This window comes from Anguilla anguilla, chromosome 9, assembly GCF_013347855.1.
Source record: "Anguilla anguilla isolate fAngAng1 chromosome 9, fAngAng1.pri, whole genome shotgun sequence".
Classification (NCBI taxonomy): domain Eukaryota; kingdom Metazoa; phylum Chordata; class Actinopteri; order Anguilliformes; family Anguillidae; genus Anguilla; species Anguilla anguilla.
The window spans coordinates 31,683,245-31,824,576 of record NC_049209.1 but is presented as its reverse complement, the minus strand read 5'-3'; the positions used below and the strand labels follow the sequence as shown (position 1 = coordinate 31,824,576).

Genomic DNA, 141,332 nt, shown 5'->3' with positions numbered 1-141,332 from the left:
CCCACTTTTAAACACCTTTCACTGGCTTCAATTATAATGTCCCAGCCCAGCATACCATCCTGTGAAAATACAAAAACCAAAAAAGAAGTCCATCTCAACATGTATTTTAGCCTTGTTACTATATTTATATCTTATTCCTTTTTTTGCTAAATAAGACAAAATATTTCCAATGTGGTGGTACTGTTTAACTCATTTCAAGATTTACCAATAAGGTTATAAAATTTAACTTGTCAAGCAAACGGCAACTTAAAAGAAGCTAAAACTATCTTCAGAGAAAATACAATTTTCAAGATTCTCATTACAAGACTAAAACAATTGTTATGACAGACTTTTTTTGCAGGGCACTATTCGGACTCCAGCTTTCTCCATCTGGCTCTCCCATTTCTCTGAGCACCTAGCAGGTGCTCCTCACGACCCCGGCTCTTGCCCTCGTCCCCCGATGGTGGAACCGCCTTCCACAGTCCACCAGGTTCCCTGGCTGTCTTCTGCAAACTCATTTCAGACTACACCTCAAAGGTTTTTACTTAATTTTAAAAAATAACCCTATTTCCTGCAATGGATTGGCAACCTGTCGAGGGTGCATATCCTGTCTCTCGCTCAATGCATGCTGGGATAGACTCCAGCCTCCCCGCAACCCTAACAGGAGTAAGTCAGTTAGATAATAGATGGATGGATGGATGGATGGATGGATGCATGCATACATAACCCTTTCTCTCCCTTTTGCTTGCAGGTTTTGAAGCCTGCAGCTTGCCATTGGCACTTAAATGACTGTAATGTTGCCTACAGCTTTTGTGGTGTTTGCAAACCACATGACATGAACTTTTGTAAGTTGCTTTGGCTAAAGCTTCTGCTAACTAAATGGTCAAGTATATCTCCTCATGCCTCACAATGAGACAAGACAGATATTCAGGGGAGCTTATCTGAGGGCCAAGACAGCATAGGGTTGGCCTGGTCTATAGGACATCAAGACAAGAAGGTAAATCTCATGATGGAAATCTCAAAGCACCAGGTCAGTGCAGTTTTGTGACAGGAATAAAATAATATTGATCTTTGAGTTCCTGTCAAGGCATGAAAGGCTATAAAAAAGCATCACTAAAGGATGAAGTTCAGAGACGAGGGGTAAAAATAGCTCACTGCACCATTCCTCATTTCACAATATGCAGACATTATTGTTAAAGGGAGCTGCATCATTTAAATTGTCCTATTATTAACAAAGGCAGTTAGCTAGCTAGCTGATCAGCAGTCTGCATTCATTGATGAAGGGAATATTTTGTTAGATCATAAAACATCATTGCAGCCTGTAGAAGGGAAGTACAGATGCATGTATAAAAGATGGAAATGTGAATGGGATGTTGGGCCACTGTGTCTGGGCAGTACGGCCTGTATGCAATATGGTATGGTCTGTCAGGGTATGGAATTTTGCAGGTGGAATACGACACCACTCTTTGTTGAGAAAGTCCATAAACACGTTTAGCTTAAGACCTCAGTCCTGAATATCCCATAAATGCCCAACTGGATTCAGATCTGGTGACTGAGAAGATCACATTACCAGAACGCTTAACTTGTGAAATCCTGCTGTGTTTTTGTTCACTACATTCCTTTTTTTATAACCATTTTTAAGTCAGTGTTCTAGAGTTGTTTTGTTACATAAGCAACAGAATGTTCAGTTAAGAACATTCTAATCGTATATTTGTGATCTCACACCTCAAAACCGCTTGATAAAACCTGTGAAATTCAGAGTGGTGAACCATCCACATTTCAGGGATGTAACCCCCGATAAAATTTATCACAGCACCAGAGTGGGAATGTGGGAATACAAATGGAAGCAGCTATTCGAAGAGAAATGTTATGAAGGTGCTGGCTTGTACAGTACATATCATTGCTTTGAAAGAACTGGCCCAGATCTTTAGGAATCTCTATTTTGAAAGGTACTCTGCGTAAATTAAGTGTGAGATGGGAGGAGGTTGAATAGCGAGAGGTATGTGTCTCACTAAAGTCTGACTAATGGCCTCGTGGGAGAGAAGATCAATGCTGTTAAGAGTACTCTTCCCAGACGGCAAGTTAAGTGTATCCTGAGACATTCTGGCAGATCAGACTGTTTCCAGTTCAGGGGCCTCATTTAAAGAATGGCCTAATGATAAAACTGCACCTTGAACAGAGGCTTACACAGAAAACCATGACTAAGGAGCTATTTATAAAATCCCACTTTGACGTGGATTTGACCATATTGCTACGTAGATTTTACGCTAGACATAAGTTAATTACCTGCTGGTTATGTGGAGGTACTGCATGTGTAAGTACGTTTGTGTGTATGCTTTAGAATAACATTTAATTCATAATCAGTTTTAGGCGTGAAGAGCGCATGAAAGTTCAAGAGCCAATGGCAGTGCTCAGAGTGGATAACTGCAGGAACTCAGGGGAGCATATTGAGTAAGTAACTTCTTTTCGGTTTGAGTTATTTTAATAAATCAAGCTTATGGACAACTTACGAAGTAATTTTTTTCCAGTCTCGGTTATTTGTATAATTGAAGCATAAAGAGGACTTGGGGAATTATCTTAAGATTAAGTTTAAGTTCAAATCCAAGAACATTTTTTATAAATGAGTCCCCAGGACGGAATGTTTACTGACCTAATTTAGAGTTGTCCCAAACAGGATTTGAACTTGTAACCTTGAAGCCAATACTCAGAAGTGGAGGCTGATTGTGCACCGCCCCCATGGAATTCCTAATTACTGAAATGGGTAGAACTCGATTCCACAACATGGTGTGTGCTGCTGAACTGATAGCTAGCAGCTTATCTAGATCCACCAACTGGAAGCCCAAAAATCCATTCAGTGCTTTTTACATTGATTACTTCATACTCAGCTTCATGCGTGACGAGTGTGTTCACAAAAACATTTGCCTTGATATTCTTTTTAAAGGTAGGATGTTGTTCTCTGAGCCGCAGCTGTTACAAAAATAAAAGTGCTCTGAAGTTTCAAGGGAATTCAAAATATTTCCATGGCCATTTATCTGTTAAGATCAATTTTCAGTCCTGTGTCTTTAGCTTAAGTACAGCTGCTCTGAACAGTTTTTCTTTTTTTTTTTTTCAAGGTCAGGCATGTTGTTGAGTGAACTCTGAGGCACAAAGTTCTGAATTTGGGGGAGAAAAAAATGCCCTTTGAGGAACAGAATCACGCTGTTTTTAATGGGGGGGGGCCTTTGTGTAAAAGCAAGACTAATCTTAAACGTCCCATAAAGAGACCAGAAAGACTCGCCTCCCAAAACATCTGCTTTTCTCCCTTCATTGGCCGGTGGGGCTGGAACCGTAAAAGACAGTGCTTGTAAAAATTTTGATTTATGGCCTCGCATACACGGGGATTTTCGTTCATTTTTGGAACTGACAGCGTGTTGCACGTCACGCACCATAATCAATTTGGCCATTTAGGCTGGAGAAAGATGACTGGTTTTGATGGTGGGGGGGGGGGTTGAAAGACCTGTGAAGAAATCTGATAAACGCTGGTTGGTGTAGGAAACAGCGGGTGAGTTGTCCACGTTCTTCAGACAATGGCAGAGGCGGGGTGGAGGGTCACAGACCAGCGGGAGTCAGGAGGGCGGAGGAGAGGACTTGACGGGGGAAGGGTACAGTGCTTAGAACACCAGTGCCCCGGTTTAAACCTTCAGCTTTTTTGTGATAAATAAAGCTGCCTAACCCTACGTCAGTGACTGATGTCAGTGTACCAGTCAAGTTGTATCATTGTTATTGGTTTCATCAGGATCATTGTGCACTGACAACCCCTGTGTACTTCCTGCTCATTATTCCCCCAAAAATGCAAATCTCTTTCCAAATCTATGAACCCAAAAAAAGAGAGTGAAACAGAGGGGAGCCTTAGTGCAGTGACCACACGTGTCGGCTCACGCTGTTCAGTTTCAGAGCATGACGTGCAGCAGCTTTTAAACTGCATGTGTGGTGTTTTCACGTCCTGAGGAGAGTCAAACTGTGCCAAAGCAATACCACCATGGCCCATTTTATTCGGACTACAGAGGAACACAATAAAATACAGCCTGTGCAATGAGCCAGTCCACACAGGCCCCGTGTTTTACACGTTTGCTTGGCTTTAGAAGTGGGTTTTGTTCCATAATTGAATGCATCAGAAAACTGGTAACATCAACAACATTCTCACATGGTCAGAATTGCACAGGTCAGACCTCATTACCTGCAGGTCACGTTAATTTAAACTCATTTCCAGATGAAAAAGGAAAGAAGGTCTGACAGGAGTTTCTTTTCAGCTTCCCCCACATGAAAGCATTTACATGATGAAACTGTTTCCCAAGAATCAATTCAACTTGTACATTTCGGCCCCTTTCTCGAACCAGGAGTAAACAAGAGCTATCAAACTATCAGGCTGCATAGATACAGCGGCCCCCAAAATTATTATAAACTTTGAAAAAGATGAAAAAAAAGAACAGCTGTATGAAATAAATTGCACAGGTAATGTTCTGTACTGTATTCTCAAAAGATTGCATATTATATTCTTTCGTATGAATACTATTGTTCAAGGATTTTTTTTAAACCATAATTTTATTTCAGAAAAATGTAGGTGTAAAAATGATTGCCATCAATGTTAAGTACTTTGTGCACCCTTCCTTTGCAAGAGATAACACTACTGCGTGGTCTTCTGTAGTGTTTAATGAGATTAGTGATTATATTGGAGGTAGGGGTGTCTTTGATTTTTCCTCCTTAAAGAATATTAAAGATACTACAGACTCTTTGTTCTGCTTTTGTGGACTACCCTCTTCTATTTAAACCACACAGTCTTTACTGGGTTCAACTTAGGAGACTGATATTAACTGTTAACCATTTTTGGTTGATTTTGAGGTATGCTTGAAGTCATGCCTTGAGAAACAATCCATTTGAGGCTAGGTTTTATGTTCCTGGGGGTGGGGGGGGGGGGGGGTTGGCCAAAAAGGTTCTTGCTGAAGTTCATGATTCCACTGAATTTAATGAGAGCCCCAGGACCCGTAAATGCAAAACAACTCCATAACATAAAAAAATCATCACCATATTTCACCATAGGTCTCTTTTGAATATAAGTACCCTTCCTCCACCTCCAAAGCCACCACTGGTGTGCGTGCAGCAGTGTAGCCAAACATATAAATATAGTTGGGCCTGCATATATAGGTGGGCCAGAACTAGGCATTCACAAACGGGTGTGGTGTCCTCAGTGAAGATAAATGAGTGGGGCCAGGATACCATTTAGGTGGTCTTGGCCCCCCCTGGCCCACTTGTCCCTACACGGTCGTGTGTGTATAGCTAGAAATATGTGATCAGATGAGATCAAAACATGACTTTTTGCCCAGGCACCTGTGTTAGGTCTGGCATCAGAACACAGATGCTTATGTTGAAAAGGACATCACAGTAATATGCATTAAACGGTAAAATAACAAATAACATAATGAATATGAATTAACATAAAAGAATGTATTACAGTAGAACCTCTGAGATACATTGGGAATACAGGTCATCTGGAATGCTAAAATGTTTGTAATCAAAAATGACATCAATACAGTAATGTAAGGAACTTGAATGACCTATTGATTTGAATCACACTTGCATTAGTGTACCCTCATGTTTTAAATAGGCAAAATTAATTTTGTAAATTAGCTAGTAATCAGAAGTATTTGCAATCTCGTGCTGGAATAGAATGATACACTGTGAACCTTTACACCGTGACATCCCTGTTTTGATCATTTGAGTACCTGGAGCTTTTTTACGCAATCATTAAACCCATCCCTTCTCATCTGGTCAGCTGAGTTTCTGCAGTTATTTTTTCCACCTGGAGCACTGCCATTGGATCAGCCATTGGCTCTTCTTAACCGAAGCTCCATTCTCCCTGGAGTGGGCCACCAACCTTGAGGAGCTCCAGTCTCCTTGCAGTGGGACACTAAACCTGAGGAGCTCCACTCTTCTTGGAGTGGGCCACCAACCCTGAGGAGCTCCAGTCTGCTTGCAGTGGGCCACCAAACCTGAGAAGGTACTCTCCCTGAAGCAGGATTGGCAGACATTAAGTTTCCCACAATGCAACACAGTTTTTTATTCTTCTATGCAGCGCAGTGAGTGAGACAACATGTGCGGTCTTCAGCCGTAATCCATCATTTGGATTGCAAAAACAAAAGTCCAAATCCGGACAAACGATCCGGCTGATTAGGAAAATAGGAGCAGAGGCTGTAGTGGGAAGCCCCAGCATGCACGGAGGGGGTGGGGGGTTGGGGTGCTGACTTTGACACCCCCAATGGTCTGGAGCACAAACACGTTTGTTGAGCAATCGGTAAGCACAGCTGGAGTTCATCACTGCCTTCTTCAATAATACTAAGTGTTCTTGGCCCTGTTCAAGCAGAACATGATCCAGGAGGTAGAAGTGGTGAGAAAGAGGTAGTGGTGAGAAAGAATGGCACATTAATGACAAAATAATGCGCAGAGGTAAAGTATTTTAATTGAGTTGCGCAGTTTAAAAATTGTAATATAAAACAGGTTTAATTACCTAGATGATGGTTTTAAATGCATTTTATTTGGCTGAAATTTATAAGTTTTGATAAGTTTCGATCTCCACAATTCCACCAAAAATAATAAATAAATAAATAAATAAATAAAGCCTCAATAATCCCCAAAATTTCATTAAAATCCAACCATTTATTAGATGCATGAAAATATTACCATTTATTAATTTATTTGTTCATTATTTCACTCCTATACATATTTGGGAGCCAACAACTCCCATCATTTTTATTATTATTATTAATAATAATAATAATAATAATAATAATAATAATAATAATGATAATAATCATCATCATCATCATAATAATCATAATAATAATACATAGTATTGTTATTAATAGTACACATAGTAATGGAAGTAGAATTATTAGGTGGGGGGTTGAGGCACAGTTGAGACAGAGTCCAGAGACTCTGCCTTGTCAGGTGTTTCCAGTTTGGCCACTCTCGAGACCGCAACTTAGACAACCTTATGATCTTTCCTCCTGGCAGTCTGAGGGCCAGCACTTTGCTCCATGTGGAGCCCTGATATGGGCCTCCATAGGAGATTAATGGCTCTCAGGGTTAGACATGCCAGTGGACATTTATGCAGTCAGTACTGTGGCCAGAGTCATTGCCCTGTGACTGTAAAGCTTTCGCTAAATGTCACAAGGGGAGTGGGGAGTTTTGGACAGGATGGAAGGATCACAGGGGACGATCACGCAACAGATACAGCGGTTTGTAAGTCTCTCTGACCGTTTGTCGGGAATGTTGAATGTCTCTTTTCACATAGACATAGAGCACAAAGCTAAGTGGCATTCAGGTGCCATTCACACATTCATTTATTTGTTCAGAACATGTTTGATTAGCATATGCTTTCAGTGTGTATCAGTTGTATGATTACACTGAAGGAACTGGCAGTACATGGGTCAGGAGAACCACCTGGGCTGGGGGATTTTATCCTGAAGCCACCTGATTAGAATTCCATTCTACCCCAACACCGTTCTACACTGTTACCAAAAAGCTCAACATCAGATCTGAATTGGTTTTTTTTTATTTTAAAAAAAAGTTTTTTATGATAGCGAAAATAGTGATTTTTGACGTGTTGTATTAATGAGTGAGAAAAAAAATGATTCACAGTAAAATATTTAGTGTTAAATCAACTCAGCTCAGCTCTTACTGTTCCCTACTGGATTCATATATACTCTGTTATGAGTCACTCTGAGTTGAATAATTAACACCAGACATTTTACTGTGTTAGTATGTAGATTGTGTAGATTGAAACTAATGTAACCATAGTATAAGCTTGACCTGAACTTACAAAATAAATAAAACTACCTGTAAGACATAAGCCAGAGTTTTGTGTTATTCCTGTGAATCGAATACTCTGAATCAATGAATCCTGATGCCAAACTGCACACATATACAGTCCATGCATGCATTTTTCAGGAATTGAAAAATTGAAGTTTCCTCTTAATGGGGGGAATAGAAACTAACTGTTACTGCTGCATGTGATGTGAAATGCAGGGGAAAGGTACAGTAGAGACTAAACAATGGGACAATAGGGAACAATGGGCTTTATTTTTTATTGAAATCTGCTTTCAGTGAGGTAGTAGCATAGTGGTTTGAGGATGTTCTTTATCATTTAAACCAAAGGTTAATGGCTCTCTTCCATACTGGAAATTGCAGTTATATATTCATATTCAAAGTTTTTCTCTGAGTAAAATATTATTAAATATGCCATCCACTTGTTAAGATAGAGTCTGTAGTCAAGCAAGGATTTCAACAATTACATATATTTATTAGAGGTAGATTATGTTTACCTAAACTCACCAAAGTTAGCACAAAAAGTGTAAACTCCTCAAAGTGACATAGCGTGAAAAAAAGTTGAATGTTTCAACTTTTACCTTCACATTACCTGAAGAAGACATTATGTCAAATGCGTTGTGTGCAGTCAGTATACGTAATTTGTCTTTTTTCTCTCATTATGAGGATTTTTATGCTGTTGTTCAAACAAATATGCTCCAATAAATATATTTCTTAGCATAAGCAGTCACTTTCCAGTCATTTATCTGCACTGTCTCATGAAGCCCCAGTCTATCCACTGTCCTTTATCAGAAGACAGAGTCTGGATTATAATATTCCGTATTCATATACTTTAAGATACAGATAACACAAATTATGGCATATATGCCTGAGTGGTAAACAGCGTGTTGTAAAGTATGCAGCAGTGGGGCTGCTAGCTGATTCTACCAGGCGACTCAGAAGTGCTCTTGACTACTTCCTCTACTGTATCGCTGTAGTCTGTGTACAGATTTTATGGCTTTTCCTACTATTATTATTATTATTATTATTATTATTATTATTATTATTTTATTTTTGGAGCAGACCTTTCATAAAACTATTAGCATTATGAAATAGTGTCAGCTACCTTGTGACAAAGTCCTTCTGGGAATGATTCACAAGGCCTTTTCATAAGTGGTAAAAAAAAAGGGAACACATCATTTCACCAGACCACAGTTCCACAGAAAGCCCCTTTTCTTAGGGGTTAATTACGGCTTTGACTGTATTTGATTTCATACTTCACAGCACACACGATTTTGTGGAAAGACATTTCAAATGTGAATTTGACCACAAACACTCTTAAAAGATGTAGCTTCTGTTTCTGTTCATTTATTTTTTATTTTTTGTATTCTCGTCATATATAACCAGTCAAACAAGGTGAGAAAGAAAAACAGCAGCAGCACAATGAACTCAGTAAGAACTGCGATCAGACACATTGCCACTTCTCTCCTCTAACACGCGAGATTCAGGGTCTGACCTCTTATCTTATTTTGTTATAGACAGGAACTGTATGCACACATCGCAGAGGTCAAGTGCCATTAACGGAAACTCTTGAACAAGACTTTCTTTGTCCTTTCAGTATAAATATTCTTTATGTAGCAGAGGCCCGTAATAAATACAATGAGACCTGTAGAATTACTTGTAAACGGTGCATGCTACCTATATTAGCCCATAAACCTTATACTATACGTTCAGTTTACATTTTATCAATGTTAAACAACTGGAGATCCAGAAGTGGAGTAATTTAGGTCAAGCAGATAAATTATGAATCTTTGGACTGGGCATGCGGTGAAGGCTTAACTGGATTCATGCAGAACATATCGATGCCAAGTCAAATCTCAATGAGAAGGAGCCCGGTCCATGTGTTCTCCTCTCCATTGAGATGTGTGCACGATACTCTGCTATCAACTGACTGCCATTTTGTGAGAGCTATGGCAAAACTATGGGCTCTTAAGTCCTAAGACTTTTACTGCCATTGTTGAGCACAATATAAATAAGTCACGCGGAGTAAAAGAACAGGGTGAATTCCTGTTTGACTTGCTTGTAAGAACGACAGATGACCTCTATACAGAGACTGAGATAAGGGGAAGGTATATGGTACACCTGTCAGTACTGTAGATCTTCTCCATTTCTCAATTCCTATACCTCCTGACTGACGGCAGGTAAACACAGTGACTGTGCAGTTTTGCTGTTCAATTGTCATCTGACATTCCACCCTCAGCTCCCCATTCCTCTCCCCCCCAAAACATACAAACACACATGACCTGTCATCCTCATCATCATATTGAACATTTTTCATATGTGCTAAAATATGCTTTAAAATGATATATATGTATATATATGTATATAGTTTACGCGTATCCCCGCCAGTGGTAAATGAACAGCCAGTGCGTTTTCTGTCTCATTGATGTCATATGACCAGAACTTGCACCTTAAAAAGGACGGCAGTGTTGCCACCTGATCACATGACCAGCTCTGTTCCTGTTCCAGAGCAGGTTCAGTCTCTGCCTGAGATCACACCACCAGCTTGTGCTCCAGATCTCTGAGGAACAGCCTGCAGGCTCAGCCATTAATCCTTCATGCCTGTAGGAAACACAGTTTGTTTGTCATTTAAAAGAAAAGAAAAAGGTTGCTATGTTACAGGTTGTTTTTACAGGGGGACGACTTTGAATTTGTATATGGCAACTAAGTCTGCAGTATGCACAGAAAAAGTCTGATAGACACACAAAATGGCAGCTATGTATTATAATATTTATCTGCATCCATATTTATGTATGTTGCATTTACTGCATCATTTTTGTATGCATATGTTCATTTTTGGGTTTTTTTAAATCACATTTTAAGCTCTGGTTACAGGTTGTTTTTACAGGGGGAAGGCTTTGAATTTGTATATGGCAACTAAGTCTGCAGTATGCACAGAAAAAGTCTGATAGGCACACAAAATGGCAGCCACGTATTATAATATTTATCTGCATCCATATTTATGTATATTGCATTTACTGCATCATTTTTTGTATGCATATGTTCATTATTCTTTTTTAATTTAATTCACATTTTAAGTTCAAAATAAAATCAAGTCCAGTCCTCCTTAAGAGAGGCAACACATGTCAGGATGTCAGATCATGTGGTTGGGCTGGCTCTATGGTGCGTATGAGGAAGTGACTTAGTGCTCTGACATTTAAAACTGAGTCACAATCACAGTTCTGCTAAAGCATTGTTTCTCCTGAAGGACTTGGTCTGCTTCTATCCTGCAGGCAACATGCACCTCCTGATATCCTTCTCTGTCTGCCTTCTCCTGGCTGTGACTGCCGTGGCTCAAAAACCTCATCCTTGCAGTAAGAAAATGAAGAGAGGGAGAGAGAGAAAAAAACTTAGATTGTTTTCTTATCTTTGTAGGATTGCTGGGCTTTAATAGCAAATTATTCTGACAAAGTTTTTAACAAATTAATTTGTATCTGCAAAGCATCAGTTTTGTAATGAATGATGTTGAATATTCAACAATATGATTAAGCATTACCGCCATTAATTTATTTAATTCAATGATTGTATGTGCTGGAAAAATGTAAATGTAATAAGTTATTTATATTGCCTAACGTCTTCATTTTGTTCTGAATGATTTTCATGATCTTCCATCTAAAACAACTCTGATACACAACTTTTAGAATCCCCCCCTTTAATGGTTGGACGCTTGAGCTTGGTGAGTGTTTGGTTGGTATACCAGATTAATGATTAACATAATTTGGGCTACTTAGACTGTAATAAATCTCCACTCAGCTGCCACAACACATTTCTCTCCCCTCAATGCAGAAAGAAAAATGTAATTCTGAACTAATGGTTATACTATGGGCAGAATGCTATCATGACTTAAAATAGTTGCACATTTTTTAAGCATAATCAAACAATAAAAACAATAGAAAAGTACACTGTAGATGATACGAAGATAATTACTGTATTAACAACAGTGCCATGCATTTGTATATGGTATAGTAAATGAAAATGAACTAATTCCCACATCTCTCTCTCTCTCTCTCTCTCTCTCATTACTACCTCTCTCTTTCTCTCTCTCTCTCTCTCTCTCTTTCTCAGATTTACCCCAGAGGGCAGCTGTTTGTGTATGAAAGATTTTCCTATGATGGTTTGGGGCAGAGGATAAGGGTCTGGGCACAAGGAACGAACCATAACCAATCATTCTACGAAGATGTCCTGATGCTATTCCGAAAGGTAAGCAGATGATAGATAGATCGTACATAGTTAATTTACCATGCCATTTCCCCCACATTTAACCAAAATATCCCTTTTTTGAAATGACAGGTGTAAGAGTTACGTGTGCTATCCCAAAATTATACAAAAGCTAAATGTTTTATTATTTAATTATTTAGTGGTTTTTAACACAGCATGATGTATAATTGTTTAGCTAAATGTACGAACATTTAAACTAAATGTATAAAACATTTAGCTAGATGTATGAAATATTTACTAAATATATGAAGCATTTAGCTCAGTGGATGAAACATTTAGCTAAATATTCACCTGAATATATAAAACATTTAGCTAAATATTTTGCTAAATGTATAATTTAGTTCATTTTGTTCATTTTTTAAATACTTAACTAAATGCATAAAACGTTGAGTAAAATGCACAAAACATTTACCTAAATGTTTCATATATTTAAAAATGTTTTGTACATTTAGCTAAAGGTTTCATCCATGTAGCTAAATATTTAGCTAAATGTTTCATACATTTAGTAAATGTTTTATACATATAAATATTTAGTTAAATATTTCATACATTTCGTTGAATGTTCATACATTAAATGTAATGTATGGACATTCAACAAAATGTACAAAATATTTAAATAAATGTTTATAAATATTTTACTATTTACCTTATATATAATTTTGGGATGGCACATTTAACATTTACACCAGTCAATTCAAACATCAAAAATGTAGGAAAATGGGACTGAATTGTTAAATGTGAGCATCGGATATTTTGCTTAACAATGAGAAAAAAATGCATGGTAAAATAATCACATTTTATGTTGTACTTGCCATACTTACGCTCACTGAAACTGTATAGCAATTCAATGACATTTTTCAATGGTTAAAGCACATAGTATACTATGTTCAGTGGCAACTGGAACAGCACTAGGCCTTTCAATGTATTGCACTTCAACTTACATTGCATTTGTACCAGTGTAGTATTCTTTTTGTCTCTCCCATTCTCCTCACAGGGTGTGGTGTATAACATATCCTACAGAAACCAAACCTGCAAGAAGAGGGCCCTGAAAGTGCGCTTTCAGCCAATGGAAGTCCCCCATAATGCCACGCTCCAGGCCCAGATCATCATTGGAAGCTCCTCTGGTCCTGGACAGGGGCTGCTGGTCAATAATTGGGTGGGAGAAATTCCTGAAAAGCAAGGTAAAGGAGACAATACATATGGAGAAAAAAGCCATAAAAATAAAGAAGAGAAAAAAAATGAGGAGCAGGGAAGGAGAGGGCCAGGGAGTTCATGTTTTTATTTGGATTTTCTCCGCTTGTCTCTGTGTCATCTTTCTACTTCTCTCAGCCATCGTTCAAGGCCCTGAAGCATTGTACAGTTGTAACATATCAGAATTTACTATAACTGGTCATTTTGAATAAGGGACTGCATTCTCTTGAACACTTCAGTTTACCTTGCCATGTTTTGATTTTAACAGCATTACTTTCAGGTTTATGATGTCTAGTGGCCAAATTAAGTAATGCACGAAACCTCATATTGCAACACAACTGCATTGTGCATTTCATCGACAATATTCATATGCGCTGTACATATACCATATATAAAGTCCCTGCAGGCTATCAGCTAACACAGGGGCCAACAGTTCTGGTCCAGTAGAGCCACGGGGTCTGGTGTATTCTTTTTTTTTTTTAGCTTAAATTCAGCGACCAATTTAGACTGAAGGGACCAGGTGCGGTGTGTTAACTATGTAATCAACAGCACAAACACAGGTTTGAGTACCTATCAATTTAAACCGAGCAGCTCTTGAAGAAAAACATCCCCAAATTAAATTAACCCTGCTGCTTGGTCCAAAGAAAGCATACCCCCTACTGGCACACCAACATCCTTTCCAGAAGTGATTTAATTTTCCCATGAGACCTTGCATCTGTGTACGAACCATGCACAACCCTGCCAGGCTTGGGCACAATGACATGCGGAGTGTAATGGGTGGCCTGGTGAACAGCACCGTGGTGTCTCTGCTGTGATAATGCGGATGTATAATGAGATTATGTTGTGGAGCTCAAACTGCAGTCTCACGCTACGGCTCCCCCCTCTAGCAAATTACTACATGACGTTCACGGAGTTTGGGTGCCTTCCCGTCTCGACCCTGTACACCAGTGAGCAGTACGGCTGGATTTTCACAAGGTGAGCGGCAGTGTGTGCGCACATGCTTTAGAGAGCTTTCGGCTACTGCACAAGACCTGTGTGTGCTGCGGCACATTAGTGAGCCATTAATGCTATTCATCAAAAAATAAGCAGTTCTGCAGCCACCTGAAAAGCAAAAAATGTCTTAGTATTAAGTTGAAGGATTGAGGATTGGTCGTACCGATATTCAGAGTACACTTGCGTAAACTGAGATTGCATTTGCAAAAGTAAATTGATTGCATTTGTCATTAGTCACTTAAGAACTAATGCCATAGAGCTTTAGAGCCATGACTGAATGGGCAGCCACAACCCAACCCCCCCCCCCCCCTGCCCCCAAAATAAATAAATAAATAAATAAACAGGTACAGCAATATATGTATTTATTAACCTTTATTTATACAGGGTAGGTTGACTGAACACACATGCTCTTTTGCAGCAGACGCCCTGCAATTGCCCCCCGCGTAGCTTAACCTGCACGTTAATGTGCAAAGAACGGTGTATCCACAAGGACAGATGCTGCATAGCACTCTGAGTAGCAGAGGGAAGCAGGTGAACCGTTGTGTCTGTTTTTGTCAATAGCGCCCTGATGAAGGTGTGCAGCCACAAGTGATTTTTACTGCTTCATTTGCTCTCCAAGAGTGGCTGAATTTGTTCTATTCAATTCTTTTTCATTTTCATGCAACTTGGCAGAAAGGAAAGGCAGCACCAAAATATTCATATATCATTTGTTCTTGAGTGGCCAAATGGGTGTGCGTGTGATTCTGCAGATGGCTCACAGGTTCGATAATATCTGTTCGTCCCCAGTTTCTTCAACCTCGTGATCGGGATTGAGGACCCTCAGGACTTCATTCCTCCCGATTTCTGTGACACGACAAAGCCAGTGGACGAGGGAGAAGAGGTGGTGACTGACTTCTTTGAAGCCCTTCTAAGAAAGGATGATCAATAGGAGACAACTATGGCCTAAATTAAAGTGCCTCTGCATGTCTTTTAACTATGGATTCAAAGTCAATATGTTGCACTGAATATGCCCTACCTTTGGCAGTTGATTCAGAATTTAATTATTTGTTTATTTGGGAAACTACTGATTATAAGACAACTTTTTGAGGGATGACTACTTTCTTGCTTTTGAGTATAAACCTGTATTTTATAATTACCCTGAATCTTCTCAGTTGCTGTACATAAGAAGATAACCCACATGTTTTTTTGTATTTTTCTAAAATGGTTTACAATTATGTACACATGTGAAAAATGCAAATAGGTACTACTGTAAGAACAAACAATAAATAACAATATGCATGCAATACTTTTTCAATATCCTTTTCATTTTGAGTGCTTTTTAGATTAAAGTTGTATGAAGCTGTGTAAAAAATTATGGCTTAGGCTCTGATGAAGGGACATAAAAGTCACCATATCAGGGTTTTCCTGGCTCAAAATCAGGCAAAGATGGCATCCAAATCATTCATATATTAGAAATCAGAGGATCCTGTTTCACCCCACTTTTACTGACTTAACAATACTTGCCTTTTGCAGGAGAAAAATATTAGCATGGAATTTTGTTTAGCCTTATATTCAAATGACCCAAATTTTTGCTGTCCATGTAATAATTACTTTATACCCCGGCACAAATGTGTATGATAACACCACAATGTGTAACTCGCCTGATTTAGGATCCGGATATTTAGAAGAATCAGATTCACCACACCTCTATACTATTTTATAGTATAAAATAGTATACTGTAAAATATTATATTCTGTAGTGTTTTTGTATTTAAATTGAGTGCTCCATAGTCTGTCACCACAATGGAATTACCTTGGATTTTTTTTGTTTACTCAGCATAGCAATGTTTGTTGAAAGTACATCATTTAACAATTACTCCTATACTAACTTGTGAGATTTCTTCACATCGTTGACTTTTTTCCTTTCTCCGCCATTTTGAGTGTTTTTTGGGGGGTTTCCTTTTTTCACATCTTGCTGCTTACTTTAAAGGGGTTTTTTCCCCACTTTTCTTTTGTATTCCCACTGTAACGGCGGATTTACACCAACAGCATTTTGCCGCGTAGCATGTACAAACAGCGCAGTACTCGCAAATTCGTACCGCTGCCAGCGACAATGGCAGAATCGTGCTTTACCGCTCTCTCTCCGCTGGAATTACAGTTTTTCTCAATTGTTAAACACATTTTCTGAAACTATAGCTCAATTTCTCAAAGCTCTACACACAAAGCACAGCAACAGTTAACCTTTTGCCAAAACTACAAAAATCTCTTGCAAAGTGCATTCATGCATTCAAAACAATGTTCTCTCTTCTCAAAACTGACTTTTTCCATCAAAATGATTCACACAGGCCTCATATGAATAGGTCTTATAGAGCATTGATTTCACACTGGTGCGATAAATTTAAAAACACAACCATCAAAATACTGTATATATGTTTTGGCCTCATGGGGTCATGTTACATATTCAAGTTATAAAATTGTGTAAAAATTGCTTATTTTTTCTCCTTTTTTGAAGTTTTAGTTTTCTTTTTTAGGGGTCCCAAAATAGGCTGCAATTTTACAGTAAATATAAAGACTGTTGTCATGATACAATACAGTAAATATATCATCATATAAATAGTGCATTTGCTAGGTAAACCTAATTCTAATTCAGTACAGTACAGCAAAGTGTGTGAACTGTTATCACTTTGAGTGTTGTTATTATGTATGATACAATGCACATTTACTGCATTGTCCTGCCAATGAGGTCCAGTTGGGCTGCACTCACAACCCAGGTTCCATCAAGAGTCATACTGAACATTGTTAGAAGTGTTTTTTCATTTTCCTTATCAGTGCAATTATGAGTTTTGCCAAAATAGATAACATTTGTGTCTTCTCAAAACTAGAACATGCTTAGACTGTGTCCGTCTGGACAATGGATGTAATGATCTGTTATCATATATGAAATCAATGAACAAATTCAAAAAGGTAACAAAGCAAATCTTTATTTGTTACTCTAAAATAAATCTTTGTTCAGCAGACTGCAAAAATAAAAATTGTAGTTTGTAGCCCTGCTGTAAAAAAAAACAAAAAACAAATACGTGATCAACCAAAGTTGCACATATTTCATTTGAAATATTAGCTTGTCCACCTCGTACACCTCCACCTCCACCTCCACCTCTCTGTGCTGCATGTTGCTCCATTGTTTTCCAACACAATAGAGGTCACCTGAGGTCTCTTTTATGCTCTGACAGATAATTGAAAAGTTTAGCCAATTGAGTTTGAGCAGGTGTGGCATGAGTGAGACCAATTGGTACGTAGAGTTTGGCATTTGAAGGCCAGTGTTCTCCATGTGAACAAACAAGGCTTGATTAGTAAAATTGTGCTAAATGATGAGATTTTGTGTGTAGAGTTGTGCAAAAATGTGATATAGAATTGCTATTTGAGTGAAAACAAAGGATTTGGTAAATGTAAATGGTAAATGGACTGCATTTATATAGCGCTTTTATCCAAAGCGCTTTACAATTGATGCCTCTCATTCGCCAGAGCAGTTAGGGATTAGGGGTTAGGTGTCTTGCTCAAGGACACTTCGACACGCCCAGGGCAGGGTTTGAACCTTAGAGGATTTGTGCTTAGAGTTTTGCAGAAATATTCTTTGTTGTTGACACATGAGCTTCAAGTTTTCAGCATTGTGTGCATAGTTCCAGTTTTAGTGTGTAAACATTTGAGAAAAACTGTAATACCCAGAACAGCTCTTATTACTTCAGTCCATATTCCAGTTTTGGGAAGGTTCTGGGTTTCACTCAGTGCACTTATCTGGCTAATTCAGTAGTCCTGCCCCAGCTATTTTTCTCTGTCTGTCTGTCTGTCTGTCTGTCTGTCTGTTTGTCAGTAGCAAACACAAATACAAATGCAAACTTTGTCAGTTTAAAGAAAAAAACGTTTCAGGTTGTTTTTAGTGGGGTAAACCTCTGAATCTGTATTGGGAATCTCCTTTTGTAGTATGCATAGAACAATTCTGATAGATACAAAAATGACAGGCATTGATTAGAACACTGTATCTGTCTGTATTTGTGTACCATTTTTTCCACTTTTATATTTTAATTTTATGTTTTAAAAAAATTCATGTTCAGTCCTCCTTAAGAAGGAGCGCAACACATGATGTGTTGGATCACATTGCCTCCTGGTTGCTATAGCGCTGAATGACGTTTAAATAAAAAAGGCGGTGCGTATGATAAGGTGGGCTGGTTCTATGGTGAGCATGAGGAAGTGGCTGAGTGCTCTGATATTTAAAACAGCGTCACAATCAAGGTTCTGCTAAAGCACTGACTGTTTCTCCTGAAGGACTTGGTCTGCTTCTATCCTGAAGGCAACATGCACCTCCTGATATCCTTCTCTGTCTGCCTTCTCCTGGCTGTGACTGCCGTGGCTCAAAAACCTCATCCTTGCAGTAAGAAAATGAAGAGAGGGAGAGAGAGAAAAAAAAACTTAGATTGTTTTCTTATCTTTGTAGGATTGCTGGACTTCAATACCAAATTATGCTGACAAAGTATATTAAACTGTTTAATTTGTGTCAGTATGACATCAGTTATAATGAATGATGTTGAGTATTTAACAATATAACTAAGAATTAACAGACTATTATTTAAATTAATTAAATGATTGTATGTGCTGGGAATATGTGATTTATCTAAGTCGTTTATATTGCCTAAACTGTTCCTTTTGTTCTGAATAATTTTAATCTTCCATCTAAAACTTCTCTGATGCACAACTTTTAGAGTCTCCACCTCTTATGGTTGGACGTGCCAGCGTGGTGAGTGTTTGGTTGGCTTATTGGTTTATTGATTAACATAACTACAGGATACTTTGACTGTAATAAATCTCCATTCAGCTGCCAGAAAACTTTTCTCTTCCTTAGTGCAGAAAAAATAATTAAATTCTGAACCAATGTTTATATTGTAGGCAAAAGTCTGTCATGACATCAATTTGTTGCACAACTTTTAAGCAAAATCAACAATAAACATAATAGTATAATACGAAATAAAGAGAATAATTGTATTTACACTGTTGCGACATATATTGCATAGTAAATGAACATAAACTCATTACCACCTCTCTCTCTCTGTCTCTCTTTCTCTCTCCCTTCCCCCGTGTCTTTCAGATGTATCCCAAAGGGCAGCTGTTTATTTACGAGAGATTTAGCTATGACGCTTGGGGGCAGAGGATAAGAGTCAGAGCACAAGGGGTAGACCATGACCACCCATTCCATGAAGATGTCCTGATGCTCTTCCGAGAGGTAAGCAGATGACAGATAGGTAGTAGAGCTTACCCTTATGAAGAAATCACATGTGAAATTTCCCTTTTTACATGTGAAAATCACAATTTATCATAATTAAAATACTCACATGTGAAAAGAAAATGTCGCACGTGAACTGGAAATTTTCAATGACTGGCTTTTTTTCACATGAACAAATATTTCCACATGAAAACTGGTCACATGAAGTTATGTGAAATTTGTATCTTCACATGTGAATTGCGTATGTTCACAAACATGTGATGTTCACATGTGAACAACAATTTACATGTGCGAAAACAAAACGTGACATAAAATTACGTGGATTCAAATTTTCTCATGTGAAAAAACATACCTTTTTCGACTCATCTTATAAGTAGTGTTATTTTTAGAGTTCACATGTGGAGTCTTCACATGTGAGGTGATCACATGATTGTCATGTGACTCTTTTCAGAAAGGTAGTTGGAATCAGGGGTGTAGGAATGAGTTTGATATTGGGGGGGGGGGGGGGGGGCATTTGCTCCCCAGCCCCTACCCCTACCCACCTCCTCAGTAAGTATTATAGTTAGTGGAAAAGTTAATTGGTTCCACCGGAGCCAGTTATGAGTATTAAAGATGCAGACACATGCTATCCTCATCAATTCTCACCTGCAAGAGCTGGCTTTGTTTTTCCTTTATTTTTCTGTATGTATGTGAGATACCTCCTAGTAATAGGCTAACATTACTCAACCTTGAGAGCACCAGAATGAAAGTATTATGTTTAATCTTTTTGATTAACCCTTATTGTTGAAATGCATGAATTGAATACAACACAAATCCTTTGTTTGCAGACATATGACTAAATGCTTACATAACAAATGTGCACTAGCTTACATGTCTTATTATGCTGAAATTGCATTCACATATTTAGTATAATTATTGGGTAGTCAACAAAATCAGAAGAAGTTTGGGCGAGAGGAATGGTTTAACAACTTCACCTGAGTTGAAGTTAAAGTTAGTTAGCTTTAGCTGCTAAAAACAAAACAAAACAAAAAAACATCATAAACCAGATCAGCTACCTCGAAGATGGCTCCACAACACAGAGTCACTGATGCCCAGATAGGGAGAGGACACTGACATGGCATTCCAGGCATTGTGACTGCTAGCTAGCTCTGCCCTCAACTCTCACATGACTGGTGACTTGTTGACTGCACTCCCAATCCCAGCATGACTATCAAAATAAATTTCTGTGGTGAACATATTTTTTTCTGTCCAATTATTGGGGGTGGGCAAGTTTACCTGTGCAATATTATGCAATGTCCCCCTGTCATCCACCACCCACCCTGGTTGGAGTATTCATAGTATATTTGAACATGTGCTGAGAATCCTGGCGCAAAATGGCTACCGTCAGCATGGTTAAAGCATATAGTGTATCATGTTAAGTGGTAACTGGCACAGCACGATGCCTATTCGTTGTATTGTACTTGCATGTACATTGCATTTGTGGCAGTACAGAACTCTTTTTTTTCCCTCTCCCATTCTCCTCACAGCGCGTGATGTATGAAATATCCTACCGGAACCACACCTGTAAGAAGAGGGCCCTGAAAGTGCGCTTTCAGCCTTCAGAAATCCCCCAAAATGCCACGCTCCAGGCCCAGGTCATCATTGGAAGCTCCTCTCGTCCCGGACAGGGGCTGCTGGTCAATAATTGGATTGGAGATATTCCTGAACAGCAGGGTAAAGGAGACAATATGATTAATACGGAGCAAAAAGCCATAAATGAAAAGAGGAAAAAATGAGGAACAGGAAGGGAGGGAGTGGGAGAACAGAGTTCATGTTTTATTTGGATTTTCCCCGCTTGTCTCTGTGTTATCTTTCTATTTCTCACATTCATTGTTCTATGGGTTAGGCTCTTCCTTCATTGTGCCAGTCATTGCATTACTCTGCAGCGCATTACCTTTTTTCCAGGGTGACTGAAAGAGATTGCTGCTGTGTCACTTGTTAAACCTGTTGTACTGATGTAATGTGGCAGCATTCATAATAACCGGTCATTTTGATTAAGAGACTGCATTTCCTTAAGCACTTTGCACGATTAACCTAGCCCTGTTTTAATCTCAATTAGTATTACTATTTTCAGGTTTATACTCTCTAGTTTCCAAATGAACTAAAGCACAGACTTTTGTACACAACAGTGTTGTGCATTTAATTCACAATATACATATGTGCCATGCATATATAAAACCCATGCAGACTATCAGCTGATACAGGGGTCAACAGTCCCTGTCCAGGAGGCCCATGGGGTCTGGTGTATTCTTTTTTTTTACCTAAAATTCAGCAACCGATTTAAACTCAAGGGACCAGGTGAGGTGTGTTAACTATGTAATCAATAGTGCAAATCAATGGCTTGAGGACCTATCAAATTGAATGAAGCTGTTCTTTTAGAAAAACATCCCAAAACCAGGGGAATTGATCCTCCTACTTGCTCCAAAGGAAGGGTATACCCCCTACTGGCTCACCTACATCCCTTCCGGCAGCAATTTAATTTTCCCAGGAGGCCTTGCCTGGCGTCAGCAGATTGACATGAGGAGTGTGCAGAGTCATGTGAGCGTGAACAGCATCATGGTGTCTCTGCTGTGGTAATGCGAATGTATAAGGAGAATGTGTTGTGGAGCTCAAACTGCAGTCTCATGCTGTGACTCTCCCTTTAGCAAAGTACTCCATGACGTTCACTGAGTTTGGGTGCCTTCCAATCACGAGTCTGTACCACACTGATCAGACCGGCTGGATTCTTTCAAGGTGAGTGGCAGTGCATGTGCACATGCTTTAGAGAGCACTATGACATTACATACCTGTGTTTTGGAAAGATTCGTTTTGGAAGGATAGAGGCTTTTCAATATTAATGCTATGGCACATTGGTGAAGTGTTTATTTTGTCCATCATAAATTATGTAGTTCTGCAGCTCCCTGAAAAGCAAAAAAAAGTGTTTGGATGAAGTTTAAAGGTTAAACATGGCTGGTACCAATATTCAGAGTACAGTGTGTAAATTGATTATATTTGCTAGCCATCATTATCACTTAAGAACTAGCGCCATAGAGCCATGACTGAAAGTGAAGCTATAAGTCTTTTATTTGCTCCATAAGACTGGCTGAAATTCTTATATAGAAAAAATAAAATAATAATTTTCATGCAACTTGATAGAACTGAACTGTCGCATCGAAATATTATTTGTTCTTGAGTGGCAAATGGGCGTGGCGTGTGATTCTGCAGACGGCTCACAGGTTCGATAATATCTGTTTGTCCCCAGTTTCTTCGACCTCGTGGTCGGGATTGAGGACCCTCAGGAATTCATTCCTCCCAAATTCTGTGACAAAACAAAGCCAGTGGACGAGGGAGAAGAAGTGGTGACTGACTTCTTTGAAGCTCTTCTAAAAAAGGATGACCACTAAGAGAAAACTACGGCCTAAATTAAAGTGCCTCTACATGTTTTTAACAATCGTTTCAAAGTCAATATATTGCACTGAATAAGTGCTGCCTTGCACATTTGATTAATAAGAGAATTTAATTCTTTGTTGATTATTTTAATCTTGACAAAAATGATGGAGACTATTGATTATTATTAATAATGATAAAAACTTGCACTTTCTGCAGTCTAATGAATATAAGACAACTTATAACACATGATATTCTTAGCTTGAGGGATGACTAATTTGTTGCTTTTGAGTATGAACCTATACTTAATATACCTATATATCTTAATTACCCTGAAGGGACTCATTTTGAAATAATTCTCTTGGTCGTTGTAAGTAAAAAGAGAATGTAAATAACTTAAAATGTCTTCTTCTTTTTTGCTGGTGGGACCTACATTGCTGATTTTGCTTTACATTACAAGCATTTAGTGATAGCACAGTATCAATTTATACAGCTGGATATATATTGAAGTAATGCTGGTGAAGTACCTTACTCAAGGGTAAAACAGCAGTGTCCTACCTACGGTCATCTAAATCATCATCAATGTCAGTTTCTTAACCCTTATGCTACACTGCTAATATCTTAATGATATGTTCGGCATGAGAGCAATCAGAGTTCTGTATATTCATTAATAATATCAATAGAAATCTTAAGTTATCTATTTAGTATTCTTTACAAAATATTGGATCTGGTAATTAGCACACAACCAATATACGAGGTGCCGCTATTAAATAATGAGACTAATGCTGTAATTCAATTTTAATGAAGAAAATTTCAATTTTTCATTTCAATTCCTTTCCCCTTCAATATATTCCCCTTCTGCAACTACACACCGCTGCATTCTGGTCTTCCACTGACCAAAGCAGAGCAGTAGGTCTGCTTCCGTTGGTTATCTCAGAAACTCCGTTGTTTTCTTCTTCACTTGATTTTAGGGAAAATAAAAAAGTTGCATAGTGCTAGATTAGGTGAATAGGGAGGGTGGTCAAGTACTTTCCCCTAAAATCAAGTCTGCACTCAAGGGAACCCGCTTCGAGTCTGTTCCAGAAGTGAAGAAGAAAACTATAACCTAATTGATGAGAACTGGCTGTATCTAATGGTATTGAGAATTATGAAAACATAATTGCTCATTTTCTTATATTTATTGAGTAGGCTAACATCAATACAGTGCAGATACACTTTCAATTTTTTTACTTTATTTTTAAATTGCAATTAGGCTACAAAATATCTGTACTGTTGGTGTAGAAATATAACTACATCTGTGTAGGCTCACACACTGATTGCCACCAGCGAAACCAAGCACTCTGACAACCTACTTTTTTCTTTTGTTTTTGTGCAGCGCTAAATTAAGCGACTTGGAAATCATGAATGACATACTTCCAAGTTTACCAAGCCATTGTTGTTTTCTGCGTTTGGTGTGGTGTGTTCGTTGTGATTACCTTACCAGAAGGTATTCTCTAGTTTCAGAAATAAATTACTTTGTGGAATAGGTATTCAAATATTTAAAATTATTCTCACATGGTATTTATTTTTAATAGCTTACTTTTCACAATGAATATACAAGACTATATTTATCGCAGGTCCGGTAACAATGGGCTAGCCCAACAATTACAAATGGCCATTCTTGAGGGAAATAAACCCTTTTTTTAAATGACAGTGAAAAATGCTTTCCCTGTGGAACACTTTCAAAATTCAAAAATCATTTTCTCATACTTCTCATTTGATTGGCTCATTCCCTATTCAAAGGCAGCTTACAAAGCCTATTTGTTGTCAAAAACAAAAGAAAGAAAACAGGGAGACAGGCACAGAGAAAAGCTCCTTCATACAAGTAAGATTTAAATCCCTTTAATAAAAGACATGAAAGGTAGTGTAAACAAAAGGAAAAATGAAATAAACCAACAAAATGCAAGTCGACACCATTTACAATCACAAAAAGAAAACTGTACATCACTTATCGCCTAAAGCCGCTGCTTTTCTCACATCCTGGCATTTCAGTTTCACAGCATACAGGCAGAGGGGCCTGGAAACCTCCGTTCTTTCTCCCCCTCCCAATTTTAAATTCCAAACTGCCGCTTTTTCGTACAGGGAGCGAGTACCTCGTAACCTGTGAGCGACGTTAGCATTGCGGCGCGGGGCGAGGCGGGGGGCTATTTGTACAAGATGTCGTAGTGGCCCGGTCTGTAGAGCAGGAAGAGGCGGGGCTCGCCCCCCTCTGGAAAGACGTGATGGTTGACCGTACCCCCTTCGCCCCGGTCCATATACTCCACCAGTATGGAGGTGTTCAAGACCTGGGCCAGGGCGATGATGTGAATGTGGTCGCTTTCCTTGGACATGGGCTCCACCTCCTAAGGGGGAATGGGGAAGAGCAGCTTTGGGTGGCACTGGAATGGCTCAGACACGTGATCTCAGTCTCCTCCAACCGCTCGCAGTCAACAGCCGCAGCCGTTCAAACTACTGCCCGAACTTGTGTCCACAGCCAAACGATGGCCAAAACAAGAATACCTAAACCGCAATTCACTTTTTAAAAAATTAATAAATAAAATGATATCTTGAAAAAATCAAGCTGTTATCTCAGGAAAACAACATTTGTTATTTCCTGGAAATTACATAAATAACTTGAGATCTAGTGACAACAAAGAAAATTAACTTAATTAATTTAACAAATAAACTGTATGAATCCATGGGCTTTTAGGGCTCAGTACAAACCTATATACTACACTTTTCATGCACTAACTGTAACAGTGGACCCCATCGTTTTAGGCGCTGATTAATTACATATGTCATTACAGAAAGTCTACAGTACACATCAGTTGAGTTAAATTACATACATCACTGTGCTGTGAACCTGTGACGAGCCCCATAAATCCAAACCTGTTCTTTGCTGAAATAAGCTGAGTAAAAGTGCATGTCTGTGTTATCGTGGACAAACGGCGGCACACGGCCACAGATGGGGGGGGGGGAACGGAGAGCAGCCCGCTAAAGCTGACCTGCTGCAGAACTCCTTGACGGAGCGGCCTGCTAAAGCTCACCTGCAGGCAGAACTCCTTGACGGAGTGGCCTGCTAAAGCTGACCTGCTGCAGAACTCCTTGACGGAGCGCCCTGCTAAAGCTGACCTGCTGCAGAACTCCTTGACGGAGCGCCCTGCTAAAGCTCACCTGCTGGCAGAACTCCTTGACGGAGCGGCCTGCTAAAGCTCACCTGCTGGCAGAGCTCCTTGACGGAGTGGCCTGCTAAAGCTCACCTGCTGGCAGAACTCCTTGACGGAGCGCCCTGCTAAAGCTGACCTGCTGCAGAACTCCTTGACGGAGCGGCCTGCTAAAGCTCACCTGCAGGCAGAACTCCTTGACGGAGCGCCCTGCTAAAGCTCACCTGCTGGCAGAACTCCTTGACGGAGCGCCCTGCTAAAGCTCACCTGCTGCAGAACTCCTTGACGGAGCGGCCTGCTAAAGCTCACCTGCTGGCAGAACTCCTTGACGGAGTGGCCTGCTAAAGCTCACCTGCTGGCAGAACTCCTTGACGGAGCGCCCTGCTAAAGCTCACCTGCTGGCAGAACTCCTTGACGGAGCGCCCTGCTAAAGCTCACCTGCTGGCAGAACTCCTTGACGGAGCGCCCTGCTAAAGCTCACCTGCAGGCAGAACTCCTTGACGGAGCGCCCTGCTAAAGCTCACCTGCTGGCAGAACTCCTTGACGGAGCGCCCTGCTAAAGCTCACCTGCTGGCAGAACTCCTTGACGGAGTGGCCTGCTAAAGCTCACCTGCTGGCAGAACTCCTTGACGGAGCGGCCTGCTAAAGCTGACCTGCTGCAGAACTCCTTGACGGAGCGGCCTGCTAAAGCTCACCTGCTGGCAGAACTCCTTGACGGAGTGGCCTGCTAAAGCTGACCTGCTGCAGAACTCCTTGACGGAGCGCCCTGCTAAAGCTGACCTGCTGCAGAACTCCTTGACGGAGCGGCCTGCTAAAGCTCACCTGCTGGCAGAACTCCTTGACGGAGCGGCCTGCTAAAGCTCACCTGCTGGCAGAACTTGACAGAGCGCCCTGCTAAAGCTGACCTGCTGGCAGAACTCCTTGACGGAGCGGCCGCCCTCGATGAAGTGCTGGAAGAAGGCGTGCTGGCGCTGCAGGTAGCCGGACGTCAGCAGCCGCAGGTACACCACCACGTAGTCCGACATGCTCTGCTCGTTAAAGCAGCCCAGCAGCTCGGCCAGAGTCGGCTGCTTCTCACACAGCTCTATCAGGTCCATGAACTGCAGGAGGGGCCAAGGGAGAGAGGGGGAGGTGGGGGGACCCCGGGCAAAAAGGGAGGGGGGATGATTAATCTTTCATTTTTACTCGAGCAAAAACAAACAAAAAAAAGTCTAAACTTATATTTGGGAGGGCTTAATATGTAAACTAAACCCATTTATTTTATGTCTCGGGCAATTCCCTTTGTTCATAAACAATTTATTCATTGTTTCAATTGAGTAATTAAGAAACAACATGTCTAGACTTGCCATTTAAACTGTACAATTAGCTCCACAAACTTTTGAGCTGGAAACTTCTATTTCTTCTATTATTTTTCCACATTTTTAGTTAGCTTATTTTAGTTATGTTTTCATGTCCTAAATTCCCAAATAAAAATGTGGCTAGTAACATGCATATTTAACTGTGTTGTGCCTGGGTCTTTCATTTCTTACAAGCTGCATTTTTATTTCATGGACTTCGGCACTTGGGATAAGGAAACTAAACCCATATATGCAGACACTGCAGAGCAGGCTAGTTTATTATTAAAGTCAACCATGTCTTGTAGCACTGACTAATACATTTTTATGAAGGAAAAAGCAATGGAATGGGAGCTCCCTGGGAATTCATATTTTATCTTCTGTGAGTGTGAATAAGAATGAGCTATTTAACTATATTCAGTGCAACTCAGCAAGGACTCCCCTTTTCAGAGTTAAGTGTTCTCGCTCGTCCCTACCACGGAGCTTCTCCACCCTAGCTCTCCAGTGGTGGAACAATCTCCCTGTTCCTCTATGAACCACTCAGTCATTGCCCATCTTCCACCGTAGTCTGAAAACGCATCTCTTCAGACTGTACCTGGACTAACTATCACTACTCTGCAGGGCACTCCCAATCTAGAATCGCTCTTATCACTTGTATCCTTCGAATTCGTTCCTGTGGCAACTTTAAGTTACACTTGTACCTCCATCCAGCACTTACATTGCAGTTGCATCGTTATCTCGATGTTGTCATGACACCTAGTTTGACTTACCATTATGTTCTGGCCTGGCCTATGCCTACTGTGTGAACTGGACTTAATGTGTTCATGGCTATGAATAACTGTTACATAATGAGCATTGTACCTTATCGGACTCATGTTTTGTAGTTGTTCTAATGACCTTCGGTACGCACTTATTGTACGTCACTTTGGATAAAGGCGTCAGCCAAATAAATGTAATGTAATGTAAGCAACTGCGCATGTCAAGAGAGAACGCGCCTATCTCATATATGCTCAAGTCCCTAAAAAACCAGTGAATTGTCCTGTCAGAATCAGAACAATTATGTGAAAAAGGTGTTATTTACGTGCCGAGGTCCGTGTGACTCACTGTGTTGTGGAAGTCTTCGATGGTGAACTCGGTAAAGCCCTGGTTCACCAGATCAAGTTTGCTTTTAGCAGCCACTGCTTTGAACCTGCGGAGCCACCGTACAAAGACAGAGACAGGTGCAATGAGCAATATCCCTCCGTCTGCACTGCAAAGGCAATTACTCAAGAAGTATTTAAACATTGTATTGTACACAGTGCATTAAAGAGGGCCCCATATGAAAAAAAAATCATGTATATGTAATAGGAAATAATAATACAACAGTGTGGAGTCTGAGCTTAGGGTGAATTCAAGTACACTCCAAGGACATGACAGAAGCACCTCGCAAGGTCTTTATCCACCATTTATCTACAAATAAGTACTCAAGTCAGAAGCAGCAAGTGCCATTTTTAAAGGAACACCAACATTTGATAAGTGGCGCAATGTGGTAAAATGTTTCAGAGCAAGTGCACATACATTTGACGATGACTGAATGCTTGAATGCGTGGTACGACACACTAAAAACAATGCAGAGCTGTGCTGGTTATGTAAGGCAGGAAACATACTTGATAGAAATTACATGAACGCGCACGCAAGATTGCTGTCACGTGTATCCTGTGGTTGTTCAGAGCATTCTTTGTGCAAGTCCTCAAAAATTAACACTACGCGTCAGCAAGGTGCAATACCCGCATACACCACAAGGGCAGTATATGTTTTATGCCTAGTGGCAGATGGTAGGAAGCCAGGAAGGATGGCGGAATCATTTGAACAGAAGCCCTGATCTGCCCCCAAGTGGACATACCTTTTAAACCTCCAGTCATACAAAAGGTAAGCAGACGAGTATGTGAATAATGTCACTCAGGACACAACCACTTCATGCACATGTAGTGCAATAAAATTGTATGCTTCCAGCCTAACAGGTGTAATTTGAGCTGCAGCTTTTCTTTTCCACAGGACAAAACAGGAGGTATGTCTTGCTTGCAAGATCAAGGCCCCTTGCTGAGGTTCCTAATCAAACGCCATGTCTTCATTTTTTAAATCAAGGTCATTCTTTATTTCTTGCAGTGTAATGATCTTGTGATCCAGATAAGAGCCTTTTCTCCCAAAGCAAACACAGATACACAGATGTTTGCTGAGGCTAAATAAATATCTGTTATTAGCAGATTTATCTGAATGGCCGCAGGACATTTTGCCCATACAATGACATATTAAGCAGGGAAATATATAAGTTAATATTATTTTATGTCGTGTTATATTTTCTGTTTTATCCAGGTTTTCTTGTTTTATTATACCGTTTTTGCCGCCTCCGTTTTACCTAACATAATCTCTTTGATACGAAAATTATTCCTGGTCTGTTCTGCGCTTTATTTTCTCATCATGCTGTGGTTAGTTTTCAACATATATAATACGGGAGTATACGAATGTTGGGAGATTTTGAAAGAATACCTCCAAATGTTCCTTTCGAATACCTAAAATGGCTCTACGTTTACCAAGAGTGCTACTTCTAAATAACTTTAAAACAGAAATAAGTTAACCCTCTGCAGAACACATGAAGGAGACTGACTGAACTGCCAGATTTGGGGATGCAGTTATGTCAGTGCATTAAGAGACTTTCACCTCTGCAGCTCCTTGCTGTCATCCAGCAATGACTCCAGATGTGAGAAGCCGAAGGCCCTATAGAAACAGTTCCCATCTGGCCTTGTCTTACGGATATACGAGTATTTTTTCTGCAGGTCCTAGGAGAGAAGTAGATAAGTAGGTGTACATGTTAAATGCGAACCATTTCCTTACACTTTATGTCACCATACATTTCTCACACAAACAAACAAACAAACAAACAAACAAACAAACAAATAAATAAATAAATAAATAAATAGTACACTGAAGCACTATGCAGGGCAGTTTACCAGGAAAGGGTCCAATAATAAATGCTGAGTCAGGTAAAGTTATTGCTACTTTATGTAGGCTATATATGTGCGTGAGTTGGGGGGGGGGGGGGGGGTTCTTACCTTTATTTTTTGCTGATATACAGTATCATCTTGTGCATACTCTCTCTTCAGTATAGAAATGTCCTGCCTGACTGACACTAAGGGATTGGAGGTGGCTATCTGAACACAGGCACAAAGGCAAACAAGCATGGATACATTCAGCATCTTAATACTGAACAACAACGGCAGAACAAACAGAAAAACCGACATCAATTCAGATTAATAATCGGAAGCATCAAACTGATGTTACAGAACACACAGATATAAGCATATTGGGGTAACACGTATGCCACTTTAGGCAATTGTGGGACACTGCAGCTCGAACTGAGTACATCTCAATCAAGCCTCTAAGGTAGATGATACCTGAACATGCCAGAGTGAGGATCACGATTGCTCATAGGGCTGCTTAGTTAAACAATCAAACTCTGGAAAGATGAAACTGTACTGTGTCCATGCTGATGTGACTGGTGTTCAGGGCACTCAGGAACTGGGGGCACTAGCCGTTACCTCCTGCTGGATCCTGTCCTGCTGTGCCAAGATAGCCTCATCGTATGCGAGGCAGTTCACCCCTAAAAAAGCAGGAAGGGTTTTACCACAGCAAGAGGTCATATTTATACAACATGGCAATGAAAGTAGAAACGGGTATTACACTAAAAAGGGGTAACTGCCTACCTACGTCGATGGGGAAACAGAGCTGCCCTGGCCGAGAGAAACCTAACAATCAAGTTGACCATGTAAGCCTAGCCAGTCCAGTTATGCATAGTGGTCAGTGGAAAAGTTAACAATACATCAGCTAGACTATTCTATGCGGGGCGAGGCAATCATTCACAAAACGAGTGTATTCTGTACTGCACATTTGTACATTTAAATGGGTTCCCATTCATTTCTTCAACGTAGCGATATAACTAGTGTACGTTTCAATATAGCTGTGTAGTAATACTAGATTTAGCTACATTATCATCTTGCAAACTTGCTATCCTCATAACCTCGGATGCTTTTTAATGTAGCAGCCTCGCATTTTCTATCTGGGGTTGCAGAAGGCACTTGACGTTAGCCAAGTTACCTACAGTTAATGATCCTACCTCAATGTAAAAACCTACTTAATAATTCGAATGGAATCTTAAAATGAAACTAATGGCAAAATTAGCTAAAATTGACTGGACACATTGGCAAAATAAGTGTGGGAGGCTTTGTTTTCTGATTTCGTAAGAATCCCCTAGAGCTATTCGAACTATGGTCGCTAACTAGGCAGTGCTAGACGTTTTAGCAAAATTACAAACATGGGAACGTTGGCAAAATTGAATGTTGCTAGCGAACTTGGCTAGCTAGCGAGTCAGTTATCCATAGATAACATTAGCTAGATCCATTTCATTTTAGCTAACGTTAGCTGGCCAGTAACATTACAGGAGCTTGTTGTATGGGTGCTGTGTTGTCCATGACCAGCTACCTAGAGATGCTTTGCCAGTATCTGAGCATCAAACATGATGACATTAAACAAGGTAGCTGCCTGGCTATATGACCTATTACTCTTGGCCCCCCAGTTGTAGTTCAAAGGAACCATTTAGCCGCTTCACTCACCCTCCATATCTCGCTGTGTTATTTCCTGCTGTTTCTCCTCCGCCATCTTACTCTCTTCCCCGTTCCCCAACCCAACTGTACTACTACATTTATGAAAGCTTCCGGGTCAAGCACAGATTTGACTAATTTTTCAAAAATTTTGAATGATTCTGGACAGAATCTTTCGGCTAGGTCCGCGTACTAACGTTAAGTATTACGTATTAAAATACGTTAAATACGTTGAGACTGTCCTCCGAACCTTAGAACACCCGACGTCATGACAGCGTAAATACTGCTATCTGCACAGAACCTGAATATTTCTGTGCATGGATGGAATAGGAGAGCACTTTTCCCTGACGACATGGTGTCTTTCGGCATCTTTTAACCTCATTGGTTTCGGCTTTCCATTTAACTGTAGCAGGCTCAGCAATTCGTATTATATACGGTATATTTGCTGGTATTTGTTTTGTTGAGTTATCAGCTAGTAGCTTAGCTAGTATTCCAAGTTATCAAATGCGCTAATTTCACTAATAATTATTCAACAATATTTACACACTATCTAGTAAAACTAAAAGGCATTCAAAGCATCATACAAGAGGGTTGGCGATTTAGATCTATTAAGATTATGATTAATCAGTGTACTAAGCTGCTTGAGCTACAGCCCTACATAGGGAATAAAGTCAATAAATGCTCATTGTTAGCTGATGACAGGCTACTCTGTTATTCAATGAACGAAAATTCAAAATCTTCCTACAAAGTTAGCTTCTAACACATGCAGTGTAATCGAAATACAACAGAAAATAACCATGGCCTATGCCTGAGCATTACCAAACAGGTCACATTTGAACCACCTAGTATTTCTGGAGCAAGGCTGGATTCAGATAAAGCTTACAGGAAGACAAACAAAATGTAAAGTTTTAAAAACGTTTTTATTGTAACAGAGGGAACAGAATGCTCACCACACAGCTAAGAACTTAGTGATCATCTGTATATCCACAGTTGAGGTTTCATAGAATGGACCAGGGATAAGTAAACAGTTGATGGAGAGGTAGCTAGATGGCTAAAGGGGGAAATTAAGATTTGTTCCACTGGGAGTCCGGAAGCTGAATGGGGTGATGGTCCCAAATAGGGAATGACAGTTAAGACGTCAAGTCTGTGTGCGGCTGCAGGTCGGGTAAAACGTAAGTTCTCATTCTTTCTTCTTGTAGGATTCTATGTGGGCCAGGATCCAACCCGAAGGCCCCAGGATGGCCAGGGAAAACATCGCCAGGCCCATCACCGTCTCCTGAGTATGAAATGTGTAGGAAAATGTACCATCAGCAACAAATTAGCGCGGCACTATGCATCATAACATAAATTCAGCACACAAACTGGCGTCTACACTGTACGTGGTCCAGGTTACTTTTCCATATGTTTTTCACGTTAGGTAATCACTGTCAGTCATCTTTAAAGCAGAAAAGCGGTGTATCCTCAAGGATCAGTTTACGCCACTTCTATATAATAGCAGCCTACCTACAATGGAAAAACAAAGTAAAAAATGAAAATGATGTCTTGTTGGTCTGCAATACTGAACGAGGGGTTGTGCGATAAATGAGTACATAGACAGACATAGACTAACGTATTATCCACTGCTATCGAGTCTGCCGACGACAAAAAACCGAACAGTGTAAATATTTCACAAAATGTGTCAAGCTAGCAACACAATCCATCGATAAGGTAACTTACGCAAATACTCATAATCGGTTGTTAGCCATATATATAACCCATCACAAAGGCACATGCATGTAGCCAAGACTGTAAAATTAAAGTTCTCAAGACTGATAACACTGTCAGGGTTATTCTTGCTCAGCTAAGGCCTCCCACCAAGTTCTTTTTCCAATACTAAGTAGCTAACCCGTGTGTCAGCAACATAAATTGCGTTAGACTATAGCTAGAATACAGTTATCCTAACTAAATGACCATTACATTGTTCAATGTTAGCTGAAGTATTCATTTACAATCAATGTTAATTTTAGTGAAGGATGCTAGACTAAGGTTACCAAAATTTCCCCGAACTTAGCTAGTTATTTTATAATTTGCAAGTTAGCCAGCAAACTAATGTTTAATTTTATTGACTGGCTAACATTATTCACAGTTATAAAGACTGATAAGATTGTTAGCTAACCAATATTCATAACGTGCCTAGCGAATAACAATATTATCACTGTACACAGTAAACAACTAGTCTAGTTAGCTGGCTTCAATGCATGTAGAGCTAACGACCTCCATTACGAAACAGTGACCTTCCTGAAATGAGCATATCGTTTTTTTAACTAGCTAGCTACAAACTGAGAACCATTATTCGGTTTTTTTATCAGTATGGTGACATTAACGAACCCGATAACTAAACTAGTTTCTTAGCGAAAACTTTAATTGAGGATTTTGTCTAGCTGCCAGCTAGACGCGTTGGCTAGCTATCTAGGCCTAGCTGAACATGCCCGAGCCAGGATTTCCAGAACACAAAGCAACTAACGAAGCACTCCTTTTTCTCACGAATGACTTACGAATGAGCCGAGGGGCTGCTTAGCCGGTCTCGTGAACAGGGTGGCGCGCTGAGTAATAGTAGGTCCACGCAAGGCCAGAGCCGAGCGGGCTGTAGCGATTCCACGCAGGACACCGGACATGTCTGGTTTTCAGTCTTAAATGAATGTATCCCAATGTCCGCGATTGGTAAAAGGCAATGAGCGATTGGGTCATCACATGTGGCGTTGTTGTTCGACTCATTTACAGAATCCATTCTTCTCATTGGTTCTCATTTCTAATCCCATGAATCACAACCAATCGTAAAAGACCGCGCTTTCCGTGAATATGAACCTCACCGTCTGGAGATGTCGCTTACGAATACGGGATCATGGGATATACGGATTGTGGGAATTGTGGTTCAAGGTAAGAACATCGACGAGACAAAAAAAAAAAAAAAAAACATTTAACCACATTGTTTCTTTACATATTTGGTGTGTACAAAACACAAGCACTCTATAGCTCATTATTAAGACAAGCTATACAGTCAGATCCAGAATAATTGGAGAAAACGAGGCTGTATAAAATCCTGAATAACTGAGGAGCTGCGCAAAGGGGTCTATGATAAATGCAAGCAAATAAGCTCGCAAGCTTTACTTGCATTTATATTTCTCTGCAAATCCAGATTGAAAAACTAACATTGCTGTGTCAGAAAAATCATCACGTTTTGTTAAAACTCATAAATTATCTAAAATTGCAAAGGTGGTTTATCTAATTAGAAAATGCAGAAAATAATAATTAACTGAAAAGTATATATATGGATATATGCAGAAACAAGCAAGTCATTTTCAGTTCATTATTATTTTGAGCATGTACTAATTAGAGGAAACTAAATAATACATAAAATTGGTCAGTCTAACATGTCACTTGAATGTCAAGTGTCTTTAATGAGAAAATCATGTTGTAGTGATAATATTTTCAAATATATACATTTTATTTTTATTGAAAGTAGACCTGGCGTCAGCTGGAGTTGAAGAAGGGGACACTTGAAAATGGAAAAGTGGCACAACTTTTTGTGTTCACCATAGCAAAACACATCCCGTTCAATCATAGCCTACTCATCTGCACAAGCCAGTGGTCATGTTAACACAGGATTCAGTATTTTTGCAAAGAAAGAGAGCCAAAATGCAGGGGGATAGTCCTAGCTAATTAAAAAAAAAAATTGCAATGGACAATGACACAGACTTGTGTCATTTTTTCACTTGAAATAGGGGTGAGGAATCTAGGTATTCTGCAGAAATCTATCATAGCTTATTTACTTCCATAAATGTCATTTTTATCTGGATTTGATAACACACGTCCATTAAAAAAACAACAACAGACATACTGCAAGAAAAAATAATTAGCACTTTGTCATATTAAAATCATAAACACTTTATTTTACTCCACTCACACCTATACAGACACATAGTCATAATAATAACAAATAATTCTCCAAAAGGTCATAGTGGAAATGCAATTAAATACATATCCCAAGTGGATCCAGCTTAAAATATGTTACAAAAGGTGCATTCTACAAACTCAACCACTGACAAAATTACTAATACAACATCTCATTTGTATCACAGACTTTTATAAGTAATTAATTGTTGTGTGCAAATATTCTCCTAATCGAACTATACATAGACATAATCTTGTGTGATTGTAGATGCATTCATATCTCCTGTACATTGCAGATAGAAACAGTAACTTTTATGGTGACTTCAGACGGTTTCCTTCAGTAAAGAATTGTTAGCTTCCTTCAGTACAATATCCCCCTTTTTTAGAGATTTCGAGGATTTCTGGCTGAGCGATCTGTGAAAGGCAAGGCACATTCATGTTTAAAAAACTGTTCAATTCCAGCACATTCACAGCAAGCAAGATCAAAATCTTACTGAAGTGCATGTCCTCACTGTGTAGGCGTTTTAAAAAAGTGACTACATAACAGGCAGGTGTGTTTATGGACCCCGTTCCCACCCTGTAAACAGAACAGAGAGTGCCAAGCCATCTCACCGTTCTTCTGCATCCTGAATGGTGTCAGGGAGGGGCATTGCCAGGGTTTCAGGCAGGAAGAGGGCAACCCCCCCAGCCAAGATGGGCACCCCCCCGTAGATGAGCCCCGGAAGCCAGGCCAGCGCCTCTCCAGGGATTAGTATGAGGGGGGCCACCATTGCCCCCAGACGAGCCATCATGGACACCCAGCCCATGCCGTTTTGCCTGGTGGAGGAGAGAGGCAGGGGAGTAACATTAATCTCTTCGTATTATTAGTTTATTATGAAACCAAATGTAACTTTTTTCTATTATTCCTATTGGGAATTGCCATTGCTATTCATGGGCTCTGCAAATTATGCCTTGTGCTGCTCTGGCAGGGTAGTAATGCGATACCAGTCTGTGGGGCTCATCACTAGTTTCAGCCCTAGTTCTTATACAGAGCAACTAAAAATCATGACATCACAAAGCACAATTTAAACAAGCAATGAAAACACAGAACACTTATAGAAAACAGCAAGCAACACAGCAGAGAACACTACCTCAACAGCATATTACCACAGCTTAATAATGATCCTGGGGAGCAACGTAACCTCATGTCACACCAATGCACACAAAGGGCCTCGTAGATCAGTGAGTGACATCATATTACACGCATAATTTTCCGGAAACTCAGTTCACCATACGCAAGCCGTAGCGTAGGGATGTTGTTTAGAATTAGAATTTAAAGGAGAGAGTTGGGTGACAGGGGAAGCATGTTGTCCATCCATCCATCTATTATCTATTACCGCTTATTCCTGGTCAGGGTCGTGGGGGGTGCATTGGGCGAGAGGCAGGATTACACCCTGGACAGGTCGCCAATCTATCGCAAGGCACACACACCATTCGCTCACCATCCACACACATACCTATGGACAATTTAGAGTCGGAATATTTGAAAATGGATGATTTGAGGGTGGGAGGAAGAGGTAGAAAGAAGCTGCAGATGAAGATGGAGAGGCTTACCGGATAATGGTGGGAAAAAGCTCTCCGGAGTACAGATAGCAGCAGCTGAAAGATGCGGCCAAGCAGCCCTTTCCCAGCACTGCAAGAGTGGTGCGCACCACCTGCATGTCTGTAAACACACAGGAAACAGATTGCCCTCAATGCAACGCAGTAACTCCACTGCTTACAGTATTCTCACATGCACACGCTCTCTCTCTCACACACACACACATGTGCACATGCTCTTTCTCTCTCTCTCTCTCACACACACACACACACACACATTCTCACATGCACACGCTCTCTCTCTCACACACACACACACATGTGCACATTCTCTTTCTCTCTCTCTCTCTCACACACACACACACATTCTCACATGCACATGCTCTCTCTCTCTCACACACACACATGCAAAGCTCACCATATGGCACTAATAAGTTGGCCAGTATCATGAAGCCAGCCAGTATGATGGCAGCACTTTGGGAAGGTCGTCTGCCAATCATGCTCATGGACACGGTGATGACCACTTTGGCAGGGATGTCCACAGCTCCGAAGATCACCTGAATCAGGTAGATATCCACACCAAACTTCTGCAGGTCCATGGACAGCCCATAATAGGCAAAGCTGGTGGCGAACCTGTTTATAAAACAAGTGTCCTTTTTGTCATTAATGAACTTGAGCCACCATGCCCCCTGGTGGTTCAGGAGAGGATTGTTGCAAGTTCAAGTCCTGAGAGGGGCAAGGCTGTTTTATCTGTACATAGTGTGTTTTCACATGTAATCATTACATCTGCAATGCAAAAAAAGAAGATTTAGGTCAATGCAGATTTTATAACCAAGGCCTGCAGCTAAGGCCTAAAAGTCTGATGTTCCATTTTTGTACCCTTCCTGTTAGCCGGTAGTATTTCGCAAATATGTACTGATTTACCATATAATAAATAACCTTGGTACACTTGCATGTCCCATGGAACGCACAGAGCATGTGTGGCCAAAGGCAGCGATGGGATGGATGAAAATGTGAACAGATGAACGAAGGGGGAAGTGTGGGAGCACTGACCAGACAAAGCAGAGGGAGATGGTGATGGTTCTCATGGCGGGGGTACGCAGCAGGTCAAGGGCAGAGTGTGTGCCCTGTGAACAGGACATCTCCTTCTTCATTGACTCCTGTAGCACCTGTAGACCGACCGCACACCACTGAGCACACACGGTACAGAGAACCTGCACAGTAGGCACATTGAGCACATGCAGGACAGACGCCACGTGCTGGGCATGTGCGCTACGCAGACCGTACACTGAGCATGTGCAGTGCATATTTGCACACAGATGACACACTGAACATACACTACCGGTCAAAAGTTTTAGAACATCTCCATTTTTCCAGTTTTTATTGAAATGTATGCAGTTATCTCAATGTACTCTGAAATTAAAGTATAGAACAAATAAACAATTGAAGATAATTAAAAAAATCATGGAATCATTCTGTTTAACACAATTTATTCAAATTTTTTGACTCATCAAAGTAGCAGATATAGAGGGTATGCACATGACGTCACAGTAGGTGGAAGTCACTGCGGTTACAACCACTGAGTGGCAGAAAGACTACTGAGTGATAGCGTTAGTGTTCAGCTTGAATGCCATACAAACACAAAAAACATATCTAAAATGGGAAAGAGCTGTTGTGCGATTGACTGTACAAATAGATTCAACAAGAAATCGGAGCTATCTTTTTTACAGACTGCCGAAAGCTAAAGAAAGGAGAAGCAAATGGATCGCTGCAATTCGCAGAAACAACTGGAATCCAGGCACCGAAACGTGGATTTGCGGTTGTCATTTTGTGTCAGGTATGTTGGATTTTTGGGTAAAATCATACCTTAAGTTATGTAAGCTACTGTATCGACTACTCATCAATTAAATATTTAGCATCTTTCATTTATATTCTGTGTAACTGTAAAGTTTTTGTCAGCATTTATTAAAAAACATCCATGATGATGAGCCTTGTGTTCTACAAAAAAATAGTATTAGCTAGCCAAGCATATAAATTATTAAGGTATGATTTTATCCAAAAATCCAACATACCTGACACAAAATAACAACCGCAAATCCACGTTTCGGTGCCTGGATTCGAGTTGTTTCTGCGAATTGCAGCGATCCATTTGCTTCTCTTTTCTTTAGCTTTCGGCAGTCTGTAAAAAAGATAGCTCCGATTTCTTGTTGAATGTCCATGGACCACTGGTTCTTTGGTAAGTTGTAAGTATCACTGTCGAGTCCAACTGCTTTTAATTTAAGCAGATAATCGTTTGTTTTACTCCCGGTTTTGCAGTTTCCTATACTAAAGGCAGCCATGTGGCAGCATGTTTTGCCACTCAGTCCCGACTGCCACTCAGTCCCGTATTCCGGTGGGAAGTGACGTCAATGCATACCCTCTATAATAGCTGAACACACTCGTGGCATTCATTCTACAATGGAAATCAAATATTGCTTGGAAAGATCTTCCCAACACTGTCTCAGAAGTTCCCACAAATGTGTTGTACTTGTATGTTGCTTTGCTTTCACCCTTCTGTCTAGTTCAACCCAAGTCAGCTCGATGGGGTTTAAGTCCAGAGACTGTGCTGGCTATTCCATGATTTGTTCTTTTCTTCTAAGATAGTTCTGATATAGCCTGGAGGTATGTTCTGGGTCATTATCTTGCTGTAGGATGAACTCCTGACCAACTAGATGTTGACCAGAGGGTATTGCATGGCGCTGCAAAATGCTGTGGTAGCCCTTTGGTTCATGGTGCCGGTCACTCTGTGCAAGTCGCCAACTCTGGATCCAACAAAAGAGCCCCAGACCATCACGCTTCCTCCTCCATGTTTGACAGTTGGTGTCACACACTGAGGAACTATCATTTCACCTACTTGACAGCATACAAAAACCCTGCGTGATGAACCGAACATTTCAAATTTTGATTCATCGGTCCATAAGACCTTCTTACAGTCTTCAGTAGCCCACTGCCGGTGCTTCATGGCCCAGGCAAGCCTCTTTTTCTTATTTCACCATTTTAGCAATGTCTTTCGTACTGCCACTCAACCTGTCAAATCTGCAGCTTGAAGTCTTCTCTTCTTGTTGAAACTGAGTCTTGCTTACTTCGACCACTGTTAAGCTGTACTTGAAGCTGTTGTCCTGTGAGTCGCCTATCACGCAAGCTGTTGACTCTCAGAAACTTGTCTTCTGATTCTGTTGTGGATTTGGGTCTTCCTGTCAGAGTTTTCTCCAGTTTCCAAGTGCCTTTCGATGGTGTAGGAAATTGTACTCACTGTATCTTGGCTTTCTTTGCAATTTCTCAAAAGGCTTTTGGTATGTGAGTAAGCCGCACCTGCAATGGTATTGTCCCTCCCTCACTTCTAAACCATTCTACTAGGGCAGTACCAATATTCATACAGACAATTTAAAAAGGCAATGCACTAAAACCACACTCTCTTCTGATGAGGTGCTATTCTTGGTTTGGTGTGAATATCTCCACACACACCAAGTGACATAGATGCAGATAAGCATACAAACACAATATTCCAACCCAGGCACCAAACCCAAGCCCGCCTAGTAAGTTTCCATGGGGATACCGACCTCAGTGTTGATTTTTTCCCCTTCTGCCCTCCTCCCATTGATGCGAGCCACAGTCCGCAGGTTCTTGACCGCTTCTTCTGACTTCCCGTTCAGAATCAGCCACCGCGAGCTCTCCAAGAACCACCTGCATGGGGTCACCACAATTAAGGCCTTCTTCACCGCTGTCAAATTCAATGTCTGTACATCTGATATACATGCATTCGCTTGTTCACATACAACTGATCGTATGTGGTTGACAGGAGACAACTCATGACGGAATGCTGACACTCCATGACCCCTGACCCCCCACAAACATTCCGCGAGTCTCACCAAGAGTAGAGGAAAGCGATGTAGTAGGGTAAGGAGACCGCGAGCGTCAGCCAGCGCCAGTCTCTGATGAAGTACGCCATCCCCGCCAAAATCAGCTGACCCATGGTGTAGCAGTACCCAGACCCAGTGCCAACCACCGTCCTCACGTGCGTGGGAATCCACTCCACAACTGGGGGAGGGGAGAGACGGCATTTAAATTTAGCCTGCCCTTATCCTTCCAAAACTCTCTCGCATCACCCTGGAATACCCCTAAAATGCAACTTCAATTCTTTCATTTGTGACCACCATGTAGAAAGCAAAGCTTTTAATGTGAAAAGCTTCTGATTTAGCAGCAATAATTGCATACAACAATCAAATCTCATGGTTGAAAATCTGCAGCCACATATCTGAACAAAGTATGTAGTTGTAGAAATGAATAACGCACATGACACAAATACTGCGAGTCACCTCTGCCCAGCAAATATGATAAGAAATGACTGCTTTATGGCTAAAGAACTGCGCTTGTTACTCAGAAGCTATAAGGTCAGATGTATTGTGGGGCACTGCTGTTGTAAACTTGAGCAAGAAAGCTAACCTGATCTGCTTCAGTAAAGTATCCAGCCCTATAAATGGATAGCTATTAAAGTATCTGTGGATGCCTGCTAAAGGTGCCTGCTAAGTGGACATATGATGCAATGCAATCCACGCTGGAGCGGGGCTCACTTAAGGAGAAGCTGTTGAGGACCAGTCCCGAAAGCGCCATGCCGCACAGGAAACGGAAGAAGCAGAAGAGGTGGAAGGTGGGGGAGAACGCAGCACACGTGCCCCCCACCGCCATCAGCAGGTAGGAGATGAGCAGCAGGATCCGGCGCCCAAACCTGGGGGGGCGGGGAGGGGGGGGGGGGAAGAGGAGAGGAGAGAGGGATGAGCAAGGTAACGATGACCATGCCCTGGGAGGTCAATGCCCTCGCATGCATCCTCGAACCAAAGCTTGTTAGCCTGTGTCGATAAAACAGCTTATCATTTAGGTCAGAGTTTGCTGATAAAGATATTCACAAGGCACACCTTTCTCTTGCTGAAAAGAGCAAAGACTGGTGTTGCACAACCGACTCTGAATCTCAAGTGCGAAAAGTGTAACACAGTCCAGCTATGCTCGTAGTAGCTCAATAGCACTGGCACAAACTTCAGACTAATCATTGCTTTCAACTACCAATTACATAAAATGTTTGTGGGAAGAGATCTAGGGAAGGAGGCCTACGTCTCGTGTCAGGGGCTGTGCTGTGGGTTGTGAGGTATGCAGATTCCTGCGCCAAAGTAGTAACTGCTCTTTGTGTGACCAGCCAGTGGACATACACAGTGCAGTGCGTAAGTATTTTGACTGTGAAATTTTTTGTTGTTTTGGCTCTGTACTCCAGCACACTGGATTTGAAATAAAAAAGATTTTTCCTTATCTTCTGCAAGCGTCCACAGACTCATCTTAATGGCTTTTAGCACCCACACTCATCACAATTAAAAAAGATCTGTGACATTTTATCGATGACATATTGTGACATGAAAATAGCAAATTTAACAGAGCAAACTGATAATCACTTGACTGGAGAATAAAATCTGCCTGTCCAATCAGCAGACAGCAAAGGAGTGGGTGGTAAACAAAGCAGAAGTGTGTGAGTGGGTTTCAAGTGAAGTGAGGTCTCACCTGTCCGAGAGCCCCCCAAAGACCACTGCTCCCACTAGCACCCCTCCCATGTAAACGCTCTGTCCCATCTGTTTAAGCGACCGAGAACTGCATACCAAATTCCACTAAGAAAGTGAGTGTGTGAGAGAGAGAGAGAGAGAGAGAGAATTTTTTAGTAAAAGGCATAAACGGCAACCACAACCAGACAAGATTTTCAGATACTGTAAGACGCACATAGATACTACTTTATGTATATATTTTACATGCTGAAGCAAATGCGTGTCATTTGTGTCACGTGCCATGCTTTTGTCAAGCTATTCAAGGCAAAATATATGAAATATGAATATTTTGCTAATAATTGCTAATATTTACTTGCCTGGAAGACACCTTTATGATAGCAAATTTCATATTCCACCTTTCATGGCAATAATGTCAAAGTGCTGAACAGAATCATTACAATTACAACAATGCCTAGCAACAAAAATAAAATCGACAAGCAGACTAACAACAGCACAGAGGGGAGAAACACAATTGGGGGAGTTAGTTTAAGGGGAGGTTAAAGAGTGTTTGAAGTTTTCAACGCAGGATGCAGAGAAGGCATGAATGGCTTTGTAGGTAAGCAGACTAAATTTACACCCTGTGCAACCACTGCTTCTTGCTTTGAAAGTGTCCATTCTGGTTCTTTAAAAGGGAACCAGTGCATTCTCTTTATGATTATTCATATATACTGTATATACTGTATAATTCAAACCTGCAACATTACTATGCAGTCCGTTCCTTAACCACTGAGCCATACTGGCACCACTAATGAACACACTAATCCTGCGGTATATCCCCTGGGTGCCCTTACCTCAGATATGATAGTGGAGCTCATTTCAGTCACGTCGTACTCCCATCCCTCCTCGCAGCCTTGCAGATCTGCACTGAGCGGGTCCAGGGTGCTGGAGACAGTGCCCCCTGCCTCCACGGAGGTGCCATTGCCGGCCAGCAGGTGCCACTGAGGCACGGAGTAACGCTGGCACTTCGACGGCTTTCCCGCCGAGTCGAGCGGCACGGTGAGCAGCAGCGCCACCTGGGGGTCCAGGTGGGCAACGGAGGAGTTCTTTGGGGCGCGGCAGAAATGGGGGGGCACAGCGGCCACAAAGTTCTGGAGCAGGTTGTGGCTGGCCATCATGAGGATGGGGGCGCACAGCAGGGTTACATGCACCACCTGGAACCTCCCCGTGCTGCCTACCTGCTCCAGGATATCGCCGAAGGCCATGACCAAGTGCACTGGCAACCCCACTCTACAGCAGCTTCCAACTCCACTCCGTATGGGATACAATGGGAAAAAAAGCTAACAGCTCCAGCTGTTGAAGAATATCCGGGGGGGGGGGGGGGGGGGGGGGGTGGTGGAATAAACAAATTATTCAACAGTTTTTTTTTTTTTACCTCAAATATGTACCCTCAAATTTGGAATTGCCCATTGTACCTCTCCATTCACCTCTGATCTTACACACTCCACATCAGGTCCCCTACAGCTGAAGTGTGTGCACTTCTGCAACTCACTCGCCCCAAAGTCAGGGTCTATTTTCCACATTATGGCCCACATAGTGCTGAAAGACAGCTTGTGCTGATCAGTCAAGTAGGAGAAGCTTTTTCCACAAATAAATCATTAAGATGTCTGACAGAAAGGTCCTGCAGGTTCCTGTCGGTGGTATTTACAGATGCAAGATAACATGGCATAATGCATAACTGAGTGCGTAAACAAGTGCATGCGTAAACATGCAAACCACATGCTTTTACTCAATATTTTGTACAACTTATGATTTTTATTAATAAAATACAACCAGAGAATACACTGGCAATAGTAATTTCATTTTATATGTCACTCATGCAAAATGCTCATGCAATGCTAACATTTTTGGACATATTTTATTTTATATAAAATATCAATTATAATATATAAAATATAACAAGATAATATTTGCACTGCATGAGTGACATATAAAATAAAATACTGAGACCTGATCTACTGTGATTTTGGCTTTTTAAGAGCTAGACCCTGGATTATAAATACGACACAGAAAATACTTACACTCTGTATCTCCGTGGAAGAAATATATGTTATCTTAGTGATGGAAAAATAACTACTTTATCAATAAAATTTACAATGTCTTGAGTTTAACAATTAATAGAGGGGATTAATTTCCAACAAAAGAACTCCCCACAAAGATGTCCTTTAGTAGCTTTCAGGTGCAAAAAAGTCACCCTAAAGAGCCAATGGAAAAAAAGACTTTAAGAACTTATGATATAACTCCCCTTCAGCTGCAGTTTGTGCCCTGCTCAGGAGCTGTGGAATTCCGTCTCTACCAGCTCTGGATTAGAATTAGCAAAGTGAAATTAATCCTCTTGGAGTTCTTGTTTTCTTTTTTCTTTTTCTTTTTTGTAATAAATTTTTTGTCCTTGCGAGATACAGTCCTTCTTCTGATTGCCAAGGTTACTGCTGGACAGCAAATTAGTCCCTGGGCATGAGTGTTGGGATTAAGCCTCTGTGCTTTTTGTGCAGCTGGTTGTAAAATTTGGGGTTGTTATAGTTTCACTGTGAAGGGGAGGTGTGTGTATGCGTGTGTGGGGGGGGAGGAGCCTGGGAGGGTGGAGCAGGCCATTCAAGGGATTATCACGGTTAAATGAAGGAAATTAAAAAGTGAATAAGAAGAAACTCATGCTGAGGAGGGGCAGGAAATGGATCAAATTGGTTTTGGTGGCAGCCAGTGCACATAACAACAGAGTGAGAGAGAGAGTAGTAGAGAGAGAGAATAACACAGTTTTGATGGAGAACAGTAACTGCTGTAGCCCTATGAGCCTTCACTCTCCTACCTCTAGACACATTGCAAAGTCCACTTAGCCGGTTGGCCGATACGGACACATGCGCTCTCACATTGCAGGTGGCCCGTTACACAAGTTTTAACACCGGCAGTAAATCAAATAAAATATTGCATCAATGTTCCGTCTATGTTTTGGTTCAAGGAATTATTCACGTCAAACAAAAACAATTTAAAACGTTAATTAAATACATCATCATCTGCATTAAAGATCTGTCGTTTTCTTTCAGTCACTGTTGTTAGAATTTTTAAGTTTTCACCAAGGTTTCAACTGTGTCATTTAGCCACATTATGGACTTCTCTTATCCAGGCTACCCAAACAGACAGGACTGATAGACTACAACGCTCTCTCCTCCAAACATCTGGCAATCAATTTTGCCCCCTATAGAGGACATGAGTGTCTGGTCTTAATCTCAAGAACCGTATAGGCCTGTTCTACTATGCCAAAACCTCTTGCTCTGTGCAAATAATAAATGAATAATAATAAAGATGTTTTCACTGCAACATGTTTTTATCACCCAATACACGTGTTTTATGTGAAAAACAATGGTTTTTTGCCGGGTCTCCGGAGGATGAACACCACTGATTCCATGAAAGCAGAAATTAATTAAAGATTACTGGACCCATTTTCATAATCGAGGAGAAAGCGCCGAGCTCTATCGGTAACGCAAAGTGCTGGTTAATGAAGGCATGTCCGTATTAATTTCTATAAATTTGTGACCAGAGGTGGTATAGCGCAACTGTTACAAACGGGCTTGTGTTAAAAGGAACAAATAACCTATTGGTGTGGTGGAGGTTTGGTTTTATTACTTCTTTCCCTTTATCTCACACATTTTTCAGTAAGCTGCAGCGTCACGTGCAATTAAAGTACTTTAAAAAAAAAAAAAAAAAACATCCCTTCAAAAGTTTTCTGGATGAGGAAATGTGTAAGTAATCACATTCCTGGCAGTTGTGAGTACCTTTTCCCCTTGTCTTATGTAGCTGGGCTAATGCTCGTAGGGCTTCTTTCCTTCTTTGTAAGCGTCAGGGGCGCCTGCTGATTTCTATCTCACGGTAAGCACGGGGGGTGGGGGGCATTGCTGCCGAGCCGAAACCAGTCGCGAGACATGTGGCGTGGGGGGGTCCAGTCCGGGCCACTACTAGCTACTGTTGTTTAAATGAGATCAGTGATTCTAGTCTAACGGGTGCTTTCTAAATCCATAAATGACCTCCCTACGCTTCCTAGCTATTCCTAGCCAGCACGACCCTTATCTCAAGCAAAATGTACCGCTGTGAAAAGCGATTGCGGACAGGAACAGCTCGGTAATATAATTCACTTGATTTTTCTGCTTGCTTTGTCTTGAATGCCTGTGCAGTGCATGAGAGAAAGCACAAGATTTTAGCAATATTATGTGTTATTTATTATTCAAATCGAAACATGCAACGCTTTATATTTTTGGCTATGTATATAATTGGCTATGTATATAATTTTATTTTTATTGTGTAGCAATAAAAATAAAATAAGAGCTTGTCACCTACTGCAATATTGGTTCATCTGCATTGTTTACAGGAAAAAGTACAATATGGGAAAAGAACCTTTAGATACAATTTGCTGTACTGTTGCTAGTCCTGCTGTCCTGAATTCTGGCACTGACATAATCTAAGCAGTATGATGGGTTTCAGGCAACATTAAGGGCATAGGTTGTTTGTGTACAACACAAATGTCATTAGGGAACAAAGAGACAGGCCCTCGCAGATAGGGTGGACATGCATTCCCAGTGAAGGCCCCAGAGAGTATTTAAACCAGGCTAGAAGACCAGTGTGGGGTGGGTTGCTGTACCCCAAACTTGTGTTGTGTTTCAGTGATCTTCCCGCTGTCCAGTGTGATTACAATAAACTTTTACTTTCTTCAGTATAGTGTTTGTTGTCTTGGTGAGTTCCTGCATCATCCTGACTTTGACTCCTTGGGAAGAAGCTGGGTCCTAACATGGTGGAAATGATTCAAGATGTCATTGCCTAGTGCTGATAAAACTATCCCATCACATAAAAACCGTCCAGGTCAATTGTGCTTTATGTCTGTGTTTTTTAAAATCATGACATCCACTAATAGATGACGAAACCACTTAAAAATGAACATTCGTATCCTTAATCAGCACCATAGCATCATTTGAAACGTAATTTAAGAGCATATTAAATATCACTCCAAGCGTGTATTCCCCTCCTTCCCTATTCTTCACCACTTTTCAGCTCTCCCTCTCTCTCCCTCCCCCTTCCCCTCCCTCTCCCTCTCTCTCCCTCTCTCTCCCACTCCCTCTCTTTCCCTCTTCCCCTCTCTCCCTCCCACTGCCCCTCCCTCTCCATACACTGGACATTTTTACTGTGTATGAATCCTTGCATGTTTGTACTCCACTACAATTATTTCCTTGGGCAAAATACCCAAGGTGGCGTAGTCTATGGTAACAGTTATATTCCCTGCAAGTCATCCTCTTGGCAAGCACTCTCTCCGAGCCTGGATGCAATAGGATAGATGCCTCATAACACTTTAGCTGAAAGCCTTGGGGTAACCCAAGATGGCAAACTTCTCTCCTCCAACTTTGCAGACATGCAGATTCTTTCGAAACAACATCTGGGGAATCAGCCTTTCCTCATCACCCTTTATTCTCAGATCCTAGTTCAGGCTGTCATTTACTTTCTTCAATGCATCCCACTTAAATTGTATCTAAATTAAATTGGATCTAAATTGTATCAATACAGTAAATATACATTTTTTTTCTCTACAAATTTTTTTAAAAATGAACATTTTTGTAGTCCTTTTTCACAACACAATAGGAATGCTAACTATATCTGCTCTGTCTAATCCCCTCCTCTAACAGTTTAATCTTGTTTCCATGTGACTGACTCAGCACACATAATGACAGCTTTGACGCTAACACATGGGTACAAGCTAATGATTGAATTATATGACTGGGGAGACATCGCTCCCATCAGCAAGAGAGAGAGAGAGAGAGAGAGAGAGAGAGAGAGAGACTGAGCGAGAGAAAAAGAGAGAGAGAGTGAGAGAGTGAGAGAGAGATTTCCTCATATTTCTGCACAGCACAACAGATGAGAGCGAGGTGAGCTGGCGGACACAGCTGGAGATTGACTGTTAAATTAATGAGCCAAAATGGCTGGTACACACTTCCTCACGCGGAGAGCAAGGTGTTTCATTATACAAGACAAACAAGGCCTGTTCTGGCCGTGCTGGTATCTGTGTTTTTATTCTTTTTTAGAAGAGAACAGAAGATGATGTGCATGTAGTCCTTAATGAGTAACCAAAGTTTAAACCAATGTTTTCAGCTCATTACTTTTCAGTTGTTACCATGACTTGTGCTTTTTGCAAGCAGTTAAAATGCCAGGGTGCTGAGTGGGTCCCTGCCATAACCCCGTTTTTTATTCTCTCTTCCAAAGTACCCCATAAAATTGTCCCAAAAATATAGATGCATAATTGTGAAAGTAGAAAGAAATTGTCAATAGATTACTATGACTATTGCGCCTACTATGAACAACCGGCCACAAATTGCCACACTGATGGTCGTAAGATGTACTTAGTTTTCCAGGACCTATCCTGGACCTATTTTCCAGAAAATAAGCAGGAAACCCTGGATGATTTCACTTAAGGAATTTATTTATTTTATTTTAATCACATGCGCGCACACAAGCACACACAAGTCCACATGCACGTGCACATGTGCGCACACACACACACACACACACCTTATTTTATCCCGTCCCAGTAACACAGAGTTAAAAGCCATGGGTTAGCTAGTCATATAGTGCATCTCTCAATAAGATAATATTCACCAGGAACAGGTAACTTATCCCTTGCGTTTGTCCTCAATGGCTTACAAAGCAGATTGTGTGGATCACAGAGTAAAACCCATAAATTCAGTTATTGACTAGTTACTTTCCTGTCTGAAAATGTCATAAAACACGCTATCCAATTATTACTGATTACCTCCACAGATCCAGGTGAAAGGGAGGCAGAAAAAAGTGATGCCATAATGGCTGGTTATTGTTCCAGATTAAAAGGTATCTTGAGGCTGCACCAGTGATTTGTTATATCTGATGTGTAGATTGTAGTGGTGTGCCACCTTTCATATCTAACAAATATATACAAATATAAAAAGAAGAGGAAGCAAGGACTGCATTTCATTATACGCAAAGCTCTCCTCACAAAACTCTTTTAATTTCTTTTCGAAAAACTATTGCACAAACCAAGATCTTAAGTTTGGGTTATGCTAAAAGCACTACGATTCACAACAGATGTAGGAAGAACTGCTTCTAACGTGTATGCAGCACACGTGTAATAAATGTCCAGAGTCACTTCAACTAGATGCCTCGGTGTCCCTAGGTAGTTTAAGGTCTTGGTGGCTAATTTTAGCTTTGAAGAAAGTGCAACTGCTTGGTATACTCCACTTGTGTTAGTTGTATTGTGTGTTTATGTGTATATATGTGTGTTCATGTGCACAAACTTTTCTATATTTTAAATGTATGCTATTCTTCCTATGTGTATTTCTCCTATATATATATATATATATTCTATTCTGACACTTAATATGCATAAAGTGTTTGTACAAGGCTTGTCTGAAATTGTATGGTTTGCAGGGCTCCTCTGCAATAGAGACCCCTGGTTTAATTGGGACACCCTGTAAAGAGTAAGTTGATTAATAAAAAGTTACCCAAGGCTATGCAATAACTGTTCAGTGATAGTGTTTACCCATAGGGGTTAATGCAAAATCTTGGGGGTTAATGTAATATTGTGAACCAGGTGGCTCCGACTAACACCCTTCCTTTACGTACTCTTGCTGAATCAATAAAATTGATACTTTTTTGTATATGGTGTTTATGTTCTTGATTAGAACCCAGTTCCTTAAGTCTCTATTATAAATTAATCTGAACTACTTGTCTACTGTTGTCGTTGTAGAGCATTTAGCAAATATTGTGCTTCGTGCATTTACACCTAAAAAAAAAAGCCCTGTCACTGTCCTTGGTAGGCTGAGGCTCCACCCCATTTAACACAGCCATTGTTTGCATATGCAAATTAGAGCGCTACCCACAGCTGGTTCCCCCTCCATCCCCTTCTCCTGATAACAGAGCACAAGTAAGGCCAGATGTACAGTAAGGCAACAGTGAGTATTTAGATTCTAAGTGAATTTTGTGATAAGGTACCATTATGAACAGATTTTGTGTATAGTAGCTCTCCAAAAGCTCTCTTTTTGATGGAAATACAGGGCTTAGCAAAAAAGACAGAATTAGTAAATAATATGGAATTTGGGTCCAAACAATGCAGGTTCTGAAAAACTACTGTTCTTGCAAATATTTTCCTTTGAGGTGAAATGTGGTGCAAATGTTCCTTTGCTCCCACTGAAAGAGAAGGTGGTGGTTCAAGAGTTAAAATGTGGTATTTGTGTACATGTTAGTGTGTGTGTGTGTGTGTGTGTGTGTGCGTGCGCATTCTCTTTGAAGTCTTACAGTGGTGTTATGAGGGATCCAGTTATGCGACCGTTTGAATCAGGTTTGAGAGGATAGAATTCCAAAAAACATATTATTCTTCATTTTGGCAGTTTTCAGAAATATAAATGCCTTGATGCATGAACATGTGCATGTATATGAACATATTCTGGGTTTAGATGCCATAATTTGCATTGCAGCTGTGTTCATATATTATTTCAGGAAGATTATCAATTTTGTCAGACACCTATTTTGTGATTATGATTAAAATATGTTTAGATACTGATTATTTGTTCAGGGTCTGTACAATGCTACAATTTCACAAAGTGGTCTGTTCTGTTTGCCCTAATGATCAGACCTTCTCTCTCCGCTGCCCAAACATTATTTTGGAGTCCACTGTTGGATATTCTCTCGGGTTATCTTTCAGAACCCTGTTAAAACTGAAAAGTTAAGATTATTAATAGTAAACAGATTACCACTCTGTAAAAATACTTGTCTGACAGTTTTATGGCTGTTTACCATTGGCTGTTCCATTTTTGTTGCGTTTATATGTTAAGTTAACATAGCATGCCATATTAGCCTGCATCTAGATAGAATAACTGTCAAATAAGTAAACAATTGAAACCAAAAATAAATGAAAGAGCGAAATCATTCACACACCGAGTGAACATAAGACAAAAGACTCATTCTCTCAGCTGTTTTATCTTTATTGTTTTTTTGTTTGTTTTTTTTAATTTTTTGGACTGACGAGCTCTGTCACTGAGGCACCAGGATTTGTGGGCAAAGCTGAGGGCTCTTCATCCCTCTCTCTGTCTGTTTCTAGGACAGTAGGACAGTCAACCCAACATCTGCCCCCCACCCAGCCACCCAATCACAGAGGAATGGCAAGAGGCAGACACAGACACACAGTGCGAGTAAAAACAAGCGCACAATCAGACACACACACACACACACACGCACACGCACACACAGAATGTCCCCGGACCCATTCCTGGACAATGTTGGACAATTTGCTTCTTGGAGATAAAGTTGTCATGTTTGCCATTTAGAACAGCCAACAGTGTACGGAAAAAGTGATGATATTCACCTACTCTGAGGAAAACATACTTGGGCATAAGACATAACTAATTAACATGGGTATGGGGGTAAAAAACAAGACCCTGGAGGTTTCACACTTCGTGCTTTTATGTCAAAGAAGCTAAAATTTGAAAACACCCGCAGCATATCATCATGGTAAAAGCCACCGGTCCTGACTACAATTCCCAGCAGCCCACTCTCCGCACTGGCCAACCAAAACTCAAGATTCTTTCAGACGGAAGAGTATGAATTCAGGAGGCACAAGCTTTGTGTGATAACTAGAAGGCAGGCTAGCCTGAGCAATGATAGTAACTGCTTCCCTGACCAAACGCATCACGTGTGCTCTGAGCTCATTCCACATGCTCTCACACTGCAGCCCTATTTCAGTGAAGGGTTAGCAACACAACGGGCATTCGGCAGAACTGAGAGTGAACCTGGTGACCAGCATGAAACTCAGAACCGAGGGTCTGGCCTCTGACAGACACGATCACAAAAGAGCAGTCAGGCATCTCCCCCAGATTCACACCCCGCGTGCTCTTAAACAGGACGTTGCCGTAAGTGTCCCAGGCTGGGTTTTCTTTCCACAGTCACGGATTGGCGGACTGCTTCCAGAGGTACCCATAAGGGAGCCAGGTGGAAGAGGCAGAGGGCCAAGGGAAATTAGGCTGTCACCTCAGGCTTCTGGTGACGTACATTTAGAGAGAAATCTGAGGGAGGCGTGACATCAGAAGTTGATTATTGGTGAAAGGACGCAGACTCCAGACGGTGAATGGGCCAGACTGTCCGTTGGGCAACTATGGGAGCTTATACATTGACAGGGCACATGGGTCGGAAAGATTAATTGAGGCACACCTCCATGGAAGACTAATCTAAGTCAGGGGTCACTATTTTCACATACAGGCCTAGGGAAATGTGGTCAGGTTTCTCGCAAGCAAAATCTACATCAACATCAGGGGTGTGCTTTTATATCTTTTTTTATTTGTTTTTGAAAATTTTTTTTTTTTTTACTTTAGTTGCTTTATTTAAAGTTGAATTTCCAGGACTCTGTTAAGCAGATCGGGTGGTGTTAAGGCGGAGCCAGGGCAGGCTAATGCACTTCATCGGGGGCGGCGAGCTTCTCCAGACTGGGCTCCACGCCCCAGATTTCTCGGGCATACTCGGCGATGGTGCGGTCGCTGGAGAACTTGCCACAGCCGGCAATGTTATGGATCACCATCTTGGTCCATTCCTTGGGGTTCTATAGGGCAGGGAGAGGATGAAAGATGGAGGACATCAGGAATTTAGAAAATTCTTTTGATCCAGTAAAACGTAAATATCTGAGTATTCATGTTATGTCGCATTCCAGTTTTTGACCTCACATTTTTAAATATGCCCTTGATGTTATAAGCTGTTGAGATCTGTTTTATTCACTTAAAACAACAGAAAAAGCGAAACCATATCAGCATAACTGATTACATCATGATTAATTCGTACGACCTCTCAATGACATATCAACCTTTGACCTCACACTGACCTTGTACAGCGCATTGACTTTCTCCTGGCATTTGATGTAGTCTTCGTAATCAGCAAACACCTTGAACCTGCACAGGACATAGAGTGGCATTTAGTCGACTACACACACCCAGGCAGGCAGCCAGCCACGTGCAGTACAGCACAACCCGGACCAAAAGAGCCAATCCGGCACTTACTGAGATGATGTGAGTCTTTATAGCTGTGTAGGTATACCACATATGTAAGTAAACAGTGCATGCAGGTATGTGCGTATGCATTTAGGTGTAGTTGTATGCTAGTAGGCACAGTTGTCTGTGCATGGACGTAGGTCTCAGATATGGGTGTAGGTACTGGATGTGTGTATGGGTTTGGGAACTAGTATGCAAGTATATGTCCTGTATGTTACGGGTGTAGCCGTGTAGATGTGTATGTGAGTAAGCAGAAAGCTTTCAGCGCTCATACCTGTCATGGTGCATCAGCAGGCTGACGATGTCCTTGAAGAGGTCGGGTTGTTTGGGGCTGAAGAAGCCCCCCGCGATCTGGTCGATGGCCTGCTTCAGCTCAGGGATGCTGTTGTAGTACTCGCTAGCATTGTACCTGTGAAAGAGGAAGAGAGAGAGAGAGACAGAGAGAGAGAGAGAGAGAACACCCATATCATTCACCAGTCTCTTTCAGTTTGTGAAATGTCCATTCCCCTTGCCCCAAACGCCACTGTCCAGTCACCCCATGTCCTAGAACTCCTTGTGCCGCCCCCTCAGTACCCCTACCCTTTCGCGTCCATAGCGTCCACGTCCTCCACCCTCATGCCGAAGATGAAGAGGTTGTCCTCGCCGGCCTCCTCCGCCATTTCCACGTTGGCGCCGTCCATGGTGCCGATAGTGAGGGCGCCGTTCAGCATGAACTTCATGTTGCCGGTGCCAGAGGCCTCCGTGCCGGCGGTGGAGATCTGCTCCGACAGGTCGGCCGCGGGGATGGCTGCCGGGGGGAAGGGGGTGGGGGGGGGGCAGAGAGAGAGAGTGGGACAGGTGAGGGTTTGGCGAACCAGGCTATTGACCGGAGGTCCCATACGCTGTCAGACTCACACGACCCAACCAAAAACCAGTGTTCTCCGTATCAATGCACCATGACTACAGAGTTGACGATGATCTGGGACATGAGACACATTTGAGGTTCATGTTTCAGAAATCATGGCTAGCTGAAGACAGACACTTGAGCCCCCCTCATCTTGCAGTAGTTTTAAGGAACCCTTCTCAACGTGTTGAGACACAGATGGGACACGATTGGCTGGTAGCTATTCTCTTCTTCATCTAAGCTCAGAGTGCGAGAAAGTAGAGGTAAAGTTCCTGGTTCAGATCAGTGCATCACTGATAGCACATGGTCTCTCTGCCTGTTTTGGTGTTCATTATACCCCCCCTCATTAAGAATGGAAAAAGTCATTGAGATGGCGAAAGCACATGCCCATCTGCATGCAATGTAAAGTGTAACACTGATGCATCATGGGATGAACAACCAAATTTTCCAGCTCTCAGGCCCATAGTACCGTACTTGAAAAAGGAAATATTTCAGCTTCATAACATTTAAAATTTCACATCTGGAAAACACAGTACAGTGCTACTGAGCTAATAATCTTAGTTGCTGTGGGTTTTGAATTCAAGCTGGGGCTTTTCTCCAGCAATGAGCTTTACTTGAATGGCTAGAGGCATATATTAAGCCGAGTGAACGGAGGACATCTGCTTTGTGATTCCGGAGAAGCACGTCTGTAACGATAAAAAAAAGACAAAGACAATCGCACCTTTCTCTGCCAGCGTCACCCTGTAGTTCTCCAGGAAGATGACTTTGAGGCGGTCGCCCACCACGGGGTCGTTATTGACGATTTCGCCGATGGCGGTGATCAACCTGATGATCATCTTGGCGGTGTGGTAGCCTGGGGCGGCCTGGGGGTGGGGGCATGGGGGGTGGGGTGGGGGGGAAGTGAGGTCAGGGCAAACATCAGGGCCGCTCGATTCTTTCAGATCAAAACATCCCCTTCGAACGACTCACAAAGAAGATGTAGGTTTACTCAACAGACAGAAATGAGAGACACATTTACTATAGAACAAATAGCAGCAGCGATGTTGACATTCATGCTCAACGTGAGGCTTGAACCGGTAACCTTAGGGGCACGGGGTTTATCAGTAAACTGCAGCAAACATGAAATAGCAGTGTCCTTAAATACCCCAACGCAGTGTGGGGGGAGTTAAATGGTAATGAAAAGACTTGCTTTCAAGATTTTGAGGACATTTATAATTGCAAGCTCATATTGCATGCTGAGAGTGTATGTAACTTTACTAATAAAGCTTGAACATGATTGACCATCCACAATTAAATGTTCACTGCAATGACAAAACAATTTATATTAAAATATTAACCACTGTAAATCTATTAGAATATAAAATGTTAACATGAAACATGTTTTTTTTCCAAGTTGGCAGCGCGTCTATTGGGGCAAAAGTGCAAAGACAACTCGGCTGATCTATCCTCGTTGTGTAATGTGTGATCAGTGATGGGCTAGCTAAACAAATACTGCTGTGTCTAACAAACAAAGAGTCACAAAATGAGACTGTCTGTATGGGCTCTGTTCTATGCATGTGTGTGAGTTGTGTGAGTGTGCATGTGTATATGTGTGTGCACGTGTGTGTGTGTGCGCATGTACGTGTGTGTGTGCGCAGGGACCTTACCTTTCCACCGATCATGATGGTTCTGGGGGTCCACTGCTTGTTGGGCTCCTTCTTGATTCCTGAGGAGAAAACAAACAAACACAATCTGTCTCTGTCTTCATCAGCTCTTTCATTCTTTACTCGTTTTTACATTCGGTCTTTATTTGGCCAAGTTTCTGTCTTTTCAAAAGACAGCATGACAGTTTGCTGCTTCCAAAGACATTTGGGCAGTAGGAACCCTCGTACAATGAGTGCTTATGGCTAAAGGGAAACTGAACTATGAGCTTGCTGTTTTTAAATGGCCTTGAGAAGACATTCCTGGGGTTCAATATTGTGATAAGGCATATTGTGTAAGTAAGTGTAATCACTAAATAGTTAATTAAGGAGAACACTTAGGTACTTACAGTTTAGAGAGAGTAAAGACAGTACTGGGGATTTACAGAGTAAAGATTGTGACTCAAATTTAGAGAGAGTAAGGACAGGACGAAGGCTTTAGAGAGTAAAGATTGTGCTTAAAATTTAAATACAGTAAGGACATAACAGTAAAGTTTGGGTTTTGGAGTAAAGACGAAACTCACTGTTGTAGTAGGTGATTATGTGAAGGCAGTTGAGCAGCTGTCTCTTGTATTCATGAATTCTCTTGACTTGGAAGTCAAACATGGAGTTGGGGTTGATCGCCACCTTGTAGTGCTCTTGTAGGTGCACAGCGAATTTCAGCTTGTTCTCCTAAAGACGGGGAGGAGGGTGCAACATAAACTGGTGTGAACCATTATTACTGTACCATATTAGGATGGAGGGGAGTCAACACAAGCCTGTGTTAATCAACAGGACCCAACACAAGTCTCAGGTCTGTACCATATTCAAGTGTGGGGGAGCCAAACCCAAGCTGGTAATTGCCATCACTACTCAGGTCTGCACCATATTAGAAGGTCTGGGGAGCCAAATGCAAGCTGATGATAACCACTGTTACTGAGGTCTATATCATATAAAAGGCTGACAGGTCTGGAGCTGCTTTCAGTTTAATTCTTTTTTCTTTATATTGGTTTCACTTAGGCCTAGCAGCCAAGAAGAGCTGTGTGGTCCAAGTGACCGTTAGCTACCCTGGAGTTTCCAATGTGAACTCTGTGAAGCAGTATGCGCTCATCTCTCTGCATATCCCAACATGGCAGGGCTAAATCTCACAGTGAAACACAGGGAAATTACACAGGGAAACATTTAGTGCCAGTTCAGTTCAGTGCTAGCACTTGTGCTAGTATCAAGTGGTCTGAAATGTATGTTCTCAGAGCTGATTTTACACTGAGCATTTTGCTGTGTTTGCGTAATGTTCTGGGAGCCAATGACCTCACTTGGCTCAGGCATGAAGTCACGGAGATAAGCTGTGATGAACGGCTAGAGGTGTCAGTACGCCCCCCCGTGGAGATTCCTCACCTGTTTGACATTGGCGACGTCCCGGATGAAAGCGTCATCATTGATGAACTTCAGCAGTTTCTTCAGCTGGTCCAGGTCACGGACAAAGTCTTCTCCGATTCTCTACACACACACACACAATTACATTTAGACACAAATGAACATGCACACACAAAAGTAATGGCAAAAATGGCAACGTGTATACGCTACTAAAACTCCTAATGCTTCAACATCATTAAAACATCCGACAAAATCAAAATTGAAATGACAATGGAAAATTTACGGCTCGGTTCCATGTACAGTCATAGCTTTGCTAATATTCGTACCTCTGCGATGACTTCGGCCAGTCCAGGATTGCACATCACCAGCCAGCGGCGTGGGGTGATGCCATTGGTCTTGTTCTGGAACTTGTCGGGGTCCATCTCGTAGAAGTCCTTAAATCTAAAAACAAAGCCCCAGGTAAGCGGCAAACTCCCAAAACCCATGTTAGAGGGGCACTTGCACCTGTTGTAATTGTGCCAGAAATGAAGAGTGTGTCACGGCTGAGGGGTGGTGACTCAAAACCAGGTGGTTGCTGGTTCAAGTAAGGATGGGACCAGGGGCTGGGGGGGGCAGGTAAGGGTGGGACCAGGGGGTGGGGGGGGGCAGGTAAGGATGGGACTACGGGCTGGGGGGTCCAGGTAAGGATGGGACTACGGGCTGGGGGGTCCAGGTAAGGATGGGACCAGGGGCTGGGGGGTCCAGGTAAGGGTGGGACCAGGGGCTGGGGGGTCCAGGTAAGGGTGGGACCAGGGGGTGGGGGGGGCAGGTAAGGATGGGACTACGGGCTGGGGGGTCCAGGTAAGGAAGGGACCAGGGGCTGGGGGGTCCAGGTAAGGGTGGGACCAGGGGCTGGGGGGTCCAGGTAAGGGTGGGACCAGGGGGTGGGGGGGGCAGGTAAGGATGGGACTACGGGCTGGGGGGTCCAGGTAAGGATGGGATTACGGGCTGGGGGGTCCAGGTAAGAATGGGACCAGGAGCTGGGTGGGGCCAGGTGGGCCCAGGTAGGGGTGGGACCAGGGGTTGGGCGGGGCCAGGTGGGGCTAGGAAGGGCCACGTAGGGGTGGGACCAGGGGTTGGGTGGAGCCAGGTGGAGCGAGGTACGGGCACTCACACAGTAGCCTTGAGGATCTCAGAGTGGATGCGAGCGACACCGTTGACGGCGTGGGAGCCCACGATGCACAGATGCGCCATGTTGACCGTCTTGTGAGGGCCCTCCTCGATCAGGGACATGCGACGCATACGGTCGAAATCACCGGGGTACAGAGCAGCGACACGCTGGACACAACAGACAAGGCAGTTTAGGGTGGGGGAGGGGTTGGTGTAGGGAGTGATCAGAGACAGCAATGGTAGAGAGAGAGATTCAGCTTGGGAACAAATCGTTTAAGGTGTAAGATCACAAATATGTGATTAGAACTTTATTAACTTAACATTCTAATGCTGATGTCACTGCAGGTAATTGGAAGCAACAGAGTTACAGAAAACTGACTTCTAATTTTGAAAAAGAATTTTTAAAAGCCTACTCTTCAAAGGCTAAGACCCACATTTAGACCTAATGATTCACCTTTGAAAATAATCATCAATAATTTCCAACAAATGTGATAATATTGGGATGATATCTTAGTTTTATGCTGGAGACACCTGGGTTAATATTCAACAATACAACATGTTAACAGAAACACTCCCCACATGCCAACAGAGAAGCTACCAGCATCGCCTATGTTACTGGGCTGTTAAACTGGGATCGCAAAAGAAATGTCAATTTAGAACACACAAAATCTATTCAATACTAAAAAAAATAAATAAATAAAAAAGTTTAAAAACAGTCACTGCAAATTATGTTTTATAGTAATTGGAATAAAGCAGAAGAGGAAGCAGCCACATTTTTACAGCAAACAAAGGTTAAAACATGATATTAACAAATGTGAAATTATTACACAGTCTTCAATTAGACATTTGGGATAAATTATTGTAATTGATTCATTTTTTTTTTAATTGAATGAATTGTGAATTTACCATCTGCTCACAATCTGTTTATGAAATAGCTTTTTAAAAAATTAAAAAAAAAAAAAAAAAAAAACAGAACCATGTTTGATTAACAGGTTAAAATATTCTTCATGTAGTGTTTTCAGGCGCTATAACTGTAGGACTAAAGTAAAGCTGAGGCATCCTAGGGTTGGCCCGAAGTGCTGGCAGCTTTGCGTTCAGCGGTCCTCCTCACCTCCATGTGGCGTCTGTTGACCTCGTAGATGATCTCCAGGTGCCGGGGCAGCAGGTGCTGGAAGAGGTCGATGGGCCAGCGCTCCAGCGCCTCGGGCAGGACAGTGTGGTTGGTGTAGGCGCAGGTGCGATTGCAGATGTCCCAGGCCTGACCACAAAGAGAACGAGGGGTCACGGGGTCACGGCTCGGCCAGTTACTCAAGGGAACGGAAGGTTCTAGTTTTAATAGGCCAGGGTCCTGGCGCACAATAATGAAAATGTTGTTCTGACAAGTGGTTACAGGTTCAAGCTCTATTTTGACACTGTTGCTGTGTACTAGGAACAAAGTGTCCTGGCTGAACTATCATGTCATAACAATGACAATCGTGCCAGCTATGAAACACTTGGACCTGCTTGGGAAGAACTGCTATGAGACTAGAGAGAACATAAGTATTCCAATCAGCTGATGATCGCTTAGAGAAAGCCTTGCAATAAAATCATTGCAGCATCGCAAACCTCACACAGATGCACTTCTTAGGATGAATGTTTCTCTCATAACCCTTCGTTTTTATGTGATCACAGAGCAGAGATCAGAATAGAACATTATTCTGAGATGATATCTGTTCACTCCAAGCGATCAGTTGATACCATGAAATGTAGGAGTGTTTCTAAGGCTTAAAGGAATATCAGACCAGGTGCAGATCACTCTACAGCACAGGTATCAGATGGCATATTAAACTAGTATGCAAACCCTGTATTTAAACTATTCATATACATAACATGTAACATAGAACAGGCAAACACGTCAGTTGGTAAACACATATCAGTTACTGTATATACAGTGCGAACAAGTTAAATATGGATCAACAATTCTGATTAGCTAAGCAGTGAACCACAGGGCGGGGGGGGGGGGGGGGGGGAAGGGGTATTGATATTGACAACCAATGTCTTGCTGTGGCAATCTGGCGCCCTCTAGTGTTGCAGAGAAAATACAACATTCCAAAACTGGGAGTCCAGGTGACCCCTGTACAGGCTGGCTTTGGCCCAGCTGAAATAGATATTTCCAGTATCAATTGACCTGTTAATTGATTTGTAGTCTGTAAATGGAGCTGTATTATGTGTGAAGGATTGACTGACATATTAATTAAATGATGGCGCGGGGCCACTGGTCCCCAGAGCTCACCTTATCCCAGGGCAGCTTCTCCTCGTCTACCAGGATCCTCATCAGCTCGGGGATCGCCATGGCGGGGTGGGTGTCGTTCAGCTGGATGGCAACCTGCACACAAGAGCGTCACCACAGGGTCGTGAGAGAAAGCCTGACTGCACCAAACGCATGCTCTTATGTACAGTATGCATTTACCCATTAAGGGATTATTTATCAGATGAAAGCAATAACATTTGTGGTGATTGAACAGAGAAGTGGTGGTATTATTATTAATTTTGATAATAATAATAATAATAATAATAATAATACTATTATTATTATTATAAGATTAATATTAATTGTCACATAGTATACATGCTCTTGTAATGAGTGAGACAGAAGCAGTAACAATAAAAAGGTGTAAATGAAGGCTAATTTTGATCAGCGTCAGCATTACAGACCCAGCCTCCAGCTCTCCTCTGTAGCACTGCAGTTCTGCGGGGGAGGGGGGGCACCGCTCACCTTGTCGGGCAGGGCAGTGAAGTCCGTACGCACGACTTCCTTGGAGCCAAACTTGGAGGCCTTGAAGCGGCGGATGATGTCCTGAAGGGTGGCGGCCACCACAAAGTACTCCTGCTTCAGACGCAGCTCCTTCCCCTCGAAGAACTGTGGTCAAATGCAGAGGCGGCCATGTTGACTCACATGCCACCACAGCCTCAGTACTCACACATGAATGAGGCTTGGCATAATCACCTCTTAATAAAAAGGTTTTTTTTAAATTTATTATTTTTATTCACAAAGTGATGTAATCATTATGAGGCAAGCAAAGAAATTCACAACTGTACCATTGCTCCTACATGCAACAAATGATCACGTGTACCAACTAAAAATGTTCTTCTAAGACGTAAAAGTTTTACATTTTTAATTAATTTATTTTTGCTATGGAAAGAACCCCCTAAGGATATTGATATCTCCTGCCCCGATGGTGGTGTCTATATGGGGGGTCACTCACGTTGTCATTGGGGTACAGCACACGGGAGATGTTCTCAGCCAGGTTTCTGTCCAGCACAGCCTGGATATAGCCGCCGATGTTAACTGCCCAACAGAAAGCATCGACAGTAAGCGTGAAGCCCTTGGGTCTCTTCACACGCAGCACTTTTACCACAAAATGCAGCAAAAACGGAAAGCTGTGTGGTAAACTCCCTGATAAGGACTATGGGAAGACCGAATCTGTAAAGAAAGGTCTAAATATGAGAACCTCAGAAAAGAAAATTGCATAAAAGACTTTCTTCTTAATGTTTAAGTATTAAAATCACAGATGTGTATGGTCGGACAGGTATCTGCCATCACTTACCAGATGTTAAAATCATTAAAATAAATGAATACTTTTTTCAGATGTACTCAGAACTTAACCCCACGTACACCATGGCACCGACCTGTTTCCAAATTCAGAAGAAGGTGGTGCACTTCCTCCACGCCTACCCCTCTAAATCCATTCCTAACCCCCTCCACCCATCTCCAACCCTCATTACCCATTCCTGCTCATCTCTTTTGGGGACTGGACTCACAGTCTTTCAGGTTGAACTCGCAGGGTGCCTTGGCAGACCACAGCCTCATGGTGTTGACCACGTTGTTCCTGTACCCGGGGACGGGGGTGTCGTAAGGCAGGGCCAAGACTACCTGTGAGCGGGAGGCGACTCATTTAAGAACAGCTGGTTCAGCCACAGCATCCGCCCCAGATTCTCTCTCTCTCTCTCTCGATGTAGTTTAGCGCAGATTTGCTTGCAAGATCTTTTAGATGACATGTTTTATTGAAGAATGTTAGAAGACTCTCTCTCTCATTCTCTCTCCGCCCCTCTTTTTGTCTCTCTCTCCCTTCCCCCTCTCTGTCTGTCCACCCCTCTCTCGCCCTCTCTCTGCAGAAACAGCTGCAGCTATCAATTATCCCACAGTAACAGTGAGAGCGGTGTGGAAAACATCGTTGACTACGTTGACTGTGAGCTGTTGGGTTTTTATTTTTTTAAATATTTAAACAGCATGCCAAATAATGCCAAATCCACATTAAGGTTTTTCCTCACCTGAGTGTCAACCCATTTGACCCCATCTGGATGGTGCTCCACTCTGCCATAGAAGTGGACGGGACGCATGTACTCGGGGCGCGCCTTCTCCCAGGGGTTGCCGTAGCGCAGCCAATCGTCTGCCTCCTCCACCTGTCAATCACCCTTTGAGCGTCAAACCTTAAACATCACGCAATCCCCTCACTGCAGTCTAAAAATGAGCAGCTCAAGAATTGATCATTCAAAAATAAATAAATAAAATTAAAATAAATAATCTAAATAAATCTAAATAAAGGAAGTTCAGCAGACCTGCCAGCCGTTGCAGATTTTCTGGTTGAAGATGCCAAACTCATAGCGGATGCCATAGCCGTAGGCCGCCAGCCCCAGTGATGCCATGGAGTCCAGAAAACAGGCTGAGAAAGAGAGAGATGACGTGATGAAACCACAGGAGCCATCACCACTCATTCACACCACTTACCACTCTGCCGTCCTGATTATACACCACTGGGGCAGATGGAGCGAGTGCGTCCCATCTCTCCACAATTTCAGCTGTATTTGACGAAGCAAAAACGACTGCCTGAAATTGACCTGGCTGGTCCAAACATGCTGCTCGGTGCTGATCTGAGCGTGAGCGTTCATTCCTGCTTCACCACATACAAGCTTTCTGCAACGTTTCTTTATGGTTCCTGCCTTTGTGAAGGTTGTCAAGTGGCCTGCAGCTACCCTACTTTGATTGTACTTTCCACTAAAAATCCCTTCTAAAATATTCCCACTGTAAAAGGCTCTGTAGATATGAAGGACATAATGCACAAAATAAGATTGCTTGATTGGCTTACTGATGGATCACTGTAACCTTCAGCCAGAAAGATTGTGATGAGCATGGCTGTGATAAAAACATTTTTTTTCCTTTATAATCATTGTGCATGTCCTTCGTCCTTCTTGTCCTAGGCATTGAGCTCAAGGAAAATTTCCATTTTCTCAATTTAAGGTATGATGAATTATTCTATTCTATTCCCATTCTGTCTGATCTAGAGAGCTCCAACTTCAATCCAAAACTTTCTGTAGGCACTTTCTTAGTGTAGAATATCTGTATGTAGCTTGAAAGCACTGAGAAAAGATTCCAGGCACTACACCACCCTCATCCACCTGGGTACACCGCAAGAATACAAACAGCTACCATATAGCACCCGTCATGCATATATTCCAGAGTGTTTTACAAGAAAATTTAAAGTCAACTAAATGTCCAAACCAAGAGGAATAAGCACACAAAACAAACAGGTAAGTCAGAAGACCTGATTAAAAGGAGTAAATAGAAGCTACACCTCTGATATGGCTTGGATTACTGAATTCCAGGGATAGAGTGCTGAACAGCTAAAAGCTGAACCCCAAACTGTTATCAAGTCAACTGTGAGAAACCACAGAGAAATTAGCAGTTGCGGCTCGGAATATACGTTTCAGACAGATCATCCAGTTATGGAGGCCCAAGGCCATTAAGTGCTCTATATTTTGTAAGCAACACTTTAAATTCAATCCTGGATTTAACAGGGAGGTAATGCAATAGCCAAAGGATATGAGCGATATGCTCTAAGCAGTGTGTGTGGGTATGCTGTACTCTGTACTAACTGAAGCCACTGCGATGCAGTCTGGTAAACATTATAAGCATTATAATAATCTAGTCTAGTCTTCATGAAGGCACATACCAGCATTTCAGCATCTTCCTTAGGAAAAACTGGTATCAATTTCACCATATCACCTGCAAAAACAGGATGTCCTAGCCACAAAGTCAATGTGCACCAATGCACAGATCAGGATCCATTATCCACAAAACCTCAACAAAAATGTTTTCCTTACAGGCTTTGACTGTTTCAGAAAATGGATATCAAATGGAATCACCGTGCAGCCACACTGCACCTCGAGCCGACAAATTACATTTTGGTTGAGGCAGGTCGCTGTCATCCATGCTTATATTTCACTGAGATAGAACAGCCGGTGCCATATCCATTAATGGAAAAGGGCAGTACAAACAGTGAAATTCAAGCTTGAACTGTGCAGTGATGGCAGATGGCAGGGGGAGCATGTACAGACTGAACAACTGTGGGCTCAAGCACGGAACCTTGCGGAACACCAAACTCGACCTGGGCGATATCCCGCAATGATTATTATCAATATTAAAATAATATATTATAATACATCCCAGTTTGCCAAATCTGGCTAAAGAATTACCCTTCCCACTTCAGTGTCAACGTAGTGAAATAAGGTAGAAAGCAAGGAAAGCCACCAAAAACAAAAAATAAAACAGTTTTTACAGCTCCAAACTGTAAGTCAGAACTACAAAGCTAAACTGACTAACCAGCTACTCAGCAGAAATAAAAATTTCACCTTGAAAGGACTGAGGATGTTGACTCTTGAGTTGAAATGCTGAACAAGAGGCAGAGTTTTGGGAAGGACCAGCCTATCCAAGAATTTACAAAATGACTATTGGTAACAGTAACCCTAAGTTGTCAAAAGCAGAATTAGTCACCATAATATTATAATAAAAATGTTGCTTTAGCCTCTTTTATAGAGACCAAACACAGATCAGTTCAGGGTTAATTCAGCTTAGCAACAAGATATCTTAAATGGCAAATTCACTCCTGCTCTTGACAATAAAGGTGATGGCTGTAAATAATAGTTGTTAAGTCCACCAAGATATGAAATCCCCTCTCACAGGCTAATAGCAACAACCATTATCTTCTACTGGCCACTGAAACTTTAAATTAAATAACCATTCTGGGTCCTTGTGTGACCACATAGGACCATGAACAATCAACCTGTATCAAATCAAGCTGTCCCTTAATTTAATTTGATGCTGTATTCTAAAGAATCTGCGTCTGGCAGCCTGTCAGAGTATATGTGTGTGCGCACACTACAGAGATATGTGTAATACCCAGGGAAAGAGTGTTTGATAACAAACAGGAGATGGAAAGGCAGGCTCACCCGCCAGACGTCCCAAGCCTCCATTTCCCAAGCCAGCATCCTCCTCCATGTCCTCCAGCTCCTCCATGTCAAGGCCGAGCTGGGGAGAGACAGGGCTGCATGACTGAGACGGACAGGCAAAGGGACAACGGGACAGACAGGTGGACGCATGTGGTCCCTTGGCAGCATGGTAACCCTCCCGCCCCCCCCACCTGGTACGTGGCCTCGTCGCAGGCATTCTCCAGCGCCAGGTTTACCATGGTGTTCTGCAGGGTTCGGCCCATGTAGAACTCCAAGGAAATGTAGTAAACACGCTGGGGAGAGAGAGGGGGAGAGAGAGAGAGAGAGAGAGAGAGAGAGAGAGAGAGAGGGAGACAGAGAGAGAGAGATTCATGTTTCAGCACTATTAATGCAAACTGCATTTCTCCTTTAAAAATTCCTCTCGCATGGCACTCTGGACTTCATGACCAGCCTCCCTGCAGCCTCTGGGCCTGGGGAAAAACAGAGCAAGACGTGTGGTTGACTCTGGAGCCATGTATGACCACCTGCACCCCGCACCCCCCCCCCAACCCCCCAGGTGGGGGTTTCACCCAAATTAATAAATAAATGCAAGAAGAGGGAATGCTGTCCACTCTCTTTAAAAATATTTTTAAAAGATGTAAAAATCTAGGACAACATTGAGATTAACATTCAGGACAACCTGAGGGCAACCAGAGAGACACCAGAGGCCTCCTGAGACCCAGGACAAGCTTCTGCGTCAGCTTGAGTCACGTGAGAGAGTGACTGACCACGCTGCCTCCAGACCAACCTGGATTTACAGGAATTCAATTCATTAAATACTCCCAGAACGCTACAGCCATTTCCGGAATTGATGGAATTGAAATGGCCTTAATCCTAGCCCTGATTCACACAGAGCTCAGTGACACTAACACACAACCAGCAGATGGAACTGCCAGAATGCCATTCTTCACCAGTGAACTCAGACACTTCAATTTCATGCACTCAGATACATTAAGCCTGAGATATTTCAGGCAGGGAGTGCCATGCTGTACACTTACTGAATTAAAATAAGCTTATTAATTCTGGCAGTGGTGAATAGGAAGCTGGGGTTGTAATCACAAGTTTGCAGCTTTGAACCCCATTGGGGGACACCGCTGATGGACCCATGAGCAAAGTACTCGCTCCATTTGACATGCCTGTTCTGACCCTGATGTTTGCACAGTGGTTGAAGTGTATGCATAAAACTTTGTAGAGCACTTCTGAAACATGGAAGGAAATGTTTACATTTTCAGAAAAAAGTGTACGAAATAAAAACCAAGTGAGATGAAAATCACTGAACAAATTGGAACAAACTATAAGCACCTTCAAACCTGGCCTAAGATTGTGGTTCTGAGGTGTTCTGGCGGAGGAAAGCTAAACCACTTGTTGAATAGAATGAACCCCTGGTGAAGCCCAGCTAGCCCAATGTGCCTCTTCCACCTTCCCAACCAGGGTCTAATCTGACTGTCTATTCTTAGAGCTACCAATTACCAGTGACTTCTTCCAAAACTTTATAATGAACTCACAATTTGCTCCAAGCAATACTGACAATTTATTCTGACACAGTATATAGTTCTGACACCGTTCCAAAATGGATGACTCCTTCTCCAGTGCTGCATACCACGCAGGCATCTTGTTCTAAAAACCATAGACTATCAACTCCTCATTCCATCCCTGCACATTACTGACAAACCAATCCAATGAGACACAGCTATGACAACTCGTTCCAACATCATCCAGCATTTTGCTGCATGGAGTGTAGTCAATAAAACAATGAAAAAGCTCAAAACCTGGTGATACACGATATTGAAAAAATGGTTAATACTGTAAAGGAATGCATTTCAGTCTGTTTTTTAAAATTTATTTCAGTCAATTTGGGGGGGCGGGGGTAGCAACACGACACTTGAGCCTTGGTTTAGCCTTTGACATTTCTGGTTTTCTTCCCTCGAAGTTGAAGGCAGGCACAAGGGGTCGGGGGTGAGGGGAGTGCAAGGGATTGCATAACACTGGCATTTCGGCTTGGGTATTAATAGCCGCCATAGGGGTTGCTTGCAAAGGTTAGGCCGTCTGCACGGACAGGCACAGTCAAGGCGTCTCCTGCCTTCAAGACAGGCACAAGAATATAGCCGAGCAGCAGCCAGTTAAAGAGAAGTGTTAGGAGGCCCACAATTTTACATACGTGAGCTTGGGGTCTGCTCCTTTTCAAGGGACACGGTGTCTTTACACTGACATTAACTGGCAGGGTGCAAGGCGTCAGCTTTACATTTTAGAAAACGGTGAACTGCATCAATAAAAATAAAATAAAATAATAATTTGAAAAAAATAAAATTTGTGTTGTTAATGTGCAGCCTGTTGGATCAACAAACATTATACGGCAAGAACTACTATAATGTACAAGATCTCATCTGTTCTTCCTCACAGGGCATTTCAAATATTTTTTGCAAACATACATTTGCTAGCATCTGTCTACACTGTATTTCCAAGTACAGCACTCATTACAGTACATGAAGGACATTTAATTGACTAAAAGGGGATTCACAAATGCATAAAGTGCCTGACACAGATAAGGAAGCACTAATTAGAACCGAGCTGACCAGGCACTTTTTTGGAACACATTCCCAGTAAAAGATAGAGGCCTGTCCTTACATGATCTCTATATACAAGAGCTTAGCATGAAGTCTCGCTCCTCACTTACAGTAACAGACTGACATCTTCAGTGCTACGCTGCTCACAGTGGCCTCTTTTAAAACATAAATAACCAACTGAACTATGACAAAACTTTAACATTAAGACTCAGAACAGCGCCAGAGAACAGCAGTCGACGCAGTGGTCGATGTGGGGAAGGGGGCCAGGGGTAAGTGTGAAGATCTTACTATCCTCATCCTCAGCTTATTTCATATCAGATTGAATAACCTGGCTCCCTCGTAGCCCGTATCGATTTCCGACTTGACCTTTAATAGAGGATAACTTCTAACCTTTCCTGTTACCCTCAGCAACTGATGGGCCCCCCAGCCCCTCCCCTCCCCTCCCTTTAGGCACTTCACCTCTTTGCACCAGCTGCAATGAATGGTGAATATAGTGGTCACATCTGGCTGTTTCCCAAAAAGGTTAGAATAAACCCTCTTTGCTGTACATTCAAACTTTTAATCACAGAAACTGTCTGACCTTTTATCCTGTACCAGAAACCCCAAGAAACCCTGTGCCCCCTCCACCCAATTAACCCACAGAATGCATAATTTTGCACTCTTAAAATAATACAAATATACATTCACAATATTAACCTTGGTAGAAATTATGGAATATAACGACCTAAATAATGAGAGCCTGTATTTTAACAAATTATTGAAAGAAGTATAGTTTTACATCCTTGTATTGATATGTTAAAAATAATTCAAATATAAATACAATACACACATATTCCCAAGGAGTATATGGACGTTAATACAATTATCAGATCACATTTTGAAACATGAAACCGCACTTGAAACCAACCTGGGTATTTAAAGGGTTAAAAGGATTGTGGCTAAATGGATATGCATCGGTGTTCTTAACTGGATTTATATATCTGCCATAGATAAATCCGTTTATTTTTGTACTTTACGACCGCCCACTCAATTCGTTAGTGGCGCCTGATTTATTGACTCATTGGTGTCCCTCACTCCCGTTTGAAAGCACATCAAATACTGCCCATGCTGCACACATTTTATACACGTAATTCAGCGACCACATATAACAGCCGTTATTTTTGCGATAAAATTTAAAATAATATAAAAAACTTAATTTCGCCTGTCATATGCTTACTTCCTCCGACCCAACGTCCCCAGGTGAAATCGCTGGAGGTGAGATCGGATTCTTAACCGCCTGGTAGAAATTCACCCCGGACCAAGAGAAGGTCAGATATTTTTAAGATTCTCTCTCACCTCGACGGATTAACAAATTGACCCAGTCGGCCAGTGCACGACATTAACAATCAAATTCAAAACATTAGGCCTAAACCTAATTAAGTGCGAGGAATGTTACCCCCTCTTTTCAATATGGTATACCAAGAAATAAAACTTTTTTGGTCCTCAGCAACTGTAAAATGGCATAAACTGCTGTTTGTGAACCGCTTTTTTGTACACTATCTGCAGGTTTTTTTTTTGTTTTTTGCCATCTAACTTATACGAATTAACAACTTCGGGCCCATTAATGCCTCTGCTTGTTTGGCATTTACATGAGCGCGGGCGCGCAAGTGCATGTGAAATTATTTAATCCAGATTAACTCGACTCTGATCTGAAAATGCAATACATTAGCCGTGTATAACCAATCCCATCTCACCGAAATGTTGCTAGAATTTATTGATATCAGTTTGTCATCAAAGTTCTTCTCGTCTCGCGCAATTCCGGAACATTATTTCATCGACTGCGTTTATATAAACCTTGCTGAAAATTGAAGACTTTATGTGCTGCATAATATGTGCGTATAGCACCTGTCGGCGCGATGATGTCAGGGATTCAGAGCGCCACTGCTTACTTTGGGATCTTTTTCGTAGTAGTGCTGCTGTGTTCGGATCCACCTTCCAATTAGGTGATCACGGACGGTGTGGGCAAGAGCGAAGTAATAATCCCGTTTCATCGCCACATTTCGGTCCTTCACCATTGTGAAGTGCAGATGCCGGTTAAAATTTGTCTTGAGGTCCGCCACATTTTCCACGCCCGCGAGCCCTCGCACCGAAATCTGCTTCCTCCTGTCGTGGTCTGACAGTGGTTTAGACATCTTCCCGATCGGTTTGCAAATAATCTGATTACACAAAAACAAACAAAAAAGTAACCAGTTAACCGGCAGCCGCGCGTCACTCTTACCCACACAAGGACTATGCCGGCCCACAGGGTTTTAAAGGAAGCATCATTTATATTTATCAAAAGGCGGAGTCTCACCAAAGCTCCGGACCAATCGACAGTCTGTCAGTCATCCGTAAAAGTTTTACAGCCCCACCTTAATCCATAACCAGTTGTGGGAATTGAAAAAAACACTCGAAACAATTTTGGCAGATCACTCCTACATATACGCTGGAAAAATGTTGGTTTTCACGTGGTCATAAAACGGTGAAAAGTGCATAATCATGCAAATTTTCTTGACATTTGTACTAATGGGAGGTGTCCGATTCATTGACTTTTTAACTGGGACAACAAATGATCAAACACGCGGGTTAAAAAGTCAATTTTATTTGAGGAAGGATAATTAACTTAAAATGACGCAGCACTACAAGTCCCAGCATGCCACTCTCGAATTGGTTTTGATCGACGCAACGTTAATGGGAAACATGGGTTGATGGGTTGATGGTACAGGATACCAAGGACTATTAATAGTGGCTTACCACCTCCCAAAGGTCATGATATTTGAAAGGCATGTCAAAGTGAATGTCAAGTGAAGACACTTGCCACAGCTAGCCACAGACGACACATACTGGCCACTCGCTGTCAGAAGTGTAGCTAAGTACAGCCATAACTGCTGAAAGATATTTAAAAATGCAAGTGGCACCCAAATCATACTGCACATATGGGACGAAAATAAATGAACAGTAGGCAATAAATATATTCTGTAATTATATTCCCCTTTATTACAGTTGAAAAAAATAAGGGATAACAGAACCAATGTGTACGTGACATTCATGTGTACTATATACATACAAAAGTTATCCATGGGGCAACAACTTAATGATAGGTATACTGAAAACACGGCAGGCAAGAGTTCTGGTGCAGAGATCACAAAGAAATATGACCAACAAGCCGTGCTGGTGGTGAAGTCAGATTGGGGTGAGGGTCACATGACCAGTTACCAGAAAACCTGTAGAATAGCTTATTTCCATGTTGAAATTACCTTTTTTCATCTCCTAAATAAAAAAAACTGGGCAGACAGAAATTCTGTATGGCAACTGGTCAGTGGACCTAAGATCTGACCAGGACAGAAGGGCTGGCTTGATTTGTAGAAAACTAGTTTTATATTACCACAAAGAAATGAGAGAGAACTGGGAAAAGCACTCAGCTGACAGCCCAATTCAGAAACACACACATTAAATTCATACATCTCATCTTTACTTTGTTTCGACACCAGCTGACAAAGGACAGAAGCAAGGTGGGAAACAAATGTGAAACGGGGGAAATCGCTCGGTACGAAGTGAGAAACGGAGTCTGTGCCACATGGGTGAGCCACGTTGCACAGCAGATATCCAGTTTGGGGTGGGGTGGGGTGGGGTGGGGGGGGGGGGGGGGTGGGGGAGAGAAGAAAAAAAAAAAAAAACACCTGCATTCCCAGGCCGACTCCATTGCTACAGAGGGAAACGGAGATCAAAATAAATGCTTAACTTACATAAAATGCTAATGATTACACAATAAAAAAGGCCAATGGTTCAGGTTTGACAGAGGCAGAAACATCTCATCCAATTGTAAAAATAAAACTTTTCTTGACTGTCAAATAAAAATAAAGACATTTACAAACTCAAGCCCTGCAGATTTATATAAGCAAAAAGCACTTGACTAGGGCAGACAAAAATCTAGCTCTAGTTCTTCTGAGCTACGAAACCAAATCTCAAATGTTATCCAACAACCAAGAGATAAATGTACAGCCATTAAAAATATCAACACGGTAGGGTGTTTGTTTATAAAACCAAAGATGCAGTTATTTGTGCCAAAGCATGGCAGGACTACTCTTCTTCAGTCAGCACCCAGACTCATATGGAGAGAGCAGCAGAGGCCTCCATTCAAGGCATGCAGCAGAATTACTCACTGTGCACAGAATCATCATTATTTCACATCTATTCACGCAAGCCAAATAAAGGCTTAAGAGACCCCATTCACAAAGCTCCCTACATTGGGGGATTCTTAAATTAATTTGCCTCAACTCTAAACGGCCTGGCTAATGGCACGCATTAAAAATAACCTCGTTTTCTTTTCTGGTTCTCCGTTCTTTATTTCTCCACGACGCAGGAAAAACATGAACCCGATCCGCTTTAAGAAAGAATGACAAAGAAAAGCCTTCAATGTGCTGAAAAACAGCAAGTCCGATTCCAATGATGGCCCGCTGCAGACACTGCCTGGATGCTTCGTGCACCAAGAGCAAACTCATGAGGTTATCACCTGGCCCTTTCCCCAAATCCAACACCAATGATCAAACTCCTGGATGAAGGCTTTTCTTCCCCCTCCCCTAATTTGAGCGCAAGGCCAGCATTCACGAGTCACAGCAAAGATCGTCTATTGCAATCAAGATGGTCAGCTCCCGCATTCCTCGCATGCTCTGCGTCCACGTGTAGGACGGGGATCTCAAACTGAAATGTTGGGAGGGCCGCAGTGCCCGCTGGCTTTCCATGCATTTCAGCACTTAGGCGCTTAAATTTACGTCATTGAATGACTAAGGTATACAAATCTTGTTTTCTAGGCCTGTTAGCAAACGAATGAATGGAAAAAGCCAAAAAGGTGGGGTTTCCATTTTAAGGAGGATGTGTTCGGTAACGTCAGTTCCAATGCTGCACTGGTTTAAGAATATACATTAAGCTTGCCCAGTGGAAAGAGAGAACCCACCACATCGACACCGGTGTTTTTCATGGTTCGAAACCATTCATAGGAAGCATAAAATGGCAACGTTTCAGATTCAAATGCAGAGTCAGAACCTGCAACGTTAATACAGACATCACCATTAAATCGGCACAAAGTATCTGTGGTTATAGCTCAACCTTTTTCTTTTTTTGTTTGTTTGTTTACCCCTCAAGGGCCTCACTAATTATTCTAAATTGGAAACGTCCAAACAGACCAACCACAGCTTGAACTCCTGTTCTCCCCACACCCGTTTCAACAAAGTCATAAACATTTCTACATAAACTGATTAAAAACGGCTTGGTTTAATCATAGAAATGACAAGAAAAGCAAATAAGCAATTTGCTCAGGGAACAAACCACTGTACTGCAAGGCTTGAAGCTCTACACTCACTCATTTCAAAACAGTGAACACACGCACGCAGAGTCTCTGATTTAAGAAACCAGGTTATTTATTAAATTGCAGGGAGACCAGAAGAAATAGAGGGAAACAAAAAAAGATATCCACACTAACTGAAATCGACAGCCCCATCATCCTGTGTTTGATCTGGGTGATCTGTGAAAATATAAAGTTTTAAACTCAAATTTGTTCAAATGAAACCCTGCACTACAGAGAACACTCCTCATTCTCAGGATATTCACTCAACAGCACTGTATGATGGGGGAAAAAAAGTTTTATCCCAGCAATAATGCCTAACCTTTTAAAACAGTCAATAAGTTAAGCAAAATGTATTCATTCAGTCACATTTATTTATTTTCTTGTTGTCAGAGCAGTTTTCTAAACTACCTACCTCTATAACAAAAGGGCTTATAGATTATGACAATCTAGACACAACAAGGGGGTATGTGTGTGGTGGTGGGGGGGTTGGTAAAGGATTTGTGGGCAGTAGGGTTACTAGGAAACTGTGTACAAGTAGAAGGTCGTTGGTTCAGACCTCATTCAAGGATTTACCCGATATGAACAGCATTAGATAAACACCCAGGCCGCACAACTGGATAGCAGATTTTAGTTTTTTCTCGTTTTAAAAGCACGTCATAGATGTCCCCCTGAATAACGACGTCTGCTAAGCAAATACAGAACACTATTTAAAAAAAAAAAAAAAAAAAAAAAAAAAAAAAAAAACGGAAACAAAACGGAGCTAAAGAGCTTACAGGTACTTTTTTTCTTTCCTTCTCTTTTAAAAATGAAGACCTTGGCATTGTGTAGATCAACAGCTGAACCCAAACAGCTTGTTCCGTTTCAAAGGTGGTCTCCTGTAAGGCAGTCCCAAGGGGTGTGTGTGTGTGTGTGAGCGCCTGCGTGTGTGTGTGTGTGTGTGTGGGTTCAGGGGTATGGGTGCTGCCGTGGCTGTAAGCCTAATATGACCGGGTGGTTGGATGGGTCAAAAGGGGTTTAATTCTGTGGGGGTGGTGGGGGCGGGGCCGGGGGCATCCCAAAGGGGGGCATGCCCGGAACCCCCATGCCCATCATGGTGACAAAGTTAGTGGGGTCCATGGGCGGAGGCGGGGGCGGGGGGGCGTACATCATGCCCGCTGACCCGGGCGGCGGGGGCGGAGGCGGGGGCGGTGCGCCGGGGGGCAGGGGCGGCTGGACCCCCGGGGGAGGGGGCACCATGGACGGGGTGCCCATGGGAGGCGGGGGCTGGGCGGAGCCTCCGGCGGCAGACTGCTGCTGCTGCCAGGGGGGCAGGTTCCCCGAGCCGGGGCTGGAGGTGGTGATGGTGTCTGCAGGAGGGAGAGGAACCGTGGTTACCCGCGTCATCTACGCATTCTGCTGCTGCAAAACACAAGCTCTGCAAGGCAGTCTAAGCCAGTCATAACCAGCCCTGTTCCTGGAGATCTACCAGCCTGTAGGTTTTCACTCCGACCCTAACAAAGCACACCTCATTCAACAGCTAGAGACCTTGTAGAGATGCCAATTAGTAGAGTAGCTGCACCAAATTAGGGTTGAACTGAAAACCAACAGGATGGTTGAACTCCGGGAACAGGATTGGTTCCCACTGATCTAAGCTTGAAATCTCGCAACAACAAATTGAGAAACAAGGATAAAGAGAGACAGTGAGGTAGAGAGAGAGACCGATAGCATTAGCATGCAAGTGGCACGCTCAATTTAAGCGTCTAATGTACACATCATCGGCTAAAGCGGGGAGACAAATACAATAGACAGAGGTGTGTGCTTAAAATTGCTTTTTTAAACCAGATACAACCCCCAAAAAAATTGAAGAAAATGTGGAGTATACTACTCACTCTGTTGCCAGGGCAACGGGGCGCTCGTTCCCATGCTGCTGGCAGGGGGAGGTGGGGGTGCCTGCTGTTGCCATGGAGGCAGGGGAGCAGATGGAGGAGGGGGCGGCTGGCCGTTGGGGGGCGGCGGCGGTGGCGGCATCAGGCCCATAGGGGGCAGCAGACCTGGAGGAAGGGAGGGGAGGGGAGGAGAGGGAGAGGATTACCCAAAGAACACAGCTTCAGGAGCCAATCAGGGAACGTGTGACCGCTTCAAATGAAAAAACAAACGTTAGTGCTCACACAGCCGAACCTCAGCCCCTCCTTAACTAAAGACCTGTCCGTTTCACCCGCTTGACACACAGCACTGACTCCACTGCACTGCCACAGTCCCACAGCCCGCAGTTCCGCTCACCCATGGGCGGGGGTCCGTGGGGCCCGGGGCCCTGGTTCATCGGGGGAGGGGGCGGCTGCATCCACGGGGGAGGGGGCCCGTTGTGGCTGGGGGGCATGGGGTGCCCCCCCATGCTGGGCACGGGCGGCGGGAAGCTGTGATGGCCGCCGTGACTGCCGTGGCCGCCGTGGCCGCCGTGGCCACCATGGCCACCATGGCCGCCGTGGCCGCCGTGGCCACCGTGCATGCTGGGATAATGCCTGCTCTCAGAGGGGCCAGACGACATCCAGGGCGGGCGGCTCTGTGGAGGGGGAGAGGAGGAGAGAGATTCGTCAGGACCCCGTTACAGCCCCGCCCCGTTTGTCCCCAACGTTGGGGGCTCCCAAAACGGGGGCCTGGTTCCCCCCCCCCCCAACAAAATCATCAAAACCATCCTGTTACGGATGTTTTTCTTATATTTCCACAGTTTAACGACATTGTCAGTTTCTGCTAAAACATGTCTGGGTTATGCTACCTTTGGCAACATGGAGTAGCTATTAAACATATGTGCTGTTCCAAACGGCTACGTCCTGCAAGTTCAACCAGAACAGAATGAAGTGATAATTCAGTCTGCAGTTCAGCCTATAGTGTGCTGAATAAAGACAAACAGGTCCTTTCTTCCTTCAGTGAGGCAGCCATTTTAGAGGGCTGTGAGATGAGTTTGGTCAGAGGGCGGGGGAGGGGGGCGGAGCCACTCACCGGTGGGCCGCTGCTGTTGGGCCCCGATCCGCGGCCGCTGGAGGGGTTGTGGGAGTGGCCCCCAGAGGAGGAGGGGACGGGGGCCTCGCCCAGCTCGGCCATGAGGGAGAGGTACTCCTTATCCATACGCGCACGGTCCTGAGCAGACTGAGGCTCCCCTGTCCGCGGGGTGAAGGTACTGGACACACACACACACACACACACACACGTTAGCCAGGGATCCCCACACTGACACACCGCACATTCAAGGTCCTTTCAGTTCTCCACTCTCCCTAAAAATCTAGGGTCCCCAAAAAACCATACACGTGTGTGGTGCTGCTGACTGTCAACAAGGCAGTATAAAAATGGCACAGAATCAGCATTTGCGCCCCTATTCAAACCACAGCATTTCTATAAGAGATAAAGAAAATATGTTCGCCAAAACACATTAAAAAAAGCATTAAGAAACACATTCTTTAAAAGAACTAGTAAAGTATTTTTATCAGAAGAAAATTAAACTTTTTTATAAACACGTGCTTGGGTTTGTTTCTAAATCTGAAGACCGTACAATAATCACTTACCTGGTGAACTTGCAGTCAGAAGAAATGTGGCCAGCGCCCCCACACTTGGTGCAGACGGTGGTGTTGGTGATGCTGCGGGGTTCTGAGCTCTGCCAGGGCCTCAGGATCCTAAAGCAGACAAACAACATCCGTTACCCATTCAAAGAGCTACAAACAGTAACATCCGTTACCCATTCAAAGAGCTACAAACAGCACCATCCATTACCCATTCAAAGAGCTACAAACAGTAACATCCATTACCCATTCAAAGGGCTACAAACGGTAACATCCATTACCGATTCAAAGGGCTACAAACGGTAACATCCATTACCCATTCAAAGGGCTACAAACAGTAACATCCATTACCCATTCAAATGGCCACAAACAGTAACATCCGTTACCCATTCAAAGGGCTACAAACAGTAACATCCATTACCCATTCAAAGAGCTACAAACAGTAACATCCATTACCCATTCAAAGAGCTACAAACAGTAACATCCGTTACCCATTCAAAGAGCTACAAACAGCACCATCCATTACCCATTCAAAGGGCCACAAACAGTAACATCCGTTACCCATTCAAATGGCTACAAACAGTAACATCCGTTACCCATTCAAAGAGCTACAAACAGCACAATCCATTACCCATTCAAAGGGCCACAAACAGTAACATCCGTTACCCATTCAAAGAGCTACAAACGGTAACATCCATTACCCATTAAGAGGGCCACAAACAGTAACATCCGTTACCCATTCAAAGGGCCACAAACGGTAACATCCATTACCCATTCAAATGGCCACAAACAATAACATCCGTTACCCATTCAAAGGGCTACAAACAGTAATATCCGTTACCCATTCAAATGGCCACAAACGGTAACATCCGTTACCCATTCAAAGGGCTACAAACGGTAACATCCATTACCCATTCAAATGACCACAAACAGTAACATCCATTACCCATTCAAAGGGCCACAAACAGCACCATCCATTACCTATTCAAATGGCCACAAACAGTAACATCCATTACCCATTCAAATGGCCACAAACAGTAACATCCGTTACCCATTCCAATGGCCACAAACGGTAACATCCATTACCCATCCCAATGGCTACAAATGGTAACATCCATTACCCATTAAAATGGCCACAAACACCCATTACACTCTGAACCTAGTAACTTCAATTACCTCACCAACTTAATAGATTGTAATTTTGATTTGCCAATCAACTGGACACACACAGTAACTTACATTAGTCTTGAGCCTAACACATATGGAGTGTGGTTTAGTCAGGCAACCCTGGGAGGGGCACTGCAATCTCAGGTATGTGAATAATATGCAAAAGTGCAAGTTAATACTCAAAGAGCCTCTATGGAGCAGAAACAGAATGCAGTATAATTTAATGACGTTTACCATACACACAGACTGCTACACAACGAGACTGGTGGGGACAGGGACAGGGAAGCGGGGCGGGTCTCCGGGAAGGGGCGCGGCAAAGGGGCGGTACCTGTTGTCGTCCTCACGCAGGGTGCCATTCAGCCTGGCCAGCTCCCTCAACTGCATCTTGCGCAGGTCGTTCTGGTCCTCCGGTGTCTCGATGCCCTGCTTCAGAATGTTCCGGATCTGCAAGAGAAAGGCATAGGGTCATCTACACATCCATCCGACATAGCCATACATCACAACATTTCCCGCAGGTGTACGTGCCGATTTAGTCAAGATTCTTGTTCTTCATTAGCAAGCAACTTAACGACAGCAATCCCACTGGCAATTAAATCAGTCATAAGCCAGGACTGTATACATCTCTGGCACTCCCTCGACTCGTCCCATTAGCTCTTAATGACCGTCTGACAGCCGCTTGTTCAAACAGCCACTGGCACCGTTAAAAGAACAGTCATTCATTTTGTGAACAGGAGAAGCCGCTAGCGCTGGAGCAGCTCGTGAAAGCAGGCGATGGCGTGCGGACTCTGCACGGACGCGTTAAGCGGGCCGAGAGGGGGATGCAGCGGGGTTCAGGGAGGCCGACCTGCTCCACGGCCTTCTTGACGTTCTCCATGGTGTTGGCGGTGACCAGGGCGTGCAGGGGCTCGTCCTCGCCCGACAGCATCTGCCCGTCCTTCCGGCCCACCTTGCCCTCCTTCACCGAGCCCTTCCCGCGGATCATGATCTTAGCGCAGCACTCCTTCTCGATGTTCTTCAGGGTGTTGCCGCTGTGAGACACGAGGCCGGGCGTTAGGCTAACCCACACTACGCACTGCTTTATCAGGTCCTCTCTACGCATTCCATCTAGGTCATTGGCCTCATTCATATTTAGCGTTTATACATTTACTTCCCGTTTATTTCAAGAAAGATGCAGCACTGCACTAGTCCACTGCACTAGTCCACAGCGGTCTTCCTGTGCCCCGACCCGGCCCCGTCTCACTCACCGTGGTCCAATCAGCAAGCCCACAAAGTTGATCTCCGGGTACTCATCTTGAGGGATCATCACCTTGTCATTGACTCTGGTTGCTGGAGGCCTAGGGCAGACAGACTCAATTCAGACGCCAGGATCAATTAACCTGCAGTATGGAGCTCCAATCCTATACTGGCCCCCTAGAGAAACGATGGCAAACTGCAGAGAGTTCTCATCCATTAATAAAAAAATGGTTCAATCAAGACCTGAGGTAGCATGACTTGAAGACACCTACTTAAATTTACCTCCATCAACATCCCAAATTCATGGTGAAGTTATAAATGTTTCTATTAGACGCATTTGCATTGCGCACAAGTGGAAAGTGCACGTGAAGCGACAGAGCAGAATGGATGATCATTTTTGAATGATAAGTTTTTTCAGCTCAAATGACAAAACTAGCAGTATTACGGTAAACAACATTCTGCTGAAGTTGCCACCAAAAATAGAGTACTATGGAGGTGAAAAAAAAATAACCCTTACAGTACAAGTGGGGACAACCTGTGCCATGTCCATGCCCAATGTGACAGGACGCCTCAATCTTAAAGATTTTTTTGGGGGAATTGATCAATTCCTAAAATTGATCAGCAGAACTGGGGGCCAAACACAAAAACCCCACTAACACCTATTGGCAAAATGCAGCCGTATCCAAGCGAAAGCAGAGTGCGGGGCGGAAAGGGGGGGGGGGGGGGGGGCATACTTGTAATCGGCGGGGGGCTTGAACTCGGGGTTCAGCCGGACCATCTCGGTGATGAGGGCGTGCCGCTCCTCCTCCAGCTTCTTGCGGGTGCGGTACTCGCGGGTGTTGAGCCTCTTCCCCTCGCTGTTGTAGATGGGTTCTGGGGAGGGGGACCTGGAGGGTGCGGGGAGGGGCGGGGGAGAGAAAGGCCACAGAGACTTTGACATCGACACTAAAAACAGCCCCAAACACTGAAAAACAACCGCACCTTACCTAACTAACTCTGCAACATGACACGCATGTAAACACAAGCAGATGGATTACTCTCACTCCAAGGGTCAGACTGAATTCCTAGGGACTATTTCTTTTTCTTGTCAACAGGGTGGAAGGAGGAGAAAAAAAAAAGAGGTACAACACAGCTAAGGGGGCAGGGGGTTATTGGATGGCCCTGTGGAAGGTGTCAAAAAATTTGTGGCAACAAATTGGCAAGGAAACTTTAAAATTCCCCCCTTTTCATAACTGGGGGAATAGTGCCACCTACTGGACGCTGCAGAACACAACTGTAGGGCCAACAGACTGCACCATAGGGGGGGGCATCTTAAGTTAATGAGGTCAAAACGATCCCCGCTGCCAGGGCAAACTCTAAATGCTGGTGTCCGTGTCACGCCGTCCTTCCCACAGTCCTCCGTGACTCAGAAAAACGGGTCTGCGGCGGCTTCTCTTCGCACTACGCTTGACGAGCCGGGAGGGGCGGTGCTGAAACGCGTTATCGGCGGTTGGGGGGGGGGGGGGGGGGTAAAGTTTGAGTTTACAGAGAAGACCCAAGTCAACATTTCACACTCCACTCCCCCTCCCCGCTCCCCTTCCCCGTCACATCAACTCACATCCTGTCTACAGGATCTCATCAAACAAAGTGAGGTCACTCAGAAACCGTTAAAACGGAGGGCTGTGGAGCTCGGGGAAGTACTGCGGTGTCGGCAGGTTGTGGGGTTAAGTCCTTGAGATGCTGTCGGAACCTGAACACACCTGTAACCGTGCGTGAAAACGCCTTGAGCTTGAAAAAGGTTAGAGTTTGTATGGGGGAGGGGAGGGAGGGTTAGCGTTAAAGTCCTTTTGTTATGGTTACATCTCCCAAGCCTGTCATGCTCAAAAAGGGCTTTTTTCTCCATTGAAAGCCCTTGAAAACCATATGGCAGTAAGCACAAAGAAGGAAAACGACCACCTCCAATGATCACTGAAAAACCCACCAGTGAGCAGCTGATCTGTGCCAATCGTTTAGTTTGGTCTGTGGTTATGTGTTCAGGAACAGGAGAAAAATCAGTGCTCCTGAAAGAAGCCCTGGAGAGCACATTTTCAGCACAGCTGTAAAATCCCATTACAGCAAGGTTAAGACTATATTGGGAGGAGGGAAAAAATATCGTGAATTCAGAGGACCTATAGCAGTAATGACCCTTGAATGACCCTTAACTGCTCTCCTGCCCAGGATTACAACTGTAGGCCTGCAACGGTGCACAGCTTGCTAAAGTGCGTGCAGTTTCGAGAGCAGTCTTCCGTGAAGCAAGACGTCTCTTCTCCAGTCCAAAACCTGCTTTAATTTCTTCCAACATGGAAACCTGGAATTCCATCACCTTTAGAGGGCTATACCTTTGACCCTTATGTTATGGAGACGCTGAAGGAAACATACTAACCAACAAACAAACAAACTCAGGAGTTTATAAGCAGTCAAGTTTCAAAGATAAAGTCCAGAATTTTAAATCGAGGGGGTGGGGGAGGGGGGTGTAGGAGGAAGAACACAACTGCTGGCAAACTGACGCTTCTCTTAGCATTTAGATAAAACAAGTCAGGAAACTGTAACACTCAAAGGCATGCATTCTAAAGTTTCTCAAACATACATCACAATTTAGCTTTTTTTACTCCTACAATGAATAATGTCATTCCCTTGTTATCAGAAAGAATAACAAGTATAAGGAACAAACCATCAGGTAAGATTCAAGAGCTATGGTTATACAGTGGATTGCTTCGTCACAACTAGGCAGACTCTAAAAATGTTATTATTTTTTAAATAAAAAAACTTAAAATAACCAAACTGTTTTTGTTTCATTCTTAAATCTCGAAGGTGCTCTGCATGACTCCTGAAAAGACTTATAATTGATTATAATTTATTTAAAATATGAACTTGAAAATGAATGCCTATCGGATACGTTTGGCTATGAGAAAATAGCACGACTGCTGTATTATATGCAAAAAATTTTGGTTATTTAAATTCAAAATTCCAACTGCAAAACACCTTCAAGCTTTTATTTACTCAAAATTAAATTAAAATGAAAATCTAAGAGTCTAAACACGTAATGTCCTCATGCTCAAACTGACAGCAAATGAGACCTATCAACATTTGTCTTAAAAGTCAAGGGGCGGGTAAATTGAAGGACACAAGAAAATTAAAATGAATCTGCATAATGTCTGATGGCGAGTTGTCCGACAAAATGAATTTGACAGCACCACACCATTATTCAAACTCCGGGGTAGGGACGCTCAAATCTGGGGCTCGGGGCCCGTAGTACTGCTGGTTCTCATTCCTCCCCTCTGATCAGGACTGATTTAAACCTGACACACCAGCTGAGTGCAATCTCTAGCCAATCATTGACATCATCATACTATGGACTATCAGGAAGAAGAGAAAACCAGAAGTACTACTGATCTTGAGGGCCAGATTAAAATATCTCGACAACATTTTCCCCACTCCCCTTATCTGGTGCTAAACGCATTGGTGCCTGGAACCTGAAAATCTCTCGTGTGCGTAAGCTTTTTTGGGTTGTTTTTTTTCTTTTTACAAGGAGAAAGTAAAGAAAGTGTTACGGTTGTTGGGGTTAAGAGCTTTTTTCCAGACCTTTCCTCGGGGTTAACGGGGATTTCCAGGTCTCCTGTACGCAGCTTACGGCTCAGGTCTTCGATCTGCAGTTGGACTGGGAGAAACCAGGTTAGGAAAGAAAAACAAGGACGGGAAAAAGATAAGGTTACCGGCAAACAGAAAAAACAAAAAAAATTAAAACAAAAGAAGCACTCACAACACTGAATGAAAGCACTTTTCAGATAACGACTGCAAAAAGTGTTATATGAATGCATCAGACAAAAAAAATGAAAGGCAGGTAAATTTTTTTAAAACATTCTGAATTTCTGCAATTGTATATTTTCCAAGGACGTAAAAGTCCTCCCCCTGAACCAGGAAGCATGGAATGAGCACACAGTCATGAAAAATTAATGCATTTACAGAGGCATTCAGTCCAACCTGCAAGGCTTCCTTAATCTTGCAGTACAGGCCAAAACAAGAGCAATAATTCTGCAAGGAACTACAATGCAATAATGCATTTATATATATATATATATATAGATATATATATATATATATTATTTATTTATTTTTTTACCTTCCACAATAAAATTGATGGTGTGTAACACTGAAACTTACTTGCACTTGAGACTGAATGCTCTGCACTTGACTTTGAATATTTAAAGACAGGTAAAAAAATAGTCACAGATTAGAGTTACACTATCGATGGAACAGTTTTGCTTAAAATGACTTCTCTAAACACACAGGGTTGCTTAATAGCAAGACATTTCAGTCTAGCGTGACAACAAGAATCTTTTTTTAGAAATGCATCCCTGCTAAAAGGTACCTTAGAACATCATATCGTTCACATAACCCACACACCTGCTGTACTTGCTGCACAAACAGAATTCTAGTCGGCTAACTTGTAAATCAAAGCTCTTCCCGTACGTCACTCCCCCAATCACACTGAGAACTGTAACCATAACTACAACCATAAAGCAGGCTGAAATTTAACAGCAGCCCCCACGTGCGTCAGTCAAACCCCTGCCAGTGCTCTTGCTCTGATAAAATATATAATCTAAAGGTTAATAACACTGGTTGATTGGACAGTTCAAGTCATCCCTTTATACAAAACCCACAGCGTTCTGCCCCATCAAGGCGATCACAATGGGACTGTCAGCCTGAACTTGAGTGACATGCACATTTATACTGGCCTGAAGTTATGGTTAGCCCTTCCCAGTGCGACAGGGGGATTTAATGGGGGGAAAAACCACCGTTACATCACATGCAGGCCTCTCACTATTCACACAAGCCGTTAGCACACAGCGGAGCTTCCCGAATGGCGTGTGCCGGACGTGGGAATCGGAAGGACGCAGGGGGACAGGGGGGAGGTTCCCCGCTGCAGCCCCTGCACTGCGTTATCAAACTGACTTAAACAGCCAGTTTGGGCAGCTCCCGCGACTGAGGAGAGGGTGCCTGCGATGCCCTTGCAGTACGTGAGTGCGCTGCAAAGGCTTGTGGGAAATGGTTTGCGGCAGGTTATCTCAGCAGCAAAACTCTGGACAGTTGGCTTCTGACTGTACCTGCTCAGACCGGCTTATTCCCGGTGCTTTTAAAACTGACCAATGAAAACAGGCAATGAATAGCAACACTCACCCCCCAACGTGAATAAAGGACAAAAGGGTCATAAAATTAGACATGTTAATGTCAAAGTATGACTGGCTCTTACCTGACCTGACTGAGCAATAACAAAAATGTCATTTAATCAATTTTCTTTTTTTAAATTTATTATTTTTTTTTAAACTGGCCCGACGACCTCTGATTAGTAAATTTAAGTGAGGTTTTAAGTAGCCATTCCCTACTGTTAATTGCACTTCAAGCTGCTAAGGTGAAGCATTCACAGAACAGAGCTCTGCCCATAAATGACACACCATGACTGGACCTCGTGTTCTGCATGCTAAAATCTGCAGAAAATTCTGCCTGATTCACCTGCTCTATTCTCTCCTCAGTCTCTCCTCGCTAAAGTTTTCTAGTGGACAACAGGCTTTCGTTGACCTTGAAGCACTGGCCCACGAAGTTCCCATTATTTCCCAAAGCCACTTACCCCTGGCGTTTTGCTAAGCTGATCGTATATTGGCTGTTGTTAAGGCAACCAATGACATGCCAGGACATATGGACAGACACTTTGCATGCAAATTGACAGGATGGAACACAAAAATAACACAACCCAAGGTGTAATAACCAGCGACTGTATCTAAAACACGTCAGTCAACACATTCTTAAGAGTCCCCACTTTCCTTCAGTGGATTAGGCCAGAGGTCTGCTAGCCTTCGATGCCTCAACAGCCTATCCTAGTGTACACAGTGCTAAATATTCCTGATCTCCTTGCGGGGGGGAAAACAATTTCACTCTCTTCATTGACAAATGAGTGTTACATCAGGAGCAGAGACCTGAATTTCATCAGTAAGCGTTTTATAATATTCAGTTATGCAGCATTTGCATCCAGGCGAATGGAATGCAGCAAAGACTGAATTTACCCCTTTCCAACAAACAATTCAAACTGATCGTAACTGACTACACTAAAAACTGGGGTGGGGGCAAGGCTGGATATGTTAATAAGCTAACAAGCAAGTTTGGTAGGTTTTTTCTTTTTTTTTTTTTGACGGGAAAGGGGATCCCACAGCCCACCACCCACACCTCTGCTCTCACCGATGAAATTCAGACCAAACGAGAGGTACCAGACCGCTCTTAAAACGAGCACCGTGTAGGAAAATCAACGGTAAGAGAGCACTTCCCAGACAGACACGCACACAAAGTAACTGAGGCGGGGCAGAAAGGGGGATAAGGGAAATAAAGATGAGAGAGACGGACGGGTTATCCTGGCGCTGTCTGTGAGGCGCGGAGGGCGGGGCCGGTTACCTATGTAGGCCCGCTCCTGTTCGCGGGTCAGGCCCGGCGGGATGATGGTGGGCATGCCGGGGATCACCGTCTTCTGGTCCGGCGTCTCGCTGCTCCAGCGGCTCCTCTTCCGAGCCTTCTTCTGCGCAGAATCTACCGGCGGGAGATCATTCCTCGTTTAATATTTTAATAATATCCTTACTTGCAACCTAGATCTTGGCCAATTCATTAGTTAGCGACCAGGTTAATGCAGCAGACTGCCCAGTACACACGAAATCCAGGCTTTCATATTGAAGCAGTGAGGACTAAAATTCTTTGAATCAGTGTGGATAGCAACAGTGGGCCCTAGATAGCCTAGCTAGCCGACTACTGAAGCTGCTGTAACACTGCCACGTTGCCTAGTAAGGACGTATGACAAATTTGGATCATTCAGCCTGGTTACCTGCTAGCTGGATACAATAAGATGTAAGCTGCAAGTGTATATAGAGGGGGTCGGGAACTGTGCAACCCATGTCTCTGGCACAACAGCACCCTCTACAGTTCAGGCTGTGTAATAAGTCTACTATTTGCATGTTCAAAATCATCTTCTGCTGCTTATAGCGACGCATATCAATGCACACACTAAAAATGGCACACCACAGGATTGGACAGTACTGAAAATAATAGCATGGGAAATGTAATATACCTCCACGGAGGTCTATAGCATATTGGCGCAATCTTGTCTGTGACAACACAGGTTCTCGATTTTACATCTGCTGCAAACCACGGGGCATTTTTTCCTCCCTTTCTTGTTCCAAGTGGTCAGAGCAAGCTGTGTATTGACACACTTCGCCATAACCGCAATCCAAACAGAAATGCACCTTTTAAAAAATAGAGCCATTGTGGTAAACACGCACTTCTCCTGTTCAATATGCACTTGCAAAAAGAATTTCTTCCTGGAGCTGAATGAGACAGACAGGACACAGCTGGCTGGGCTCAAAGACAATATAACCAATAAAATCAATTCATTCATTTAGCAGACAAGTCCACTGTCATCTGCCAAGGTTGCGCAAGGGGCAAAGCTGGTTAACAGCTCGATTCTCACACCCCTACTTCAACTTGTTTTCATCCATATACAATTCAGTATTGGTAAAATATAATCTCCAAAGGGGGTAAAAATGTGAAAAAAAAATTTTTGGGTGTCGAAATGAGGCTGAAGGGATTAGGGACTTATGGGATAACTCTTTGGTCAATGTGTGAGTATATACACACAGCAGTTAAATGGACCGTGGGAACTGTTTACATTGCAATGACAGGCTGTTGATAAAAAACCAAGTTCCCGTGCCACAGTTGTTGCTCATGTGGTGGGTTCTCAAATCAAACTTCGCCTTACCTGCTTTGGCAGTAAGATATTTATAATGTCAGCTCAGACAATAATCCACATACATACAGTAGACAGACATCAACAGCTTTCTTTTTTGTGGAGGGCCTGTGGATGAGCACCCATATTTGTATTTTCACCCAGGGTCATATCTGTATTGGCCACAATAGCTTCAAATGAAGTTACAGGCGTTGACCAGGTACCAAGATGATGGCCAATATGACAACAAAACAGACCTGGCCCAGATATGCAACACTGAAGCACTGTGGATGCTGTAAATTAACCGAAAGGGTCGTGTTCAAAAAGTAGCCTAATCAGTCACTTTGCCTTTTTTAAGCTTTTTTCACCAGCCAAACTCATTAGGGTGGCAGTGTAGCATAATGGGTAAGGATATGGTCTTGTAACCTAAAGGTCATGGGTTTGATTCCTGAGCAAAACCCTGCTGTTGTACCCTTGAGTAAGGTACTAAACCTGCATTACTTCAGTATGTATCCAATTGTATAAATGGATGCAATGTAAATGCTGTGTGTAAAAAACAAAAACAAAAGTTGTGTAAGTCGCTCTGGATAAGAGCGTCTGCTAAATGCCTGTAATGTAATAAGCAAAGCACAGACGCTGTAGCTCTCTAGACTCCTGCGTTTTTCAATAAACTAAGCCAGTTGAAATATTTTGTTAGGCTAAACAAAATGAGCTCTATTTTTAGACAATTGCTTGAAAAAGCATGCATAAATTATGCTACGAGAGGATAGAATATTGTAATATAGATTTTATGTTTGTACCCATCTATCCATACCTCGTACTTAATACTAAGATGTTCGAAAAATTATCCAAGTTAAAATTATCCTAAATAATTTTTATTTACGCGCATGCGCACATAAAACATTTAGCTGGACAGCCACATGTATTCACACGAATGGTTAACACTGGTCACTACTCCCTACGCAAATAAATATGCAACTTAGCCTCGATTACTCGCTGTTAAAAGTTAAGCTCGTGATAGAAAACTATCTGGCGTTAGTGCAAGCTAAAGGAAAATGTTTAGATCGCTCAAAACTTGAGCCCCCATCGCAGAGCTAAACATGCACGCCAGAAACGAGACCAGCAATTAACTGCAACTACCTTAACGCTCAACTCACGGACGCCGATGGAAGAAACCTAACTTGCTATTAGCTAACTGACAAGATTCACGCAAAAGATTAATTTACACATTGAACGTAGACGACCTGCATTTCAAGTATAGCTAAAGCGTAATCGTTTCATGAAGAGCGACTGGACAGCTTGCTAACATAGATTTAGCTAGCAAGGATTCAACCAACAAATTCTCGCAATAGGCCCATCTGGTCAGCTAGCTAGCCCACCTATATTGCGTAGCTAGCACGCGATTTAGCCTACCTCCACCTGACGGTGATTGCATCCCGCCCTGTTGCGGCTGCTGTGGCTGAACAAAAGCAGCCGTCGAAGCGAACTGGTGTGATGGTGCGGCGAAAGAAGTCGGCGGTGGCGGCTGGAAGTTGGGCGGTGGAAAAGGTACCGGAAGGCCGGGGGAAGCCATTAACCCAGCACCAGGCCCGGCTTCGAAACCTCGTTTGGCGCCGATACTCGGGTGCAGCTTCCCCAGAGGGGTCGCATTAGCTCCCGTTGCCATTTCAAAAGGAAATGTTTTATTTCGTAACCAAGTTATAAGTTTTAAAATTTGTCTAGTTGCAGTTATTAAACTCTATCGCTTCTAACGAAAAGGTGATGAACGACAGCACTTCTTCCCACAGTTAGCGAAGTTAGTGTGGCGTCTACGAGTCACACAAAGAAGGACCGCCTACTACACTGCGTCGTTCTATTGGTCGAATCACACGTCGATCAAACATTTAAACGTTTTTATAGGATGCATCGAAACGCCCTCGACCTACGTATGTTCCTTTCTACTTGAAGACGATTGGACTCGAAGATTGTTTATCAGCGGCAAAAAGATGTCGGCCTCAATGAAGCCATTTTTTTTTTACAATCTCTGAGCCAAGGCCAGAAAATATAACCGGAACTTCTTCGCCGAATCAGGAAGCAGTGCCTCGTTTCAAACAAAACTGCCATTTATCTGCTTTTGCCAAAAACGTTCTTGGCGCATGTATGTCAGACAAATGCAGTTGTTTGATTTTAAGAAGTGCTCCGCATTTGTGACGGCACCGTTCCACTAAATCGCCAACAAAATTCACCTTCAGAGCACATCTTTTGTGGCTTGACGGCGGCCATTACAGTTCAACAGGAAGTGGTATTTCAGTGACTTCAACTATTTGTTAATCCCAATGAACTGTATCCTATTTCAGAGCACGACCATACAATCTGCCTTGGTAGCATAGCGACTGCTGGTTAAAAACACAGATGGTCAGAATTCCAGGATATACTAGAATCTTATATCACAACGAAGAAACCATTTTAATTGTTGTTTGTCCATTTTTAGTCTTGCCTCCCAGTGAAACGCACCTGTTATCAATATCATTGACCTCAAATGATCTATTATGGTTAAAGAACAGACCTTGTGCCTTTGTAGATGTGATTGCCATTGCTGTTGTTTATCAAGGAGCTTCAACTGAACTGCTTCTGCAAAATACCCACCTGTACACAATTACAAAAACTGTTTAATATTGGGAATAGGGAGTATACCACCATAATGTTTGGGACAAAGATGTATTTTTTTTTCTTCTTCTTCTTGATTTGGTTCTGTACTGTACAAAATTTTAGATTAGTAACAGTTAAATCAAAAATCATCGTTTTACCAAACTGAAACATTTTTGTACTTAGTTCCCCCCACCCATTTCAGGCCACTGTCGCAAATCTGGGGCTATATGTATTAGCCCCTTTTCCACCGTAGGGCCAAACGGTTCTGAGCACGGAGAGGAAAGGTTCCAATGGTGTTTCCACCTGGAAACAGTTTGGCGCGGAACGCTTACAAACCATGTCCAGCACGACATTTTCGGCACGGTTAGACAACCGTGCTCAGTGCAGCAGAACCGTTCTGGTGGGTGGGCTTAATGACGTAGGTATTCACTTTTTTTTCACATTACGTCAGTTTTGTGACGCCACATACGGTCTCTTCACGTCCTCTTCCGTAAGCTAGGTCGGTAGAGAAGCTAATATAAATAAAAATGGCACTCAAAAATCGTATTCCGTCATAGCAACAAGATAAACCCGACAACAGTAGCCCCAAGATATGCCAATACAGCAGTGAAAACGCTGCTCACTGAGTAACGAAATAAACGAGACGTTTAAAAAAATGATACCATGTCATTCTACAGTCAGTATCTGGGACTAAATATTGAATAAATAGCTACATAACCTTACCATTGGTTTTATGCGTAAATATGTCCCTTTTGAGACTGTGTGGTCATATATTGTCTTGGACAATCCGTTTGTGAAATATACGCGCATTTGTGATGCCTGGGTACCTTCGTTTACGGCGTTGTCCCCCTTTTTAGTACAGTCTGGCTTGATTGACAATTCATGTATTCAGTAGGTGAGTAAGCTTTCTAACGGTGTATAACATGTCTAATTTTGCTTTTGGAATAGCGTTTTATAGGTCAGCGTAACCGAAATTTTTTTTTATCGTCGCATTCACTTACACATTCACTCTGTGGTATCGTAGCAGTAAAAGACGCTGCACTTAACGAAACGTTAATGATTTTTCGTAATTTCTTGGAAAATACTATTATTATTGAGGACTTCTGGGCATAGCCAAGCTATATATTTGCTGATACACATATCTGACATTGTTTTCTGGAGCAAAACAGAAGCGGGTTGAACTATATTGTTGATTTACTACTGAACACAGATAAAATTTCATCATTGCTATGCAAGTATTACTACTCAGAATATTTTGGTTATACACATTATTTTTGAAATTGAGTGTCTTTAAATAGGTTAGTGGTATTATATAGCCTAATGTGGATATTTTACACAGTAATGTAAGCATTAGTTAGTAGGCTAGTGTAATAGTTTTTGTGATACATGCAACAGTGATGGTCAGTGGAAGATACGCTAAAAAGAAAAACCAAAAACAGACCAAAATACACAGAATCCTCGTCCGTATAGTCAGCCAACAAAACATAACATAACAAAAATGAAACAGAATGGGGAGCGACGACAACTGGCGTATATTTACATATATGTACACAACGGGACGCCGTCGCTGATCCACTGCGTCACTTGCTGTGGTCAGTAGTTTTTCTCAGATGCTTCCTAGTCCTGGTTTTAGCAGCCCGACAGATGGAAACAGAAACGGTAACCGTTCCCACGAGTCATGGGCAGCGCGGAACGGTATGGAGCGGCCCTGGTAACGGTTCAGCCCTACGGTGGAAAAGCGCCTGTTTTCTCTTCAGCATATGAAACACACGTTAAATTGGATTCAGATCAGTTGACTGACTTGGCCGGTAAAGAATTTTCTTGTTTTTGGCTTTGAAAAACTATTATGTTGCTTCAGTAGTATGTTTGGGATCAGAGCCTTGCTGTAGGATGAAGCTCCATCCAATGAGTTTGGAGGCATTTATTTGAACTTGAGCAGATATGCTTCTGTACACTCCAGAATTCATTCTGCTATTGCTATCAGCAGTTACATCATCAACGAAGTAGTATACCACTTGTACACTCAATAGTAGGCAAGTAAGCCAGTTCACTTCAGACACAGCTCAAGTGTTGTTCTTTTATATATATTTGTGGTCCTGGCCTTGGCAGTCCAAGGGTACTATTCTCTAAAGCAGGGGTGCACAACTCCAGTCCTGGAGGGCTGGTGTTTGTGCTGGTTTTTGTTCCAACCAATTACCTTAGGTTTAGTTTTCTGACACCTCTATAAAGTACGCTAGTTCACTCCTGTACTTCAGCACAGTAAAATCTTAAGGATACATTTCCAGTCTGTGGCTGCAACTGGTGCTTATACGAATGTCGGATCAAGATATGATTGAGCTAATTAAATAATTAAGAGCGGAAGTTGGCATGATATCATGAAACGGAGCGGCCCTTGTTGTGCACCCCAGCTCTAAAGGATCAGGCACAGCACAATTCTGTTCACCTCCAGTTTGAATGTGGGAAAGTAGCAGGCCTAGTTACGTATGATGGTAATTAATGAATCCACCTAGCAGTTACTAAGTTAAAAATGGTAAAGTAGTAGTCAGCAGTTTACCAACAACGTTACACACACACAACCTAAGTTAAAAATACAACACTGTGGTTGATTTCAATGTTCTAGCATGTTTCAGTTTAAAGGGAGCCTTAACTCACAGGTATCAGTTTTTTTTCTGTGACTGCAGCGAGGCACCCCTGAAAATTTTAATATTCCTCATTTACTTAATTACCAAATGAGCAGCTGCTGCAGTAACAGATGCACAAAGAGAAAACTAATAAAGATATCCAATTATTATTTTTCACTTAAAATGTAATTAACATAGTAACATGCACTTATCATAAAAACAACTTTATCAAAGCATCATGTTATGCTGATTTGCACTTATATACATGGAATAGTAATTGTGTACCAATAAATTAAATCGAGCAGCGTATTCAGGATTTGCTGACTAGCCAAGTGGCACGTATGGTGTGCAATTCTGCATGTCATATGACCAAAGTTTTCAGAACAAGCCCACTGACTGACCCATCCATTTTCAATTATGGATTGAAAAAATTAAGGGAAATAATTTATTAGAAGTAAAACATTATGACCATGTAGGAATTCACACACAAACAATTTTACTCCAGTCAAGATTTTGGATACATAAAACGTAAGTCATTATTTTATTCAAATCCACTGTAGTGTTACAAGACAGATTTATACAAAGACTTTCAAAGCATACTACTGCATTTGCCTGTCACAGTCTCAATGCAAGGGGAAAAATATGTATTTTGGCTTACTATAAAATGGGGAAATAACATGATTTTGGGTAAAATATTTTTTTAAATCAGTTTCATAAATTTGAAACTCATAAAAAAATCATTTAAAACATGATATTTGGGGCATTTCCAAAGTTTTCACAACCTTGTCTTAACGACTACTTGTATTTTTATTTATTTTTATTTTTCCATAGATTGCGTTGTTGCCGTTCTCGTTGTTAGTGTTAATCAGTTTAACCATAAGGGTCCAAGTTGAACTATGTGGTTGTTCCCTGTACTTGGACCGGTACTTCTCTCTAGGGGTTTCGTCATACTTGTTCCTGGTTATGGTTATACACTTTGTACGTCGCTCTGGATAAGAGCGTCTGCCAAATGCCTGTAATGTAATATGATTGTTAATTGTCGTAATGCAATGTATTTTTGGACAGAACAATCTTGGGGGGAAAAAACTAAACTCAATAGCTGTATCCATGATTAACTGATAGAAACTGAATGTGTGCTTTTTTCAGCCAAACTGGAATAAACAAGACCAGGTTAAAACCTAGTATAATGCTAGACCTAACACGTGATCCGGCCGACCAATGGTGCCACTTCATAACTCGGCCGACCAACGGTGTAACTTCATCACTCACTCAGTCACAGACATTCGCGTTTGTAGGGCTGGCCCCGCTGTTGCGGTCCAGCCAAAAATTAAGAACAAACTACAGAGCACCTCAAAGCCTGCACAAGGTCCGTCTTGGGTGGGTTAAGCTAAGGCACGCGTGTCAGAATCCAGTCCTGAAGAGCAGTAGTGTCTGCTGATTTTCAGCATTTCAGCACCAGTGATTAATCCAAGTCACTGATTGGCTAATGAGTCCACACATGACTCTCAAGTCACTGATTGGCTAATGAGTCCACACATGGCTCTCAAGTCACTGATTGGCTAATGAGTCCAGACACGGCTCTCAAGGCGTTGACTGGCTGATGATGGAAACCGCAAAAACCTGCAGGCACTGTGGCCCCCCCAGGGCTAGAGATTGACACCCCCGTGTTCAATGACACCTGGTGGTCAGTGGAGGAAATGTCCCAATGCTGTGGTGCAGGAGCGAAGTCCTGCATGCTCCACCAAGGAGCAAGTATTCAAGTGCTGATACAGCAGATAGATTCTTTTAGTTTCTATTTCAGAACATTAATCTGATTCAACAGGCATCTCCTTTATGACGACTTCTGCTTTTCGCTTCCTTGTGCAACCCAGCTAGAAAAAAAAGAAATGTTTAAAATGTTTGTAAAACACATTTATTAAAATACAATTTATCATGTGAACACGCACGCACGCACGCACGCACACACACACACACACACACACACACAATGTTAGTGTAGTGTATTTAGATTGATTGTTCAGAACATACACACCTTGTGGTAGTTGGTGCCTCCGGGGTGGTTGGGTGCATTGCGCAGGACTCCAGCGATCTCATACATGATGTCACTATCTCTGCAGTCTCCATTCGACGACTTGCGGACGGCCTCTAAAACACAAAGGATTCAGTCATAATGCCGCAGTCATTTCAATTAACCTTAGCAGTGTGACATCATATTATGCAAAAACACTCAAGAATCCTTATGCGCAAGTATACCATTTATAGTGTACACACCATTTTGTAGCATAGTATTCAATTAGTGCAGCAGTGTAGTACAAATATAATGGAACTGGGCCTGTAGCTTTTGCAGGTTAGATTCCCAGGCTGGGGAAATAGCCTGAACAAGGTGCTTAGCCTTATCTGCTTGAATTTTAGAAAAATTCAACTGTAAAATAAGGACCGGTTACACAGCTGCAGAAATGTAGGCTGTGCAGTGTCACTCAGCTCAGTTAAATGTAAAATGCAAGCTGATATGATGTAAGCCGTATTACTATTATAATGAGAGTATACCAGCCTAATCCTCTTTGCTATCATATTGAAATGTAGGTTTATGGAAATGCGTAATAATCCAAGCTTCAACAAAGTAATCCCACGAGACGACAATACCATCAGAGCGAGTTTAAAATGAAAGATGAATTGAATATGCGTAATCCAGCGTTCGCAGGGTTTATTCAGACAAGCTGAAAGTGCTCGCTTAAGAAGAGTGGACCAATCAGAGTGTTGGAGTACTCACTCAAGATGACGTCGCATAAGAGGCGGTCTTTGAAGGCGAGCTTCCCCTTCTGGCCCCGCGCGCTGAACTGGCTCATAAGGCCGTTGGTCATCAGGGCTCTCATGAGGGCTCGGCAGATCTTTCCCACGTTCTCTCCTCCCTCCATGGTCGACAGCACCTGCACCTGCGTTCCAGGATACGGAGAGACAGATCCTGAGCTCCTGATCCCGACAAAAAAAATGTTCTTATCAGTTTTACAATGAAACCCACGTACATTAAAATGTGATTTTTTTGTAAAAAATACATCGGGCATTGTAACTCTGAGAAAAACGCAGGCTGGTTTCTTTAGTCTGGTCTGCATGGAGTCAAAGGCTACAGGAGTTTTAATGTCTGCTACATCAAGGCTGCACCAGTGCAATCTGCTGTCAAAGCAGAAAAGCGTTTTCATTACAGATCTGTCAATGGTAATTCAATAGAAACGAAAGGTGTTGAGCATCAACCACAGGGTAGCTGGTCACATGCAATGGGTATCCAGTATAACACTGAGATGATTTTTATCATCTAAGAGGAATTCTGTGGTAGTATGGTGAGATCCAGGGTAAAAAATGTGGTGTCAATTAACTGCTTTTCAATCAACAAGAGGCTTCACGTCATTCTGAGACAATATTCAGAAACTGCAGGCTCTGCGCTCAATTCCAGTATTAGATTCTTGATACTGGAAAGCCTTACATATCGTGAGATATTGAAATGAACAATTTGCACTCAACGGGATCAAAACAAATACGCGAAAACACAAAAGTACAGAAGCTACCATTCGTTCCCAAGTGGTATTCAAAGGCAAACCAAATACCAGGATACTTCTTATTTAATTATGCAGTCTGTTTGGGGGAAAATATATTTAAGTCAACTTGAGAAGAAACTAAGATGGCCTTACCCAGTGAAACGGTACCATCTCGTTATCTCAGTGCCTTTGGCCTCATATGGCTGCTCTCATCTATCGTAACAGCTGTTGCTTGGCTTACATGTCTTTTGCCCAAGGTGGAGTTTTCAGAGAGCTTTTTCCCCACTGGGAAAATTTTCACCGGTTCTTGGTTTTACTTTTCGTAAATTCAAATAGAGATTAAATATGCGGCATGACAATGGTGAGCACTGAACAGCACTGCCAAAGGATCCCATCCCTGTTCCAGTTGGCCTAGAGTCAAACTGCCTCGCTTACTACCGCTGTCATCACCCATGGCTTTCCCTCTCATGATCATTTAAATGTCTCAGCGAAGACACACCGTGTAACCATGGAGACTGGTGAAGAGCACTACCAGGTTCCAATTCCCATATCTTTAAGCCTGGAGTCAAACTGCCTGATGATGTCACCTGAACTTAGACAGCGTAGAAACATTATTCTCAGTCCTAGGTAATGTTTTACATATATTTTGAAATGGCTCATATTGAGTGAAGTTAATGTATTTCTTTTATTGTGCACATTTTCCTGTAATGCCTTATAGAAGGGGGTTGCCAAACCTGTACTCGCTGCTTTAAACAGAAGACTGTGGGTTGTCTAGAAACTCTGAGTCACAGCATCTGTGTTAAAAATGGGGACCCCTATATTACTGTATCAGTGTCACTGTTATCAACTTTCACCCACACTGTAATCCACATATAACACAAGCACCAAATGCCTCCTCTCTGAACAAACCCTCCATTTTGTTTCCTCACCAGTCTCCTTTTGTGCTCCTCGACCTGCAGCATTTTCTCCAGCTCAATCAGCTCCTCCATGGACTCCAGCTTCCCGCCGTGGGGCAGGAACAGCTCCAGGCCGTCCAGGGCGTCGTCCTGCTGCGGCCGCTTCTGAGCCAGGAGCAGGGCTTTGATCTCCCTCACCGACTTCTCCAGGCTGCTCAGCTTCGACAAGACTGGAGGATAGGGGAAAAGCAAACAGCTCAGACGAGTGAAATTAAAAATGCATTTTGCGTAAACGTATCAGAACACGGTCAAATAAAGAGTAAAGAATCTGGTGCACATTTATCCTTGATGCCAAACTTTCAGAGCTCAGTTGTGATAATAAGCTGGCAACTGTCGGTCAGACAGCTGGAAGAGACATGCTTTTTCTATTGGGATATCATTTCAGATCACTTTGCGCTGGAACGTGGAGCACAAATCTATTGTGAAGCTAAAGACTAAACCCTCACTGCAGCTCTGTTTTTACGTGAGAGGCTGAAATGAAAGAATGGCCTATGCTTGCACAGGACCATTGAGGCCTATGTCATTACTAACCCTAGCACCTGTGTGGCAGTATAACCAAGGCCAGTGAGCATTCGGCCAGGCTTCTGTGGAGGTTTCATTTCAGGCGACCGTTTAAGCACAGCATCTTCAAACCGCAAAGCCTGTCGCAGAAAGCTGATCGTCTCGGCTTCCACTGCAGGAAATGTAGCAGTTGTATAACCCACCGATCGATCCGGAAATACTGGCGCGAATGTTCTCACACACCCTACACATGCAAAACACACTGCGGGATTACGCATACTGCAGAACCACAGGACTAAAACGCAAGGAACTGTGCCGCTGCAGAGAGACACCATGGATCAATAAAGCGAAGGCCTGCACATACTGGCCTTCTTAGATGGAAAATAAAGTGAAGGACAGAATTCCGGGTAACTATACCTTGAAGGTACACTGAACAAGTAGAGCTGGCCGTTTGCGAATGAACGGCGCTGTCTTTAGAGTCCAGAGAGCAGGAGCACTTGCAATTACAGCCTACGGAAGAAAACGCATGTTATGCAATGATAATATTTTTAAAAGGAGTCTGGTTTTTCACACATAATTGAAATGAAGTCATTTTAACAGAGGCCCCTAACCTGTGTATTGTGAAGCTGGAAGCCCATTTCGCAGCGGGGAATGATCCTGTGTCCCTAAATAAGAAAACATGCTTAATGCAGGTAACAACAGGAGTCTGTTCTTTTCAGGGACAATTTCAATTCAAGATGGGAATGGATCACTCAGATATACAGAAGTGCAGGGATTTTTTTCATAAAAGAAAAGTTAATTAGCCTGTCTGATATAAACAATCCCTCAAACAGTATTTGGGGAATCCTATTTTGGCAACAGTCCCATGTATATGACACCAACTTACAGAGCTTAGTGTGTCCTTCACATCATTGGATTCCAGAGGTCTGCAAATTGCTACAGCCTATCCAGAACATTCATTCGGTCTTCTCGTAAATGTCCAGTGCTTTCTCCAGCCCGTTATCTTGCAGGAAACTGGTCTTCTCAGAACGCTGGTTTTTAAGTCAGCAACATTCTGGTGCACACCCAACACCACCTCTCCCTCAGCTCTGGCCAGAGCACGAGGCCCAAATGGCGAACGGCAAAACGGACCCGCCTCCACGGTTTACTGACAGGACAGCCCCTCACCTCTTCAGCCCAAACGCGCTGCTGAAAAAGCCCAATTCTGGTTCCACTGCGCAGGATACACGCCATGCCCGGAGTTGTTAAGATGAAACTGTAGAATGACACGATAAATACGAGCCTGTCTGTCTCTCTCCCCCACCCACCCCTTTTCCAATCGCGATACTGCCAAAGTCACCAAATTCACACCGTATCTGAAAGGTGCTGGCCGTTCCCGAGGATTGGGGCTCTCCCGGCTCCATTTCCGTTTGGGAGAGGGGGCGTAAATAATATTCTGCTGTGACGTTGCATGAAAAAATGAAAAGAACACAAGAATGCAAGAACTTTGGGCAGTACGGAAAAGAAATTAAAGTTTAAAAAATGTCCATCAAATCTTATGAAGTCAACATTTCCCCCCTCTAACCATCCATCTGGGCAACATTAAGCCACACGCGCCTGACAATTAAGCAGTTTGGAACTGATTCCTGGGAATTCAGTCCTTGCATGTTGAGGACAATGGTATGCTTTATTTGCACAGCATCTTTCATGTGTCACTGTCTGAATGTGCTTGTGGTAGACGAGAAAAAAGTGCCCCCATCTCTGGTTAGTAGCATGCTCTCCAGGACCCTCCAGTTTACCTTAAGATGAATTCTGAACAGCTAAATATGCTAAAAAACCTTCAACTGAAGATGAGGAATATGACTAATGTACATAATTAAGCAAGTGCTCCTGGACCATCACCATTAATAAATGTGTTGGTCATATGATATAGTACAAGACTTTGATCTCCGCACCATCCAGCTCATTTTCCCAAACGCACCTGCTATATGTGTCACCAGCAGTTCATCTGAGATTTAATCCAGGCACTTGCCAATAAATACAGGTTTAACAGGCAATGGACTAAAAGGCACCGTGTATTAGCAAAAACCAGGGTTCCCACTCCACTTAGCTACATTAAGGCCAGTTCCTACATTTTATGAATAAATCTGAGGATTTGTATTGCAGCAATAGTCTAATTACTGGGCAGCTTATTAGTTGCAGGGATATAGTTTACTATAATTTGAGCTAGCCAGTGTGTTATACTTAATGTTGTCAATATCAGCAAAATGATATTGGCAGGAAAAGACAGATGATTAACTGATAAAGGTATTTTTTCCTCACTGTTAAAAGTAAACATATTTTTTGTTTTGTGCTACTTTGTAAAGCAAGCAGGATGTGATCTCCTTTCAAGGATAAAAATATTTTCAAGCACCTTATGAACCCTGGGGGGAGAGAAAGCACTTGCAGCGAGACAGAGCACACGGATTCAGCTTCATTTTTAGTGAGTTTTATTGAGAAAGGGTAATGTTCACAGAAACACTGCTCAAAGTTTAGCCTCCATGTCCTTGCGACTAAAGAAAAAGATCTTTAAAAAAAAAAACACGACAACCCGTCCCACTGTGGAGGCAGTTTAACCTGAATGCACACTCCTGCGAGGTGACAAAGCACACAGACAGCTCCCCCCCTCCCACCCCACCACCAGCCCCTGCCCACCCCACCTCCAACTTCTGCTGCGAAACAAGGTTGCATCAGGTTCCTGACTGAATGTAAAAGACCACATTCAAACTGCCCACAGTCGCCGCGGTTACCCACTCTAAACAAACTAAGGGAGAAGTTCTTAAGCACATATTCATTTCGCCCAAGCTGCGAAACAGCCGAGGTCAGGTGTTCAAAACACAAACATTTAGTGATAAAAGGCGGCCGATCTTTGAAACCAACGAGCTTCTAATAGCGATACTTTAAGATTGGGTAAACTACCATGCCAGACAGCTCAACTACCGTGTGTCTGTACGTTTGAAACTTGGCCTAATCAGAAGGGGGGGGAGGGACAGACAAAGCAATAGTGAGCATGCACACGTACAGCTATTTAAAATACAGAAGAGGCACACCACTGAGATTTTGGTAATATGGTGCAGACCGGTACACAGCGGGCATCAGGGGCCAATTTCCGCTCCGAGGGGTTTCAATCCGAACGCGATGACACCGTGTCCCGGTTCCCACGCTGCCTGCGTACCGGAATCACTGCTCAGCTGATAAACATCCCCCATATGTCCCCGTTCAACTTTACCGAGGGCTCGTGCAGTTTATTACAATGCCAACCGTGGCTGTGCCCGCAGAACGTCCAGATGTGAATGCAGAAACTGGTGTTGCCGCCATTTTGTTACGGGCATAAACAGTATGGCTGTGGCCGCCATTTTGTTACGGGCATAAACAGTATGGCTGTGGCCGCCATTTTGTTATGGGCATAAACAGTATGGCTGTGGCCGCCATTTTGTTATGGGCATAAACAGTATGGTGGTCTTCTATAAGCAGTGGTAATGTTCACTCGGCTGAAATTGGGGGGAAGCGTCTTACCAGCAAGTTCTTTGCCACTTGTTTGCTGTTCATTTGCCACCAATTAGGTGGATACACGCCTGTCAGATCCCCTCACTAACTGAAAGAAGCAGCACGCTATTAAAATGGAATTTATGGCAAAGGATTTTTTCCTACAACTGTGTGACCAAAGGCTCGAGAGCCCTTGCCCTGTCGACACCTATTTTACTCCACGACCCGTTTTTCTTCATGCAGAGAACCATACCTTGTATGCAAGAAACACAAACATTTTCATCACAATTTGGCTCAACGCTTAAAGAGTAAAGAGCTGGAATTACAGAAAACGTGCTGCTTCCAAAGTGTATCGGCTTTTCACCGCAATGGGTGGATTCTACAGCCATCCAACTTCTTATTTTGGAAGCGGAAGCTTCCAGAATCTTGCTCAGTCTCACACACACGCGCACACACACACAGGTTGAGCATTCCCACCACAAAATGAATCGGTAGATAGCACTAAAATGCAGTGAAATAATTCCCTCAGTGTATGCAATTCTTCTGAAAGGAGATACAGAATACACACGTTAGTGATAGAATGAGCAGACTACAGAAACTGCAAAGCTCACACCGACGTCTACTTCTGCAGTGATACTTAAAATAACAGCTGTGCATTTCTGTGTAAAAGGTTTCAAGACAGCAAGAATCGCTACACTCGTTTAAAAAGAAAAAAAAATTATATCTATGCAATAGTTCTGCATCACAGGAGGAAAAATTTGGTACAAGAAAGAGACAAAAACTGAAAATAAAATTGGTAGAAGGAACGAGAGAGTCCACCGCAATACCACCGTCCCCACGACCGCGGCACAGGCGGAAACGCGGTGCGAGCCGAAACGAGCGACCGTGACCGAACGCGCGTCTGTCGAAGGTGCGTCACGGCGCGGACACCTGCAGGGAGAGAGACCAGACCACCGTTAAAACCGCTGGCAGTTTCCATGGCGACCATCTCGGGGCGGGGGGAGAGCCTCGCGCACGGCTTTCCGCCGATGTCGGCAGGCCTGCGGACGCTCGCTACAGCTACTCAACACACACCACACTTCTGATGCAGAATCTATTACCCCATACTTACACCGAGACGGTTTCACAGCAACGTAACTCTGAAAAATCGGGAAAGGACAGCCAAGAACTCCCGATTTACCCGAGTCTCCGTTCACCCCAAAACACCACTACTTATGCTTCCAATTACCCGTCCAATTACCCGTCACAATCTACCTGCTTTCTGCACCACTCCTGTATTTTACAAATATCTTAAATAGTCTGCTATGCGCTACATACTAACCCTTTAAGATAAAAAATACAGGATTAGTATGTTCTTAACTGAACAGTCCAATGCTGATGTAACAATCACTACTGGTCACTGTAACTGAAAGCATTCCGAAAAGCCTAATCTTAAAAAGGTTAATTATTCAGGCTCATCATCATGACAATATTCAACCATCAATACAATTACTGTCAATTAAGAAGTACTTTGGATGAGGATCTGAGAGGTAAATGTGTCACCAACTAGATTTGGCAAGCAAGTGAATATGGCCTTCGCCCTGTCCATAGCCAAGCCAGCTCTCACCTGGTGGTGCCGGGGTTAAAACGCGTACCGCGCCCGATCGGCGTAGGGGTCCCTGGCCCGCATCCCGTCGAACGCCGCGCCCCGGGACATGGAGGTGGGCGAGAGGCGCGAGCGGTCAAACGCGTAGCCCTGTGCCGCGGACGGCCCGCGCCGGACGGGGCTCCGGTCTCGGGTGTAGTACGAGGAGACGGCCGGGGCCGGCGTGGGGAGGGCCCGCCGATCGTAGGGGTCGAGGGCGGCCCCGGCGGGCGCGAGCGTAGGGGGAGGGGCTAGGGCGGCCGCGCGCTGCTGCTCCTCGTAGAAGCCGGCGCCGTACGGGCGCGCCCGGTACTTCTCGTAGAAGTCCACCACGCTGTACGGGTCCCGCTCCTCGAAGCCGGCGCGCCGCGGCGGGTAGGCCGGGGCCGCCGCGAAGCCCGCGCCGCCGGATCCGTACGCCGCCTCGCCGCCGTACACCCGGGCCGCGCTAGTGTCGCCTCCCGCACCGTAGGCCGCCGGCGCCCGGTACGCCATGGCGCCGTCGTAACCGGCCACCCTGCCGTACCCGGGTCCGCCGCCGAAGCCGGGCCCCCTGGCAAACGCGGGCGCGGGGCCGTGGCTCCCGGCGAAGCCCAGGTCTCCGCCCAGCCCCCGGGGGAAACCGCGGCCGCGACCGCCGCCGAACCTGGACGGGCCGAAGCCGTTGGCCCCCGCGTCGAATGAGCCGTTCTGGTCCATCGGGCACTCTTTGGACCAGTGGCCGTCCTGCCCGCACCGATAACACCCCGTCCTGTCGCCCATCCCCGGAGCGGTACGCAGGCGGCTAGTGGAAAGCTTCACGCTCATCAGCTTGCCTTGGGGAAGAGAGAAAGACGCAAAGACAACTTTGGTACCTCCTGCGCTGCCGGGAACATCAGCTGAGTGAGCAGGAGACCCCTTCTGCAAACATGAAGAATGGTGAAGCCCTCCACAACAGACCAATCCCACGCCAGTTACTATCTATTCAAATTGATAGCTCCACCCCTTAGCCAAATTCCACAATCTCTGCAACGTGTCATCAGGGTTTAAGGCATACCTCTACAACAAAACAACTACCAGCCCGTGTGTGAAAGGCGGCCTGCGAAACAAATGCAGCGTTAAGTGTTTTGGAAAACTGAAGCTTTGTAAGTGGACTATATGTTTCATTACCGATCTCACCCGTCGTTTCCAGTAGTTGGCTTCTCGCTCTGTGACGCCACGCTGGAATTTAACGATTGCTCTCGCACCAGTGCGCATTTAACAAGACTAAGATCGGAATAGGCCTCCTGGCCGACACTGAATGCCCTCCATTTTCAGCCTCACCAAAAAGTTTCATCTGAACACTCCCACTTCGTCTCATTCCTCCATTTCCACCCGTTTAAAAGGTTGGTACTACAACGAGTCATGAACTACGACTTATTTCTCAGAACAAGGCGTTAAACCAAACCGTAGGTTTTCTGAATTTGGGTTATTTTGTACATCTCTTAAAAGCTACGTAAATGAACCGAAACCAAAAGTATTGAACAATCTTGACCGCTTTGATGTTACTTAAGGATCGGAATGTCCGAAAAGTGACCCACAGCAAATAAGTACGATCCAAATAGCACGGTTTCAAAGTCACGATTCAAAATGGTGACCTTCACCGTCACTGCAGTGCCTGTTCAACAGCCGTACACACCGGTCAGAAGCCTAGGACTCGACTCAGCAGGCAAAAAGGTACCACGGAGGAGAAACAGATGGAGGGAATCTATGCAGCCGAGTTCTTCTACGTTTTCTGAAGTGAATCTATGGGACCTGCTGTTCTCATGCACCGCTTATGCAACCAAACTACCAGGAGGATTGCTAGGATTGTCAGCTGCACACTATCCTTGTCCAGACTGGAATCACACACCCTGCCATGGCCTGTGCGCGCACACGAAAAAAAAGCAGCTACATTCGGTCATGGACATCAACGCAGGCCTAACAATAAAACAGGTTTGAGCCCCATTTCCATCCAGTTTAATGCCCCCCCACCCCCACCTCCCTCGCCTGGGGTGTCACCTTGAAAGGCGGTGTTGTCCAGCCCGTTGATGGCCTCCATGGCGTCCTCCACGCGTTCCATGTGCACGAAGGCGTAGTCCTTGACGATGTCGCACTCCACCACGGGGCCGTACTCCTCGAACTTGGCGCGCAGCTCCTGGTTGGTGCAGCTGTTGCTGATGTTGCCCACGTGCAGCTTGGTGGAGTTCTTGGTCTTGCCGCGGCTCATCTCCACGTTGATGGTCTGCCCGTTGAGCTGGTGGTGGTGGAGGCGGCGGATGGCCTCGTCCGCCTCCGCCTTGTCGTCCATGTGCACGAAGCCGTACTTCTTCAGCACGTCGCACTCGGAGATGGTGCCATACTGGGAGAAGAGTGCCCGGAGCTGCTCGGCCGTAGTGTCCTCGGACAGGTTACCCACGAAAATCTTCACCATTGTGCTACTCTGAACGCCAAGAGAGACAGACAGACATAAATATGCGCCAGGAAAACGTTAGCCAGTCCGTGTTTATTAGTGACAGAGATATAAACATGAGGCAAACATGTAGAATGATCATTCAAAGAGTCATCCGCATTACTAGGCAAAATAGGAATTTTCTAGTCCCTCTAGTGTATTGATTTGGGCTGCATTAGCCGACATACTGTGGTGGTCACGGAAAGGGAAATTGGGAGACCACCCTATGCCTGAGAATGAAACTTTAGTTACGGGTTGGAAGCTGAAAAAGTGGAGACAACCAGTTCAAATTCGTCAAGGGGACTAAACACCCGAACAGCGAAGGAACAGAAAAAGTTTTGGTCTCACAGTAATGTTACCATGTCCTTTATCTCCACTTTGCCGCCCCACCCCCCACTCACAGTCAAACCAGATACCAAAAATGCGGCCCAAAGCGCTTAACGAATGACAACAAAAACATTTCAATTTAAATGCGAAAATGATCTCAATTTCTATGAATACAGGGAAAACTATCGAAATGCACAATAAAAACGTTGCATAGTCAAAATATGCTAAAGTAACTGACGAAACAGTAACGTTGCATTGAACAAAAAAGGAAGGCCTTCGAAGCACGCGCACAAGGGGAAACGTGCAAAATAAAACAAAACAAGCATTAATACAATTGTAAACCATGGCAGACATCACCGACCAACAAGGCAGTTGGTGGCCAAGTTACCAAAGTTTAGCTAGGAACAACAGAATTGTACATAAAAATTATTTAGCGAGTATCTATAATGAAGTAGTTCAGCCGCGAAATCGAACGTTGGCTTCTGCTCATTGTTCAGCAGGAAAGACAAATGTGCTTTGCTGGTATTTAGCGGAATGCTTACCGCATTTTCGGACAATATATACACGCGCTTGTATATTACGCATATTCATTTAGAACCAATATTTGCAATCTAGAACATTAAAACGAATAAAACACTTTCATACCTTTTCGCTGTAGCAACTTCCACCCGCTGTGTTACGAAATGGCGTCACAAAGTGATATCATCCAACTGTTAGGAGGTGTGGCTTGAACGGATAAGCGATTGGAGGAAGCTCAACATTTCTAAAATGTAATTGGTTATAATTGTTGTCATTCAAATTTCAAGCGTAATTATTGGCGTGCTGCTTTTGTCCGTGACCACCATGCGCAGCCTCGACTTTGATTGGTCCAAATGCCCCATGTGATACATTCGAGGCAATAAGGGATCATTCTGCAGTTCACGCGAAAAGAAAATGTTAATGTATCGTTTTAAGCCTTTTTTGTCGATTGACTATGTACTAAGCAGTAGTTGCAAGCGCGGAGGATATTTAATACAGGTTATTGTAGCTGTAGTAGTTTTTTTTTTTTTTTAAACGATGTGTTAAAAATAGCTGTTTCACATTTCTGTTAAAGCCGTCTTTTCTAAAGTGCCGCCTTTGTGGGAGGAAGACAGCTCTGAATAGTTCGTATACAGCAAGATTCAGAACGACTGGTTCTGGACAGGTGGACTCGACAGGTTTCTGGTTTTCTACCAGTTGTGCTCTACGGCACCTCGAGAGACCAAAGATAAAAGAATCCGTTGCCAATAAACTGAATAGCATTTATTGTATAACTTAAACACAAAAAAGCAACAAACAAAAAGGTGATTACGAGAAAAGAAAGTTAATTATGTTAATTAAAAAAATGTATGTATAATAAAATCACATGTCGTTATCAAAGAAGTTCTAGAGCAAACATACGATAATGGCTAAAATAACTGACTTGACGTAATTGAAACAAAAGCGTGGAACAGTCATGTAGACCGAACCAAAGCAGTTTGCACCGAAATGGTGTTTGTTACGTTACAATTTTCTTCATTGATCAGATACTGTTTTCGAGAGCGGCTTTCAGTGTAACGTTTACCAATAATACTACTTCCTATTAGAACAGCCATGTCAAATACGTGCCCTAGATGGCACCGCTGTCTGTAGGTTTTTGTGGTTCCCTTCAATCAACAGCCAATTTAGGCCTCACATCCAGAAAAAATAACTAAGCCAAAGCTACATTGTATTACTTAAAGTCAAAGGGGGAAAATATATATTCAAACTTAACTCTTATGTTGTCTTCATATTTTGCAGGCACCCTGTGTGCATATAATCAAAATGACCTCTTGTTTGACCTGTGATAAAGCCTCTTCATTGAATTTTAAACCCTGAAACAATTTTTCCCGTAGAAACAACCTGTCATTCATCAATAAATCAGTGAATAATTGGCTGCTGACTTCAAAGTCCAGTGACACCATATTTCTTCAGTCTGCACAACTTCTTTTTACTAAAGAACACACAACATAATTGATTTTAGTTTGCTGTAATAGATATGTAGCACTTGATTTCTGATTTCATACCAACAGGGTTAAAGAACACTAAGAGGATCTTTGTATGCAGATAGTATGCCTTTTGTAAAAATATAAAAAGGGCAATGTTTAACTTTGTATAATGTCAGGGTCATTCCAGGAAGGGTCATCAAATTGCATGCTGAAAAAATAATAACTTTTATTAGTGCTGTTGAAATCATTTTTGACTCGGAGAACACCAGGAGGCTTCAACACATGCTTTCAACAACTTTAATTGATCAAGAGTTCGGTTGTTAGAAAAATCAGCAGGCAGTTCAAGTAAAGCCCACTGTTTTGCAATTAAGTCATGTAGTACAACAATTAGCTTCCCATAGAGGGCGCTATTTGAAGCATTTTAATTATAAAAACAAATTGTATGTCTTGTCACATTTTGTCTGTCTATTCACCCTGTATAAAACAATGTATTTGTCGCTAGACAAACAAGCATTTTGAGACACTGAACAGCACTTCATGTCAGGAGAGATGGTATAATGTGTTGTGACATACATTTAGGCTACATTTTTGTGAACAAAATGGCTGCATGATAGAATACATATATTGTCTAAGGCAGGGGTGCACAACTATGGTTCTGGAGTGCTGGATTGTGTGATGGTATTTCTTCCAGCAGTAACTGTAGTTCTAGTTTTCTGACGACTCTACAAACTACCCTGGTTTACTCTTGTACTTGACCACAGAAAAAAATCTTTAGGATGCACTTGCTCTTGGGACCTTTGGTGCCAAATCTGTATTGTTTCAGTATACAAGAAAAATGGAAGTTGATTAAGTATGGTGTTCTCTTGGCAACTAAATGATGTCATTTGAAATAAGAAATAATTATTCTGCACAGCTTTTTGTGCCATAAAGTTTTTTTGTTTGTTTGTTTGTTTGTTTTAAATAACACATAGGAAGAAAGTATTTTCTTGGACATATTTAGTTTCATATTGCATAAAATAGCTTTCCATGCTACACACACCATTTTGAGCTTATGAATGGGAAATTGCATATCTTACATTTGCTTAACAGACTTAAAAAAATATTTTTTCACAGTGCATTCATGCACTGAAGCTGGATATTTACTGAAGTCAAACATAGTTCAATACATGACATTTAAACACAGGCAATAGATTACGTAACGGATTGTTCAAATAAAATACATTGCTGAGAGATCAAGGAATGCATGATCCGTTGTCAATAAACTGAATAGCATTTATTGTATAACTTAAACACAAAAAAATCAACAAAAAAGGCGATTACCAGAAAAGAAAGTTAATTATGTTCATTTAAAAATGTATGTATAATTAAATCACATGTCGTTATTAAAGAAGTTCTAGAGCAAACATACGATAATGGCTAAAATAACTGACTTGACGTAACTGAAACAAAAGCGAGGAACAGTCATGTAGATTTGCGTGACGAACACGAGACAACAACAAGGGACACATTGTACTGAAGATGATGAGGCGGAGTAGTGGAGAGAACAGAGACTGTTGAGAGAATCAACACGGGTGCAAGCCTGTAAGCACGTGCTTCCTGAAACTGAACTCCTCTGCCCGCTCACCTATAACTCAAAGGCTATGCCTGAAGTTCTTTTGTGCAAACACTGAGATTAGCACGTTTCTTTAAATACACATGCACATACATCAAATGAACTGTAACCAAGTAAACTTTTTTATTTTTTATTCTTTACACTACATAGCTATTATTAAGAATGAATTAGCCTCAGTAATGAGAAATGTGACTGATGTACTATCGCAACGGCAGGATTGAGAAAGCGCGGTTTAAGACTGAAAGATACTAGAGGCAAATGACAGGGGAAGTGGGACAGCTTTAACATTGCTCAACAGACACAAAAAAAAAAAAAAAAAAAAAAAAAAAGACGCATCTGAACCCGTGAATTTACTATTGCCCTGTGAACAAGCTGGAGTCGCTGAACAGTGGAATTATCTTCCGGAGCTGATCAAGGCTGACGGAAGGCAGACACATTTGTCTTTTGCAACCAGGGACGTCTGACTGAATATCCCAGCATCCTCAATGAATACTCCACGGATTAGTCCATAATAGTTTAAAATTCAGTTTCATCGTTTTGAACCTGGGATGGTACTTATACTTTGAGGTAAGTCATTCTGTGATATTTGTAAGTGCATCGTGAATACGCAGCTACCCTGCTTATTATTATTATTATTATTATTATTATTATTATTATTATTATTATTATGCGTGTTGTTAAACTTTTCCCGCAATTTAACTTTAAATGAACATTGTGTGTAACCAAAGTGGTTTATGTTAACGTTCTAATAAAACACAAGTCATTTTCGAGAAAAGTAAAGGCCATTTAAAATAATGTAATTACGTTTTTACGCAAGAAGATGACTAGCGTGTGAGCTTGGACAATTTGTTTACCTTAATAAAGTTTGTTGGTAGATTACATGATGGCAACAACTATGTGCGCTAACACTTTAACTGATGTGCGTAAACGGGATGCGTTCACAAGTGAGTGTATCGCGCGCAGGTGTTTTGATAAATAATTTAGTTTTCACTGAAGGAAAATAACAAAACGGTCCCTGTATGCAAATAGAGGGAGTTTCTGGGAGTTGCCCAGACAGCTTTTGAGCGATCACCAGGTCATATGTGGGTGCTTCAGCGAACTCGAAATGAAAACGGAGCAAACACCAATTCACAAATGTAAATTATACGTTTTTCTTTGTTGAACATTTCAAGAAAATCTGACACATTTTGTGTCCAAATTCAACAGAATATCCCTATTGTAAAGATCAATGAAAAGGCATTGAAAGGCACACGCCACAGTGAGTCTAGAGAGGGGGGTCACTGAAAATACAAAAAAATGAGTGAAATAACCGCTTATTATGCAAATAGTGTCACTGACCTACAGTGCTGCGAGAAAGAATTTGCACCATTGCTGATTTCCTCTATTATTGAATATTTGTCACATTGAATGGTCTTAGATCTTTAGACAAAATGTAATATGTAATACAGTGGGAAACTGAGTAAACACAAAATATTCATTTATTTATTTTTGCCCAGAATACCAATTGGTGACCCAGTTTTAGCACTGTTACCAGGAAGCACAAGTTATCCAGGAAAAATTTCAGTTCAGCCTCCTGTACAGCCAACATATCTACTTATAGTTACACATTTTTATATTTATACTTTTTTAGCACATAAATTGTAAAGAGCAGTAGTTCACATCAGGGCCAGTTATATCAGAAGAGCAACTTGAGTCATACCAATGATAAAAACAAGGGATTGGGTGGGGTCCACAAACTGCATCAGACAGGAAGTTTACAGTTACTCGAAAAAAGTTAAAAATCAGTTAAATATGCCACTGCTTTTCAATCATTTTCTTTCTTTCTTGACTTTATGTTTTTGATTCCACAAATAATGAATAGTAATGAATAATGAATTAATTGGAATGGTTTCTTATTGTGCTAAGGTAGAGCTTTTATCCAAGTGGCAGCCCACCAATGTTTACATCAACATCAAACCATACGTATGTGGAGACAGTTATTGACTTGAGTTGTTTTTAATTTATTTTTAAAACACATTTGTTAATGCCATACATGTGGATGTGAATACACAGTTATTAACTGGAGTGTTGTAAGAGCATATTAGCATTATTTGTAATCTGTGTCTACAGCATTTATTTGGAGCTCTTTATGATGACCTGGAAGTAGATAGACACTAGATCAGGGATGCACAACTCTGGTCCTGGAGGGCCGATCTGCATGCTGGTTTTTGTTCCAACCGATTACCATAGATACAGTTTTCTGACTGCTCTATAAACTACGCCACTTCACTCCTGTACTTGGGCACAGTAAAATCTCTAGGATACACTTTCAGCCTGCAGCTGTAGCTGGTGCTTACACACATCAGATCAAGATATGATTGGGCTAATTAAATAAATGTTGGCAAATGTTGGCACAAAATCCTGAAATGGATTGGTCCTTGTTGTGCACCCCTGCACTAGATCATCCCCACATGGGAGAGGGTGGAGTGTGAGGGGGTCAAAAAGCACCATATTTAAAAAGAGCTTTTATACCTCACATGCATTTCCAATATAAATGTTTTCAGAATATAAACGTGTAACTGATTAGATGAAAGCGTTCCAGTCATTCATACCTTGGAATAGTTCACTTGAGGTTTCTGTGCAAGAATGTCACAATGCAGAGTGAATGGATAATAAAGATTTTAACCATTCAATCTTACCAGCATCTTTGAACTGCTTTGGGAAGATTTTATTTCCCTGAATATGTAAGAATGCTTATAATTTCCCTCACCATCTTCATTCATTATTTATCATTTTCTGAGGGGACTCATTTTCTGGTAATATTTGCCCTTTGTGAAACTCTTTGTTATTGGCACAACTGAAAACAACAGTAAACAACAACTTAAAATAATTTGCACTCATATCTTCTTGTTGGGGGTGGCAAGGTGCAATTGCAGGCCTGATAGAAAAGTAGTCCCTCAATAGGATAGGACAGCCGACAGTTGAATTAACAACTCATAGTGGTAAGCTTAATAGCAATATTTCTTCCACAGGCTTTGAGTCACAGAGGCAGAAATTTAATGTTAAATAAAATATGCAGTGGAGCGAGCAACTGAGATTCAGTTCACTGGACTGGCAAAGCTAGTTGTGGGCTCTGGAATGGCTCTGCTCATTAAAGGCAATGTCTATGGATGAAGCCTTGGTCCTGCGCTCTAGGCATGGCTGGTCTGAGTCTGGGCAATGCCCACAGTGATATGGCATCAAGTCAGCCTGTTTTCCTTTGGTTACCCCTTTGCTCCTCCCATTGATGTGCCAGGCAACTCTAAGGGCTGCAGGAGTGCAGAGTGTTCAAAAAGCTGAGCATGGCAACATGTTTCAGGGAGCATAGTGGGAGCTGGGAGGTGAAGTTTTAAGGCTGTAGTTTTATAGTGTGACACACCCGCAGTCTTGTGCTTTGCAGTGCTCCTGGTCTGTTTGGCACAGTCGTGTCTTCCGAGGTTAAGCTGGGGTGGAAGAAATGGTTGAAAAAATGTGGGGACATTATGTGATATAAATACCATATTCTTAGATGTTGTCTTGAAGGGAAGGTTAACATTCAGGTTTTTAAAAAATATATTAATTCAGTTTTGATTGTATGTGTTCGACTGGCTCAGATGAGTTTTTTGTGTGCAGTGAATATTTTACATATCCGGAGTTTCTGACAAAGGCAGGCACAGGGCCTTCATGGTCTGCCTGGAAACATGCAACCAAACATAACATCTCTGTCCAAGCTTCCTTAGTATTACTTGACATGTATTTTCTTACTTTACCCCAAGAACCTCTGAGAAAAAAGAAAAAAAAAATGACACGAGTTCAGTTGTGAGTGGGATTAACAAGCATATCTTACGTGTTGTGGTACATAGATATGTGCAGTGCCGCAAAAGCACAGCAATTCTTACTGAGTATGCAGACAAACCAGCACCCCCATTGGCCTTGACGCCCACTGTTGAGTCTGTCCACCCACCGGCAATGTGGAGAAAGGAGGGAGCGTCTTTCTTGCTGTTCTCTCCTCCCACGCGAGGGAAGGAGGAGGCTGGCAGTTGAAAGGAGAAAAAAAGAAGGTGGAAAAAAAAATGCTGGAATCTGATCTTGATGAAGAGCGCAGTTTCATTCGAGTAACAGACAGCGGCAAACAATGCATTCAATTTGCACTTTCCAGTTCAGAAGTGGCTAAAGATGAAAGCATTTCAGGGTGCTTCCCTGTTCAGTGAACTGGCGTTATATGTGCTGATTGCAATTCTGTAAACCCAACTCTAACATGTCGCCACAGGTTGACAAGTTAATTAGAGAGGAACTGGCAATCAGATGCTCTATTTTCAGATGGGCTACTAATGAGTACTGAACTAGTGACAGCAGTGGCAGAGTAAATGATGGTTTGGTGACAAGAGCCATTTAAAACACAATGAGCACTCTGGATAGATCTTGCTGAGTTCTTCTGAACCACCGACTAAACCTGCTCTTATGTCTTTGTGTAGCACTAGCGTTTTATTCCCTTTGCTATCTGATTGTGTCAGAGTTTAGCTGAATCATTTTTTTTTCTCTTTTTTGTTATTTTCTTGTTATGAGTGTAACTTAAGTTTGGATTTTGCATATCTTTTAGAACCGAGAAAGCAGCTGGTCTCACCAGTACATTATAAATTGTTGGAAACCTCTCTGAAAATGGGGAATGGGGGGTGGGGGGCAGGTCCTCAATTGATCTGCAGTCTATGTTATGAATCTGCAAAGGGGGAAATTTCATCACATGACTCTTATCCAGAGTGAATTGCAGGAATCCAGTGGAACATGTTAATAAGAGCTACAGTCATACAGAAAGAGATCATTAACACTCAGTATTATGTCCTGCTGTGTGTATGGTTGGCATGTTTAATGTTATGGAATGCCCATAGCAGTGGTATAGCTAGATTGGCACTTTGGGATTGGTCCGCTGATGTGTCTGAGGCAGGGGTCAATGCAGTGATTGGAGAAAGATTAAGAAACAGATTCATTTAATGAAGGTGCTTGTGGTGTGGGGATGGCTGGTTTAAGCAGCCACACCTGCCCTGGGTCAAGCTAATTAGACCTGGCCAATTGGATAATTGGTTAAGAATTAGATAATTGGCCAGGCTAATTGGACCCAGGAACAGGAGTGGCTGCACCTGTGCGTAGTGAGGTAATCACTGCGCACAGGTTAAATCTGCCATCCCCACCCACACCAGGGAGCTTCGGTCATGACTGGGTTACATCTGCTCACTTTGGCTGTAACATCTTGCCAAACCCTCGTTAATAAAATCTGGACTGTTTGAACATCATCTCCCTGTGTCTCTGTGCTGGAGGGCCCCAAAGAAAGCCACTTCGGTGGCCTGTGGCAGGCGTGTTTGCCACAGTGCTCATCGCATGTGTTGGCTGGGCTTTGAAGTCACAGATTCAACCTGAGCTTTGTCATTGACCAGGGCTACAGGCTAGCCTACTGCTGCTGTAGGTCAACAGTGTGCCTGTTTCCCGCTGACTAAAAGTTGTCAAATGTGTCCCTTCAGTGTTTTAAAATAAGGAATTGTCTTGAGAAGGCTTAGCAATGTTGGATAAACAATCGAGAGGCCCCACCTCCCAAATGTTTTCAGTCTGGTGACAAGGATAGAGAGAAGGGCATTATTTAGAGAACTAATGCAAAAACTGACAAGTCTTGAGCATTAATTCAGTGCTTTCATCTCCAATTCTTGCCCACAGAGAACAAAGGGAAGTGTGAGAAGAGAGGGCAGCCAGTTAGACAGACGGAGATGAAGAGTGGAAGGAGGGAAGAACAGAGGGTGACGGAAGAGAAGATGGAGTCGGAGCAGTCGGCTACGGTGGAGGAGCTGGTGGAGGCCTGTCTCAATGCCTTCGGTCAGTGCTTTCAGTGAGACTGCTGTCCCTGTAGAGCTATCGCTCAATGCGATGACACCCAGGCTGGGGCAGAGAGCGCATTTGAAACGTGTGGGAGTGAAACGGGCTGGTGGCGCGGTGGTGTGTTCAGTGGGACGTGGGGGTGATGATGACGGTTACGTTCTGTTTGCAGATGACGAAGGCTCCCTGAAGGACGCGTCTCTGGTGCGCATGTTCCTCATGATGCACCCCTGGTACCTCCCTTCCTCTGACCTGGCCATGAAGCTCCTGCACATGTATCCTTCAGTTCCTCCCCGTGCTGGGCATGCTCACTGGTGCCCTTCTGGAGCCAAGATGGTTCCCTTTATTATGTCCCTGGGGCTTGAATTGTTACGGAAAGGTTTCATCAGCTTTAGCTTTGCTCGATCGTGTCAAAGCTTTGATCCAGTTTCTGCTTCTCAAGTTCTTAATTAGTCAAACAGATTACTTGGTCTGTCTGTTTTAAATAAGGTAAAAGATTTACACTAAGTCTGTACATGTTCTCTATGGTCAGCTCAGGTGATTTATTACATTGTATTTTGTGATATGCATAAGGGTAACAAACCAATGGCTGAGCCAGGGTATTTGGGTTAAATAAAAGCCATCATGCCCTCCCCAGCTCTCTAGGAACTAGCTTTTCTGAATCTTCAGTAAAACAGAAGGTCATATTCCTTAACACTGCAACAGGTCCCAGGCGGACAATTGCTCTACCAAACTCAGGATGCAGATCTGCCATCTGGTCAAGTATGCAGTGATTACACAAAATCGTTAATCCTTAAAAAACCCTATTCTTATTTATTCATCCATTGTTTTATTTAAATTTTTAAAATATTTAAGAGTAACTGTGTACAAATGCTGTGAACATGGTTGCTGTGTAGTTTAATATGAAGTAAAAGGAACTTTAAAAAGCATGTATAGCAGTCACACAGGGTGGAAAAGTGAAAAACCGCAGACTGTGAAACAGGCCTTGATTAGACAGCATGAAAATATTCAGGCCATAAACTTCTTGCTGTGTGCCCGCTGTGTTCCTGTTCCTCAATTGCATATTAAGTGCACTGCATGGTCACAATGACCATATAGCTCAGCTGGCTGACTGTGGAACTAAAGGAGTGTTTGGCTGAATGTGCTTCGGAGCAGAGCATTCTCGCGTGTGCGGATTTTCCCGAACTGTCAGAGGACGTCGCGGCGAGGCGACAGACCTACAAATGCAATCGGGCTGTCCACACGGGCTTGAAGGCTGTGTGTGGGTCCAGCTCCAGGTTAATGTGTGTAAGCCCGCCTCCAGGCTGCTCCTCTATCCCGCTCTGCAGGTATTGGATCTCCGAATTTCCTGCTGAGTTCGATTTGAACCCGGACCTGGCGGATAAGATCCGAGGCCTGAGGGACCTTCTTTCCCAGGGAGGCGATGAGAACCCAAGCTGCCTTATCGATATTGAGAGCTTGTGAGTGCCCCCCCCCCCCCCCCCCCCCCCACAGTGTACCCCGGCACCCAGACACAACAGCCCCTTCCCCCAGCGTACCCCAGCACCCAGACACAAACCCCCCCCCCACCCCCCACCCCTCGCTGCCTGGTAGCTGAAACTGGAGTGGCATCTGGGGGTTTGGACACAGTACATACAGAACAGTGTTAACAGGTAGCGGTCTGCTGCTGGTTCAAACTGCGGCTTTGCGGAGAGTACAAGACATACGGTATGATTAGATCGCCAATGTAAACAGCAACGGTCCGGACTGAGGGAGCTAATTGCTCTCTTATTCAGGCTCCAGGGGGTGATGTCATCTTTGCATGCTTCTGAAAGGAATGGCGAAGGTTCATTCGCTCTGTTGTTTGTTGCGGTTTTTTTATTAATGTCTTCATGAAAAATAGGAATAAGGATATTTCAACTTAACCACATTCACGTATGTGTAACCTTGAATGTGTGGTATAACCACAATTGAACTTTTCCCTTTGAGTGTCACATTGAAACAAGTAGTACTTTCTCATTCTTTGACTTGACCTTGAGTTTAGCAGCAATATGAATGAATGAAAAATTCTTTTTTTGAGTTGTGGTATTGAGAAGTATAACGCTTGCCTAAAGTCACTCAGGTTAGTGAAAAGTACCATGGCAATCGATTGAGTGAAGGTTTTCTGGGGTTCTCCTCAGGCCGTCTTATGAGTGGAAACGGCAGGTTACCCAGAGAAATCCTTCGGTCCTCAAAAAGAGGAAGGTGTCCCTGCTGTTTGATCACCTGGACTCCTGTGAGTTGGCAGAACATCTCACCTACCTGGAGTACAAGTCTTTTTGCAAGATCCTGGTGAGTCTGCCGACATTTGCTAAAAAGATGCTGAGCTCCATTTGCTTAACATTTAAATTTGTGCGCTTGCCATCGTTGAATTTAAAATTATGAATCATTCTGAAGTGCACAGCCAATTACAGAGCATCTGCTGGCATTGGAAAATGTAAAGAACCTTGATCCTACTTCCTTCATGTAGCGGTACAGAGGCATCGTCTTTGGCACTTTTGAATTTCAAATTAGGGATAGTTATGATATGCACAACAAATTTTAGAGCATCTGCTAGCATGGGAAAACAGAAAGAACCTACAGTTAGAAAGATCCTACAGTTAGAAGAGAGAACTTCCTTGATGTGGTGGTACAGAGGACAAAAGAAAGAATCCTACTTATTAGTACAGATTCCATATAGCAACCGGATTGTAAGCTCATGCCTTCCTTCTGTTCTCTCTGCTTCCTTAGTCTAAGAGGTTCTGATTGGTAACATAAGGTTCCAGTTATTTATTGTACTCATGAAGGTGTGCCTGAGGACAGAACGTCTTTTGCCAGTAGTATTGTCCTTGGTCACCCCCACTACAAATTTTCAGAAGATGCATTTTTTGGAATATTTTCAACAGTACAGAACAAAAACTTTCAAGGCTGATAATATAGAGCTGACCATCTGTTTAGTCTAGAGAATCTCTGCTCTTGCATGTATGTCAGGACCCCCTGACCCTGTCTGCTGGGTCCTCAGTTCCAGGACTACCACAGTTTTGTGATGCACGGCTGCACGGTGGACAACCCTGTCCTGGAGCGGTTCATCACCCTTTTTAACAGCGTGTCGCAGTGGATCCAGATCATGGTCCTTAGCAAGCCCACGGCGCCCCAGAGGGCAGCAGTTATATCGCACTTCATCAGGGTGGCCCAGGTCAGTGCCAGGGGTGGGGAGCTGGGGAGCTGGGGGGGCTAGGTGGAGGGGTGTGCACGGTCAAGGAGAGCATGGCTTCGTTAGGGTGAGGTCACACATTCTTCAAACGAGAAACGGATTTCTCGAGTGATGACATCGCCTCCATTTTCAATGAGAGGCGATTCTTCGCTTCTGCAAGGCATGTTGGGATAGCTGGTGAGGCGAGGTGAGCTGGCGAAGCGACCAGAAATGATGGGGAATATGGCATGATAACCAATCATATTAAAGATCTGACATTTAAATCGTCCCCCCATTTCAAATTTTATATTCCCGTTCCATAATTCTGTCAAGGAGGACTTGTTAATTATTACTACATTGGGATTTCCAATATATATGATTGATGTACATTTTAAGAACACTGTGTGTCAAAAATATAAAACATGCCCACGAGAGACCCATTGTGAGAGGTAAGACCGATGTCAGGTGGTCAGGAGGATGTGTGGCTTCACCTTTAGTAGCTCCACCCAAGAATGGGCGGAGCTACTACATGCTATCAGTGAATCTTTGTGTTTTGCAATAAAGAGCAATCTATTTTGATTGGTTTAGCCAGTGATTAGCAGCACGTGACAGGTGCAGTCTGCCAGAATTTGTTCTGGTCACAAGCCCAGTTTCTGAAAATGCAGTGAGTCACTCCTAAATTTGGTTTCACTTTAGCTAATTTTCAAAAAAATCCCAACTGCCATTTTTGTCAGATCTTGGCAATTTTCTGCTATGGCATTTGACAAAACAGACCCTTAGTCACTGTGGTCATTAAAGAGCCAGTACAATCTATTTCTGGTGTGAGGCTGTTAGCTTCTGTTTTGCAATCAACCTTCTCTTTTTCAGATGTTTGACTGTGCAATCAATTGATCTCCTGCCAGCATTCTTCTCCCCAAATTCTCATTGTGAAAGAGAAATGAGTACTCGGTTAACCTTCTAGATTAAAAAAAACAGCATTAAATTAGGCCTTTTTAACTAATAGCCATCGTTCTCTCTCTCTCTCTCTCTCTCTCTCTCTCTCACTCTCTTTCTCTGTCCCTCCCTCTCCTTCTCTCCCTCCCTCTCACTTCCCCATCCCTGCAGAAACTGCTGCAGCTGCAGAACTTTAACACACTGATGGCTGTGGTGGGGGGTTTGAGCAACAGCTCCATCGCCAGACTGAAGGACACGCAAGAGCACATTAGCAGCGAAACCCGCAAGGTTCTCTATCCCAGCGGTGCTGCCCTGACACCATACATTACATTAACCCTCCTATTATGTTTGGGGTCAAATTGACCCCATTCAATGTTTACTGTCTCTAAAAAATATGGTTACCATATTTTATTCAGCTAGATATTTCATGACTTTTCCTAACTTTATGGGGAAAACATGGCAAACATGAAATTAACTGAAAAAATTATTTTCACTGTCCTTTACACATGTTGTACGCATTGGTGTTGTTGGGGTCATTTTGACCCCAAACTCTATTGATATATAAAACCATCATTTTGATCTTGTTTTTGTTGTGTTGGCTGAGGGTGCTTTCACATGAATTTGTGTGTGTGTGTGGGTGGGTGTGTGTGTATGAGAGAGAGAGAGAGAGAGAGAGAGAGAGAGAGCATGCTTGTGTGTGAGGAGAAAACATAGTTCCCACGAGATCTCTGATCATTCTTGCAACATGGGGGCGGGGGCAAACTTATAATAAGGGCTGCACACACAGCCCTCTAAACCATTTCTCTTTGCATTTGTGCCTCAACTAAAGATTTTGACAATGACCACCAGACAGAGTTGTATATTTTCTGCTACTGAGGTTCTGTCACAGATCTTGGAGGGTGAAAGTGATTTAGATGAGGACCCTCCTGTCATCTCTCAACCCCCAAGAAACCCCCCTGTCCTCTCTCAACCACCAAGAAACCTTCCTGTTGCCTCTCAACCACCAATAAACCCTCCTGTCATCTCTCAACCCCCAAGAAACACCCCTGTCATCTGTCAACCACCAAGAACTGACATGTTCACTTCCAAAAATGGAGAACTACTATGGTTCGGATCCCCAGTTGAAAGACAGGGTAGACTAATGTCATCAAAATGGTTCCAGGCCCCACCATATATGCTAGCAGTCATGTACAAGACTTAAAGTCTGCATTTGAACTCTTCATAACACCATCAATGCAAAAGGATATTCTTGAGATGACAAACTTGGAGGGGAGGCATGTGTATGGTGACAATTGGAAAGAGCTGGATGTGACCCACTAGCAATCCTATATTGGGTTGCTTATTTTGGCAAGAGCGTACTAGTCAAAAGGTTAAGCAACAGCAAGCATTTGGAATGCTGAAACTGGTAGGGCAATTTTTCCAGCCACAATGTCTCTGGAGACATTTCATGTTTTCTCCCACATTATATGCTTTGATGACAGGGAAACAAGGCAGGGTCGACAGGAGCGTGACAAACTTGCACCGATCTCGTCTGAATGAAGAATTGATACCCACGGGTACCTAGTTGAGCTGTTATGTTCATTTTTTACCAAAACTCAATTCTGGTGATTAATTTACTTTTTATTGGTGTTTCTTCATTATCGAATAACTGTCATATGTTACTTATTGATGTTCTGAAGTGTTTTCTGAACCTAAACATTTGAAATGTTTGACATTTTTAATATTTTTTCCTGGGGTCAAATTGACCCCCAACATAAAATGTTACTATGCTTGAGAATAAAAGGTGTTTCTTTCCAAATGTTATTTTTCCTTTTTAATGAGCACTTAATACCAACATAAAGCCCTGCAAACACCAAAACATAGTTTGTTTTCCATTTTAGGTCAATGAATGAGATTGTACAGTCATTTGCATATTTCGCAATAGTCATATAAAATCAATACTTGATGTATAAGGGGAGGATGGGGGGAGTCATGTTTTATTTACTGGGGTATTAAGATGGTCAGTAGAAAGGACTAAAATAGCTGAGAGAGAAACTTTGGTGACACTTTCAGTTACAATTATTTTCTGCAGGTTTATATTGCTGGGGTCAAATTGACCCCAAACATAAAAGTTGTTAGTTAATTTGAACATAATAGGAGGGTTAATTACTTTCTCCATTATTTATTTATCATTCAGTTCTTCAGCAGCTATTAATTTCTGGCTTAATTTACGGGGATTATTTTCTGTTTGTTTATGCACCGTGCATTCACATAGAAACCCCTCCTTGGGGATTCTGACCTGAAACCCTCTCTCTATGAGCCCAACCCAAAACCACATAAGCTCTTTGTGTCTTCCTGTTATTTTTATGACTCACTATACAAGCCAAATGCGATTTCACTTGAGATGATGAATTAGCCATTTGAAGAGTAGGTTTTTTGAATGGGGTTTTCCATGTCTTAGAACACTGCATTCAATTATATTAGTGATTGTTACATCAGCATTATAATGTTCAGTTAAGAACATTCTAATCACAGATTTGTGATCTTACTCCTGAATGAACGAATGTGGGTTACCTATCGGTCCGGTGGGAAAATAACTTGATTGTCAAAAGCAACTGGTCTCTCTCTCTCTCTTTCCTCCCCGCTCCCTCCGGATCCCTCCCTGTGTCAGGCATTCAGGGACCTGACGGAGCTGGTGACATCCTGCGGGAACTACAGCAAGTACCGGCGGCGCTTCTCGGAGAGCGTGGGGTTCCGCTTCCCCATCCTCGGGGTCCACCTCAAGGACCTGATCGCCGTGCACGTGGCGCTGCCCGACTGGGTGGACCCGGAGCGCACGCGGGTCAACCTGGCCAAGACCCAGCAGCTCTACGCCATCCTGCAGGAGCTGGCTCAGATCCAGGCCGCGCCCCCCAACGTCGACGCCAACACAGACCTCCTCAATCTGCTCACGGTCTCTGCCCGTTCTGCGTTGGGTCACACGGTCATGTTACACTTTTGTGGTTATATAAATATATTTTTAAAGCAAATGCATAACATGCCCTTACAATTTGAGCCATTGCAAGGCGTGAGAATTTCAAGTTTGAGAAAGAAATAACAGGATGTGGTTAGTGTTCTGTGATATATCACAGTTAGTATCATGGTCCATTTATGCAGATATTCTACATCATCTGTATTGCTGTTGGGGACATCTTGCTCAGACTTCCAACAAAAGTCCCCCACCTGGGATTCAAACTTGCAACACACAGTTGCAAACCACACAGGATAGCTGCCAAATTCTGCAACAACCCATGCACAGGCCAGTTCTGTTAAAGCTACAATGCCCTGCCACCTAGTCCTGTGTGAAGACTAGGGCACTCAACTCTGGCTGTGCGTCTGTCTCTCCAGGTTTCCCTGGACCAATTCCACACAGAGGAGGAGATCTATCAGCTGTCCCTGCAAAGAGAACCCCGCGTTATCCAGCCCGTTGTGAGTACCGATGGGAGTCTGCCATCAGGGGGCGACAGAGAGCTGAATCATCTTTTTTTTCTTGTGCTGGAGAGGAATCCCAAAAGTGCCAAGTGCCACATCATGACTTTCTCCAGAGCAAGGCGAAGGCAGACATTATGCAGAGTTGACAAAAATGCACATGCTTAAGGGCAGCATTTTTTTAGCCACATAAGGGAGGAACCCCACAATCACAAGCATGCAGGCTTCCCAGATGCAACGGGAGCAGCCATATTTAGATATAACGGGACCTGTTGATCACCCCTCTAGCTCCACAGACCACTGGCAAAGTCAGTCCAACCCTTCTTATTTTAGCTGTTTTCACAAATTTTCCCTTTGAAGCAAAATTTCTATCTAAATGATATAAATTATGAAATATTTAGACTATCAAATATTTGAAAGTTGTTTTGGCACTGCTATTTCAAACCCTTCAGCAGAAGTTCAGTTTAAAAGTCATTGGTATGGTTCAGTGTTAGTTCTATATCTGTGCAACTGTGGATATTATAGCTGTTTTGTAAACTTCAGGCATATCTTTTTGGATTTTTCATTTCACAAACTCGTCAGGCTTCCAGCTCCCCCCCAGGCCCTGGGCCCCCTCCCTCGGTGATGGGTGAATGGGCATCTTCTGTGAAGCCTAAGGCAGATCCCACCATCATCAGCAAACACATTGAAACCATGGTGGAGGTACGGACTGTTTGTTTGTCAGACTCCATATCAGTTCTACCCCGGCCCTCTCTGACCCATTCAACTGATCCTTGTGGTATTTCTTCTCATATAAAGCATTCTGAGGCTAGACCAGCTGATTACTGACTGTGATCATGACCATCATGACCTGAGGTGGTATGAATGATAGGGGCCATATTATCTTTTAAGAATTTTACCCATGTTCAGTTTGTCATTACATGGTGGAAGTTGGCCTGTAATGCACAGGAGCCCAAACTGTGGTTTAGCACCATCTGGGGGGGGGGGATGAGGCGCGTTGCAAAATTTGTCTGGAAAACACACACATTATATGTACTTGCTTACATCCATTCTGCCGACACACAGTAATCTCTTGCTGTGAATTCCATTGGACTCCCTTCCCCCGTGAGTCCTTATCCCCCTGTGTGGACCCCTGGTTACCCACACGTGGTGTTTTCCTGGTTGAGAGGTGGCGGGTGTGGACCGTATGTGGTTTTCAGGCTCCCATGCAACAAAACTGAATGTAAACAAAATTCAGAAAAATTGTGTCTAGCTGGCGCTGATGTGGTTGTGTCTCTCACAGTCGGTGTTCAGAAACTTTGACACGGATGGAGACGGGCACATTTCCCAGGAAGAGTTTGAGAGCATCAGGAACAACTTCCCCTACCTCAGCAAGTTCGGGGAATTGGACAAAAATCAGTGAGTTACCGAGAGAGCCGGAGGCCCCTGACTCAGCTGTCCCTGTCTGCCTCTTCCTGCATCACAGGAACTTACATGCATTTAGACAGGATCCTGTTTTATTGAATAGGAACTGTCTAAACTCGGGGTGTCCAATCGTATCTTGAAAGATCCGTGGGTGTAGGTTTTTGTTTCAGATTCAACTAATAAACTAATATTGGACACCGCTGGTCTAAACCTTAGAAGCCACCTGCATTTATGTATGTGATTATGACTGATATTAAACATCATCATCATTAAGATTTTAGTTAAATGATTATATTTCAAAACTGGTAATAATGATGACCACAATGTATGTATTAATCGAGATATTAATATGACTACTGACATGCTAGCTACAACCATACTGCTGTTGAAGTTACTACTAGAATTACTGCTGCTGTTGCTGCTATTACTATTACTAGTAATAATAATATAGATGATGATAATGATGATAATAATAATAATAATAATAATAATGGCAGCATATGGATCATCCTCTCCATCTCTCTCTCTCTCTGGTTTTCTCTCTCTCTCTCACAGGGATGGCCAAATCAGTCGAGAGGAGATGATTGATTATTTTACTAAAGCCAGTTCCGTGCTTAACTGCAAAATGGGTTTCATCCACACTTTTGCTGAGAGTAACAATGTCAAACCCACCTTCTGCCAACACTGTGCTGGCGTTGTGAGTATGAACGCCCCCACTACCCCTCCAACAGCTCCACTTTCCTTATTTTCAAAAATCATATGACAATCTTTTCAAATCCCATCACAGAACTGGCGCTGAGCTTTTTTCAGCATGTGCAAAACCTTTTAGTACATGCAAAGCTAGTAACACAACCAGCGATTGGTGCAAAACAAATACCATGACCAATCATTGGTCATGATATTGGTTTTGCATGTGCTAAAGGTCTCGGTAAAACAGGCCCATAGACTTCATTTTCCCATACAGCTGTGCAGCCTTGCTCTTTCAGGATCAGACTTGTTGTTTTTGCAACTCACTGACGGGAAGGGGCACCCCCAGCAAAGATGAGAGTAAGACCAGTAACGGCCTCTTCCTGCTTTCATCTTGCCACTTCCTGCTTTGATTCTGTTTGAGCAAGTCATCCCCACTGCAGAGCACTGGCCCCCCGCACCCCACAAAGGAAATGGGTGGGGGTGAGGTCACTTGAGCACAACATGAAACTCAGTACTACGGTCATGAAATAAGACAATGTCCAGCATAGAATAATGGTGCTAATGAACAGACAGAACAGGTCCCATGTTCCTAGTGTCTACGTCTGCTATTCTGGCCTCTAGTGGTGAAATGACATTACTGCAAGGGCCATCTCGCTCGGCCATGCGTGTACAGGTAAATTAAAACGTTATCACCGGTGGAGCAGTCAGCCCAGTGTACTGCTGTGATTGAGGGGGCACTCAGCCACAGTCAGAAGCAGCATGGGAACTTTTGGAGGCATGTGGTTAAAAAAAGATGTACAAAAACAACAGGAGCAGCGGTACTTCCCCTTTTTTCGTCAGGCCTCACGCACGAACACATCTTCTGCCCTTCCCCCTTTCATCGGCTTGCCGTCATGCCTGAAACCTCACCACAAAAATAGTGCCGCGCCCTGTTCCCCACCCGTCCCTGCAACTGCTTCGGTTTCACAGTGTCTCTCAGCCCTTCCTGCTCGAGCCGCGCAGCTTCAAAAACAGTTCAAAAGGGGAACTTAACCCCCCAAATACATTTTTGATCACGAGGCAAAGGTTAAAGATGAGTGCTTCAGCTGCAGGAGGCAGCAAGTAAGCTATCCAGACCACCAAAACTTAAAAATTGGATTTTTTCCCCCCACAGTGGGATCAATAAAATACACAAATACTGAATTAGGGAGACATTCCCATTTAAATGCTGGGATCAGCACCCTGTTTAATCCAATTTTTCTTGAAAATCCATAAGCCATATTTAATAGTTAATTTTAATAGTAAATGCATAAGGGAATCAAATATGCTATTTTGTTAATTGAATATAGGTCCACACAAGCCATTTTAAACAGTATTTTTTTTTTTACAATGCAATGTAATAGGGTAAGGAGAATGCACAAGACCAACAGCAATGACCTTTTATTGCAACATTATCACATAGCCCATATATAACATGAACTATACTTTTTTTTCTAAAGGTTACATTTATATCAATTTGACAAAAAAAAATCTAGAAAATGGAAGCTTTCTGCTTAGGGACTATCAAATGTAAACTACTTACTACCCACGCATTGTAAATAGGCAAAACCACCTTCTTTGAAGAAAAAGAGAGGCAAAACAACCTTCTTTGAAGAAAATAAGCAGCAAAACAGCCTTCTTTGAAGAACATTGTTTTGTCAGGGCGTGTGGGTAGTTAACAGCCTGCTTTTGATTGTCACTGACGTAAGAGCCCTATGTTCTGATGCTATTCTCATCCAGTGCGGGTCTGTCAGGTCAATAAGGGCTTTTTAAACATACAACTACCTCGAAAAACACAGAATGGCAGGACTGGGCTACTGTAGCATCATTCAACAGTATGCTACAATGTGAACAAAATGTTTACTGTGAATTTAACTTATTTTGCTGAAAATTGATGCATCAAACTGCCTTGCTCGCATTACTTTGTTTGGCAGAGAGGATTATCCCCTTATAGTGACCAGGCAAAGAAGGTATAAACATAGCAAATTCAACAAGGTGAATGATTGGCTATTTCTAACACGTATCATGAATACTGAATAAGCACAAAACCACCTGTAACCGTATCCACCATTCTGTGGGTCTACAGAAACATGCGCTAAATCGGGAACCAGCATTTAGTCTTTATCCAAATTATCATGCTTTGGGGTATTCTAGGGAACATGGCGTCAGACACTGTTCCTCCTTGGTATTGCGGGAAGGGGGGTATCAAAGGAAGGTACAAGTTAATCCATTTGGACTCCTGAGAACGAATGTGAGAGAGAGAAAACACCCACCCACACACACACACACACACACACACACAGATATGTATCCTGACACACAAAACACCTCATTGTTGCTCTTGGAAAGCTCAGAGCCTAGATAGCCAGAGGGCCCCATGGAAGGCCTGAGAATTTTATACAGAACATACTTTAGTCAAAATAAATTATTCTCCACCCTTCAACATAGCTGCATATGTGAAGTACACCATTCGGAAAGTAGCTAAGGCTGTTACTGTATTATCAAGTATGACATACCCAGATTTTGCTTCTTTTACATCAAGTTCATCTTGGGGTAATATCCTTTGAGTTTGGCCTTTCCTTCCACTTCTTCAGCACAGCTAACACAGCTATCCAATAACTATCCACAAATGGAGAGTGGCATTTCTGCTGCTCCCAATCCCTTGGAGTGGTTGACCTTAGGTAATCACTCTTGGCAGTAGCGTTTAAAGGAAACCCACTGCAGCTTCAACTCTGAAAGGATTTTTAAAAGTGATTTCACTGGCTCTAGGTATTGTCCTTTAAATCTGCCTTTCTCCCTTCTGGGTCCTTCATTTCCCTGGTTGTTAATGGATGACTGTATGCATAGGTATCAAGTGGTGGAACCAGCTGCATATTTTTATCTTTAACCACAGATTCTTGCGTTGTTCTCGCAAATTGTACATGAAGTTGCGAAATGTCCTAGAAACTGTACAAAGCTGAGACAGAGTGAAACGAACTGTTGACTTGTCCACATTATGTTGCACCTGGGCATTTTGTAATTCATAATTATATTTATGAGGCAAAATACCAGTTTCTTATGTGTTTTTGGGTAACCAGAAGTCCTGGGATCCCGGTTACTGTCCTGAAACTGTCATTATTGTACATACACTGTAACAATAAGGTTTCGGTAAGAATCAGTGTTGATGATTTTTACTTCTTACCCCTCCCAAATCGCAACTTTCCAGCTATGTTGTAAAAGAGACCAGATCGCACACGTTATTCTGCAGACAGTTTACGATGTTGGCAACCTGGCAAAGTCTCACAAACACAATGTTTTCACAACTTTCCACAACATAAAAAAGCTTTAAAAAAGTTATTTGTCTTGATGAATCACCCATCCAGTACATCCAGTTGGCAGGGCATTTGGAAATGGGGTCACAGGCACCTCAATCAGGAACCTCCATCTTGTGTCTCAGTTGTGCGCTACACCCCACTGACCCGTCTCCACCACCTTCCATCTCTCTAAAGTTCTGACTGTGACAGGAACTTATGTTACCAAAGCATAGAATCCTAGGAACATTTATCCCAATTTGAAATGTGAAATTGTGGTTGATTTGATACCGAATCCATATACTGTAGTAGAATAATTCAGATCCGTTATGCTTAAGTAAGAATACATTCCTTAAAAAAGCTAAAAAGGATTGCACTCCACAAATCAGCATGGACAACCACCAACATTGAAGCAGATTACAGCTACCACTCCCTGGGTAGCCACCTTGGTTCATAACTCGCCTGAAACATCAATACACAGACAATATACAGTAAAAGTCAACAGAGACTTCACCTGCTATGAAAGCTTAGGAAATACAATGTCAAGAGCAACATCCCTCATCTGTTTTATCAGACCTTTATTGAGAGCATAATAACCTTGGGTGTCCTAGCTGGGTGTAATTCATTCGCTCTTGTTAACAAAAATAAGATAACAAAGATATCCAACACAGCCCGTAAAATATGTAGAATTAAGTGCAAAGATATCCCATCCTTATTCAAATCGAGAGCAATCAAAAAGACAAACTGTATTATCAATGATCTATCCCACCCACCAAACAAGAGTTATGTAGTCCTCCCCTCTGGTCACAGATTAGCATTACCACTACAAAGAACAACAAGAGCAAACAAGATGTTCATGCCTAAAACTACAGAGCTACTGAACAACACCCTCCAGTCACCCAACTGTGTTTTAATGTTGGCAAGTGTTTTGTGTTGATGTGCATTATCGTGTTGTGTTGTATCTGTCTTGTCTTGATCTTGCATTTTGCTGGATGTTGATGTTGTAGAAGTAAAATTACCTGTACGGATCAATAAACGCCAATTGAAATTTCTTAAATATATCTCTGCAAACTGCTCTCTTTTCAGATCTGGGGATTTTACAAACGGGGATACAAGTGCAAAGGTAAGAGGGGCTGTCAAAAATGTGCTTAAAGCAGCAGTCTGTGTGTATCCATTTAAAATAGAAAAGAATGTTTGTTTGTTTCTTGATCAGAGTTTATTTCCTAAGGGCAGGGTTGGAGGATTGCTGTAAGCTGTAGAGTGCTGAGTCGGCACAAGTTTGATGTGCCTTTATACAGTATATTACACTACATTTTATTCTGCATTTTATATCCATTACTGTTATTAGCTGACAAGAACATTTTGCATGTGTATGTCTCCCTGTCTGCATGTGTGTGTGTGTGTGTGTGTATGTGAGAGAGAGAGAGGGAGATCACTGAGATTCTCAGTGTACTCTTGTCTTTAAAATTTATATAAAGAAAGTCGCTACACATAAAAATATGATCACAGTAAACCAATTGCACTTTTAGTGGCTGTGGCTTATAATGAAAGTGCTAATAACTCCAAACTGATATGTCATAAAGTGCTATATTGACTTTGAACCTGAAGCATTGATGCAAACAAAACATGGGTATTGGCCCATTCAAAACATACAGTGCTGCTGTAGGGCTCTATATTTTTTAGCTCCACATATTTTCCACAGTGACTAAACTTTACGTCTGCCCCTAAAGGTTGCTGCCTTCTTGACTTGGCCATTAGATCATCATTCAATCAAATGTTTAGCTATTTTCAGAACCGACGGGCTGATGGGGTTCTTTTTTGGGCCTCGCTTTTGGGTTTGGAATGCCTGAAGTTGCACTCCAAAATGCATCAAGTGCATCCAGAATGCCCCTGCCCTGCACTGATTGGTTGATGCTTTTAATTGTACTTTTGACATTTTTGACAGAATCCTCCCTGCACTTTCTATTGAATGCGTGTCCTGTGTAGTAGTCTTGCTGATTGAGCAGACCATGTATTCACCTATAAGGACATGTTGCGTATTTTCCAAATAGTGCCGAAAAGAATTTTGGCCCAGATTTTTTAATGAGGATGTCTGTTTTGCAGAAATATCTTTTAGATTTTATGATTGCATAGAAATCGAAAAAGGTTATCTCTATTATTGCATTCACTGACGGACTAAAGTTCTCCAAAACACTGATTTTCAGGCCATGGTAGTCTTAATTTAGCTTGTCCTCTCGGGCATGTGTCTGAAGAGTCAAAATGAAAAAGATGTGAAGAGATGTCTTTTCAGACTTCTTCTTTGCCCGCGCAGAGATTGTAATTTTTGTCTTTTTTGAAATGAACTGCCGACGCCCGGTTCTGACAGCATTGCTCTGGGGGTGACAGCAGCATGCACGAAGCAGAAATTCAGTTTTAACTGTGGCATTCGTATAGTTCTACAAAAAATAAAGCTTTAATACAGGACAGTTAACATTTCGGCCAGCAGGCCTTCATCGGAACGTTTGCATGCTGTCAGCTGGCTGCGGCATCAGAACTGCCTGTAAAGAGCCAGAAATATGGACCGTATCATTGTGTTGCCCCTGGTCACGGCTTGGACAGCAGCAAGACATCAACTTTCATAAACTTCCCACAACTTCTTTTTTTTGTACAGGCCATCTATTTTATGATTGTAACAGCATGCTTTAGGTTATTATAATGATTTTTAGCTATGCAAATCTGACTTGTAGTATGGTTCTATATTGCTATAACTTGGATAATTGTGAATTACAAGTTATCTTTCAGGGAGCCAACTAGCATGTTTAGCAAGTGAGATGAAAACACTGTGGTGAGAAGTCATTTGGCATTAGCTGTTAAATGTTGTGTCGCTTTTCCAAGCCTTGATGAGTCTGTAGACTATTGGTCTAAAAGCAATTAATTTACTGAAATGTATAGAAAAAGTTAGTTTGTGCTTTCTGACACTTCTTAGGGATGGAAATTACTATTATTGTGGATATTGTGATCGTTTGTCATAATTTTTTCGAGATCCATTTTTGTCATCTGAGGTCTTGCATGTTTTCTGGTAGATGGTGACATTACGTGTAATTAAAAAAGAAATGCTGCCTGTGTCCTTGTGATCTAATAATTAGTGAATGAAAAAGGCAGCCATTTTGATGGCTGTTCTCGCGTCGTCACCTCTCTCCGCTTCCGCGGCGATGAAGCAGTTGATGTGACTAGCAGAGGTGACATTGGCAAAATCCCCGTTGCAGAGGGAACTGTACTGGATCCACGTTTTGGACAACTGCAATATAGGGTTTAAGTGTACAATCTGACATGTGAGTAATGTTGTAATTCTCTACAACCTTATGGTCCGTTTTTCTTCCCGGTTGTATAGGTCTTATTGCAAACTTGTTTTTTTATTATGGTACTCCCTCATATTCCTTGTATTAGGTAATTTTCTATCAATGATGTTGATGTACATAACATCTTGATTGAACGCAGGAGTACCTTTTAAAAGTCTCTTTCACGCAATGCATTTTTAAAAAAAGCCGGTCTGACGAAGGTTGACTGGCCGAAAGCGTAGCACTATTAAAAGTGAATTTCGATCTTTCCCTGTGTAGCAGTGTTGTTCCCCATTAATATACTGTTTTATCTTTGTTACACCTGGGCATAGTCGAGTGTCGGTTGAGCGGTTGCTCAGTTTTGCTATTGTAATTTTTAAAAATCACTTTCTTAAATGTTGCGGTTCTGCTTTGAGGTCAAAGGGAGCCATGTCTTAGCATGTCTCCATCTTGAGTGTCTTGCAAGCTTGAATGGCTCACTTTGGCATCTCAGTCACCTGGCAAGTTAAAGTTTTTGTTGGCATTAAGAATTCATTTCCAGACTCCTCAAACTTGCAAGATCGTGGATAATTCCTTTGTGTTTATGAGCGATGGGGCCTATTCCGTACACTGATTAAATCCCAGTAAGTCAATGGGCATTCCATTTGGGACCAAGTCATTAATTTCTATTTCTGTTGTTACCTGAGATTGGGAAGGGAAGGAGGGGGAGGACAGAGGTAATTGAAACTAACTGCTTGTCATGGTGCCTAATTTGGCAAATGTATCACTGAGCAGAGTTGGTGTGAGCCCAGGCTGGAATTCAAGTTCGTTAAGGCTTATTAAGGCTTGGAAAGAGAGAGAGAGAGAGAGAGAGAGAGAGGAAGAGAGAGAGAGAGAGAACGGGCAAGAGGGAGAGAGAGAGAGAGAGGGAGAGCAGGCCGAACTGGATGGTAGTGCAGGTAGCCTTGTGAATGTGTTTGTGTATGTGGTGGTGTTTCTGTCTCTCAGATTTTTTATTTCTCATCAAAATTTATTCTCATGCGTGGGGGCGAAGGTTGGGTGATTCAATCTAACTGCAGTTGCCATATTATTTAGGCTAAGTCTTTCTTTTCTTTCAGTATTTATGCATTGCTCCAAAGTGATTCATACCCTTGATAAAAAGGTGATAAGCTATACTTTATGCTCAAAAAATTAGAAACTTGTATTATTTATTTACTAATAAATATTTGAATATAAATTCCAACAAAAAATTTAAGTTCATACCAGGGAACTGTATTGTGGCCTCACATGGCTTCCTGTTTCCCTGGGGAATAAAATGAGGTAACACATATGTAAAATCCATGTGTCAGCCATTAACATGGGGAAAGGCATAGAACTAGCGGAAGAAACAGGATAAAGGGTTCTTTACCTTCACAAGTCAGTAGATGGCTACAAAGATCAATAAAAACTAAAATTTCAACTAAATACAGATACACCAGTTACTGGTCAATAATAATCAAGTTTAAAACCACTGAAACGGTAGTAAACCTGTTTTTGTAGAGGAAATACCTCTTGCCCCCCACACAAGTTTCTGTTGCCATTGTGCTTGGATCGAACACACCCCTCTGGGTACATAAATTCATTTCTGTTATTTCCAGAAGTTCTATTCTGCCGTTAAAATGTTTGGCACATAAGGACACAACTGTGTATGTTTCAATGTCACTGACAAAAATAGCATATAAATAAAAAACAACACTGGAGTTAAAGTGCTAAAGAAAACAAAACCTCTCTCTCTCTCTCTAGCATGTGGCGTGAGCTGTCACAAGGCTTGTCGGAGTCATCTGTCCGTCGAGTGCCGCAAGCGAACCAAGAGCACGAGCTACGAGACCCCCCGCCCCAGCCACGCCCGCTCCTACAGCTTCCCACCCCCAGACATGCCCCCCTCCAGTCTGCAGAACACAGGTACCAGTACAGCCCCCCCCCCCAAATTAAAAAATAAAAATCACTGCTTCCAAAAACTGTGCTGAACCTGGTGTAACAACACAACACTGGGTATAATTTGTTATAAAATAAAAAAGTCACATAAGATACAATGAATCTTCATTATATGAATCCATATAATGTTGAATCCTTATTATACATTTAATGAAAACATCATGGATTCTAACATTGAAAAGTATGACAAACACAGTGAGGGATATTTATATTTATGGGTGCTGCTGTTAACAGCTTTATTTTGTACACACCGCAGTCAGTAGACTCAGATGCACTCGTTGCTAAATACATTTCTTTGTCTGCACATACAGTTGAGATAATTCAAATTTTTGTCTTTCTTTAAAAGTATCTCTGTGAAAGGTCTGATGACTGATTTGGAGTTTAATTAGTGCTTTCCATGAAGGCACTCCATGTTCTCTTTCTGCTACATTTTGCAAAGGCAGTACCAGGTGCTTTACAGTCTCAAGTACCCCTCTTAACTCATGCTTCCAGACTTCCAGACAGGATTAATTTGGTGAAAAGAACCATGAGTACTCCACATGAATGAAATTCCCAAAAGGGTTTAAAGAAAGCACATAAATGTGCTTAGCAAGTAGCAGTGAACAAGTAGTCCTGTCTGAAAGGTTTCTGGGATTAGACATGCCTCCATTCGGTTCAGAATGTTTAATAGATAACTGCATCTGTGAAGATGTAGTATTTTCTTTTTGCACTTTTCACATGGAGTTGAGAATGCCCTCTTCTTGTTGAGGGAACTTAGGTTCTCTAAAATGTTCATTATGCAGTTTGACTTAAATATATATATATATATATATATATATATATATATATATATATATATATATTGTAAAAGCTCAGATTATAGTATTGTTGAATAATTTTAGTGTTTGGTTCTTTTTGTGAAGCCATCATGGAGGAAGATGCAGACTTTGAGGAGGATGAAGTGTTTGATGTGCACCTCTGATTAGGTAAGGAGCAATCCTGACCAGGCTGTGAAGGGGGCCACATTTGTTACTGGCTGAAGTAGACTCTTTAGTCTAGACTCTTACTCTCACAACCCTGCTGGAGTGCATTAAAAGCACTGTTACGGACTACAGACGTGCATCAGTCATGCCCTGTTATTGTTCTATCACAGCGGTTTTAGAAACCTTTGTAAATTGCCCCGTACAAGCCGAATTGGCAGAAAATGTCTTCGGCAGGATGATTCACTGTGATCATTAAAAGGAAAGTTCACTGTCTGGGGCTTTTTCCAGATTCTTTTGATGTTGGGCTATGTTTATGCTTGGCCCAGACAGTTTTTTTGTGTGCGATGAGACGTTTATGACAACTTGCCAGCTTTTCATTGCCGAGCATAGGGCATTTCGGTGGTTTGTGGTCTAAAGCAAGAAAATACAATTCAAGTAACTGCAAAATAGCTTGGACAGAGATATAATGCCTCACATAGGTTGTGAATATGTATATTACATAGTTTTTCTTCAAAAAATGATGTTAAATTACTTTAGTACAGTATTATTAAAATTAAAAAACTGACATCAAAATCTCCCAGAAAGTATCTCTTTTAAGATAGCATAGTACCTGTTGAAAGGGTAGGAGTGCTAACCCCAGTTTGCTGGTAATTTCTCACACAAATCACCTTGAATTTGCTACCCAAATTGATTGCCAGGTCATCAATACACAAGAGGATTGAGTGCTCAGTTAAGAACATCCTGGTTAAATAAAGGTGACACTGAATTAATGAAATAAGGAAATCTACTCAAGTTAAGAAGCAGTTAGATTAGGTATCTTGCTCAAGGGTACAATGGCAATGTCCTACCCAGGACTGGAACTGTTATGTTATAAGACCTTCTCCTTACCCATTATACTGTACTGCTGCCCAGTCTAGTACCTAGGCCTATTGTGTTTGTACCCCTACTGTTAATTGGTGGATTTACTGATCTAGATATTATTTATATGAACAATATAAATAATACAAATCATTTTCTCTCACATACATCACTGTGGTGCTGGTGTACTGCGGGAATTACATTCATCCTCTAATCTTCTCTCTCTGTCTCTCTCTCAGTGCAGAATGAAATCCTGCTTGTAGGATGAATGAAATCTTGCAGTGTGTAGTGCTGTTCTGTAAATCTGCAGCTCAATGTGTTATAATATCAGGGAGGTCAAAATGAGAGCAGTAAACCAGGTAAAGGGTCTGTAATGAACTGCAGTGCCCTGTGAAGCCAGATGAGGGCGATATTTGGAAAACAGTGTGGAATTTTACAAATTTTTGTAAAAATTTCTATGGTTTTTTTTTTTTAACTGCATCTGTATATCAATATAAAAATGAGAAACGAATAAAATATGACAAGAACAAACATGGCAACACAGGGACATAAGGAAACATAACCACAATTAAATATGGGGGGGGGGGGAATAAAACACACCCACAATGCACACATATACAGCTATGTTATACAAAGCTTACGAATTGTCCACCATAACACCTCACCTCACTTCAGTCACTTCAGCCAGAGATTGCTGACATTTTGACACCATGCAGTTAGGTGTTAAAACCATGTTCTAATCAGAAATCAGAAAGACCCATCATTGCGATTGTTTTCATTTTTAGCCTTGCACACCTGCCATTTTGTTCCTCAGACCACACTGTTTTCTAAATGATGATTCCTGCATGATTCTGTCTGCTTAAAAAAAAGAAGAAAAACATGCCCCACTTCCTGCGTTCCAGCCTGATTGACCTCTGACCTCTGATCTCGTCTGAACCCAACGGCCATGCGCTTGAACCCAGCATGAGTCAGCATCTTCACCAGCTAAGCTGTTTGGGCAAATGATATACCGTGCTAACCTCCTTTATCTCAATACAGACTATATTTCTGAGAATACTGTGTTGTGTAACAACCTGCGGTTTACATCTGTGAAGGACATCTTTTCTTGCTTTCAACTACATAAAAAGAAACCATGTTCCAATATGTTGAGTGTGCGTGCCTTATTTCTAACCATATCAGTGTCAGTGAAAAGTGAAAAATAGTTCAGCAAAGTTGGGGGGAAAAAAATATTGTATTTGCGTTTATACTAATAATACTTACTCATTATAAAATAATAATTCATGTAGAAATAATAATTAATGTGGTGATGTTTTTAAAGACAATTTTCTGCTGGATTACTCAGACGTGTGATATGCTTTAACACTGATTCAATTACACACAGATTCATACATTTCAATTCAGTTTTACTAGGAGTGATAAATGTGCATTTTTTTCTATTACTTCAACCGTGTAATCAAAGACAAAAAAACATATGGTTACCTTTGCTCTAAACCTCATATCTGCAATCAGGACTATGAATTTGAGGTTCATATGATTGTGGTACTAAACCTATAGACTCTTAAAAGCTGCTTTCAAAATACAGCAAATAAAAACTCTCCAAAAACCGTCCAAAACAGGGTCCATTTTCAAACAGTTGGTGGTAAAGATTCATGAAATTTCCTTGGTAGCTTCCACTTCTCTTCCTGAGGCCCACAGAACCAGACTCAACCTGGACCTAAAGCCAACCAAACAGGAAGCTGAGATGGAGTCACGAAACGTCGCAAACCAGCTGGTGCATACAGATCCTCACAAAACCATGTATTCAATACATGTGTTCTTAAGAACATAACAACAGGTGTTCATGGACCATTTCCACCCCAAAAAAGTTATTTTACAGTAACGGAACCATGATGAAAACTCCATAAGTAATGTGAGACAGTATTACAGTTCAACGAGCAGCTATTTAAATGGGAAAAATCTAAATCACTGATCTAAATCAATTAATCTTTAGCCAGCTTCTCAGTGCCATGGAGAAGTGGCTTGAAATATCCTTGTGACAGCAACTGGAGATCAACTGTTCATATTTAGATTGGAGCAGTTTCCATTATGTTGGCTATCAATATTTACCAAAGCTATTTACCAAACGCAAATCTAGCTATGCTAGATTTGCGTTATACCACTTGGTCTGAGTCATGATATTTTAGAGATTTAGAACGGTTCCTGATGATCTGCTAGCTTTATGATGGCAAGTATAAAGCATTTGGGCCTATTTGATTCAAAGCAGTAACTCCAAAGTGGCTTGTACAGTGATACTATGCCTCTGGATGTTGTGCTTATGTGCAATATCTGATTTCTCTTAAGAAAAGTACATATACTATTCTTTTAGTTTGGAACTATTTCCAATTCTACATGCAACCTTATACCACAGTGCCCCAGGGAAAAAATACAGGTATGATGTAAAAATGTATATTTACATATGGATATAATTTGTGGAAAAGTGTAATAAAATTAATCTGCTGATATGTACAGCCACTGAAAACAAAGAGTTGTTGTAGAAGCTGCTTTGCAGTTACTTGAAGGGTATTTTATTTCTTTAGATCACAAAAGCTTGACTGCCTAACACTTGCCATTGTAAAGCCAGCTGGTCTTCTCTAAATACCTAAAATACCATTCAGCATGTGCTCAAAAACTGCTTGAACCAATTAAATACATACCCTAAACTGAAATAATATTTTAGAAACCTTGAAAGTATCTAGCACTTTAAAGAAAGAAATTATCCCTTTAAGGTCTTTCTTGATACATTTACCCAGTAAACCAGAACTAACATCCCTTGAAAATGAGAAGATGGATTTTAAACCCCATTTTAAACCCCTAAACATTAGTTATGGTTTCTGGAATTCCCCCTGAACAACTTTTTTTAAAATGCAATGGGTATCATAATTTCAATCATTTCGAAAATGACTCGTAAAACATATTAGCGCAGATTACCAGACTGTTCTTTTTTTCGAGATGTGATAATTTGAGGGTGTAAATGAATATCTCTGAATCCGTTTTTGTAATAATGTTACAGGCATCATTAGGCGCGTCAAACATGCCCACCTCCTCGGAATGCAAAATGGTTTTCAATATCTCATCCTCCACTAGGTGGAGCTGTTGATATGTCCGAATGTGTAGTGAATAGGCAGACGGTCACAGTTTTCTGTGTACCGCGCTGGGTCAGTGAAGCTGGTCGAAGCACATGGTGCTAAACTGCTTTGGTAGACTTCTCATTGCTCTCTGATCTTCTGAGTGGTATAATTGAGATGTGCATGCATTCTCCCAGCACGTGGTTCTCTCCCCTCTACCCCGTGTATAATAAATCTTCGCAGCAAAAGGCCTGGTGGAAATTGAGATGTCCTTTAATGATGACAAGAACAAGAGAACATTGTGATGAGAAATGGTTGCTCAGCCTGCCTTGGCGAGTCATTTTGCTGTTAGTTAAAATAACAGAATGTCTTATTTATGCAGCGCTTGTCATGCTTGAAGAACGCAGCATGAGCAACAATAAATATTCCAAAAACAATGTGCTGAAAGCAATGAAACCATAAATATGTAATAATAATTGAATAAAATTCGCTGAAATGACCTCTTTGGAGATACAGTCTCACATTGGCCAGTCCAATCTTGATCAATCCTAGTATTTCAGGTCCCATGTTTTAAGTCGATTTCTGAGGAAATTCTGTACGTGAAATGGCTTTCCAGCTACTTGTGTTTTACTTGTACTGTCTATACAGTACTTGTACTGCCTATCTTAACAGAAATGAGCTTGAAACAGCTTCCATGGTAGAGCTTAGGAAGCACTCAACTGTTCCCCAGTGATTAGGAGCGAGGAGGTCGTGAGACCTGAATCCCAAGTGAAGCACTTCTGCTGAATGCTCCATCAAAGTCCTTAACCTGAACGACTTCAGCATCTGTAGCACTGTATAAATTCATAAAATTATCGGGCTTTTCCAGGAGGACCATGCCATTGCATAAGGCTTGGGCTCTGTGTGACAGGCTGGATCATTTTGTGATGTGGTAATGTTTTAGCACTGTGACTCAGCAGGCCAGGTTCTGGTCCCAAACTTGAGCGAGCCCCTCCTTTCTTAAAGGAGCCCCTGTTCACACAAATCCTGACTACTGGCACCACGAGTGAAGGTTCCAGGCCTCACTTTATTACAACAGCTCCCTCTTTCTTTCAGGCAACCAAGATCTTTTGTTTTTTGTTTTTTTGTTTTTTATTGAAAAATGCTTTCTTTGAAAATGAGATTTTCCAAGAAATCCCAGATGGTGTAATATCCAATGTGACTGACTTCTGATGTATAAATGACTAATGTGAGCACAAATGTTTTTGTTCTTTGAACGCTCTTCTTAAAAATGAGATCACAGATTTGTTTGGGTATTACCATGAATGCAATCAAGCATGTTCAGGTCATTTCCATTACGCTATGGTGCTTAGCCCCTTGAATTGCTGGTCCCAAGTGTGTGTGTATGTTGGGGAGGGTGTGTGTGTGTGTGTGTGGGGGGGGGGGGCAGAGAGAGAGAGAGAGAGAGAGAGAGAGAGAGATGCAATTCCCCTTGGTGCATCAGCACCACATTGATGGATGGGCAGAGGAATGAACAGTCTGCGTTTTGCTTTAACATGTTCGCGGCTCAGCCTCACCCCGGTACATTTTCTGTGGCATGGTTTTCATAAGAGCGCCAGGATTAATGCCCATGGCTACCAACCAATAGTGCAACAGCTGACCAATAACACCCTAAATCATGCCGTAATGGAATAAAACGTTCTCGCCAATTATGACTTTTGCGGCCGCTATTTATAGCGCATCTGACCACGAGACGAGTCACCTTGGCAAATACACTTCGATGTTAAATTTGTTTTCGCTACAGGTAATATAATTATTCATGAATTATAAATAGCTTTTTTTTCTTTTATTAAAATTTTTATTTCCACCCATATTATATTTGTCAGAGTATATATATAGGGTCCACTTTCTGCGCTTAAGCCCTTAAGCTTGTTTCATATTGAAATAATGTTATAATAAATAATAAATAAATGCGCAAGCAATTACAGTACTTATTGATGACTTCTTCGCAAGGATCACGTCTTTGTAGGTTGCCGCAGGGTGAATTTGCTAAGCTTTACAATTTGCCTTCTTTGATGATGTTTGGCTATCTGGTCGATAGCGTGTTCTAACAGTCTCATATTTTCTCCCTGAAAGACCGTTCATGTGAAACTGGAGGATTAGCTTTGGCAAATGATCCATTTGTCTAGTCATATAATATCCCGTTTCATGTGTGATAGATGATTTCCCACGCATGTGAAAGACTCCTGGTAGATGTTTCATCATGTGTGATACCAAAGTATTGTTTCGAGATAATGGTATTAGCCTACATAAGCACTCTTCATCAATATACTGTGATTACCACAGA

The 141,332-nt window shown here is 42.4% G+C and overlaps 8 protein-coding genes and 1 long non-coding RNA gene across 21 annotated transcripts; 2 read left to right on the top strand and 7 right to left on the bottom strand.

The window, feature by feature from the left end:
• The first annotated feature begins 10,987 nt into the window (after window positions 1-10,987).
• Window positions 10,988-23,190, top strand: LOC118235881. Its single transcript, XM_035433746.1, has 12 exons — window positions 10,988-11,192; window positions 11,520-11,554; window positions 11,944-12,078; window positions 13,091-13,277; window positions 14,175-14,262; window positions 15,067-15,205; window positions 18,568-18,685; window positions 19,014-19,048; window positions 19,397-19,531; window positions 21,058-21,244; window positions 22,216-22,303; window positions 22,812-23,190. The coding sequence occupies exons 1-12, from the start codon at window positions 11,117-11,119 to the stop codon at window positions 22,951-22,953; spliced, it is 1,365 nt and encodes a 454-aa protein (XP_035289637.1). The 5' UTR covers window positions 10,988-11,116; the 3' UTR covers window positions 22,954-23,190.
• A 1,611-nt stretch (window positions 23,191-24,801) lies between these two features.
• Window positions 24,802-32,346, bottom strand: LOC118235933 (ubiquitin thioesterase OTUB1-like). Of its 3 annotated transcripts, XR_004766944.1 has the most exons (8): window positions 32,099-32,346; window positions 31,028-31,089; window positions 30,542-30,640; window positions 30,150-30,268; window positions 28,557-28,641; window positions 27,024-27,218; window positions 26,129-26,983; window positions 25,185-25,317 (listed from the first exon to the last, which is right to left on the bottom strand). XR_004766944.1 is itself a non-coding variant. In XM_035433835.1 (7 exons), exons 1-7 carry the CDS (start codon window positions 32,142-32,144, stop codon window positions 25,120-25,122), a joined length of 804 nt encoding a protein of 267 aa, XP_035289726.1. In that variant the 5' UTR covers window positions 32,145-32,333; the 3' UTR covers window positions 24,802-25,119. The 3 variants fall into 3 exon arrangements, 2 of the variants coding, with proteins under 2 accessions (XP_035289726.1, XP_035289727.1); XM_035433835.1 differs by lacking the exon at window positions 26,129-26,983 and having other exon boundaries at window positions 24,802-25,317; window positions 32,099-32,333; XM_035433836.1 differs by lacking the exons at window positions 26,129-26,983; window positions 30,542-30,640 and having other exon boundaries at window positions 24,802-25,317; window positions 32,099-32,344.
• A 641-nt stretch (window positions 32,347-32,987) lies between these two features.
• LOC118235104 (cytochrome c oxidase subunit 8A, mitochondrial) lies at window positions 32,988-34,806 on the bottom strand. The gene is made up of 2 exons (XM_035432122.1): window positions 34,621-34,806; window positions 32,988-33,362 (listed from the first exon to the last, which is right to left on the bottom strand). Exons 1-2 carry the CDS (start codon window positions 34,738-34,740, stop codon window positions 33,267-33,269), a joined length of 216 nt encoding a protein of 71 aa, XP_035288013.1. The 5' UTR covers window positions 34,741-34,806; the 3' UTR covers window positions 32,988-33,266.
• Window positions 34,807-35,991: 1,185 nt separating this feature from the next.
• slc22a6l (solute carrier family 22 member 6, like) lies at window positions 35,992-45,713 on the bottom strand. 2 transcript variants are annotated; one of them, XM_035432424.1, is made up of 11 exons: window positions 45,234-45,713; window positions 44,007-44,505; window positions 43,178-43,281; window positions 42,205-42,359; window positions 41,503-41,671; window positions 41,194-41,317; window positions 38,648-38,763; window positions 38,013-38,227; window positions 37,610-37,718; window positions 36,629-36,832; window positions 36,340-36,430 (listed from the first exon to the last, which is right to left on the bottom strand). In XM_035432424.1, the coding sequence occupies exons 2-11, from the start codon at window positions 44,415-44,417 to the stop codon at window positions 36,340-36,342; spliced, it is 1,698 nt and encodes a 565-aa protein (XP_035288315.1). In that variant the 5' UTR covers window positions 44,418-44,505; window positions 45,234-45,713. The 2 variants fall into 2 exon arrangements, with proteins under 2 accessions (XP_035288313.1, XP_035288315.1); XM_035432422.1 differs by lacking the exon at window positions 45,234-45,713 and having other exon boundaries at window positions 35,992-36,430; window positions 44,007-44,417.
• A 6,467-nt stretch (window positions 45,714-52,180) lies between these two features.
• On the bottom strand, window positions 52,181-71,452 carry LOC118234927 (glycogen phosphorylase, muscle form-like). The gene is made up of 20 exons (XM_035431807.1): window positions 71,107-71,452; window positions 66,767-66,868; window positions 66,576-66,654; window positions 63,909-64,012; window positions 63,621-63,752; window positions 63,111-63,222; window positions 62,555-62,637; window positions 62,065-62,208; window positions 61,582-61,674; window positions 60,421-60,567; window positions 59,314-59,477; window positions 58,487-58,601; window positions 58,182-58,283; window positions 57,332-57,479; window positions 56,775-56,833; window positions 55,850-55,991; window positions 54,825-55,032; window positions 54,520-54,654; window positions 54,080-54,146; window positions 52,181-53,803 (listed from the first exon to the last, which is right to left on the bottom strand). The coding sequence occupies exons 1-20, from the start codon at window positions 71,347-71,349 to the stop codon at window positions 53,654-53,656; spliced, it is 2,529 nt and encodes an 842-aa protein (XP_035287698.1). The 5' UTR covers window positions 71,350-71,452; the 3' UTR covers window positions 52,181-53,653.
• A 3,138-nt stretch (window positions 71,453-74,590) lies between these two features.
• sf1 (splicing factor 1) lies at window positions 74,591-90,083 on the bottom strand. 2 transcript variants are annotated; one of them, XM_035434073.1, is made up of 12 exons: window positions 89,661-90,083; window positions 86,930-87,061; window positions 84,071-84,146; window positions 81,205-81,357; window positions 80,482-80,571; window positions 80,082-80,265; window positions 79,566-79,681; window positions 78,077-78,184; window positions 77,517-77,694; window positions 76,800-77,079; window positions 76,409-76,570; window positions 74,591-75,886 (listed from the first exon to the last, which is right to left on the bottom strand). In XM_035434073.1, exons 1-12 carry the CDS (start codon window positions 89,911-89,913, stop codon window positions 75,555-75,557), a joined length of 2,064 nt encoding a protein of 687 aa, XP_035289964.1. In that variant the 5' UTR covers window positions 89,914-90,083; the 3' UTR covers window positions 74,591-75,554. The 2 variants fall into 2 exon arrangements, with proteins under 2 accessions (XP_035289964.1, XP_035289965.1); XM_035434074.1 differs by lacking the exon at window positions 84,071-84,146 and having other exon boundaries at window positions 89,661-89,890.
• Window positions 90,084-94,522: 4,439 nt separating this feature from the next.
• LOC118236055 (RNA-binding protein 4.1-like) lies at window positions 94,523-107,117 on the bottom strand. Of its 4 annotated transcripts, none has more exons than XM_035434076.1 (8): window positions 107,033-107,117; window positions 105,631-106,051; window positions 99,095-99,148; window positions 98,901-98,993; window positions 97,956-98,152; window positions 96,267-96,429; window positions 95,529-95,641; window positions 94,523-95,367 (listed from the first exon to the last, which is right to left on the bottom strand). In XM_035434076.1, exons 2-8 carry the CDS (start codon window positions 106,040-106,042, stop codon window positions 95,302-95,304), a joined length of 1,098 nt encoding a protein of 365 aa, XP_035289967.1. In that variant the 5' UTR covers window positions 106,043-106,051; window positions 107,033-107,117; the 3' UTR covers window positions 94,523-95,301. The 4 variants fall into 4 exon arrangements, 3 of the variants coding, with proteins under 3 accessions (XP_035289967.1, XP_035289968.1, XP_035289966.1); XR_004766974.1 differs by having other exon boundaries at window positions 95,131-95,367; window positions 96,267-96,466; XM_035434075.1 differs by lacking the exons at window positions 94,523-95,367; window positions 95,529-95,641; window positions 96,267-96,429; ... (1 more) ...; window positions 98,901-98,993; window positions 99,095-99,148 and adding exons at window positions 102,782-102,917; window positions 103,594-104,426.
• A 2,844-nt stretch (window positions 107,118-109,961) lies between these two features.
• Window positions 109,962-137,045, top strand: LOC118235482 (RAS guanyl-releasing protein 2-like). 3 transcript variants are annotated; one of them, XM_035432894.1, is made up of 17 exons: window positions 109,962-110,551; window positions 115,685-115,840; window positions 116,013-116,115; window positions 116,546-116,602; window positions 117,169-117,300; window positions 118,000-118,150; window positions 118,860-119,033; window positions 120,135-120,251; window positions 122,614-122,895; window positions 123,330-123,410; window positions 123,993-124,112; window positions 124,693-124,808; window positions 125,370-125,511; window positions 129,899-129,935; window positions 133,891-134,049; window positions 134,985-135,047; window positions 136,147-137,045. In XM_035432894.1, exons 2-16 carry the CDS (start codon window positions 115,735-115,737, stop codon window positions 135,041-135,043), a joined length of 1,836 nt encoding a protein of 611 aa, XP_035288785.1. In that variant the 5' UTR covers window positions 109,962-110,551; window positions 115,685-115,734; the 3' UTR covers window positions 135,044-135,047; window positions 136,147-137,045. The 3 variants fall into 3 exon arrangements, with proteins under 3 accessions (XP_035288785.1, XP_035288786.1, XP_035288784.1); XM_035432895.1 differs by having other exon boundaries at window positions 109,963-110,551; window positions 136,805-137,045; XM_035432893.1 differs by having other exon boundaries at window positions 109,963-110,551; window positions 136,142-137,045.
• Window positions 112,603-114,411, bottom strand: LOC118235484. 4 transcript variants are annotated; one of them, XR_004766854.1, is made up of 2 exons: window positions 113,829-114,411; window positions 112,603-113,445 (listed from the first exon to the last, which is right to left on the bottom strand). It is a non-coding gene; the product is annotated as an uncharacterized LOC118235484 (long non-coding RNA). The 4 variants fall into 4 exon arrangements; XR_004766853.1 differs by having other exon boundaries at window positions 112,603-113,762; window positions 113,881-114,411; XR_004766852.1 differs by having other exon boundaries at window positions 113,881-114,410.
• Window positions 137,046-141,332: the final 4,287 nt, after the last annotated feature.

What these genes read in the sequence shown, in the direction of transcription:
- LOC118235881 (XM_035433746.1), top strand. Translation starts at nt 11,117, where the DNA reads ATGCACCTCCTGATATCCTTCTCTGTCTGCCTTCTCCTGGCTGTGACT. An exon ending in TCAAAAACCTCATCCTTGCA is followed by an intron (nt 18,686 to 19,013) that starts GTAAGAAAATGA and finishes CACAACTTTTAG; the next exon opens with AGTCTCCACCTCTTATGGTT. An exon ending in ACCGGCTGGATTCTTTCAAG is followed by an intron (nt 22,304 to 22,811) that starts GTGAGTGGCAGT and finishes GTTTGTCCCCAG; the next exon opens with TTTCTTCGACCTCGTGGTCG.
- LOC118235933 (XM_035433835.1), bottom strand. Translation starts at nt 32,144, where the DNA reads ATGGCGGAGGAGAAACAGCAGGAAATAACACAGCGAGATATGGAGG. An exon ending in AACACAGCGAGATATGGAGG is followed by an intron (nt 31,090 to 32,098) that starts GTGAGTGAAGCG and finishes CTGCTTTTTTAG; the next exon opens with GGGTGAACTGCCTCGCATAC. An exon ending in GACAGCAAGGAGCTGCAGAG is followed by an intron (nt 28,642 to 30,149) that starts GTGAAAGTCTCT and finishes GTGGCTCCGCAG; the next exon opens with GTTCAAAGCAGTGGCTGCTA.
- LOC118235104 (XM_035432122.1), bottom strand. Translation starts at nt 34,740, where the DNA reads ATGTCCGGTGTCCTGCGTGGAATCGCTACAGCCCGCTCGGCTCTGGCC. An exon ending in AGCAGCCCCTCGGCTCATTC is followed by an intron (nt 33,363 to 34,620) that starts GTAAGTCATTCG and finishes TTTCATACTCAG; the next exon opens with GAGACGGTGATGGGCCTGGC.
- slc22a6l (XM_035432424.1), bottom strand. Translation starts at nt 44,417, where the DNA reads ATGGCCTTCGGCGATATCCTGGAGCAGGTAGGCAGCACGGGGAGGTTC. An exon ending in GGGAAAAAATCAACACTGAG is followed by an intron (nt 38,764 to 41,193) that starts GTCGGTATCCCC and finishes GTCGGTCTACAG; the next exon opens with GTGCTACAGGAGTCAATGAA. An exon ending in CAACTTATTAGTGCCATATG is followed by an intron (nt 37,719 to 38,012) that starts GTGAGCTTTGCA and finishes GTGTGTTTACAG; the next exon opens with ACATGCAGGTGGTGCGCACC.
- LOC118234927 (XM_035431807.1), bottom strand. Translation starts at nt 71,349, where the DNA reads ATGTCTAAACCACTGTCAGACCACGACAGGAGGAAGCAGATTTCGGTG. An exon ending in ACTACGAAAAAGATCCCAAA is followed by an intron (nt 66,869 to 71,106) that starts GTAAGCAGTGGC and finishes CTCTCTCCCCAG; the next exon opens with CGTGTTTACTACATTTCCTT. An exon ending in AGAAGCTGCCCTGGGATAAG is followed by an intron (nt 60,568 to 61,581) that starts GTGAGCTCTGGG and finishes CTTTGTGGTCAG; the next exon opens with GCCTGGGACATCTGCAATCG.
- sf1 (XM_035434073.1), bottom strand. Translation starts at nt 89,913, where the DNA reads ATGGCAACGGGAGCTAATGCGACCCCTCTGGGGAAGCTGCACCCGAGT. An exon ending in CCCGTTAACCCCGAGGAAAG is followed by an intron (nt 81,358 to 84,070) that starts GTCTGGAAAAAA and finishes CGCACCCTCCAG; the next exon opens with GTCCCCCTCCCCAGAACCCA. An exon ending in CCCGTTGCCCTGGCAACAGA is followed by an intron (nt 75,887 to 76,408) that starts GTGAGTAGTATA and finishes TCCCTCCTGCAG; the next exon opens with ACACCATCACCACCTCCAGC.
- LOC118236055 (XM_035434075.1), bottom strand. Translation starts at nt 106,042, where the DNA reads ATGGTGAAGATTTTCGTGGGTAACCTGTCCGAGGACACTACGGCCGAG. An exon ending in GGACAACACCGCCTTTCAAG is followed by an intron (nt 104,427 to 105,630) that starts GTGACACCCCAG and finishes CTCTTCCCCAAG; the next exon opens with GCAAGCTGATGAGCGTGAAG.
- LOC118235482 (XM_035432894.1), top strand. Translation starts at nt 115,735, where the DNA reads ATGAAGAGTGGAAGGAGGGAAGAACAGAGGGTGACGGAAGAGAAGATG. An exon ending in GCCATGAAGCTCCTGCACAT is followed by an intron (nt 116,116 to 116,545) that starts GTATCCTTCAGT and finishes ACACTGCAACAG; the next exon opens with GTCCCAGGCGGACAATTGCT. An exon ending in ACGGGGATACAAGTGCAAAG is followed by an intron (nt 129,936 to 133,890) that starts GTAAGAGGGGCT and finishes CTCTCTCTCTAG; the next exon opens with CATGTGGCGTGAGCTGTCAC.